General features: G+C 44.5%; 9 protein-coding genes and 2 long non-coding RNA genes across 18 annotated transcripts in view; 6 read left to right on the forward strand and 5 right to left on the reverse strand.

Moving 5' to 3' along the window:
* Window positions 1–358: 358 nt before the first annotated feature.
* On the reverse strand, window positions 359–14,727 carry LOC106573426 (uncharacterized). The gene is made up of 15 exons (XM_082962623.1): window positions 14,105–14,727; window positions 13,400–13,665; window positions 13,173–13,286; window positions 12,946–13,059; window positions 12,734–12,832; window positions 7,293–7,406; window positions 7,089–7,190; window positions 5,158–6,951; window positions 4,887–5,060; window positions 4,596–4,769; window positions 4,100–4,273; window positions 3,671–3,844; window positions 3,343–3,516; window positions 3,032–3,205; window positions 359–2,829 (listed from the first exon to the last, which is right to left on the reverse strand). Exons 2-15 carry the CDS (start codon window positions 13,576–13,578, stop codon window positions 2,649–2,651), a joined length of 3,741 nt encoding a protein of 1,246 aa, XP_082818749.1. The 5' UTR covers window positions 13,579–13,665; window positions 14,105–14,727; the 3' UTR covers window positions 359–2,648.
* A 6,069-nt stretch (window positions 14,728–20,796) lies between these two features.
* On the forward strand, window positions 20,797–37,135 carry LOC106573438 (zinc finger homeobox protein 3). Of its 2 annotated transcripts, none has more exons than XM_014148486.3 (6): window positions 20,797–23,473; window positions 23,618–24,183; window positions 24,365–24,593; window positions 27,463–27,713; window positions 28,611–31,958; window positions 32,061–37,135. In XM_014148486.3, exons 1-6 carry the CDS (start codon window positions 21,829–21,831, stop codon window positions 32,304–32,306), a joined length of 6,285 nt encoding a protein of 2,094 aa, XP_014003961.3. In that variant the 5' UTR covers window positions 20,797–21,828; the 3' UTR covers window positions 32,307–37,135. The 2 variants fall into 2 exon arrangements, with proteins under 2 accessions (XP_014003961.3, XP_014003962.2); XM_014148487.3 differs by having other exon boundaries at window positions 20,804–21,099.
* A 10,247-nt stretch (window positions 37,136–47,382) lies between these two features.
* Window positions 47,383–55,887, forward strand: si:ch1073-390k14.1 (deoxyribodipyrimidine photo-lyase). Its single transcript, XM_082963252.1, has 10 exons — window positions 47,383–47,615; window positions 47,967–48,739; window positions 48,834–49,145; window positions 49,240–49,412; window positions 49,495–49,579; window positions 49,674–49,906; window positions 50,004–50,198; window positions 54,436–54,661; window positions 54,911–55,101; window positions 55,270–55,887. Exons 1-10 carry the CDS (start codon window positions 47,383–47,385, stop codon window positions 55,621–55,623), a joined length of 2,775 nt encoding a protein of 924 aa, XP_082819378.1. The 3' UTR covers window positions 55,624–55,887.
* A 1,475-nt stretch (window positions 55,888–57,362) lies between these two features.
* LOC106573439 (ras GTPase-activating-like protein IQGAP2) lies at window positions 57,363–59,743 on the reverse strand. The gene has a single exon (XM_014148489.3). The coding sequence runs from the start codon at window positions 59,726–59,728 to the stop codon at window positions 57,815–57,817; it is 1,914 nt and encodes a 637-aa protein (XP_014003964.2). The 5' UTR covers window positions 59,729–59,743; the 3' UTR covers window positions 57,363–57,814.
* A 1,069-nt stretch (window positions 59,744–60,812) lies between these two features.
* Window positions 60,813–62,866, reverse strand: LOC106573440 (glycine cleavage system H protein, mitochondrial). The gene is made up of 5 exons (XM_014148490.3): window positions 62,666–62,866; window positions 62,432–62,511; window positions 62,214–62,277; window positions 61,953–62,084; window positions 60,813–61,613 (listed from the first exon to the last, which is right to left on the reverse strand). The coding sequence occupies exons 1-5, from the start codon at window positions 62,859–62,861 to the stop codon at window positions 61,516–61,518; spliced, it is 570 nt and encodes a 189-aa protein (XP_014003965.1). The 5' UTR covers window positions 62,862–62,866; the 3' UTR covers window positions 60,813–61,515.
* Window positions 62,867–65,352: 2,486 nt separating this feature from the next.
* On the forward strand, window positions 65,353–84,107 carry LOC106573524 (inosine-5'-monophosphate dehydrogenase 1b). Of its 4 annotated transcripts, none has more exons than XM_014148651.3 (14): window positions 65,353–66,578; window positions 68,473–68,521; window positions 73,689–73,790; window positions 74,017–74,091; window positions 74,284–74,490; window positions 74,657–74,744; window positions 74,866–75,065; window positions 75,148–75,238; window positions 75,357–75,452; window positions 75,600–75,743; window positions 76,030–76,174; window positions 76,283–76,426; window positions 76,521–76,604; window positions 78,894–84,107. In XM_014148651.3, the coding sequence occupies exons 1-14, from the start codon at window positions 66,337–66,339 to the stop codon at window positions 78,913–78,915; spliced, it is 1,689 nt and encodes a 562-aa protein (XP_014004126.1). In that variant the 5' UTR covers window positions 65,353–66,336; the 3' UTR covers window positions 78,916–84,107. The 4 variants fall into 4 exon arrangements, with proteins under 4 accessions (XP_014004126.1, XP_045553043.1, XP_082818756.1 ...); XM_045697087.2 differs by lacking the exon at window positions 65,353–66,578 and adding an exon at window positions 67,535–67,633; XM_082962630.1 differs by lacking the exon at window positions 65,353–66,578 and adding an exon at window positions 67,536–67,633 and having other exon boundaries at window positions 74,017–74,076.
* Window positions 84,108–86,238: 2,131 nt separating this feature from the next.
* Window positions 86,239–95,566, reverse strand: LOC106573441 (proline-rich transmembrane protein 4). The gene is made up of 3 exons (XM_014148491.3): window positions 94,059–95,566; window positions 92,478–93,170; window positions 86,239–89,262 (listed from the first exon to the last, which is right to left on the reverse strand). Exons 2-3 carry the CDS (start codon window positions 93,040–93,042, stop codon window positions 87,098–87,100), a joined length of 2,730 nt encoding a protein of 909 aa, XP_014003966.1. The 5' UTR covers window positions 93,043–93,170; window positions 94,059–95,566; the 3' UTR covers window positions 86,239–87,097.
* A 2,504-nt stretch (window positions 95,567–98,070) lies between these two features.
* On the forward strand, window positions 98,071–102,100 carry LOC106573442 (transmembrane protein 53-A). 2 transcript variants are annotated; one of them, XM_014148493.3, is made up of 5 exons: window positions 98,071–98,162; window positions 99,117–99,206; window positions 99,574–99,950; window positions 100,058–100,304; window positions 100,488–102,100. In XM_014148493.3, the coding sequence occupies exons 3-5, from the start codon at window positions 99,666–99,668 to the stop codon at window positions 100,847–100,849; spliced, it is 894 nt and encodes a 297-aa protein (XP_014003968.1). In that variant the 5' UTR covers window positions 98,071–98,162; window positions 99,117–99,206; window positions 99,574–99,665; the 3' UTR covers window positions 100,850–102,100. The 2 variants fall into 2 exon arrangements, with proteins under 2 accessions (XP_014003968.1, XP_014003970.1); XM_014148495.3 differs by lacking the exon at window positions 99,117–99,206.
* Window positions 102,101–102,552: 452 nt separating this feature from the next.
* On the forward strand, window positions 102,553–112,236 carry rbm28 (RNA binding motif protein 28). The gene is made up of 18 exons (XM_014148496.3): window positions 102,553–102,988; window positions 103,163–103,315; window positions 103,447–103,556; window positions 103,883–103,958; window positions 104,348–104,440; window positions 104,600–104,795; window positions 105,194–105,387; window positions 105,527–105,700; window positions 105,874–105,947; window positions 106,066–106,201; window positions 106,292–106,356; window positions 106,524–106,682; window positions 106,985–107,134; window positions 107,536–107,610; window positions 107,693–107,861; window positions 108,017–108,200; window positions 111,453–111,573; window positions 111,667–112,236. Exons 1-18 carry the CDS (start codon window positions 102,871–102,873, stop codon window positions 111,802–111,804), a joined length of 2,385 nt encoding a protein of 794 aa, XP_014003971.1. The 5' UTR covers window positions 102,553–102,870; the 3' UTR covers window positions 111,805–112,236.
* Window positions 112,237–135,156: 22,920 nt separating this feature from the next.
* Window positions 135,157–139,034, forward strand: LOC123727804 (uncharacterized). The gene is made up of 2 exons (XR_006759712.2): window positions 135,157–136,046; window positions 136,519–139,034. It is a non-coding gene; the product is annotated as an uncharacterized LOC123727804 (long non-coding RNA).
* A 93-nt stretch (window positions 139,035–139,127) lies between these two features.
* LOC106573445 (uncharacterized) overlaps window positions 139,128–141,724 on the reverse strand; it is a 3,282-nt gene continuing 685 nt past the window's right edge. The window contains exons 2-5 of one of the 3 annotated variants that reach the window (XR_006759713.2): window positions 141,175–141,244; window positions 140,905–141,072; window positions 140,689–140,806; window positions 139,128–140,525 (exon numbers count right to left, since the gene is read on the reverse strand). This is a non-coding gene — a long non-coding RNA (uncharacterized LOC106573445). Of the gene's footprint in view, window positions 140,807–140,904; window positions 141,073–141,174; window positions 141,245–141,371 lie in introns of all 3 variants that reach the window. The other 2 variants (XR_001321347.3, XR_014380866.1) reach the window with 2 other exon arrangements.

Genomic DNA, 141,724 nt, shown 5'->3' on the forward strand with positions numbered 1-141,724 from the left:
TGAATAGGCAAGACAAAAGACAAGTGCCTTTGAACGGGGTAGGGTAGTATGTGCCAGGTGCACCGGTTTGTGTCAAGAACTGAAACGCTGCTGTTTTTTTCACGCTCAACAGTTTCCCATGTGAATCAAGAATGGTTCACCACCCAACTTGACACAACTGTTGGAAGCATCGGAGTCAACATGGACCTGCATCCCTGTGGAAGACTTTCGACACCTTGTAGTCCATGTCCCGACAAATTAAGGCTGTTCTGGAGGGCAAAAGGCTGGGGTGCAACTCAATAGTAGGAAGGTATTATTAATGTTTTGTACACTCTCATATATATACAGTACCAGTCAAAAGTTTGTACACATCCACTCATTCAAGGGTTTTTCTTAATTTTTATTATTTTCTACATTGTAGAATCATAGTGAAGACATCAAAACTATGAAATAACACATGGAAACATGTAGTAACCCAAAAAGTGTTATGTTATATTTTATATTTGAGATTCTTCAAAGTAGATACCCTTTGCCTTAATGAGAGCTTTGCAGGTGTAACAGTGTAGGTTCCGTCCCTCTCTTCGCCCCAACCCGGGCTTGAACCAGGGACCCTTGCACACATCAACAACTGACACTCCACGAAGCATCGTTACCCATCGCGCCACAAAAGCCGCGGAAACCCTACTTCAAGTCTCTGAGCGAGTGACGTCACTGATTGAAATGCTATTAGCGCGCACCACCGCTAACTAACTAGCCATTTCACATCGGTTACACTCACCCCCCCCCTTTGACCTCCTCCTTTTCCGCAGCAACCAATGATCCGGGTCTACAGCATCAATGTAACAGTGTCCCTCTCTTCGCCCCAACCCGGGCTCGAACCAGGGACCCTTGCACACATCAACAACTGACACCCCACGAAGCATCGTTACCCATCGTGCCACAAAAGCCGCGGCTCTTGCAACGCAAGGGGAAACCCTACTTCAAGTCTCAGAGCGAGTGACGTCACTGATTGAAATGCTATTAGCGCGCACCACCGCTAACTAACTAGCCATTTCACATCGGTTACACAGGTAGTCACCTGGAATGCATTTAAATTAACAGGTGTGCCTTGTTAGAAGTTAATTTGTGGAATTTCTTTCCTTCTTAATGCGTTTGAGCCAATCAGTTGAGTTGTGACAAGGTAGAGGTGGTATACAGAAGATAGCCCTATTTGGTAAAACACCAACTCCTTATTATGGCAAGAACAGCTCAAATAAGCAAAGAGACATGACAGTCCATCATTACTTTAAGACATGAAGGTCAGTCAATCCTGAAAGTGTCAAGAACTTTGTGCAGACGGAAAAACAATCAAGCTCTATGATGAAATTGGTTCTCATGAGGACCGCCACAGGAAAGGAAGACCCAGAGTTGTTTCTGCTGCAGAGGATAAGTTCATTAGAGTTAACTGCACCTCCGATTGCAGCCCACATAAATGCTTCACAGAGTTCAAGTAACAGACACATCTCAACATCAACTGTTCAGAGGAGACTGCCTGAATCAGGCCATCATGGTTGAATTGCTGCAAAGAAACCACTACTAAAAGACACCAATAAGAAGAAGACACTTGCTTGGGCCAAGAAACACAAGAAATGGACATTAGACTAGTGGAAATCTGTCCTTTGGTCTGATGAATCCAAATGTGAGATTTTTGGTTCCAACCACTGTGTCTTTGTGAGACACAGAGTAGCTGAACGGATGATCCCAGCATGTGTGGTTCCCACCGTGAAGCATGGAGGAGGAGGTGTGAGGGTGTAGGGGGTGCTTTGCTGGTGACACTGTTGGTTGATTTATTAAGAATTCAAGGTAAACTTAACCAGCATGGCTACCACAGCATTCTCCAGCAATATGCCATCCCATCTGGTTTGAGCTTAGAGGGACTATCATTTGTTTTTAACAGGACAATGACCCCAAAACTCACCTCCAGGCTGTGTAAGGGCTATTTGACCAAGGAGAGTGATGGAGTGCTGCATCAGATGACCTGGCCTCCACAATCACCCGACCTCAACCCAATTGAGATGGTTTGGGATGAGTTGGACCGCAGAGTGAAGGAAAAGCAACCAACAAAGAAAAATCCATGTCTCAGACTGGCCAATAAAAAGAAAAGATTAAGATGGGCAAAAGAACACAGACACTGGACAGAGGAACTATGCCTAGAAGGCCAGCATCCCGGAGTCGCCTCTTCACTGTTGACATTGAGACTGTTGTTTTGCGGGTACTATTTAGTGAAGCTGCCAGTTGAGGACTTGTGAGGCGTCTGTTTCTCAAACTAGACACTAATGTACTTGTCCTCTTGCTCAGTTGTGCACCGGGGCCTCCCACTCCTCTTTCTTTTCTGGTTAGGACATTTATAAGTGACCCCAAACTTTTGAACGGTAGTGTATAGTTTTAAAAATATATCTTCCCGTTGTCTCTGAATTATTAGATAACAACCCAGCATTCACAAGGATGCAACAAACATTCTTGTTTCTTGTTATAACAATGTGTGACATTTCCCCATACATGCAGTGAAAATGTCTGCAGACAGAAAAGGTTTCTTCACAGCAAACTCTTCTTGAAATGTATGAAAATGCATTAAAAGGTGGAAATGTACCATAATAGTTTTATCAGACAAAAACGTTGTACAGAGTACATTATACAGTAAGTTTCTCCAGTTTACAGAGTGGATCCTCCAAGACATCAGAGAGCGTCTTCTCCCCTGAGTCTCCTAGTTTATTCATTTGTAGCTCTAGCTCTCTCAGGTGTGAGGGGTTTGACCTCAGAGCTGAAGCCAAAGAGGCACAGCCTTCCCATGTGACCGAACAATATGACAGCCTGCAGAGGGAGAAACACCTGTCATTCTGTCAGTTCTGGACACACTGAAAAACAAGTTCTGATTGCTTTCCTCAACAGCACATTATTTGCCTGATGGGTGGCAACAACTTAAAAAGGTTAAAACATGCTATATTTGATCACTACATTTAGTTTATAATTTGTTTTCATGCAACTTAATGGACTCCAAGAAAGATGGCCTTACCCCAGTTTTTCCAATTTACAGTGTGTATTCCCCAGTCCAGCAGAGAGCAGCTTCACTCCTGAATCCTGCAGGTTATTGTAACTCAGGTGCAGCTCTCTCAGACTAGAGGAGTTTGAGCTAAGAACTGAGGCCAGAGACCCACAGCATTTCTCAGTGAGGTTACAGCATTTCAGCCTGGGAATAAATATGAAGGTAATATTTATAGATTGTGACTGTGCAATGTTAATGTCCATCAGCAAGCTGCCTGCAAGCCTCCAGGTGGATCAGTTATAGCACCCCTATTCTGACTTGGAATATGCTGTAATACTTACGAAAGTCTTTCCAGTTTACAGAGTGGATCCTCCAGGACAGCAGAGAGCATCTTCACACCGGAGTCTCCTGGTTGGTTGTTGATCAGGTCCAGCTCTCTCAGATGTGAGGGGTTTGACCTCAGAGCTGAAGCCAGAGAAGCACAGCTCTCCTCTGTGACTCCACAGCCTAACATCCTGCAGACAGTGGTTCGTTTGTATGATATGCAGTTTCATAGCACATGATGACATTATTCATGTTCAAACATATAACTACCCAATTTAGTTTTCCTTTATCCTTTGTGAACATTGTTTATTTCATTGAAGAACATGTATTTTAATTACACATCACCTCAGTGTTTCCAGTTTACATTGTGGTTCCTTCAGTGCAGCAGAGAGATGGTTAATTCCTGAGTCTCTTAACTTATTTCCACCTAGGTCAAGCTCTCTCAGGTGTGAGGGGTTTGTTATCAGAGCTGAAGCCAGATAATAACATCCTTCCTCTGTGATTTTAGAGTTATACAGCCTGCAGAGGGAATCAGCATCATTTAATGTCCTACTGTCATCGGCATTGTAGTACACTTCATTACTCATTGAGAAGTAACTTCAAGTTTCTAAGAGCAACTGGAGAGCTGTACTTCCTCATTCTCCCTTAGGTTTCTGATCTCAGAATGAAATGCCCATGCCCAGATATCCTCAACAAAATCAGATCACAAATCACATAATCACTTGACCTAAATCCTGAAATTACAGACCATTCTTGAGATGTTCTAGTACTCACTTCAGTTTTTGCAATTTACACTGTGGATTCTCCAGGACAGCAGAGAGCAGCTTCACTCCTGAGTCTCCTGGTTGGTTGTTGGTCAGGTCGAGTTCTCTCAGGTGTGAGGGGTTTGACCTCAGAGCTGAAGCCAGAGAAGTACAACCCTCCTCTGTGACTCCACAACCAGAAAGGCTACAGATGGAGTGAGAATTACATTTACATTTTAGCCATTTAGCAGACAATCTTATCCAGGCTGACTTAGAGTTAGATAATAACTATCCTCATGTAAACAGCTATTAGAGGTCCATGTATTGCAATGCAGGAAATGTAAAACTTGTAATATAGGCTTCTGAAGTTTGTAATTTCAACTTTCCCATAAGAAAAATGTATCAACCCCTACAAAAATGTCCATGAATTATAATCCACATAATTCAAATTTCCTGTTGCCGCAGGATTCTTTTCCTGCTGTAGCAAACTGGCTCAAATTAAGATCCGACATCTGTATGAAACTAACCTCAGTATGTCCAGTTTACAGTGTGGATCCTCCAGTACAGTAGAGAGCAGCTTTAGCCCAGAGTCTCCAAGGATATTACTGCTCAGATCCAGCTCTCTCAGGTGTGAGGAGTTTGACGTTAGAGCTGAAGCCAGAGAAGCACAGCCAACCTTTGTGATGCCACAGCTCTTCAGCCTGCAGTGGGAAAAATACTCAGCTCTATACGCAACTGGACATTTAAAATAGTTGAATAATTTAACATTTCCAGAAACGAAAGTAAATATACATTTCCACTCTGAGAGATGCCCTTACCTCAGTGTCTTCAATTTACAACCTGGATTCTTCAATCCATCAGAGAGCAGCTTCACTCCTGAATCCTGCAGTTTATTGTCACTCAGGTCCAGCTCTCTCAGTGAAGAAGAGCTCGATCTGAGAGCTGAAGCCAAAGACTTACAGCAACTTTCAGTCAAGTTACAATCTTTCAGGCTGGAATAAATAATAAAACAACACATTTGGTCCATAAACAGGGTAAAGACTACAAAGACCATGAGGAAATTATGAAAATGTGTCCATAAATACTCACATTGCTGTTCTGGTGGCTTTGACCACTGGTAGCAGCCTAAGAAGACCCTCCTCTGATCTGAAATACTTTCTCAGTTCGAACACATCCTGCTTCTCCACTGAAGTCAGCAAAACAAAGACCAGAGCGGACCACTGTGCAGGTGACAGTTCAGCTTTTGAGAGACTTCCTGAGCTCAGATAGCTTTGGATCTCCTCCACTAGAGAAATGTCATTCAGTTCATTCAGACAGTGGAACAGGTTAATGCACCTCTCTGGATTGGGATTCTTCCTGATCTTCATCTTTATGTACTTGGATGTTTCCTCACTGCTTTGGGACTTGCTTTCTGTCTGTATCAGTAAGCCTTGTAAGAGAGTTTGATTGGACTCCAGTGATAGGCCCAGAAGGAAACGGAGGAACAGGTCCAGGTGTCCATTCATACTTTGTAAGGCCTTGTCCACTGCACTTTTGTGTAGAAACAATGCAGGTGTTTCTCCTGACATTGTCTTAATATTTACACCTCCAGAGAGAAGATTTACATTGTTGTTTTTGAATGTGAGAAACACATACAGAGCAGCTAAAAACTCCTGAATGCTTAGATGTACAAAGCAGTATACCTTCTCCTGGCACAGCCCTTTCTCCTCTCTGAAGATCTGTGTGCACACTCCTGAGTACACAGATGCTTCTGTAACATCAATGCCACATTCTCTTAGGTCTTCCTCGTAGAAGATCAGATTACCTTTTTCCAGCTGTTGATAAGCCAGTTTCCCCAGTGTCATTATCATTACTGTATTCCAGTGGTGATCAATGTAATCTTCTCCAAGATACTTTTTAGTACTCTGTTTGGTCTGAAAGATCAGGAAGTGTGTGCACATTTGAGTCAGAGTCTTGGGGATCTCTCCACTCTCTGCTTCACCCAACATTCTCTCTAGAACAGTGGCTGAAACCCAACAGAAAACTGGTATGTGGCACATGATGTAGAGACTCTTTGAGGATTTAATGTGTGAGATGATTCTGCTGGCCAGGTTCTCATCACTGAATCTCTTCTTGAAGTACTCCTCCTTCTGTGGGTCATTGAACCCTCGTACCTCTGTCACCTGGTCAACACACTCTGGAGGGATCTGATTGGCTGCTGCAGGTCGGGAGGTTGTCCAGAGAAGCGCAGAGGGTAACAGATTCCCTTTAAAAAGGTTTGTCAGCAGCACATCGACTGAGGTTGACTCTGAGACATCAAAACAGGTCTTATTTTTCTGGAAGTCAAGAGGGAGTCGACACTCATCCAGACCATCAAATACAAACAGGACTTTGCACTCATCATAGTTAATCATTTTGGATTCTTTAATTTCCATGAAAAAAGATTGTAAAAGTTCCATCAAACTGCATCTCTCCGTCCTCATCAAATTCAGCTCACGAAAAGGAAGTGGAAATATGAACTGAATATCCTTATTGGCTTTTCCTTCGGCCCAGTCCAGAATAAACTTCTGCACGGAAATGGTCTTTCCAATGCCAGCGACTCCCTTTGTCAACGCAGATTTTATATGCCTGTCTTGTCCTGGTAAGGGTTTAAAGATGTCATTACATTTGATTGGTGTATCTTGTGTTGTTGGTCTCCTGGATGCTGCCTCAATCTGTCTTATCTCATGGTCATTATTGACCTTTCCACTTCCACCTTCAGTGATGAAAATCTCTGTGTAGATGTCATTGAGAAGTGTGGGGTTTCCTTGCTGTGCTAGTCCCTCAAAAACACACTGAAATCTCTTCTTCAGAGTTGATTTGAGCTTCTCCTGGATTTCTGCCTCAGCACTGACATTTTGGTGCCTGGAAAAATGACATAAAATGTTTAAACCTTTTGTATCAAAGGAGGAACAAATGGAAACTGAATTTCTACAGTTATGAAGACCTGAGACAATGTGGTCCCCAAGTGATATGAAGCCATAGAAACAGCAGACACTCACATTTTCTGATCTACGGGTAAGACATTCGCTCCTTCATATGGCTCCATGGACACAGTGCAGGAAGGAGGACAGTCCTGTCTCTGCTGAGGGAGTGGAGGGACCCTGTCAAAACAAACTTAAATCTTTACAAAGAACAAGAAGTCATGGGTGCGTGTTTATGAGTTTTGTTTTAAAGAAACCATGAACTGTAAATATTGCAATAACCTTTTATTTGACGTAAGTGGTTCATTACTGAACCTCATTGGCAGGGCCATAGACTTGTCACTCTTCATAGACAAACAGCTGGGTACAGGAGACACTGGTCTCTCTTGTTGGATCCTGACAAAAAACAAGAAAATTATATTTAGTCGGGCTAAGGAAGAAATAGTCAAAATTGTTGTTGAGGAGTAATTATAATCTACAGTGCCAGTCAAAGGTTTTGACACACCTAGAGTACTCGTTCCAGGGTTTTCTTTATTTTTACTATTTTCTACATTGTAGAATAATACTGAAGACATCAAAACTACGAAATAACACATATGGAATCATGTAGTAACCAAAAAAGTGTTAAACAAATCTAAATATACACTACTCAAAAAAAATAAAGGGAACACTTAAACAACACAATGTAACTCCAAGTCAATCACACTTCTGTGAAATCAAACTGTCCACTTAGGAAGCAACACTGATTGACAATAAATTTCACATCCTGTTGTGCAAATGGAATAGACAACAGGTGGAAATTATAGGCAATTAGCAAGACACCCCCAATAAAGGAGTGGTTCTGCAGGTGGTGACCACAGACCACTTCTCAGTTCCTATGCTTCCTGTTTTGGTCACTTTTGAATGCTGGCGGTGCTTTCACTCTAGTGGTAGCATGAGACGGAGTCTACAACCCACACAAGTGGCTCAGGTAGTGCAGCTCATCCAGGATGGCACATCAATGCGAGCTGTTGCATGAAGGTTTGCTGTGTCTGTCAGCGTAGTGTCCCGAGCATGGAGGCGCTACCAGGAGACAGGCCAGTACATCAGGAGACGTGGAGGAGGCCGTAGGAGGGCAACAACCCAGCAGCAGGACCGCTACCTCCGCCTTTGTGCAAGGAGGAGCAGGAGGAGCACTGCCAGACCCCTGCAAAATGACCTCCAGCAGGCCACAAATGTGCATGTGTCTGCTCAAACAGTCAGAAACAGACTCCATGAGGGTGGTATGAGGGCCCGACGTCCACAGGTGGGGGTTGTGCTTACAGCCCAACACCGTGCAGGACGTTTGGCATTTGCCAGAGAACACCAAGATTGGCAAATTCGCCACTGGCGCCCTGTGCTCTTCACAGATGAAAGCAGGTTCACACTGTGCACGTGACAGACGTGACAGAGTCTGGAGATGCCGTGGAGAACGTTCTTCTGCCTGCAACATCCTCCAGCATGACCGGTTTGGCGGTGGGTCAGTCATGGTGTGGGGTGGCATTTCTTTGGGGGCCGCACAGCCCTCCATGTGCTCGCCAGAGGTAGCCTGACTGCCATTAGGTACTGAGATGAGATCCTCAGACCCCTTGTGAGACCATATGCTGGTGCGGTTGGCCCTGGGTTCCTCCTAATGCAAGACAATGCTAGACCTCATGTGGCTGGAGTGTGTCAGCAGTTCCTGCAAGAGGAAGGCATTGATGCTATGGACTGGCCCGCCCGTTCCCCAGACCTGAATCCAATTGAGCACATCTGGGACATCATGTCTCGCTCCATCCACCAACGCCACGTTGCACCACAGACTGTCCAGGAGTTGGCGGATGCTTTAGTCCAGGTCTGGGAGGAGATCCCTCAGGAGACCATCCGCCACCTCATCAGGAGCATGCCCAGGCGTTGTAGGGAGGTCATACAGGCACGTGGAGGCCACACACACTACTGACCCTCATTTTGACTTGTTTTAAGGACATTACATCAAAGTTGGATCAGCCTGTAGTGTGGTTTTCCACTTTAATTTTGAGTGACTCCAAATCCAGACCTCCATGGGTTGATAAATTGGATTTCCATTGATTATTTTTGTGTGATTTTGTTGTCAGCACATTCAACTATGTAAAGAAAAAAGTATTTAATAAGATTATTTCATTCATTCAGATCTAGGATGTGTTATTTTAGTGTTCCCTTTATTTTTTTGAGCACTGTATTTTATATTTGAGATTCTTCAAAGTAGCCACCCTTTGCCTTGATGACAGCTTTGCACACTCTTGGCATTCTCTCAAACAGGTTCATGAGGTAGACACCTGGAATGCATTTCAATTAACAGGAATGCCTTGTTAAAAGTTCATTTGTGGAATTTATTTCCTTCTTAATAAGGATCGGCCCATTTAAAAAAAATTTTTTTGCCTAAAATGACATACCCAAGTCTAACGGCCTGTAGCTCAGGCCCTGAAGCAAGGATATGCATTTTATTGGTACCATTTGAAAGGAAACACTTTGACATTTGTAGAAATGTGAAAGGAATGTAGGAGAATATCACACATTAGATTTGGTTAAAGATAATACAAAGAAAAAACCAACCGTTCTTTTGTGGTTTTTTTGAACCATCATCTTTGAAATGCAAGAGAAAGGCCATAATGTATTATTCCAGCCCAGGTGCAATTTAGATTTTTGCCACTAGATGGCAGCAGTGTATGTGGAAGTTTTAGACTGATCCAATGAACCATTGTATTTCTGTTCGAAATGTTGTATCAAGACTGCCCACATGTGCTTAATTAGTTTATTAATAACTTTTCATGTTCAAAATTGTGCACTCTCTTCAAACAATAGCATGGTATACTTTCACTGTCATAGCAACTGTTAATTGGACAGTGCAGTTAGATTAACAAGAATTTAAGCTTTCTGCCATTATCAGATATGTCTATGTCCTGGGAAATGTTCTTGTTACTTACAACCTCATGCTGATTGCATTAGCCTAGGTTAGCTCAAACCTCCCACAGGGGACCCACCAATCCTGAAGAAGTTTTAATCAGTTGTGTTGTGACAAGGTAGGGGTGACATATAGAAGATAGCTCTATTTAGTAAAATACCAAGTCCATATTATGGCAAGAACAGCTCAAATAAGCAAAGAGACATGACAGTCCATCATCACTTTAAGACATGAAGGTCAGTCAATCCTGAAAGTGCCAAGAACTTTGTGCAGTCGCAAAAACCATAAAGCGCTATGATGAAACTGGCTCTCATGAGGACCGCCACAGGAAAGGAAGACCCAGAGTTACTTCTGCTGCAGAGGACAAGTTCATTAGAGTTAACTGCACCTAAGATTGCAGCCCAAATAAATACGTCACAGAGTTCAAGTAACAGACACATCTCAAAATCAACTGTTCAAAGGAGACTGCATGAATCAGATGTTCATGGTGGAATTTCTGCAAAGAAACCCCTACTAAAGGACACCAATAACAAGAAGTGACTTGCTTGGGCCAGGAAACACAAGCAATGGACGTTTAGACCTGTGTAAATCTGTGCTTTGATCTGATGAGTCCAAATTTGAGATGTTTGGTTCCAACCACTTTGTCTTTGTGAGACGCAGAGTATCTGAATGGATGATCTCCGCATGTGTGGTTCCCACCGTGAAGCATGGAGGAGGTGTGATGATGTGGGGGTGCTTTGCTGGTGACACTGTGATTTATTTTGAATTTAAGGCACACTTAACCAGCATGGCTACCACAGCATTCTGCAGCAATATGCCATCCTATCTGGTTTGCGCTTAGAGGGACTAACATTTATTTTTCAACATGACAAAGACCCAAAACACACCTCCAGGCTGTGTAAGGGCTATTTGACCAAGGAGAGAGATGGAGTGCTGCATCAGATGACCTGGCCTCCACAATCACCCGACCTCAACCCAATTGAGATGGTTTGGGATGAGTTGGACTGCAGAGTTAAGGAAAAGCAACCAACAAGTGCTCAGCATATGTGGGAACTCCTTCAAGACTGTTGGAAGAACATTCCTCATTAAGCTGGTTGAGAAAATGCCGTGAGTGTGCAAAGCTGTCATCAAGGCAAAGGGTGGCTACTTTGAAGAATCTAAAATATATTTTGATTTGTTACTACATGATTACATATGTGTTATTTCATAGTTTTGATGTCTTCACTATTATTCTACAAAAGTAGTAAAAATAAAGAAAAACCCTTGAATGAGTAGGTGTGTTCAAACTTTTGACTGGTACTATATGTGTGTGGTTAAAACAATAAGTCTTATAACCCTTGTTCACAAGAAAAGTTTATTGGTAGTCCCATAGACTGGTCACTCTACATAGACACACAGCTGGTTACAGGAGACGCTGATCTCTCCTGATGGACCCTGACAAAAACCATGGAGATTATTTTTAGTCTGACTGGGGAAGGGTAAGGGTGCTCAGATATCTGTATGGCCATCAATCTTAAATGGAAGAACTTTGGAACCACTAAGACTCTTCCTAGAGGTGCCCACCCAGCCAAAGTGAGCAATCGGGGGAGAAGGACCTTGGTCAAGGAGGTGACCAAGAACCCGATGGTCACTGACAGAGCTCCAGAGTTATTCTGTGGCGATGGGAGAACCTTCCAGAAGGACAACCATCTCTGCAGCACTCCACCAATCAGAACATTATGGTAGAGTGGCCAGACGGAAGCCACTCCTCAGTTAAAGGCACATGACAGACCACATGGAGTTTGCCAAAAGGCACCTAAAGGACTCTCAGACCATGAGAAACAAGATTCTCTGGTCTGATAAAACCAAGACTGAACTCTTTGGCCTGAATGCCAGGCGTCACGTCTGGAGGAAACCTCACACCACGGTGAGGCATGGTGGTGGCAGGATTGAGGGAAAGATGAACAGAGCAAAGTACAGAGAGATCCTTGATGAAAACCTGTTCCAGAGCGCTCAGGACTTCAGACTGCGGCAAAGGTTCACATTCTAACAGGACAACGACCCTAAGCACAGAGCCAAGACAACGTAGGAGTGGCTTTGGGACAAGTGTCTGAATGTCCTTGAGTGGCCCAGCCAGAGCCCGGACTTGAACCTGATCAAACAGCTCTGGAGAGACCTGAACATAGCTGTGCAACGGCGCTCCCCATCCAACCTGGACTCCCGAGTGGCACACCAGTCTAAGGCACTGCATATCAGCGCTAGAGGCGTCACTACAGACCCTGGTTCGATTCCAGGCTGTATCACAGCTGGCCGTGATTGTGAGTTCCATAGGGCGGCGCACAATTGGCCCAGCGTCGTTAGGGTTTGGCCAGGTTAGGCAGTCATTGTAAATCAGAATTTGTTTTTAACTGACTTGCCTAGCTAAATAAAGGTTAAATAAAAGAAACAAAAAACCTCACAGAGCTTGAGAGGATCTGCAGAGAAGAATGGGAGAAACTCCCCAAATACAGGTGTGCCAACCTTGTAGCATCATTCCAAAGAAGACTTGTGGCTGTAATCGCTGCCAAAGGTGCTTCAACAAAGTACTGAGTAAAGGGTCTGAATACATTTGAATTTGTAAATGTGATATTTCAGTGTTTTTGCTTTGTCATTATGGGGTGTTGCGTGTAGATTGATGGGGGGGGGGGACAATTGAATCAATTTTAGAAATAAGGCTGTAACGTAACAAAATGTGGAAAAAGTCAAGGGGTCTGAATACTTTCCAAATGCACTGTATATTTGTGGTTAAAACAATAAGTCTTATTACCCCAGTTCACTGGAAAAGTTTATTGGTGGTCCCATAGACTGGTCACTCTTCACAGACACACAGCTGGTTACAGGAGATGCTGGTCTCTCCTGATGGACCCTGACAAAAACCATGGAGATTATTGTTAGTCTGACTGGGGAAGAAATAGTTTTTGACGGTGCTCAGATATCTGTATCAGAATTATGTAGGCATGTGGTAAAAAGTCTTGTTACCCCTGTTCACTGGACAATGGTTCTTTACTGAAGTTATATGGATGATCAATTGACATGTCACTCTTCATGGACACACAGCTGGGTACAGGAGATGCTGGTCTATCCTGATGGACCCTGACAAAGACCATGGAGATTATTGTTAGTCTGACTGGGGAAGAAATAGTTTTTGACGGTGCTCAGATATCTGTATCAGAATTATGTAGGCGTGTGGTAAAAAGTCTTGTTACCCCTGTTCACTGGACAATGGTTCTTTACTGAAGTTAAATGGATGATCAATTGACATGTCACTCTTCATGGACACACAGCTGGGTACAGGAGATGCTGGTCTATCCTGATGGACCCTGACAAAGACCATGGAGACTATTGTTAGTCTGACTGGGGAAGAAATAGTTTTTGACGGTGCTCAGATATCTGTATCAGAATTATGTAGGTGTGTGGTAAAAAGTCTTGTTACCCCTGTTCACTGGACAATGGTTCTTTACTGAAGTTAAATGGATGATCAATTGACATGTCACTCTTCATGGACACACAGCTGGGTACAGGAGATACTGGTCTCTCCTGCTCCTCTTTCTCGCCTGAGACAATCTTTTTCGAAAAACTGTCCCCCTCCTCTCTCTCTGCAGAGAGACTCATTTTAGAGGTCGTAATTCCCTTCTCATGAGCAGACAAATACTACTGTCCTCTGACCTAGATCAGCCCTGTGAACACACACACACCCACCTCCACCCATACAGAGAGAAAGGGAGAGAGAGAGTATCAATCATACACAATGCAGTCAAATAGCTACTACACACACTACCCAATTTAAGAGGCTGATTTCTGTAACATTTGTTGGTTATCCAGGAAGTGTATCACTTTCGACTGTTTACGCATTTGCCAGCTATTGTCAACTGGACTACTTTAGCTTGTTAGCAACTTCGCTAGCATGTACAAGCCATAGCAGTGACAAAAATTAGTAGAATTTAATCGAATGAGGTGGTCCTTTCTGAAAACAGTGTATTTTCTTAGCTGGCTAGTTCGCAAACAGTACCCATAGTTGAATAGACATTAAATACGCTACTCCTTAATCTCCCCTTTTCCCCATCTCTGCTCTACTCTTCTCTTTCAATAACTTTCTATTTTCTTGTAGCAAGAAACAAAAACAGTCTGTAATGCTTACCACTGAGATGGGTTCCTCGGTTTGAGAATGTTGCTGTAGGCTGTAGCTTCTTTGTTTGACTGCTCAAAGGAGAGAAGGGCAGAAAGAAGGGAGGGCAAGCCAGGGCAGGAACCGTATTTGACTTCCGCCTCATGGTAATTTGATAGCTAGATTAGCTACATTTGCTTGGTAGGTTGTTATGCCTCTTCCCTCTCTCTGTGATCTTTACGGATGATTTTACTCTGTGTGGGCGCATGGAAACAGAGTATTCTTCTGAGCCACAATCTTCAGACTGACATAGGATAAAGGGCAATGTGCATCACCAAAGTTGTCCGAAGTGATTTAATAAAAAAACAGGAAGAAATTTACACCAGCTGTCTGCATATGAAACCTTGTGAAACATCCTGTTTTAAAACCTGGAATAAAATGGATTAAAGGTGGATTAACAAGTGACTCAGTGTGGAGTACAAACAAACAAAGCCTCCACTGTTATCCAACAGTTGTACATTTGATAAGAAAGAAAATATCTTTGCTGATAAATGTAGATACTTTACGCCTACTTTACGCCCACTGTAACAGTGTCTCTCTCCACCAGAGAGCACTGTTGTTTAATGAATGGTGAGGTTTGTCACGTGCTCCTCCTCGTCTGCCAAATCCTACTGCCAAAATACCTTTTTACTTCCCCTACGTTTGTGTTTTTCAATATACCTTTTTACTTATCTCTATGGTTCTATTTTTATATTGATCTATTTCTCTCCTTCTCTCTCTCTTTCTATCTCTCTCTTTTTCCAACTCTCTCTGTCTCTATGCACCATCTCCAATATGCTGGACTTCAGTGGGGTTGCCATGTCGACTAGAAAGGATGTTACCATAGCAATCGCTCATTTAGGTGGGATACCATCGGATACCATACTGTAACCAAAGACATATAAATGTCAAATAGGGTCTGGGAAGGTGGGGGTTTGAGGTTGGGGTTTCTGGGAAGGGTTTAGGGGTGTTAGGGGTCTCGTTATCCGTGGTTAATTGCCACATTAGCAGGAACAGGGTAAATCTGTGGTGGATCAAACTGTATTACAGTGATAGCAACACCTCCTGGCACACGCCTGTTGGCAGTGGGAGTGGCGACTGGCATCAGGTGTGTGTGTGTGTGTAATTACATTTGGGTTGGTTGCATGATGGTTGTTTTATTGATCTAATCTGCATTCCCACACAGATGTCGATGTCTGTCTGTCTGTCTGTCTCTCTCTCTCCCTCTCTCTCTCTCTCCACAATCACATGTATGTGTTTAGTTGCTGTTTACTACATTCTCTGAATATACAGCCTATGCATGCCTCTGACACGCACATATTCCCCTGAGAGATTTCTCCACATGCTGCGCCTGTCACAAGATCATATATAAACACAATTGTACATTGTTTAAAAAATATATATCCTCTATGAACAATATAACATTTACAGTAGATTTTAATAAGACCAGAATGCCTTTCCAGTGATCTGTGCGATTTTACACATTTTGCCATTGGACGGAGAGAAAATGTAGTAATTTTATAACACATTTCATGCAAATCTACTCATTTTGCCATGGGGCAGAGAGTAATTTTTGCAGTTTTAAAGCAAGTTTTCTGCAGTTCTACACATTTTGCCATGGGGTGGAGATTTATCACCTGGGCTAGACAATCTGGACCCTCTCTTTTGAAAATTATCTGCCGAAATTGTTGCAACCCCTATTACCAGCCTGTTTCTCTTTCGTATCGTCTGAGATTCCCAAAGATTGGAAAGCTGCCACGATCATCCCCCTCTTCAAAGGGGGAGACACTCTAGACACAAACTGCTACAGACCTATATCTATCCTACCCTGCCTAAGGTCTTCGAAAGCCAAGTTAACAAACAGATTACCGACCATTTCGAATCCCACCGTACCTTCTCCGCTATGCAATCTGGTTTCAGAGCTGGTCATGGGTGCACCTCAGCCACGCTCAAGGTCCTAAATGATATCATAACCGCCATCGATAAAAGACATTACTGTGCAGTCGTATTCATCGACCTGGCCAAGGCTTTCGACTCTGTCAATCACCTCATTCTTATCGGCAGACTCAACAGCCTTGGTTTCTCAAATGCCTGGTTCACCAACTACTTCTCTGACAGAGTTCAGTGTGTCAAATCGGAGGGCCTGTTGTCCGGACCTCTGGCAGTCTCTATGGGGGTGCCACAGGTTTCAATTCTCGGGCCAACTCTCTTCTCTGTATACATCAATGATGTCGCTCTTGCTGCTGGTGATTCTCTGATCCACCTCTACGCAGACGACATCATTCTGTATACTTCTGGCCCTTCTTTGGACACTGTGTTAACTAACCTCCAGATGAGCTTCAATGCCATACAACTCTCCTTCCGTGGCCTCCAACTGCTCTTAAATGCAAGTAAAACTAAATGCATGTTCTTCAACTGATCGCTGCCCGCACCTGCCCGCCCATCCAACATCACTAATCTGGACGGTTCTGACTTAGAATATGTGGACAACTACAAATTCCTAGGTGTCTGGCTAGACTGTAAACTCTCCTTCCAGACTCACATTAAGCATCTCCAATCCAAAATTAAATCTAGAATGGGCTTCCTATTTCGCAACAAAGCATCCTTCACTCATGCTGCCAAACATACCCTCGTAAAACTGACCATCCTACCGATCCTTGACTTTGGCGATGTCATTTACAAAATAGCCTCCAACACTCTACTCAACAAATTGGATGCAGTCTATCACAGTACCATCAGTTTTGTCACCAAAGCCCCATATACTACCCACCACTGCGACCTGTACACTCTCGTTGGCTGGCCCTCGCTTCATACTCGTCGCCAAACCCACTGGCTCCAGGTCATCTACAAGTCTTTGCTAGGTAAAGCCCCGCCTTATCTCAGCTCACTGGTCACTATAGCAGCACCCACCCGTAGCACGTGGTCCAGCAGGTATATCTCACTGGTCACCCCCAAAGCCAATTCCTCCTTAGGCCGCCTTTCCTTCCAGTTCTCTGCTGCCAATGACTGGAACAAACTGCAAAAATCACTGAAGCTGGAGACTCATATCTCCTTCACTAGCTTTAAGCACCAGCTGTCAGAGCAGCTCACAGATCACTGCACCTATACATAGCCCATCTGTAAATAGCCCATCCAACTACCTCATCCCCATACTTTATTTATTCATCATGCTCCTTTGCACCCCAGTATCTCTATTTGCACATTCATCTTCTGCACATCTATCACTCCAGTGTTTAATTGGTATATTGTAATTACTTCAGCACCATGGCCTATTTATTGGCTTACCTCCCTTATCTTACCTCATTTGCACACACTGTGTATATATACTTTTTCTACTGTATTATTGACTGTATGTTTGTTTATTCCATGTGTAACTCTGCGTTGTTGTATGTGTCGAACTGCTTTGCTTTATCTTGGCCAGGTTGCAGTTGTAAATGAGAACGTGTTCTCAACTAGCCTACCTGGTTAAATAAAGGTGAAATAAAGAAATGTAAAAAATATTTTCAGTTTTAAAGCTAATTTCCTGCAATTCCACACATTTTGCCATGACATATGCCATGTTAAAGGGATATTTCACCAATGCTCTATTTCACTATATATGTCCATTAATATGTTATTAACATATATGTGTCATAAAAATTTTGAATTTCTCACTACATGCAAATACAAGCGGTTCTGCATCTCACAAGTAGAAATGGGGCAGCTACATTACCTGGTTGTAAGAAAACCACAATATCCAGAATTCATAGCGATTTCAGGACGTGGAGGAACACCCCGTGGAGGTGTGAGAAAAATCAAAATGTTTGTGTTTGTAGCCAGCACTTTCAGCCAGATGATTTCAAAATGGAACTGAAGTCTCAACTGATGGGGTTGCCATGTCGTCAAACTTTGAAAGGTGATGCCACTCTATCGATTTTCCCCTTCACTTCAAAGAGGGAAATATCCGATCAGCAAACATAATCAGCTCAGCAGAAAATAAGTGCATCTGCAGTGGATGGTGAAGAAAGTGTACGAAAGGCTTGTCAACATGGCTGTGGAGTGCAGAAATGACCAGATGGTTGTCTACAAGGAGCCAGAGTCATAGCCCCCTGAACCCAGCATCCCTGCCAACATCGATTACAGCCTTGAGTCTTCTTGGGTATGATGTTACAAGCTGGGCACACCTGTATTTGGGGAGTTTCTTTCATTCTTCTCTGCAGATCCTCAAGCTCTGTCAGGTTGGATGGGGAGTGTTGAACATCTCTGGAGAGATCTGAAAATAGCTGTGCAGCAACACTCCCCATCCAACCTGACAGAGCTTGAGAGGATCTGCATATATATATATACTGCTCAAAAAAATAAAGGGAACACTTAAACAACACAATGTAACTCCAAGTCAATCACACTTCTGTGAAATCAAACTGTCCACTTAGGAAGCAACACTGATTGACAATAAATGTCACATGCTGTTGTGCAAATGGAATAGACAACAGGTGGAAATTATAGGCAATTAGCAAGACACCCCCAATAAAGGAGTGGTTCTGCAGGTGGGGACCACAGACCACTTCTCAGTTCCTATGCTTCCTGGCTGATGTTTTGGTCACTTTTGAATGCTGGCGGTGCTTTCACTCTAGTGGTAGCCTGAGACGGAGTCTACAACCCACACAAGTGGCTCAGGTAGTGCAGCTCATCCAGGATGGCACATCAATGCGAGCTGTGGCAAGAAGGTTTGCTGTGTCTGTCAGCGTAGTGTCCAGAGCATGGAGGCGCTACCAGGAGACAGGCCAGTACATCAGGAGACGTGGAGGAGGCCGCAGGAGAGCAACAACCCAGCAGCAGGACCGCTACCTCCGCCTTTGTGCAAGGAGGAGCAGGAGAAGCACTGCCAGAGCCCTGCAAAATGACCTCCAGCAGGCCACAAATGTGCATGTGTCTGCTCAAACGGTCAGAAACAGACTCCATGAGGGTGGTATGAGGGCCTGACGTCCACAGGTGGGGGTTGTGCTTACAGCCCAACACCGTGCAGGACGTTTGGCATTTGCCAGAGAACACCAAGATTGGCAAATTCGCCACTGGCGCCCTGTGCTCTTCACAGATGAAGCAGGTTCACACTGAGCACGTGACAGACGTGACAGAGTCTGGAGACGCCGTGGAGAACGTTCTGTTGCCTGCAACGTCCTCCAGCATGACCGGGTTGGCGGTGGGTCAGTTATGGTGTGGGGTGGCATTTCTTTGGGGGGACGCACAGCCCTCCATGTGCTCGCCAGAGGTAGCCTGACTGCCATTAGGTACCGAGATGAGATCCTCAGACCCCTTGTGAGACCATATGCTGGTGCGGTTTTCCACTTTAATTTTGAGTGTGACTCCAAATCCAGACCTCCATGGGTTGATAAATTGGATTTCCATTGATTATTTTTGTGTGATTTTGTTGTCAGCACATTCAACTATGTAAAGAAAAAAGTATTTAATAAGATTATTTCTTTCATTCAGATCTAGGATGTGTTGTTTAAGTGTTCCCTTTATTTTTTTGAGCAGTGTATATATATATATATGTGTGTATATATATGTATATGTATGTATGTATGTATGTATGTATGTGTGTATGTGTGTGTGTATATATATATTATACAAGTCAAAACATGGATGTAGCAACTACAGATAGACTTAAAGAAGCAATCAAAAGTGTGCAGGTTTTTTTATCAGCATTAATTAGATTTCTTTTATTCCATATGCTGGGATCCGCACTATGCAGCTGTTGCAAGAGCGCATTTTTCACTGGCTGTCCACTGGTTTCAAAAACAATGATTGATAGGCTGATTCAATTCTTGAATTCAACCATTATTGGGTTCAAATAGACATTTAGATTTGTGAACAGCCATCCACAACAACCACAATCCGTAAGGCGTAAATAGCTAAATGAGAGAGCAGCAGTGTGATTCACATCAATGCGCTATGTAGATATCAATAATAAAGTGTTATCCGTATCGCTGTAGACTACCTCACTGCTGTCTTCCTTACTGTACCTCTAAGCGTTTATTCAAGTTGGATCATCTTTGGATGCCGACAGCAGTTGCACCATTGGAAGACAGTTTGGACTGTAGCCTACAAAAACCTATTCCTGCTCTTTTCCCGCGATCCATCAAACACATTTGGTGTGTCATCATAGTGGTCTCTGATTTGTGGTCAGACTCGCTCTGGTGGAACAAATTTAAATCTGCGCCTTTTTTTCAATGCTTATTTGAATGTCATTGAGAAAACAGAGAAGTGTCGTCCTTTCTGAATTTAAGTAATCCTCTATTTTTTTCAAAAGTATCTGTAATCTGATTACAATATTTTTTTTGCAGGTAACGTAACGGATTACAGTTACCGTTTTTTGTAATCCATTACATATATCCATGATTACTCCCAAACCCTGGTGTTCTATTTCAAGCATGCATCTGATGGTACAGATGATACAAGGTTTATGGGTTAGATATACTGTATATCCACAACTCAACTATATTTGGCCTATAAATCTACATTTCACTTAAGCATTGTTGTGTCAAAATTGATCAATTATTCCATCTCTTTCTTATTTTCTATAACATACAATATCAGCATTAGAATGATAATTCCATTACTTCACTATTTTCTCCCTTCATCCTTCATCCTCTCCTCCGTAGTCTACCTCTCCCACTCGTTCCCCTCCCTCTCCTCCGCCGCATCCCATTGATACTGTCTGCGCAATTACGCACATGCGCAGTGGGGTGTTTTAGCCATCTGATGGAAACCAACTAGCAGGAATAATAAATAGCTAAGTGTTTTTCTCTCCTATATGATCAGACCTAACTGTACCTCTCCCCCTCCGTCCCAATGTTTACAGTAGATATAGCTTTAAGAAGATTTTAGGAACACAGACTGTTATGCTGCTCTCTCTGGTCCAAAGGTAATATGTGGATGTTCAGTAGACCCTCTATGTGACTGGATTACTACTGCTCCAAGGAGTCCACAGACGACACCGCCGCACAGATGTGAGTCTGCGTTTTTTCTAACTGTCGGCGAAATCCCTGACAGCCCATGTAGCCCAGGTAATGATAGCTGCATGGGTTCGTTGTTGAAGGCTACTGGTGCCTGTTATATCGACATTCGTATTACTTTATTATAGGCTAACCTAGACATAATTATTCTACAGACCAGCGGATTGTTTATCTTATCGCAAATGTGTTCGTTTCGTCAGTGCGAGTTTTGAGTGTCACCTTTGTTTGGCTGTGGTTGTTGACTGGAAAGAAGAGCGTTGTGCCTTTGTAAACGGGTGCGGGCTGTTTGTACTTGTTCTCTCTTGAGTAGGCTAAACGAAGACAGAAGTAGGCTACAGGAATATTTTAACATCGCCATAGTCACCATTCCAGTTAAATAATATATGTCAGCCGGTGTATGTTGGTTACCAGCAGCAGTTGCAGGCTACTGTTAGAGAGATACAGTAGTTCCACGGTTTTTAGTGTTTTTTGGGGGGCATTTTTTGGACATAGCCCCCGGTTATTGATCTGTGTGTAAATGAAAACCTTTAGGGCCAGGGGAGCAGCTATAAATTAGTCGAGTTTTGCCAATGCCTACAAGTCTGTTGGTTATTGTGTTGCAGTAACAAAGTTATTGGTAGTGTATATGCATTTCTTAATTTATTCACAGTATTTTTGTGAATACAAAAAAAAACCGATCTGCCTCAGGTGGGGTAGTAATGCGTGGCTTTTGTAAGCACCATTATGAACAGCGGTGAGGGAGGGAGAGGAAGGGATGGAGGAAGAGAGGGAGGACAGGAGAGAGAACCTGAAAAGAGCCCCAAGCTGTTATCCCATCCTCTCCTGACCCTGGAAGTGATTTCCTGTGAGGGGTTGTCCTCTCGAACCTTAGCCCTGTCCCCTGCCAAAGAGCCCCCCACCCTGATCCAGACAGAGACAGAGCAGGGCGGTGCAGAGGGGACCGCAGGCAGAGAGGAGACCCCAGGAGGGGAGGGAGGGGAGAGGGTTGGACATTCACATGGAGGCAGACTGGAGGAAGAGGAAGAGAAGCTAAAGGAGAAGAAGGAGAAAGAAAGAGTGTTACTGGTGGATGACAGAGAGGAAACGGTGGGGAGAGAGAACCTTGCACCAGCCTTTAGTAGCAAAGACAGAGGAGGAAAGGAGGAGAAACAGAGGGAAGAGGAGAAGAGGGAAGAGGCCATCTCAAACCAAAGCCAAACCAAATCCAAATGTTGTCTATTACCTCGACGGAGCCAGCACAGCTCTGCCTCCTGCATTGTTATGGCCAGTGGTACACTGAACAATAACACCCTCATCACTCCTTCCTCTTCTCCAAAATGCTCTACCTTTTTTCCCTCGTCTCCTTCCTCTCAGAGCGAGACAGAGATGAGTGATACAGGAGGAGTGCAGGGCAGTAGTCCTAGTTTTCCTCTGAGCTTTATAAAACCCCAGAAGTCAGCCCTGCCTGAGTCCACCAGCACACCTGTTACGGATGATAGGAGGGCAGACACAACTCACACTTCCCTTATTGCCAATGGAGACACCGCCAAAGTTCCAAAACCAAACAACAACCCGAAAGAGACAGATGGAAAAAGAGAGGGAGATGGAGCGATAGATGGAAAAAGAGAGGGAGATGGAGCGATAGATGAGAACTTAAAGACCGTTTCTAAATACCTCTACCCCTCTCTGTCCTCTCCTGGCTCACTGGACAGTCACATGGCCTTGATGCACTCCTGGAACTCCTGCAAGATGCTCAAATGCCCCAAGTGTAACTGGCACTACAAGTCCCAGCAGACACTGCATGCCCACCTCAGAGAAAAACACCCTGCGTCTGGGGGCTTGTGTGTGTGTGGGGGCTCGGGGGAGAAGTGTGTGTGTGGAGGGTCAAGGGGTGTGTGTGTGTACTGTAGCACGGGGAAGGCCCACCCTCGTCTGTCCCGGGGAGAGAGTTATGTCTGTGAGTACAAGCCCTACCGCTGTGGTGTGTGTGGTTACACGACCTCCTCTAAAGGAAACCTCAGCATACACATGCAGTCAGACAAACACCTCAGCAACGTACAGGTAGCAGGACACACACACCCTGCGCACGGCACACACACACACTCCGCACACAATGGGGGCTACGGACGCACACACCCCACAGTCACACAGCCCCCTGCACACACAACACCCTACCCCAGCCATCCCTCCTCCCAGGGTAAGAGGTGGCGGTGTGAGGTGTGTGATTATGAGACCAGCATTGCTCGGAATCTGCGCATACACACCACCAGCGAGAAACACATGCATAACGTGCTGCGCTTGAAACAAACACACAACGTGTTACAGAGAAGCTACTACCTGGCCCACTGCACGAGTCTGCCTCCTCAACTCACACTGCTACACAGCATAGGTGAGAGACCACACACACATACTCAATAACTGTTCTGTTGGGCTCTGTTCGCTGGCACATCAAGTTAGGTTGATACTTGATTATATCCATGCTTATATGTACAGTATGTTTTCTCACGGCCTGTTTGTGTGCTGTGTGTTCTAGGTGGGGAACAGTCTTTGGATATGCATCAACTATCAGCAGAGGAGCCAGTCGCCCCGGATTCAACCCTGACCCCCTCCCCCTCTCCTCCTCCCTCCTCCTCACCATCCCCTTCTCCCTCCCCCTCTCCCCCTCCTCCACTGTCTCTCCCCCCCTCTTATCCTCTTTCCTGTGGTGTGTTCCAGTGCCTGGTGTGTTCCAGTTTCTCCTCTGACAGTCTGGAGTCTCTTAGGTCTCACCTGAGCGCCCCCTGCTCCCTGCCCCAGTCTGAGTGGCGCTCTCTGGTGGCTGGAGGCTGCTACTGCAGGCTGTGTGGCTACAGCACCCCCCTCAGGGCTAACTTCACCCTGCACTGCCAGACAGACAGACACAGGGCCCAGTACCAGCTGGCTTCCCACCTCTGGGAGAAGGGGGAGGCCGGGGACAGGGAGGAATTTGAGAAGTTGGTTGCTACAGGCAACCCAGTCCAGCTGAAGTGTAACTTGTGTGACTTCCAGACCACCAGCTTGGAGAAACTGAAAATACACAGCATCAACAGCCAACACCAGGCCAGCCTCAAAGTCTACAGGGTCAGTACACACACACATGATTTGGAGGCCTGTGTCATTGCTGTACTTGGACTATAAGATTCTTTCTAAATATCTGGCATATAGACAGCAAATAAAGCACAGGGACTAGATTTATTTAGTGCATCTTTCTCTCTATCACAGTCTAACCCCAACCTATCACCCTATGTTCCTCTCTCTCTAGTTCTTACAGCAGTATGACAGTACAGTAGATGGAGGGTCCTGGTTGTTCCACTGTGTCCTGTGTAACTACTCCTCCTGCTCTAAACTCCACTTATTGAGACATACCCACTCCCCTGGTCATCAGAAGAGGGAGCGTCACTACTTGCAGTTAGTGAGAGGGAGGAGCCTGGAGGAAGGGGAGGGGCTAGCGGCTACTTTCACCATTAGGAAGTGTCCCAGTCCTGAGACAGGTAAGAGACATAGCTGGTCTTTTCCAAATCCCTCCTATCTGAAGTGTGCACTTGTTCAGTCCCCCTGATGAATTTAAAAGTTTATGATTAGTGAAGGCATTGGCAATAGGGAGTTTCAACCATATTTGTACACCAGTCCAGAACAAGTTGACGAATAGAATGGAGAAAATTATCTGTAGGCCTATAATTCAGGGTGAAGAGAGAGAGAGAAGGAATGATTGATTATGGTCAGGGATCTATTGGGTTAATTGATTTGTCGAAACAAGCTTGTTACATCCCATATTGCCCCCGACAACACTAACTTGAGACGTCGCCACTGAGACACTGGTATTGAACTTTAATGTTCTAGAATAGAGATTTCAGGGTCAGTTACCCAGACTCAAAGCCTAATCCTGGACTAAAAAGCACTGTCAATAGAGATTCTCCTGAATGATTTTTAGTCTAGCAGCACTAGGCTTAATCAGGACCTGGGAAATCTTCCCTCAGTGTATCAATCAAATACATTTATAAAGCCCTTTTTACATCAGCAGATGTCACAAAGTGCTTATACAGAATCCCAGCCTAAAACCCCAGAGAGCAAGAAATGCAGATGTTGACGCACTGTGGCTAGGAAAAACTCCCTAGAGAGACAGGAACTTAGGAAGAAACCTAGAGAGGAACCAGGCTCTGAGGGGTGGCCAGTCGTCTTCTGGCTGTGCTGGTGGAGATTATAAGAGTACATGGCCATTAAGGCCAGATTGTTCTTCAAGATGTTCAAACGTTCATAGATGATCAGCGGGGTCAAATAATAATCACAGTGGTTATAGAGTGTGCAACGGGTCAGCACCTCAGGAGTAAATGTCAGTTTCTTTTCATAGCCAAGCATTCAGAGGTAGAGAGAGCAGGTGCAGTAGAGAGAGAGATAGACAGAGAGATAGATGGAGAGAGCAGGTGCAGAAGACAGAGATAGATGGAGAGAGCTACACAGAGAGATAGAGGGAGAGTACCTTTCCGATGACTCTAATGACTGCTTTCCTCTAGTCAAACTGTCAGGATTAAATCTGGACTAACTGTCAGGATTAAATCTGGTCTAACTGTCAGCATTAAATCTGGTCTAACTGTCAGGATTAAATCTGGTCTAACTGTCAGGATTAAATCTGGTCTAACTGTCAGGATTTAAATCTGGTCTAACTCAGTCTGCGACTCTGTATTAAACAGTCAACAGTCAATACCAATATTCGGTCTGAATGAACTGGTCTGAACCCCAGAGGGTTTCCTAATAGAAAATGTATACTAGATCAATTAGTATACAGTATGTGTGTGTGTGTTGCTGTGTATTAACATACAGTACCAGTTTGGACACACTTTATTTTTACTATTTTCTACATAGTGAAGACCTCAAAATGATGAAATAACACATATGGAATCATCTAGTAACAAAATAAGTATTAAATAAATCTAAATATATTTTATATTTGAGATTCTTCGAAGTAGCCATCCTTTGCCTTGATGACAGCTTTGCACACTCTTGGCATTCTCTCAACCAGCTTCATGAGGATGTCACCTGGAATGCATTTCATTTAACAGGTGTGCCTTGTTAAAAGTTAATTTGTGTAATTTATTTCCTTCTTAATGCGTTTGAGCCAATCAGTTGTGTTGTGACACGGTAGGGGTGGTATACAGAAGATAGCCCTATTTGGTAAAAGACCAAGTCCATATTATGGCAAGAACAGCTCAAATAAGCAAAGAGAAACTACAGTCCATCAATACTTTAAGACATGAATGTCAGTCAATCCGGAAAATTTGAAGAACTTTGAACTTTTCTTCAAGTAAAGTCACAAAAACCATCAAGCCCTATGATGAAACTGGCTCTCATGAGGACCGCCACAGGAAAGGAAGACCCAGAGTTACCTCTGCTGCAGAGGATAAGTTCATTAGAGTTAACTGCACCTTAGATTGCAGTTCAAGTAATAGACACATCTCAACATCAACTGTTCAGAGGAGACAGCATGAATCAGGCCATCATGGTCGAATTGCTGCAAAGAAACCACTACTAAAGGACACCAATAAGAAGAAGAGACTTTCTTTGATCCAAGAAACACAAGCAATAGACATTAGACAGGTGGAAATCTGTCCTTTGGTCTGATGAATCCAAATTTGCGATTTTGGGTTCCAACCGCCGTGTCTTTGTGAGACGCAGAGTAGGTGAATGGATGATCTCCGCATGTGTGGTTCCCACCGGGAAGCATGGAGGAGGAGTTGTGATGGGGTGGGGTGCTTTGCTATTGACACTATCTGTGATTTATTTAGAATTCAAGGAACACTTAACCAGCATGGCTACCCTAGAATTCTGCAGCAATACGCCAATCCATCTGGTTTGCGCTTAGTGGGACTATCATTTGTTTTTCAACAGGACAATGACCCAAAACACACTTCCAGGCTGTGTAAGGGCTATTTGACCAAGGAGTGAGATGAAGTGCCTCATCAGATGACCTGTCCTCCACAATCACCCGACCTCAACCCAATTGAGATGGAGTGCCTCATCAGATGACCGCAGAGTGAAGGAAAAGCAGCCAACAAGTGCTCAGCATATGTGGGAAGTTGTTCAAGACAGTTGGAAAAGCACTCTTCGTGAAGCTGGTTGAGAGAATTCCAAGAGTGTGCAAATCTGTCATTAAGGCAAAGGGTGGCTACTTTGAAGAATCTAAAATATATTTTGATTTGTTTAACACTTTTTTTGGTTACTACATGATTCCATATGTGTTATTTCATAGTTTTGATGTCTTCACTATTATTCTACAATGTAGAGAATAGTAAAAATAAAGAAAAACCCTTGAATGAGTAGGTGTGTCCAAACTTTTGACTGGTACTGTATGTGTTACCTTTCTAGGTGGAAGCATTGAGGAGGAGGGGGAGAGGAGAGATTCCCTTTCTCCAGGCAAGCGATCGTTCTCTGGGCTGGAGGAGACACAGAGCCCCCTCTCTCCCAAACGCCCCAGAACAGACCAGCGCACTACTCACCAACAGGCTACTGCCAAGTGCCCACTGTGCCAGGACACACTAGTATACACACACTTGAGACGCCACCTCATACTCACACACAGTGTGGTCCAGGACTGTGTGGACAAGCTCATGAGTGTGGTAAGTGTGTGTGTTTCTGTGTGTGTGTTCTAGCTACCTTTTATTAGCAGAAGGGCAGTCAAGCTGAAGGAGCTCGCTTTTAGTGTCTCCAGCAAACAGAGTGCTCATTTTTCTCCACATCACCAACCTCCATTACTTTGCCCAGCATGATCAGTGCTCTTTGTCTCCCTCTTTGACTCCCTCTTCCTATTTCCCCCTTCATCCCTCTCTCACCCTTTCTCTACTCCCTTTTTCTTTACTCCCTTTTCTTATCTCTCCATCTTCTCTCACTTTCTCTATCCATCACTTTCCACTCTCTACCTCTCCATCTTTCTTTCTGCGCCCCCTTGTTCTTTCTCTATTCCCATCTCTCCACCCCCTGTTCTGTCTCTGTCTCCCCTCCCCCTCCCCAGCCCGCCGTTTTCTCTCTGCGCCCCACCCCCCATTCCCCTCCCCCTCTTTCTCTATGATAATAGCATAGGTTCATTAATTCAGACTTGGGTTATGATGGTCATTATGTTCCGTGCTTTCTAATGTCTCTGTTTAGATTAAGCCTGACCTTCACTCTCTCACTGGGGCATATACATATTATGTGTATGCTTCTCTTCTGTCTCTGCCATGCAAGTGTGTGTGTGTGTGTGTGTGTGCGCGTGTGTGTGTGTGTGTGTGTGTGTGTGTGTGTGTGTGTGTGTGTGTGTGTGTGTGTGTGTGTGTGTGTGTGTGGTTGATTTAAAAACACTATTATTAGTGTGTAATGGGAGAATGAGGTGATGTAGACAATAAAGGAGCATCACTATTATTATTCCATCTGCACTATCAAACAGGAAAGACACTGTTTTGACTGACTATAAAGGCAATCAGTCATCTGGATAGATTCAGACTGACGTTTTAAACCTTTGTTGTTGGTTTCTTTTCCAGGTGGCAGTGGAGCTGCCAGAGATTCTGCAGAAAGAGACACTGCAGATGGAATCCCACTCAAATATAAAGGAATCTCAAACAAACGATTGCAACACAAACAGCTCTTACACGAAGGAATCCCTCACAAACGAGTCTCAAACAAACGAATACCATACAAAAAAAGAAAAAGTAATCACAGCCAAAGATGTCCCTGCTCTTCTGACTCCTCCCTGTGAGGACCAGCACCCAGCAGAGGACAACACCTCTCACCTCCTTGAGTCCCCCAGCTCTCCCCCTTCCCCACCCACTCTTTCCTCTCTCTCCCCCAGCAACCTCCCTTCATCCAACTTACCCCCGTCTCCTCCCATTGATGCCCCTCCCCCCTCTGATTGTCATGGTTACAGGTTTCGCAGCGGCAGGTGCAGTCTAGCGGTCCGAAGGCAGAAGAAGCTGCAGCTGCACTGGCAGTACCACGCCATGAGGGCGGCGACAGAGTGCCACCTCTGCCCCAGACGCTGCCGCAGCCAAGAGGCCCTCCAGAGACACCTGCTCAACACACACCTACAGGACCTACACCTACAGGGTACACATCCTGACCAGAGTGGAGCACACATCCAACAACCAATCAGCCTGGAGGGGGAGGAAGAGGAGGGGGAGAGTGTGAGTGAAGAAGAGACAGATAAGAAGAAGAAGGAAGATGATGAGGAGGGGGAAGGAGAGCAGGGAAAGGGAGATGAAGGAGAGGAGGATGAAAAGGATGACCCAGATGAGGAGGAGGAGAGGCCCAGTTCAAGGGTTGGTGACAGTGACCAGGGTTCAAGGCAGCAGGAGGAGAAGGAGGCAGGGTCAGAACCCAACCCCAACCCCATTCTGGAGCAGTTCCTGGACCTGGCTCGGCCCTACAAGTGTTCCGTCTGCTGTGAGTCCTTCACTCAGAGAACCATCCTGCCGGTCCACTATAACTCTCTGTCCCACCGAGCCAGAGCCAGACGGGTCCTGCAGGACTCCAGCCCCAGTCCCCCTGACACCCGCTGCAGCCCGGCCCCGGACCCAAGTTCCTACCGCTGCAGAACGTGTCGGGTGGCTTTCAGCCAGAGTTCCACCCTGGACATCCACCTCCGCTCTGTACTGCACCAAACACGAGCCCGTGGAGCTCGGACCCAGCTATCACTGAACCCCCACACCCGCCAAACCCTAGTTCCAGCCTTGGTGCAGACCACTGCCTCCAGCCGTTCACCAGGGGGAGGAGAGGTATCTACCAGGGGAACCCCCCCAACAGCCACCAGATCAGCCCCTTCCTCCCCAAGTCCCTGTTCCTCCCTCAGTGAAGCCCAGCTGAGTGTGGGTGTCTCTGGGAAGGCTGAGGGCCACCAGGCTAAGAGGCGGAGAGTAGAGGACCTGACAGCATCTGGAGGACAGCAGTTACTCCAACAGCAGTTAGCCCAGGCCCAGATGCTACAACAGCAACATAAGTTAGCCCAGGCCCATATACAGGAACACACAGCCCTCCTCCAGCCCCAGCTCTTTAGTCCAACACTGCTCCCGCACCTCCCCTTACTGCAGCAGAACCTCTTAAAGCAGTTCCTCCCTTCAGCAGCAGAGAGTCTCCAACAGAGGAACCTCCTCTCTCCCCTCCAGTTCTCCCCAGACAGCCTGTTCTCTCTACAGCAGCAGATGCTCCAGTCCTTCTACCTCTCTGGAGGTCTGCAGCTCAACCCTAACATGAACATTAGTCAGATCACCTCAGCCCTCTCTCTCCAGACCATCTCTGCCTTCTCCTCTCAGACAAATGGGCTTAAACATCCCTCTCCAAAGCTGGTGACAACTAGCATCCAGTCTCTAGCCCAGCCCCCGAAATGTGAGACCCAGGCTGAGACAGCTGACAGTGACTCCTCCCTTCACCAGGCGGAGAACGAGTCAAACCCATCCTCCTCTCCTGAGGGAGATGGAGAGATGCAGGAGAGCGAGAAGAGGGATGGAGCAGAGAAGGCCCTCAGAGTTCTGCTGGAGAGATATGGCTGGGAGCTGGCCCTGCAATCCAATCAGAGCAGACAGAGACAACAGAACAGAGAGACGGGTGGATGCCTGGAGGAGGAGAAGCAGTGTGGAGAATGTGGGAAGCGGTTCTCTGACTCTCTGATCCTGAAGAGCCATCAGGAGTTTGTTCACCAGCAAATGATCACTCCGGTAGTGTTGGAGACGTTCTCCAGACAGTACAGGCTGCAGTATGACTGCCTCTACCCCCTCACACCCTTCCCAGTGGGGGACAATGATAATACTGTTGTTGCACGTCTAACCCCAGCCACAGCACCTGTACTTGCACCCTTACCCCCAGCACCAGTCTCAGATTCAATCCTTGACCAAGCCCAATCCCTCTCCCAAACCTCAGCCATAGGTCCAGATCAAGCTGTACCCACCACACCAGCATCTGTACCTGTAACCCTGTACACAGACCAAGCCCCAGTTAATTCCTCCTGCCCAGCCCAAGCCTCACCAACACCCTCTCCTCCTCCACCCTCTTCCCAAACACAACCACTTCCAGAGCAGCAGCAGGACACTATGACATCGACAACCACCCCTGCACCCTCTCCAACTATCATACCCCAGTCTAATCTCTCCATGCATTTCCCCTTATCCCAACTCCCCCTGCCCCCTCTTCCTTTACCAAGCCTCCCCACTCTTCCCTTCCACATAGACCTCTCTCTCCTCCCCCTTGGTCTAATGCAGCCCATAGCACTCCAGACTATGCTTCAGTACCAGTCCCTGTTATCATCTGGCCACCAACCACCCCTATCCCTATTCACCAACGCTCACTCCACCCACAAACCATCTCTACCCTCATACACTAACACACACTGTGCTCCTAGCCCATCTCTAACCTCATACACTAACACACACTGTGCTCCTAGCCCATCTCTAACCTCATACACTAACACACACTGTGCTCCTAGCCCATCTCTAACCTCATACACTAACACACACTGTGCTCCTAGCCCATCTCTAACCTCATACACTAACACACACTGTGCTCCTAGCCCATCTCTACCCTCATACACTAACACACACTGTGCTCCTAGCCCATCTCTACCCCCATACACTAACACACACTGTGCTCCTAGCCCAGCCCTGCCCTTTCTGAAGCGTAGGCTGGAGGAAGGGACACCTATGAGGGATGTGATGGACGGTGAGAGAGAGGAAGAGGGAGAGAGAGAGGGTGATGAGCAGAGGAGGGATAGGCGCCAGAGGACCACCATCAGTGCGGAGCAGCTAGAGGTTCTGTACCAGCGCTACAGTCTGAACTCCAACCCAACCCGCTCTGTACTGGAGGGCATCACCAGGGACACAGGCCTGAAGAAACGTGTAGTGCAGGTACTCTATCATTCTCATAGTAACATTTCTATAATTATGTAATGGTGATCATGTTTTGTGTAATAACATGTAATACTGCTGTGTTTGTCTGTCCTTCCTCAGGTTTGGTTCCAGAACACCAGAGCTCGTCAGAGGAAGGGCCAGCTCCAGACCCTGGGGAGAGGAGGAGGTCTGTGTCTGGGTGAGAACCACAGGCGCTGTCCGTTCTGCAGGGCTCTCTTCAAGGCTCAGAACACCCTGGACGCCCATGTCAGGGCCCACCACTGTTCACAGACTGACAGAGCTGCCTATGGCTCATTTAATCAGATGGGTCCTGCAGATGACTCCAGCTTCTCTCACAACCATTGATCCTACAGAGACAGGGAGGGTCCCTCTCTCTCCATCCAGCCTTTTCCCTCTCTCTCCCACCATCCTCTCTCTCCCTCCCTCCATCCCTCCCCAAACCCATTTCATCCCTCCCCAAGCCCAGGGGGCGCCCCCACTGAGAGAAAATACATTTCTGGGAAAACCGATTTGTCCTTTGACCTGAACAAACCCAAAATTGAAGAGGAGGAGAAAGAAGGGGAAGAGCATCTGTCAGTAAAAATATTCCCTTCGTCTGACCAGGCTCATGAGGGTAACCGTAGCAATCTGTTGTCTCAGGGATACAATTATGGAATGGCGAGCTTCAACGTTCAAGACTGACCAGAACACCAGTCCAAGTCTGTCTGAGTGTGGATAGGCATGTACCAAGACAGCAGCAGAGGCAGCGTACCCAGATGACCCACCAGCAGGTTGCCCAACTCCGTCTGCTACAGGGAGCAACCCAGCCCCCTGCGGTGTGAGGGCCTGGGGCGGCAGCTGGGCCTGGCATGCAGGGTAGTGCAGGTGTGGTTTCAGAATAACCGGGCCAACGAGAAGAGGGCCAGGAGCCTTAGAGTCGACCTAACCACAGGATAGAGAGAAAGACTGCAGAGGACAGGGGAGAGAACACAGCCATAAACCAAGTGCATGTCAGTCACAACAATAAACCAACCACACACACAGCCATGAACCAACCACACACACAGCCATGAACCAACCACACACACAGCCATGAACCAACCACACACACAGCCATGAACCAACCACATGCCCAAGAAGCCAAAGAGCATTCTACCAGTGTACCTCACCCCCTCCTCAGCCCAAAAACATCACAAGGCAGACTTCCTAGAGCTTTAAGACACCACTCCTCTGTTCCTCCCTCTCTCCTCTCCTGTCCGATACCTCAGGAGTTAACCCCTCCATGCCAACAGATGTCCCTGTCGAGGCCATATCATCTGGAGAACCAGGAAATGGTATGTAACCTTCCCACTTCTGTTTAAAGACTTTACTAGTGTTGTAGTTCTGTTGCAAGTACGAACAGATTCTTTCAAGATAGTCTAAGATGTTTGGTGTATAGAACGTTCATTCAAAGTAAAAGAACTGAAAGAAACAAAAGCCTCTACGGAAAACAAAAATAAAGAATATTCTTCACATAGAGCTTCTGCAAAGACTGGCTTGGATTCCAAAGCTTGTAACCAAAACCTTACATGTCCTTGGATTGTGTTGTCAACATGGTGGTTTTCATTTCCTGAACTGCAGTACAGACCATACAGTGAAGAGTAGATCTGAGACCGGTGTAGTACTAGGTGTGTACCAAAGGACTGACTGGTCTATGTGGTGCCGAAGCAGACCTCAACCTTCTCAAGCCTATGATGACTCTAATGCACATGTAAATGTTCCTTATGTGGATAATAGGCCAAATAGCACTGAGCTAAGTCCACTTTGTCCTTTAAGAGAGACGTCATATAAGAAGCTATTTTGATCATGTCCAACCAATATATGTCACAACAACTCCAACCAAACACTACACAACATTGTTTAGTAAATGTTAATGAATATGAATATTATGGATTGACGGTTGTTGTTATGCTTTGATAAGACAAGTGTTATTTAGTGGTTTATGAGAACATAATGTAGGCGTTATGATGTGGAGTTTAGGTAAGATGTTACCACGCACTCTAACCATCTCTCTCTGTGTATGACGTCTTCTTATTCTCTCTGTATTAATATTACTGTGGTAGTTATGATAATAATAACAGTAATAACTATGATAATATATAATGCTTTAAAACACAACCCAAAGACATAATAACACTGTAACCAGTGGTGCATAAAGCCCACAAAAACAACTTGAAAAGTTAGCTTGATAATGTATCATTGAATGATGGGAAGAAGAGTGACTGTATGAGAACTGCTGTATGAGAACTGCTGTATGAGGTATAAGAACTGCTGTATAAGAACTGCTGTATGAGAACTGCTGTATGAGAACTGCTGTATGAGAACTGCTGTATGAGAACTGCTGTATGAGGTATAAGAACTGCTGTATGAGAACTGCTGTATGAGAACTGCTGTATGAGAACTGCTGTATGAGGTATAAGAACTGCTGTATGAGAACTGCTGTATGAGAACTGCTGTATGAGGTATAAGAACTGCTGTATGAGAACTGCTGTATGAGAACTGCTGTATAATAACTGCTGTATGAGAACTGCTGTATGAGAACTGCTGTATGAGGTATAAGAACTGCTGTATGAGAACTGCTGTATGAGGTATAAGAACTGCTGTATGAGAACTGCTGTATGAGAACTGCTGTATGAGAACTGCTGTATCTGCCTCTTCACCAGGCCACTGGTGACTGTATACTGAAATCTCCATGAAACCTACTACTGTACTAGGATGGAGTAGCATTTCTCAAAGCCAAACTCCCCAGGCCCTAGTGCACTGGGTAGATGAGTACTCAGTAGGGAACCAAACCCCAGTCCCTAGTGTACTTGGTAGAAGAGTCATCAGTAGGGAACCAAACCCCAGCCCCTAGTGTACTTGGTAGAAGAGTACTCAGTAGGGAACCAAACCCCAGTCCCTAGTGTACTTGGTAGAAGAGTCATCAGTAGGGAACCAAACCCCAGCCCCTAGTGTACTTGGTAGAAGAGTACTCAGTAGGGAACCAAACCCCAGTCCCTAGTGTACTTGGTAGAAGAGTCATCAGTAGGGAACCAAACCCCAGTCCCTAGTGTACTTGGTAGAAGAGTTCTCAGTAGGGAACCAAACCCCAGCCCCTAGTGTACTTGGTAGAAGAGTTCTCAGTAGGGAACCAAACCCCAGCCCCTAGTGTACTTAGTAAAGTACTCTACTGAGTAGGGAACCAAACCCCAGTCCCTAGTGTACTCGGTAGAAGAGTTCTCAGTAGGGAACCAAACCCCAGTCCCTAGTGTACTTGGTAGAAGAGTTCTCAGTAGGGAACCAAACCCCAGCCCCTAGTGTACTTGGTAGAAGAGTATTCAGTAGGGAACCAAACCCCAGTCCCTAGTGTACTTGGTAGAAGAGTTCTCAGTAGGGAACCAAACCCCAGTCCCTAGTGTACTTGGTAGAAGAGTTCTCAGTAGGGAACCAAACCCCAGTCCCTAGTGTACTTGGTAGAAGAGTTCTCAGTAGGGAACCAAACCCCAGTCCCTAGTGTACTTGGTAGAAGAGTTCTCAGTAGGGAACCAAACCCCAGCCCCTAGTGTACTTGGTAGAAGAGTTCTCAGTAGGGAACCAAACCCCAGCCCCTAGTGTACTTAGTAAAGTACTCTACTGAGTAGGGAACCAAACCCCAGTCCCTAGTGTACTCGGTAGAAGAGTTCTCAGTAGGGAACCAAACCCCAGCCCCTAGTGTACTCAGTAGAAGAGTTCTCAGTAGGGAACCAAACCCCAGCCCCTAGTGTACTTGGTAGAAGAGTTCTCAGTAGGGAACCAAACCCCAGCCCCTAGTGTACTTAGTAAAGTACTCTACTGAGTAGGGAACCAAACCCCAGCCCCTAGTGTACTCAGTAGAAGAGTTCTCAGTAGGGAACCAAACCCCAGCCCCTAGTGTACTCAGTAGAAGAGTTCTCAGTAGGGAACCAAACCCCAGCCCCTAGTGTACTTGGTAGAAGAGTTCTCAGTAGGGAACCAAACCCCAGTCCCTAGTGTACTTGGTAGAAGAGTTCTCAGTAGGGAACCAAACCCCAGCCCCTAGTGTACTTGGTAGAAGAGTTCTCAGTAGGGAACCAAACCCCAGCCCCTAGTGTACTTGGTAGAAGTACTCTACTGAGTAGGGAACCAGACGCCAGCTCCTAGTGTACTCAGTAAAGTACTCTACTGAGTAGGGAACCAGACGCCAGCTCCTAGTGTACTCAGTAAAGTACTCTACTGAGTAGGGAACCAGACGCCAGCTCCTAGTGTACTCAGTAGGGAACTACTTCAGAGCCATTGCAGTAGAGCGGTTGAAATTCTTTCCTCCTCAATGTAACCAACCAGATAGATTGTTTCAGCTCAGTCTTTGAGGACGTCCAGTTTGCTGCTAACGTATTTTGTAATATTGTAATAACTGTTATAACATCCAAGATGCAGTTTATAACCTGACCTTTAATTCTGATGTTATCAAAGAGATACTTGGGGATCCAGTATTTACTCATTCATGAATTACTATGTGACAGTGGTTTCTAAACAAAGCTACCAAGAAGATAATATGATTCTACAAAGATAAGATACTTCTTTACTAAAGATCTTGCATAGCTATGCTATGGCAGGTTAGATTGTATCTAGCCCTAAACCTTCCACAGATCTGTGTACCAGTCTGTTTCTTTTCTTGTGTCACTGGCTTGTTTAGCCATGTAGCTTTCCATGTTTGTCTCTGCTTTAGGCCAGGCAACAATGTAGCCATGTAGTGACATAGACACGTATCCATGCAGCCATGTAGCTGAGTAGCCACATAGTCATGTAGCCACACAGATTGTAACAATGCAGGGAAACTGGACACAGAAACCAGGCTAACCTTCCAAAGGATGCTAACTATCTCAGTTTTAGCTCTAAAACTAACCACAATACCAATGATCTTTTTCTGTACTACATGGCAGTTATGTACATATTGTTGTTTTGTTCGTTTTTCTCATTTAACTGTAAGATGTAAATATTGTGTTTTTTATTGTTCCTGGAGGCTGTTGCCGTAGTGATAACCAAAATATACGTGTTGTGCACCTGTCCCAGTCTTTTGCTCCAGTGGTTGTTTGTTCGTTCTCCCCAGTTCTCCTACAGATGTTTTCTCCCCCTCCCCACTCTATAGCCACTGAGGTAAATAAAGTCTGGTTTGGTGTACATATTTGCCTCATGTCTTATTTGTGTGTGTGTGTGTGTGTGTGTGTGTGTGTGTGTGTGTGTGTGTGTGTGTGTGTGTGTGTGTGTGTGTGTGTGTGTGTGTGTGTGTGTGTGTGTGTGTGTGTGTGTGTGTGTGTGTGTGTGTGTGTGTGTGTGCGTGCTTGTGTTTTATTTGCCGATCCCCACAAGGAAAAAGTATATTTTAGAATTAGGGTTATAATTAGGGGTTAGGAAAAATAGGATTTTGAATGGGAATCAATTTTGTTTGGTCCCCACAAGGATAGCAAAACAAACTGTGTGTAAGTACGTCAGTGACATCCAGCCAGATGACTTTCCTTTGTGAAAAAATTATTTGATGAATATTAATGACCTCACATGAATTATACTGCTGCTAATGCTGGGATGGGTATGGTGGGGGGGGGGGGGTGTATGTGTGTGTAGGGGATATAATGTTTATTACCTACTTGTGTATACATATTTGATGCTGTGGGGGTACAGGGAGAAGGGTACAGGGAGGAGGTTTAAGGAGGGGGGATAGTAGGGTATAATGTCATGCACTGGAGTATCAGTGATCCTGGGGGAGGGGTCAGCGAGAGAGAGTGGGGGGAGACCAGAAGGGTTATAATGTCATTGGTATTGTTGTGTATATAGGCTCATTTAGATTTAAATTGGTTCAGTGTGAGCAGAGGAGAAAAGCCAGTTCATGTTTATTCATGAGTCCCTTGGCTCAGCCACCAGTTAAAGACACAGGGCTCTGTTTTCACTGATAACACCCCCACTCCAGCCTCAACCCCACACTAGGAGATTCTTTTTCATGATTTATCTGTGTGTGTGTGTGTGTGTGTGTGTGTGTGTGTGTGTGTGTGTGTGTGTGTGTGTGTGTGTGTGTGTGTGTGTGTGTGTGTGTGTGTGTTTCACATTATCAAGGTATCAGGTTTTTGTTCATCTCTAGGGATCCCAGTACAGTCACTGTCCTGATGGTGAGCTGATTGATGGAATACTATACTGCAATAGCCATTTCCCTAATGGTGTACAGTAGTAATAGTATACACACACACACACACACACAGTGAATGTCATTGAGGGAGAGTTTGCTCAGCACTTCAACAGGTATAGAGTGGTGTTTATTAGAAGATGTGCTTTCTATCCATCTTCTTAAGGATTCTATAATGGTCACTAGGCGAGAGAGATAGCCTGGTAACAGTCTATTAACAATGTGAATGTTCTGAAACAAAACCACATTCACTCCACAACATCGGGAAGGCTATATATTGTATATAGAGTGCCAGAAATGTCTGCTTTACAGGAGCATCTTAAAGGCGTAGTTCACACACATATGTGTAATTCTATCTACCTACCTACAGTTGAAGTCAGAAGTTTACATACACTTAAGTCGAAGTCATTAAAACTCGTTTTTCAACCACTCCAAAATTTCTTGTTAACAAACTATAGTTTTGGAAAGTCTGGTTAGGACATCTACTTTGTGCATGACACAAGTCATTTTTCCAACAATTGTTTATAGACAGATTATTTCACTTATAATTCATTGTATCACAATTCCAGTGAGTCAGAAGTTTACATACACTAAGTTAACTGTGCCTTTAATCAGCTTGGAAAATTCCAGAAAATTATGTCATGGCTTTAGAAGCTTCTGTTAGGCTAACTGACATCATTTGAGTCAATTGGAGGTGTACCTGTGGATGTATTTCAACCTACCTTCAAACTCAGTACCTCTTTGCTTGACATCATGGGAAAATCAAAAGAAATCAGCCAAGACCTCTGAATTTTTTTTTAGACCTCCACAAGTCTGGTTCATCCTTGGGAGCAATTTCCAAACGCCTGAAGGTACCACGTTCATCTGTACAAACAATAGTACGTAAGTATAAACACCATAGGACCACACAGCCATCATACCGCTCAGGAAGGAGACGCTTTCTGTGTCCTAGAGATGAACATACTTTGGTGCGAGAAGTGCAAATCAATCCCAGAACAACAGCAAAGGACCTTGTGAAGATGCTGGAGGAAACAGGTACAAAAGTATCTATATCCACAGTAAAGCAAGTCCTATATCGACATAACCTGAAAGGCCACTTAGCAAAGAAGAAGTCACTGCTCCAAAACCGCCATAAAAAAGCCAGACTACGGTTTGCAACTGCACATGGGGACAAAGATCATACTTTTTGGAGAAATGTCCTGTGGTCTGTTGAAACAAAAATAGAACTGTTTGGCCATAATGACCATCGTTATGTTTGGAGGAAAAAGGAGGAAGCTTGCAAGCCGAAGAAAACCATCCCAACCGTGAAGCACGGGGGTGGAAGCATCATGTTGTGGGGGTGCTTTGCTGCAGGAGGGACTGGTGCACTTCACAAAATAGATGGCATCATGAGGGAGGAAAATTATGTGGATATATTGAAGCAGTCAGGAAGTTAAAGCTTGGTCGCAAATGGGTCTTCCAAATGGACAATGACCCCGAGCATACTTCCAAAGTTTTGGCAAAACGGCTTAAGGACAACAAAGTCAAGGTATTGGAGTGGCCATTACAAAGCCCTGACCTCAATCCTATAGAACATTTGTGGGCAGAACTGAAAAAGAGGCCCACACACCTGACTCAGTTACACCAGCTCTGTCAGGAGGAATGGGCCAAAATTCACCCAACTTATTGTGGGAAGCTTGTGGAAGGCTACCCGAAACGTTTGACCCAAGTTAAACAATTGAAAGGCAATGCTACCAAATACTAATTGAGAGTATGTAAACGTCTGACCCATTGGGAATGTGATGAAAGAAATAAAAGCTGAAATAAATAATTCTCTCTAATATTATGCTGACATTTCACTTACTTAAAATAAGGTGGTGATTCTAACTGACCTAAGAAAGGGATTTTTTACTAGGATTAAATGTCAGGAATTGGGAAAACTGAGTTTAAATGTATCTGGCTAAGGTGTATGTAAACTTCCGACTTCAACTGTATGTACATTTGCACAAAAATATCTATCTATCTATCTATCTATCTATCTATCTATCTATCTATCTATCTATCTATCTATCTATCTATCTATCTATCTATCTATCTATCTATCTATCTATCTATCTATCTATCTATCTATCTATCTATCTATCTATCTATCTATCTATCTATCTATCTATCTATCTATCTATCTATCTATCTATCATTTTCTTCATTGTTATGCTCCACACACCCCTCTCCTGGGCAGCTACTTTACATCCATAATGAGATGCTCAATAGCAGGACAGTGAGTTTGGCATGCGTCACTGTGACTGTTCCACACACTCACCCCGCATTATGCCAATTCCTTATACACCACACACTCAGACAACACCACACACTCACCATGATAGGGGGTGGGTCATGGGTGGTGTGTGTGTGTGTGTGTGTGTGTGTGTGTGTCAGGTTTGAGTGATTGTCACATTGTCAAACTGATCTGCATGCGAAAAGACCAGCAGTCTAATTACATCGCTGATGATTAAGTGTTTTACACACACACGCTGACGCTCACACACACGCTCCACACACACACACACACACACACACACACACACACCACACACACACACACACACACACACACACACACACACACACACGTTTAACTAACCTTGTGGGGACACAATTCCTCTAAACCTAACCCCAACCCTAGAAATTGCACACTCACAGGACTCACGCACACTGACACTCTAACGCACACACACACACACAATGCTAAAGTCGTTGTGGCATCGTTGTAGCACAGTGAAATATGACATATGATCCATCTGACTGTTTATGTGTGGTTCACTTCTTTCCACAGTAACACAGAGTTCAGAAAAGAAAAACTGCGAAGGAAATGATAATGTAAAACATACTGGATGTGTTATGGGGGAATGTAATGTTAAGCTCCATACACAGTCAGGTTCCTTTTCAGTTTCAAGTGTTCTTCCAGATTGAGATGCTGGTACTATCCCTGGTAGACTGATTGATTGTCTCTGGCATTTCAATTATGGCCAAATTAAATTGATTGGTCGGCGGACTATAAAACATTGCTGTTTAATAACGAAATGCCTTTTTCATTTTTCTTCATTCAATCCCATTCCGTCTGGACGGATCAAAGGAGCTCTCACCGTTTAATGATATGCAAATGGGATTTGCATGAACATGTTCAATGGTATTGATGTAATCATACAATATCCCATCCTCATTGTATAACATTTTGGGGCGGCAGGAAGCCTAGTGGTTAGAGCGTTGGACCAGTAACCAAAAGGTTGCTGGATCGAATCCCTGAGCTGAAATCTGTTGTTCTGCCCCTGAACAAGGCAGTGAACACACTGTTCCCCAGTAGGCCGTCATTGTAAATAAGAATTTGTTCTTAACTGACTTGCCTAGTTAAATAAAGGTAAAATAAAAATAAATTACTGTTGGTAAAACCAGATTTACAACCACTCTCCCTTCCCCACCTCTCCCTCCATTGCAGACTGTATCCAGCTCCTCTTGTCATTTCGATCCCGTCTGAAGAGTTGCATTGACTTAGCGGGCTAATACGTTTCGATCCCCAGGTTTGAACCCCATCGGTCTCATAAGCATGTGTAAACTCTTTCTTTAGTATTTAATCAGCTTGTTTCGCACCCGTTATGTTATATTGTGTTTGGTGCAGTGCCAACTCTCCCCTGGTATACTGCCAACTTTTTGTTTGTCTCTCTCATCTGAAAGATACCATCGCTGGAAAGCGGAGTCGTTGGCAACCGTTACCCTTGTCCAAACAATCCAACATCAAAAAAACATTGATTAGCGATGAATCCTCTCTAAACAATCTCCTAACGATGCGTTTCTCTGCTGCTAGCTCTGTTGTTTTGTGAGCGTGCCACGGCAGCTGGCTGGCATGTTGTCCACTTGCTGGCTAAGGGAGAAGAGAGAGATGGGAGCAGATGGAGGGAGTGGACACTTCATTGTTGGTATGGTGCCTGTCTTCTGAAAGCCAGCTGCCATTGATGTGCCTCTCAAACCGCCCATGCTCTTCATTGTCCTCCTTTTCATCCCTCCATCCTCACCCTCATTTTTGTCCTTCCTCTCATCATCCTCCTAGATCTAGTCTTCCTGTTTCGGCTCCCCTCCAGGGGTCTCAAGGGCTCTCCCTTCTCTCTTCATCTCCTCTTCATTTATTTTTTACCCAGATAAGTCAATTGCAAAAAAATCTTATTTGCAATGACAACCTGGCATCTGAGTATCTTGTCTGTCTGTGGGCACTGGTGTATCAGTGTGGAAGACTCTGTTCCTTTTCCTTTCCCCCTCTCTCTCTCCACCACCCTCCCCATCTCAGTGTGTGGGAACTAGCTCTGAGTGGATGGCACCGTGCCAACCTCATTCACAGCTCCTCTCTTCACTGCCCTCTTTTCTCCGTCTCTCTCTCCCTCCCTCTATATCTTTCTGTCTGTGTCTTTTACTCTGTCTCTCTGTCAGTCTGTCTGTCATTCTGTCTCTTACTCTGTCTCTCTGTCTCCGTCTCTCTATCTCTCACTCTCTCACTCTCTGTCTCTCTCTCCAAAGCGCCCTGTGTGTTGAGTTCAGCTGAAACCCTGAAGTTAGTTTCATTACTCCCCTTTCTCTGGGGTACACATAACTCATATCACACAATTAACGCACACACCAGGAATCCAGGAAAGGAATCCCAGATTACACACACACACACATACACAGACACACACCCCTACCACTCCAGTATCCCTGCACATTGTAAATATGGTATTGGCACTGACCCTGGAACTGACCCTGTATATAGCTTACTTACTTTCTCGTGTTTTTCTTATTTTTATTTCTTGCGTGTTTTTGTTCTACTTTACTTTTTACTTTTTTTATTGAGGAGGGCTGCGGGGAGGAATTGTCCTGTCTTCTGTTCTATCTTCCACTATTACACACCTCTTCTCTCTCCTTTTATCTATCCTCCATTTTATCACACACCTCCTTTTCCTTTTCTCAAGCCTCAATACTATCTTCCTTCATTCCCTTTTCCTCTTTCTCTTCCTGTCCCCTCCACACCTTCCTTCTCTCAAAGCATCCAGAAGGGGATGGTCTCTCATCTCCAACCTTTCTGTTCTGTTCTGTTCCCCTCACCTCTATTCTCATTTCTTCTCTGCCCTCTCTCTATTTCTGCTCTCTAAACATCCCTGCAGTGATCCACAAAACCAACAACTGAGTGTTTGATCAGGCACTGGAATATAAACACTGAATTATCTACCCAACCTCCACTGTGTGTTTCTGTGTATGTATGTTAATGTTCTGCTATTCATGTAGATGGCAGTGTGTTGCTATGCGGTTGCTATAGGGCTAGGTGATCCCATCAAGCACACATCACAGCTAGATTTCTTCTGTGATACCTGCCATTGAAGTGACGTGGTCTCCCTGTTTCGCCTAACCTCTATTAACCCCTCAGCCTCTCACTGTCCTCCTTCTCTCCACTAGCTGATTCACTCAATGCTTCAAATGAGCGATTGACCACCGTGGTAAAACAGAGGAGAGAGACGAGAGATCGAGAGAGGGAGAAGGAAGGAGAGAGGAGAGGGGGGAGAGCGAGCAAGAGAGAGGATAGGTGAATGGGAAAGTCTTTGCTATCATGGAACCAGTGCCGAATTGGGACATTATAGTTAAGATGATGTATTTATTGTGGTTATGGTGAAGAAAAATAAATATCCCTCTTGCTGTGGGGTAGGAGCATGCATGTGTGTGTATGTGTTTGTGCTCTCCTCCCTTTCTGTTAGTAATCCATATGGAAGACCTACCTAATGAAATAACTGTGTTGGATGTCTTATTTACACCAACAGAGAGTACATAGCCTGTGGTTAATGTGTGTGTGTGTGTGTGTGTGTGTGTGTGTGTGTGTGTGTGTGTGTGTGTGTGTGTGTGTGTGTGTGTGTGTGTGTGTGTGAGTGTGTGTGTGAGAGAGAGAGAATGATTTATGAGTTGCATATATCTGCATATATCTATTCCAGTGACCTGTTTCTCCTCAATTGAGTTTTGAATCTCTTTCCATTAATTCTCCTGGAGATGCTATGGTTATATAGGAGTCTGCATGTGTGTGTTAAGGAGACAGAGCTGTGGCCACATGCCTTGTATGCAGGACAAAGACTACAGAGTAACACTATTGTCTGCTCCTTTACTCTTTCTCTCTCTCCCTTCCCTGTCTGTTGCTCAAATCAAATCAAAGTTTATTGGTCATGTACACAGATTTGCAGATGGTTCAGCAAAATGCTTGCGTTTCTAGTTCCAACCGAGCAGTAATAATACCTAGCAATACAAAACAATGCACACATATTCAAAGAAGTAAAATGAAAGAAATGAAGAAATATCAGAAAGAGCAATGTCAGAGTAGGTGTGTCCAAATGTTTGGACACACCTAGTCATGCAAGGGTTTTTCTTTATTTTGACTATGTTCTACATTGTAGAATAATAATGATGACATCAAAACTGTGAAATAACACATATGGAATCATGTAGTAACCAAATGAGTGTTAAATAAATCAAAATACATTTTATATTTGAGATTCTTTGAAGTAGCCATCCTTTGCCTTGATGACAGCTTTGCACACTTGGCATTCTCTCAACCAGCTTCATGAGGTAGTCACCTGGAATGAATTTCAATTAACAGGTGTGCCTTGTTAAAAGTTAATTTGTGGAATTTATTTCCTTCTTATGTGTTTGAGCCAATCAGTTGTGTCAGGTCAGTCTATGCGGAAAAGTGCAGTTGCAAAAACCATTGAGTGCTATGATGAAACTGGCTCTTATGAGGATCGCCACAGGAAAGAAAGACCCTGAGTTACCGCTGCTGCAGAGGATAAGTTCATTAGAGTTACCAGCCTCAGAAATGGCAGCCCAAATAAATGCTTCAAAGAGTTCAAGTAACAGACACATATCAACATCAACTGTTCAGAGGAGACTGTGTGAATCAGGCCTTCATGGTCGAATTGCTGAAAAGAAACCATTACTTAAGGACACCAATAAGAAGAAGAGACTTGCTTGGGCCAAGAAACATGAGCAATGGACATTAGACCTGTGGAAATCTGTTCTTGGTCTGATGAGTGCAAATTTGATATTTTTGGTTCCATCCACTGTGTCTTTGTGAGACGCAGAGTAGGTGAACGGATGATCTCCGTGTGTGGTTCCCACCGGGAAACATGGAGGTGGTGTGATGGAGCTTTGCTGGTGATTTATTTAAAATTCAAGGCACAGTTAACCAGCATGGCTACCACAGCATTCTGCAGTGATACGCCACCATCCCACCTGGTTTGCGCTTAGTGGGACTATCATTTGTTTTTCAACAGGACAATGACCCAACACACCTCCAGGCTGTGTAAGGGCTATTTGACCAAGAAGGAGAGTAATGGAGTGCAACATCAGATGACCTGGCCTCCACAATCATCCGACCTCAACCCATTTGAGATGGTTTGGGATGAGTTGGACTGCAGAGTGAAGGAAAAGCAGACAACAAGTGCTCAGCATATGTGGGAACTCCTTCAAGACTGTTGGAAAAGCATTCCAGGTGAAGCTGGTTGAGAGAATGCCAAGAGTGTGCAAAGCTGTCATCAAGGCAAATATAAAATATATTTTGATTTATTTAACACTTTTTTGGTTACTACATGATTCCTTATGCGTTATTTCATAGTTTTGATATCTTCACTATTATTCTACAATGTAGAAAATAGTAGAAATAAAGAAAAACCATTGAATGAGTAGGTACTGTATATGTATACTTTTGACTGGTACTGTATATGAACACCTGCTCTTTCCATGACATAGACTGACCAGGTGAAAGCTATGATCCCTTATTGATGTCACTTGTTGATGTCAGTATAGATGAAGGGGATGAGACAGGTTAAAGAAGGATTTTCAAGCCTTGAGACAATCGACACATGGATTGTGTATGTGTGCCATTCAGAGACAAAAGATTTTGTGCCTTCGAACCGGGGTATGTAGTGGGTTCCAGGTTCACCGGTTTGTGTCATGAACTGCAACGCTGCTGGGTTTTTCACGCTGAACAGTTTCCTGTGTGTATCAAGAATGGTCCATCACCCAAAGGACACCCAGCCAACTTGACACAACTGTGGTAAGCATTGGAGTCAACATGGGCCAGCATCCCTGTGGAATGCTTTCAAAATGCTTTTTTTTGTGTGTATAGGCAGTATGGACAGTATATGAATAGAATAGGTGTGTACATCAGTAGTTATATAGGATGAGCCATGACTAGAATACAGTATATCCATATAAAGTGGATAAAACAGTATGTAAACATGAATAAAGTGACCAGTGTTCAATGTCTCTATGTACATAGGGCAGCAGTCGCTAAGGTTCAGGCTAGAGTACCGGAAGGTGGCCGGCTAGTAACACTGACTAAGGTTCAGGGCAGGTTACTGGGAGGAGGCCGGCTAGTGGTGACGGTTTAACAGTCTGATGGCCTGGAGATAAAAGCTGTTTATCAGTCATGGCTCAGGTGGCTGATGCGTTGGTGATGCGTTGGGCTGACCACACCACCCTCTGGAGAGCCCTCATCTCTTCTCCTGTCACCTCTTTTTCTCTCCTTGATCTCTTAGGTATACATTCAAAACAGATCTTTATTGATAGCATGTGACGGCAGACAGATTTGTTTAGGCTTATGGCAGATTGGTCCATTCCCTGATCTGTCTGTTAGTGAGAGACAGAGCCAGCTAGTCTCCCTGTTCTCTATTGATCACACACTTAGAGCCTACATACTTTGTTTAAACACTATTGATCTCTCTCCCTCTTGTATAGCATGAGGATCAAGAGAATAAATGAAGGGTATAAAAGACACTTGGCGGGAGAGGGATGATGATTTTATTTGTCTTTAGTGTGGAGAGGGAAGCAGTGAGGGTTTCTCAGGAGCACCATGAGCGTAGTAAGTGAGACTAATGACTGTAATATTGTAGACTTGTGTGCCCTCTACTGGTCACAATGTTACATTGCATCACACCCGAAGTAATTACAAAACAGCATGGGATTGAGTTTGTGTAACTGGCTATCAGCTGTTGAGTAACTCATTCACTTTGCAGCATACTCGATTCTCTCAGTCCCACTATCTCCACTAATCGAAAACTTCAGAAAAATGCAAACGAAATCCACTTTAACAGTGTCTTTTCATGGATGATTACGACCTAATCTGGATTTTTGGGCATTTTGAATTTTAAGAGAGACTGACAGTTTCAGTAGGGAACTCCTCTCCATTTTATTGCTTTTCATCACCAGCAATAGACCATGCCTGTATCGGGTGGTGAGGACCCCATGTCCCAGGTTCGTCAGATGCTGAGAGAGTTGCTTGTGGGGAGAGAGAACGCCGAGGGCTTCTTCTGTCTGTGTGTGTCTGTACTGGGACACAACGATACACGGACACATTTCTTGCCGCTCATCCAGCTCCTAGCCACCGATCACAGCAGCCTTCACACCACCCTCACCTCCATCTATTTGGAATACTTCTCCAAGGTACGACTGTGTGTGTGTGTGTGTGTGTGTGTGTGTGTGTGTGTGTGTGTGTGTGTGTGTGTGTGTGTGTGTGTGTGTGTGATGTGTATAGTCCAGTCATATTCTAAAAGTATTATAGATACTCTGTCTCAACACAATTACATTTGTTAGTTTGATAGTTGTGTGTGTTTTGTTAGTGTTGTAGGCCTAACGTACCCTGCCGGAAAATCCAGTTTAGACCAGATCGGATCTTGAGCTGTTCACTGGCTTGAGCTGGTACAGCTGGATTTTCCAGCAGAGTTGTATTTGTCAAGAAGGTAAAGCAGAGACAGAGACTATTTTGAACCTCTAACATTGTAAAGCTGTGTATATGACTAAAGCTGTATATATGACCGTAATTGTCTGTTACAGGATGAGGATGATGAGTTGGCAGTGGCTCTGGCTCTGTCCCTATTAGAGGTCAAAAGGCAACAGCAGACCGATACCAAGCCCCTCTTCCCAGACCCTAAACTCCAGGGTCAAACAGACACCCAGGCTACGGCAACATACAGGCCCCAGAATAGCTCCATTCAGAGTCAGTCAGTTTCTCCTAATGGTAGCTCCAGCCAGCCTCCGCCAGCCCCTCTGCCCAAGGGTGCGAGCTACGCCCAGCTAGCAGCAGCAGGAGGAAGGAGACAGACTCAGGCTCAACACCAAGACTCCACATCACCCAGAAGATCCTCTGGACATGGCAGCTCTCCTCAGACAGAGAGACAGAGAGGCCCAACCAAGACCCAGAAACAGACAGACATAAAATGGTCTAACGTCACTCAGGATGTGTGTGCATCTATTGCTACTTCTTTGACATCCAATCTCAACCAAACCAAAGATGACGTCACAGTGGTGGAGTGCGAAGTGGACCAATCTGAGAAGCCAAAGCGCTCAAAGAACCGACGTCAGCGGCGGAAGGGTTATGGCCAGCAGGTGGTAGGTGTGCCTCGATGCCCCTCGGCTCCACCCCCTGTGCTGCTGTGGTTCCGCAGGGACCTTCGTCTCCATGACAACCCAGCTGTGATTGGCTCGTTGGAGGCTGGAGGGCCGGTCATCCCCGTCTTTATCTGGTGCCCAGAGGAGGAGGAGGGTCCCGGGGTAACCGTGGCTATGGGAGGGGCCTGTAAGTATAAACGTATACATATTATGTCATTATTTCTTTACCTCAGCTTCTGTGTCTCCTGATCTGTGTCTAATCCTTCTCTGTCTCATCCCAGGTAAATTCTGGCTGCACCAGGCCCTGTCCTGTCTCAGCTCTGCTCTGGAACACATCGGCAGCCATCTTGTTTTCCTTCGGCCGGATGAGGAGAGAGAGGGGATTGGTTCTTCGCTGCGTGCCCTGAGGAGTCTGGTGAGAGAGACAGGGGCGCAGACGGTGCTGGCTAGCGCCCTCTACGAGCCGTGGCTGAGAGAGCGGGACCAGGTAGTGGTGTCAGCGCTGCAGAAAGACAGAGTGGAGGTTAACATGGTCCACTCCTACTGTCTCAGAGACCCTTATACTGTTACTACTGAGGGGGTGGGACTCAGAGGTATGGTAATACTACAGTTACAACCACTACTACTGTTATTAACATTTAATATGACACAGCAGTAACTCTTTCACACACACATTCCCTCCCTCAGGTATTGGTTCTGTATCCCACTTCATGAGTTGCTGTCAGATGAACCCTGGCCCAGGGTTAGGGGTTCCCCTGGACCCCCCCATATCGCTCCCCTCACCCTCTGTCTGGCCTAGAGGCTGCCCTCTGGAGGGGCTAGGACTGGCACGCATGCCCTGCAGGAAGGATGGAACCACGGTCAGTAACCCCTTGGACTGAAGCACATGGGGGTCTGGGTTATTGTTGGTTGTATGTTAATGTGAGTGTGTGTCTGTTCCAGATTGACTGGGCGGCTAACATCAGGAGTTCCTGGGACTTCAGTGAGGAGGGGGCCCAGTCACGTCTAGAGGCCTTTCTAAATGATGGTGAGACACACACATTTCCCTTTCTCTACCTGTACTCGGAATTAAACCACCCTACAGAATAGATATGTTATATGTGTGTGTGTACGTATTCCAGGTGTGTACAGATATGAGAAGGAATCAGGGCGAGCGGATGCCCCCAACACCAGCTGTCTGTCTCCTTACCTGCACTTTGGCCAGCTGAGTGCTCGCTGGCTGCTGTGGGACACTAAAGGGGCGCGCTGCCGACCCCCCAAGTTCATACGAAAACTGGCCTGGAGGGACCTGGCCTACTGGCAGCTAACATTGTTCCCAGACCTGCCCTGGGAATCACTCAGACCACCATACAAGGCAAGGACAGGGTTAACACTAGCTCTAGCACTCTCTTCCTAGTTTGTATCCAATGAAAGCAGGACACTCACTCTCTTCTTGGTTTTTGTCCAATCAGGCCCTTCGGTGGAGCAATGAGAGGGGTCATCTGAAGGCGTGGCAGAAGGGCAGGACAGGTTATCCTCTAGTAGACGCTGCAATGAGACAGCTGTGGCTGACTGGATGGATGAACAACTATATGAGACACGTAGTGGCTTCTTTCCTCATAGCTTACCTCCATCTACCATGGCAAGAAGGATATCGCTGGTTCCAGGTGAGACTTACGCACACACGGTCGCACACACACAGACATACACACCAGACTATAGAGCTTTGTCTGTTTAATGAAAATGTCTAATACGACGAGTCGGCAGCTCTGGATGTTCAGCTTACTCCGGACCAGGCCCCTAGTCCCTGGGAATCGAAAGAGGAAGCGGCACCAAAAGGCAGGCGAGGCAGCATCCTGGTGAAAATCCGTCGGCCACCAAATAGACCTACATTGCCCTCTGTTCTATTGGCGAACGTGCAGTCACTAGAGAACAAACTGGATGAGCTTCATTCGAGACCATCCTATCAACAAGACCTGAAAAACTGTAATATCCGATGTTTTTCAAAATCATGGTTGAACGAGGACATGGATTATATACACTGAGTGTACAAAACATTAAGAACACCGGCTCTTTCCATGACATAGACTGACCAGGTGAACCCAGGTGAAGGCTATGATCCCTTATTGATGTCACTTGTTAAATCCACTTCAATCAGTGTAGATGAAGGGGAGGAGACAGGTTAAAGAATGATTTTTAAGCCTCAAGACAATTGAGAAGTGGATTGCGTATGTGTGCCTTTAGAGGGTGAATGGGCAAGACAAAGTATTTAAGTGCCTTTGAACGGGGTATGGTAGTAGGTGCCAGGTGAGCTGGTTTGTGTCAAGAACTGCAACGCTGTTGGGTTTTTCACACTCAATAGTTTCCCGTGTGTATCAAAAATGGTCCACCACCAAAAGGACATCCAGCCAACTTGACACAACTGTGGGAAGCATTGGAGTCAACATGGGCCAGCATCCCTGTGGAATGCTTTCGACACCTTTTGAGTCCATGCCCCGACTCAATGAGGCTGTTCTGAGGGCAAAAGGGGGTGTAACTCAATATTAGTTCCTAATGTTTGGTATACTCAGTGTCAGTGCTTCATTTGTAAATCGGGAGCTGCCGGAACAAAATTGAGCGCGAAAGGGGGGTGATTTGGAGAGCTCTGAGGTACCGGAATGCATGGAGAAAAAATATCACCTTTATAATGCAGCATTGCATGAATAGCATCACATTTGCGTAGTGGCATAGAGCAGTAGAGTCACTTACAGAAGTTGCACACATGGGAATTTCTTTTTGTGGCCTAGGGTCCGGGAAATGTTTGGCCTTTTATAAACGCATTTCATGCAATTCTACGTCATTTTACATGACTGGAGACTTTAGCATAATCTTTTTTAATGCCGCGTTCAAAACAACTGGGAACTCGGAGCTGGAAAATCTCTGACTCCCGACTTCAGTGCCTTCAAGGCAACTGGGAAATCGGGTAAAAACTAGCTCCAACTGGGAAAATTAGTTTTGACCGGCTTTCTAGAGCTCCGACTTTCTGACCTGAAGATCACTGACATCATGATTCGATCTAGTTTTTTTTTTGAGTTCCCAGTTGTCTTGAAAGCACCATAATACTGCACAAATGATCGAAATGACCGGTTACTTTGACACTGACAAACTTAGAATCTGAGATGAATCAATGAAAACGACCTTGTCTTGAATCCATCAATAGCCTAGGCCTAGTTGTGTGGAGACACATATTGTAGGCTACAATATCAGGAAATTATAGGAGAATTAACCAAGAGGCAACTCGAATGAACTTTGATCGCGTTCACTATAATTTTAACATTGCAAAAAGTGAAAATTATTTTTCATGCCACGAGAGGTATCGTGGATCCGGCTCAAATTAAGCACTGCTCAGTGTACATCTCGCTGGTTGTTCTATGCATTGTCAAGACCGGATGGCAGACTTGGGTAAGACGAAAGGAGGAGGGGTGTGTCTCTTTGTTAACAGCTTAAGTCTCAAGTTGTTGCTCGCCTGAGTTAGAATACCTAATGATAAGCTGCAGACCATAGTATTGACCATGATATTTATTTTTCATAGCTGTATATTTACCACGATAAACTGATGCTGGTAATAACACCGCACTCAACAAGCTGTATAGGGTCATAAGCAAACATCCGCACTGAGCTAAAGGCTAGAGCTGCCGCTTTCAAGGAGCGGTACTCCAATCCGGATGCTTATAAGAAATCCTGCTATGACCTCCAACAAGCCATCAAACAGGCAAATCATCAATACAGGACTAAGACCGATGCGTACCATGACGCTTGACGGATGTGGCAGGGCTTGCAAATGATCATGGATTACAATGGGAAACCCAACAGCGAGCTGCCCAGCGACGCTAGCCTACCAGACGATCTAAGTGCCTTCTATGCTTACTTCGAGGCAAGCAACACTGAACCATGTATGAGAGCACTAGCTGTTCCGGACGACTGTGATCTCGCTCTCTGTAGCTGATTTAAGTGGGACCTTTAAACAGGTTAACATTCGCAAAACCGTGAGGCCTGACAGAATACCCGGATGCGTACTCATTGCATGTGCTGACCAGCTGGCAAGTGTCTTCACTGACATTTTCAACCTATCCCTGATCCGGTCTGTAATAGCAACTTGTTTCAAGCAGACCAGCATAGTCCCCGTGCCAAAGAACGCCAAGGTAACCTGCCTAAATTACTATTGCCCCATAGCACTCACATCTATAGCCATGAAATAGCTCATATCAACAAGATAATTTCAGACACCCTGGACCCACTCCAATTCTCATACCGCCCCAACAGATTCACAGATGATGCAATCTCTATTGCATTCCACACTGCCCTCACCCACCTGGAGAAAAGGAATACCTATGTAAGAATTCTGTTCATTGACTAAAGCTCAGCATTCAACAAAATAGTCCCCTTCAAGCTTATCACCAAGCTCAGGACCCTGGGACTTAACACCTCCCTCTGCAACTGGATTCTGGACTTCCTGACGGGCCACCCCCAGGCAGTGCAAGTGGGCAACATCACATCCACCATGCTGACCATCAACATGTGGGCACCCTCAAGGGTGTTTATTTTACTTAATTTATTTAACCTTTATGTAACTAGGCAAGTCAGTTAAGACGCTGGGTCAATTGTGCACCGCCCTATGGGACTCCCAATCACAGCTGGATGTGATACAGCCTGGATTCGAACCAGGGACTGTAGTGACGCCTCTTGCACTCAGATGCAGTGCCTTAGACCGCTGCGCCACTCAGGAGCCTGGGGGGTGTGTGCTTAGATCCTCCTGTACTCCCTGTTCACCCATGACTGCGTGGCCAACACCATCAAGTTTACTGATGACCCGACGATGATGAGGCAGTCTATATTGTGTGCAGTGTGGTGCCAGGACAACAACCTCAACCTCAGTAAAACAAAAGAGCTGATTGTGGACTACAGGAAACGGATGCGTGAGCACACCCCATCCACATCATGGAGCTGTAGTGGAGCGGGTCGAGAGCCACTCAGTTGTGAGGAGGGCACGACAGCGCCTCTTCCCCCTTTTAGGAGGCTTAAAAAATTTGGCACGGGCCCTCAGATCCTCAAAAAGTTCTACAGTTACACAATTGAGAGCATCTTGACTGGCTGCATCACCTCTTGGTACGGCAACTGCAAGGCACCTGACCGCAAGGCACTACAGATGGTGGTGAGTACAGCCCAGTACATCACTCGGGCCAAGCTCCCTGCCATCCAGGACCTCCATACCAGGCAGTGTCAGAGGAAGGTCCAAAAAATGGTCAAAGACTCCAGCCACCCAAGTCATAGACTGTTTTCTCTGCAAGCGGTACCAGTGCACCAAGTCTGGAACCAATAGGACCCTGAACAGTTTATACCCCCAAGCCATAAGACTGCTAAAAAAAAGCCTGCAAAATAGCTAATCAAATGGCTACCCGGACTAGCTGCATTGACCCTTTTTTGCACTAACTCTATGCACACACAGTGGACTCACTCACCCATACTTACACTGACACCCCAACACACACACACTACAAATGCCCACACATGGATACTGATGCCACACACTCACCACACACTGCTGCTGCTGCCTATTATCTATGCTGTTGCTTTGTCACTTTACCCCTACCTATATGTACATAGTGTCTACCGCAATAACCTCATACCCGTGGACATCGATTCGGTTCTGGTGCTAACTGTATATAGCCATGTTATTTTTACTCGTTATTGTTATTCACAGGGTCACTATTTCTATTATTTATTTTTTACTTTGTCTTTAACTCTGCATTGTTGGAAAAGGACCCTTAAGAAAGCATTTCACAGTTAAGTCTACACCTGTTGTTTACAAAAGCATGTGACAAAAAACATTTGATTTGATACTAACATTGGACTGTGTGTGTGTAGGACACCCTTGTGGATGCTGACGTGGCCATAGATGCCATGATGTGGCAGAATGGAGGCATGTGTGGTCTGGACCACTGGAACTTTGTCATGCACCCTGTTGACGCAGCCATGACCTGTGACCCTTACGGAAACTATGTCAGGAAGTGGTGCACTGAGCTGGCGGTGCTGCCTGATGACCTCATACACAAACCCTGGAAGTGCCCAGCCTCCATGCTGCGCCGTGCCGGTGAGAGACAACAGCACCAGCCTTATCCTCCTAATCTTAACGTAAACTTCCAAAGTTAGTCTAACCTTATTGTAATAACTTTACCATAGCCTTACCCTTATCTTACTGTAGAGTTACCATAACCTTACCATAGCCATACTATAGCTTTACCACTAACCCAACTCTCATGTGTTTCTCTGTATAGACTTGTGGGTGTTTAACTCCCCTTATCCATCTACACTTTAGCTAAACCTCAGCCTCTCCCTCTAGGTGTAGTCCTAGGCCAGTCCTACCCAGAGCGTGTGGTGACAGATCTGGAGGAGAGGAGGAGCCAGTCTTTGCAGGACGTGGCATTGGTGAGGAGGCGTTTTGGGGAGTACGTGGACCCCTGCTCGGGGTGCGACCTGGTCCCCCTGCCCCCCCGCCTGGTCTCGGAGGCCATGGGTGTATGTCAACTCACTGCTTCTATCGTATTATGTCTCATGAGTGGTCCTCAGTACTGTATTTCCTGTTTGATTTCTTTCTTTGGCCACATGGTTTTTGTATGCCTTCAGACAATTTTTCACATACAAATGTCACACTGTGAACTAAATTGAGTGAGTGACAGCTTCTCTCCCTTTCTCTGTCAGGGAGGTATGGTCAGCACAGGTGGGCAGTTCCTCCTGCCTGTCATCACCCGTATGGAGTTCAAGCACCAATCAGACGATCCAGACGCGGACGCTGCCTCTAACCCCTACAACGCCGTTCTGAAGGGCTACGTGAGCCGCAGGCGGAATGAGACCATCGCCTTCCTGAACCAGACAGACTTCACAGCCAGCGTGATAAATGAGGGAACAGAGAGGAGGGAAAGACAGGAGCGAGACCAGAGGAGGATGGAGGGACTACCACGCCCCCTTGCAGCTCAAGGAAGGGGAAAGAGGACCCCCGCTGCCAAGGACAGGTTCTCCACAGTGCCTGGGGGAGTGGCTACTTCTCACAGATGACCATAAGGGCAGGGGCTAAAGGTTCGATAGAGCCACTGTGGTGCCCAGTGGCCTTTTCTCAATTGGTTTGCTTAACTTCTGCGTCCTTCCTCACATACTGTTGAAAATGGTCAGATGTAAATCGAGGAGACGCGGGGAGGAGAGGGAATGTGGACAAAACTGTGCTTGTGTCAAATGTCTCTCCTTCACTCGCGTGTCATCAGGCAAATTCTGTTTACAGTGGATCACAAAAAATAAATGTGTAAAGTGATCAAAATGAATTAAGTTAGTTGTGCAAGACATTTTCTTGATAAACGCTACTTACCATTTTTAAACGTATGCATGCTTTTCTGCTCCGACAAAACAAAAGCTGATTCAACTGGGGTGTGGCAGATTTAAAAACTCCAGTAGGATACATGACTATCCTCGATGATTTTATTTTATTTCACCTTTATTTAACCAGGTAGGCCAGTTGAGAACAAGTTCTCATTTACAACTGTGACCTGGCCACGATAAAGCAAAGCAGGGCAACAAACAACACAGTTACACATGGGACAAACAAACATATAGTCAATAACACAATAGAAAAGTCTATATACAGTGTGTGTGAATGTAGTAAAATTAGGGAGGTAAGGCAATAAATAGGCCATAGTGGCAAAATAATTGCAATTTAGCAATTAAACACGAGTGATAGATGTGCAGAAGATGAATGTGCAAGTAGAGATACTGGGGTGCAAAGGAGAAAAAAAATAACTATGGGAATGAGGTAGTTGTGTGGGCTATTTACAGATGGGCTGTGTACAGGTGCAATGATCGGTAAGCTGCTCTGGCAGCTGATGCTTAAAGTTAGTGAGGGAGATGTAAGACTCCAGCTTCAGTGATTTTCTGGAGTGAACCAAGGGCTATATCTATTCTTAGTTCTACATTTTTTGAATGGGGCATGTTTATTTAAGATGGTGAGGAAGGCACTTATAAAGAATCACCAGGCATCCTCTACTGACGGGATGAGGTCAATATCCTTCCAGGATACCCGGGCCAGGTCGATTAGAAAGGCCTGCTCGCTGAAGTATTTTAGGGAGCATTTGACAGTGATGAGGGGTGGTTGTTTAAACACGGACCCATTACGGACACAGGCAGTGATCGCTGAGATCCTGGTTGAAGACAGCAGAGGTGTATTTAGAGGGCAGGTTGGTCAGGATAATACCTATGAGGGTGCCCGTGTTTACGGATTTAGGGATGTACCTGGTAGGTTCCTTGATAATTTGTGTGAGATTGAGGGCATCTAGCTTAGATTGTAGGACGGCCAGGTTATTAAGCATATCCTAGTTTAGGTCACCTAACAGTACGAACTCTGAAGATAGATGGGGGGCAATCAATTCACATATTTACATTTACATTACATTTTAGTCATTTAGCAGACGCTCTTATCCAGAGCGACTTACAGTAGTGAATGCATACATTTCATACATTTTTTTTCTCCGTACTGGTCCACCGTGGGAAACGAACCCACACCCTGGCGTTGCAAACACCATGCTCTACCAACTGAGCCACACGGGACCAGAGAAGAATGGCAGAAACTCCCCAAATACATGTGCGCCAAGCTTGTAGCGTTATACCCAAGAAGACTCGAGGCTGTAATCGCTGCAAAAGGTGCTTCAACAAAGTACTGAGTAAAGGGTCTGAATACTTTAGTAAATGTATTATTTCATTTTTTATTTTGAATAAATTGGCAAAAAATTCTAAAAACCTGTTTTTGCTTTGTCATTGTGGTATTTAGGTCTGAATACTTTCCGAATGCACTGTATATAACTTCTACATATAAAATGTAAATGCCATTATAATATACTTATGAAAAATATATTCCATGTACAATTAATTACCCAGTGGAAAACTGAACATGAAAAAAAATTCTATAATTAAGCAACAGATATAACATGACAATACAAGCAACAAACCCATTTCAATGTGAGCTTAATTTTGGTATAAAGTGATTAATCAAATGTGTGTGTGGGTCACCAGCCTGAGGGTGTGTGCGTGCATGTGCGTGGGTGTGTTTAGCTCACCAGCCTGAGGATGGCCAGTCAGACATACATAACACGTTAACCACCATTCAAACATCCTATACCAAATGTTGCTTTGTCAAAAGGCACACAATTCTTTCACACCTATGCCCACTTAATCTTTTCCCCTCCACCTTTGGTTTAATGATCCCTCATTTTCCATAGAACTTCTTGTTGAGGAGGAAGATGAGCAGGTTGATGTTGACTTTGGCTTTGTCAAACATCTTCATCACCGCCACTCCCTCGTACTGCAGCTGGAGCAGATCCTGGAAATGGAGTTGGACCTTTTCCATCTCAACTCCCATGAACTTGGCCTTCACCTCAAAGTCCCCAACTTCCTCACTGGGAGAGATGTCAAACATTACATATTTGAACTGGTTGGTCTGCAGCCCCTCTATCTCCAGGATCACTCCCTTCTCATGCAGTCGGGCAGCTGTGTACTTCAGAGACTGATGCTTCCACTTCTTACTGCCCTTCTCCTCCACCTTCCTTTCTAGCTTGATGGACCGCCGCGTGTTCTTCCTGTTGAGGTTGTCGAGGCAGGTCTTGATGTAAGTGTCGTAGTAGTTGGTCTGGTCCTGATAGAAGGCTGTCTTGGAGTTAAGCGCGCTCAGTGCCTGCTGGAGCTTCACCAGCTCCGCCTTCCTCCTCTGTCTGTAGCGTCTCTGGTAACGAATGTCCTTGGCGATGTCGTTGATGAGGTCTTGGTACTTGTTGCTAGCGGTGACCAGGCCAGCCTGCTCCAGGGTTCGGAGGTTGCGCAGGATCTTCCTCTTCTTCTGCTCTAGAGGCAGCTGTCTGTCCTCCAGCACCGCCTGGCTGCTCTTCAGCCCCTCTGGGGTCTGGGCGTCCTGCACCGCACGCAGCGCCACCACCTTAGAATGCTCACACTCCTGGAGGGCAGAGGCCGGGGTCTCAAGGGTCTCTGGGAGAGTGTCTCCTGGCTGGATCCTGATCACATCTACTATCAGCTTCTTAGTCTTCATCATCAGGCCTTTCGTGTCCTTGTCATCTCCCTCCAGAAGCTCAAACTTGCTGGTGAGTGTGAGGGAGATCTCCGTCTTAGCCAGCTGACTCAGGGTGCTCTCCTTGTTGGGATGGTTAGGATCCACGGCTCCTTCACCCAGCAGTGCCTCCACATCAGGCGCGTCCCCCAGGTCCTCCAGCAGCTCATGCAGCAGGTCGTTGTGGTCGGGGGAGATGGCCTCCAGGTGCTCCAACACCAGCGAGTGTGTGTTGATGATCTCATCTATAGAGATGTAGATGACAGGCTTGCTCAGAGTCACCATGTCAGAGTACTCATCCACGTTAAACTTCTCCTCTGGCTCGGGGACGTCACACGCAGCCTGGAAAAAACCCCTGAACTTCTGGTATGTCTGGGAGATGTAGTTATTCATGGAGGTCATGTGGGCATTCTCTCCCTCGAACAGCTTGTTGGCGGCGGCATGCTGCAGCATCTTGGCCACGGAGCCCAGGTTACGACGCTGGTCAGAGTGGAGCTGACCTCCGGCTGACATGTCGATGATGTCGAAGCCGTCCGGAGCCACTATGGCTGGGTTCATGTAGCGGTAGTACAGCAGGTTCCCTACAATCTTCAACAACTCATCCTCTGTAGCGTCAGGGAACTTTTCATGAAGGGAATGCTTTAGGACCTTTGCAATGTATCTCATGCCATAGGGGATGTTATCCAGTGACGACACAATGGAGTTGAGCACTTTGTCTGTGGCCGTCCGCAGCGCCTGACTGGAGGACTCCAGCTTGGCGCGCACCTCCTTGTGTGACATGGCCTGGTCCGGGGTCACCTCGTAGGGCAGTTTACTGTCCTCTCCAGTGTTGGTCTCCAGCTGGTTGACCCAGGCCTTGTACACATCCACAGGGTTGGTGTTGATGCCCAGGCCCTTGTCCTCGATGATCTCCTTGACAACAGGCGCCAGCAGCTGCCTCAGCGTGTTGTGACCACGGGCTCCACGGTTGAAGCTCACCACCATCTTGATGACCGTGGGGTTCCCGGTCACGATGTCCTGGATCTGGTCCACCTTGGACTTGATCTCCTCCTCCAGATACATATGGTGTCCAGGGCACAGCTGGGGGCTGAGGGGGGTCTATAAACAAGCGGCAACAGTGACTCATTTCTGGAAATGTGGATTTTTAAAAGTAGAAGCTCAAACTGCTTGGGCACAGACCTGGATAGCATGACAGAACTCTGCAGTCTCTCTCTGCAGTAGATAGAACTTCCAAAGGGAGTGGAGTTGCAATCTTGGCAGAAAATGTAGTTGGGGGTGGACATTTCTGCATTTTTGGTGGCCTTCCTAAGCCAGGATTCAGACAACTAGGACATCAGAGTTGGTGGAGTTTGCTAAAGCTGTTTTATTCACTAACTTAGGGAGAATGAAAGGTGACTATCGAGGAGGGGAGGACACTTCCATTCGCCTACTAACTAATTGACATCTTATCAGTTTTAGTGGCCTTTTCACGTTTGGGAAAAAGTCCGTTGGAAGACTGTCCTTCCCGCCTTGATAGCCGCCTGTTGGCGAGGAAGCACAAGTGTATCCTACCTTGGAAGGGTTTTGATATCTGCCAGTCCCCCTTTGAATCGGATATTGTATTGTCAGAGGAAAGCATGCACACATTTAAAAACTATATGCTACTTATCCTTTTATCTATAACTGTCTTGCACAACTTTTATCACTTTACACATTTTGGGATCCACTTCTGTAAACAATTTGCCTGATGGCGCGCGAGTGGAGAAGCTTCTCATTTCATACAAGCACATTTGTCCACCGACACCTCTCCTCGATTACCTCAGACTTTTTTTTAAAAGGAGGCGAGCGAGGACGGAGGCGAGGATGCAGGAGTTAAGCCAATCTAATTGAGAAAAGACCCAGGTTACAGAAGGTGGAGGATGGATTTTTACCAAATGAGAAAAGTCCAAAAACTACCTTGGTAGTTTCAAAATGGGTGCATGTTCCAGGTCATGCAATCATGCTGCAACATGTCAGTAACCACATTATGGGTTATGCTGTAACAGGAACAAACTGCTGTTTACATGAATTTATTTAAATGAGTCAATTACCAAAGCCATTTATAATAACAACATTCTGTAATGGAGGCTGGAGGGGGGTAAAGTTGAAAAGATACAGTACTAACACATTCAAAGTAAATACACAAGTGTAAGTTTTATTTTTAAGTCTCCTCTCGATAGTGCCAGTACATGCAGAGGCCCAACATACAGTAAAAACCAGCCTGCACTAGATCCAAAGTGCTTTATTGTTAGTCCCTTCCCTCTACTACCCTATCAGACGGACTGATCCAGACAGCTGTATTTGATAGTGAAATTCTGAGGACTATTTTTCCTAGTAGTATTCACAATCTTAAGTTCCTCATATCCTGTGCTTGGGGCAGGCCTTGAGCGCCCGAGGAGAGATTGAGGATGAATCTTAAAAAGCCTTTTCCTCAATTCCTCAAAACAGAGCGAAACCCTCAGATTTGTTTTATTAAGGAGGCAGAGAGCAGACACAAGGAATCAAGGAAAAGACTTGAGATTCTTCCATAGGCTGCATCAGGACTCATCAGGAGTCGTACAGTATCACTCATCCACATACTGTACATGTCACAGGTGTAAGACACTTGTCCTCAGCATCTCCATTAAGTCAGTCATTACCAGTACAATAAAGACTCCTAACATTCAGAGCACAATAACACTGGCAGGTCAATACAGATGAGCTCTGCAGCCTCTCTGGCATCCCTGTTGGTTCCCCGGTGTAGTGTCATGGCACAACTGGTGCACTTCCTCTACTAATGATTGACAGGCAGGTGAGGGGGTGGGGGTGATAAGGGTTGGGGCTAGGCAGTGCTAGTCCTCTATGGATCTGATGTATCTCTCATAAGCCTTCTCATCCATCAAAGCATCCAGCTCCTTAGGGTTGGCAATGGTCATCTTCATCAGCCAACCTGTCCCAGCAGGGGTTACAGGTCAGAGGTTAGCCTAGACATAGGCCCTGTTTGAATATTCTTTCTTTCCTTAAAATAAATCACTGATGTTACATTTACATTTTAGTCATTTAGCAGACGCTCTTATCCAGAGCGACTTACAGTAGTGAATGCATACATTTCATACATTTTTTTTCTCCCATACTGGTCCCCCATGGGAATCGAATCCACAACCCTGGCGTTGCAAACACCATGCTCTACCAACTGAGCCACACGGGACTACTGTGTGATGTGTGTGCGCGCGTAGACTAGATTATGCATGCATGTCGGCGGGTGTAGAGTGTGTGTATGTATGCTCACCGTCATTGTAGCAGGACTTGTTGACAAGGCCGGGGTTGTCTGCAAGGAGTGTGTTGACCTCTGTAACTTCCCCGGTTAGAGGAGAGTACAACTCACTAGCTGCCTTCACACTCTCCAATGCGCCAAACTCATCTAAAAAAGGAGAGTGATAGGTCAGGTCATGAACAGGTCTTGAGGAAGGCAAGGGTGACTAGTATAACCCAAGAGGACCAGCGGTCGCATTACCCTCCTCACAAGTCTATGGTAGTAATTGCTCCTTACCAGTCTGTGCCAGCTGTGTGCCAACCTCTGGTAGTCCACAGTACACCACATCTCCTAGAGCCTCCTGCATGACAGATTTAGATCATGAGAAATTAACTAAATGTGTCACTTCATGATCCGTGTGCCACAACACACGCTAACACTGGGTAGTTAAGACCACAGGTCCCAATGTGGCTCATACAAACTAGCGGGAACATACGCTCGTGATAACAACCCACCTGAGCAAATTTGCTGATGCCAACCGTTCCTACCTCTCCCTCTACTCGTATCCATTCGTGTTTGTCTGTGAATTTAAGAGCTGTGGAATTCAGGAAAATAGTAAAATTAGTTCGAGTAGACACAAACCGAAAAACAGTTATATCTACACGCTAAACTAGCTACGTTACGGTCGTGCAATGCGTCCTTGCTATGAACCACCTGTGTTACGATGTCCACAAGCCAAGTAACGTTACCTGATGAGAGTCGGGTGGTAGTGGATAAAGTCCGTAGTAAGTATGCCCTGGATACCAGCCGAGAGGGAGGTAGCTGTGCCAAACGATAGAGCAAGGCAGAAGAAAAGTTGGAAGACAAGCAACGTAGCATCACACATGTAGCCATTGTCGTCGCGTTTTGACGACTGCAATGACTGTCGCCTTTTTTAGACGTCATCACCTCAGACGCCACTAGTTCAGCAGGCACAACGTTATGGAACGTTAGAGTTACAAATAGCCTTGTGGCATGTGTAAAACAAACATGCATTTTTGACATGTGGAATACAGATAGGAATACATCCAGAGAATAACATATTCATATTTTTTTTCAATATGGACAATGGGAATAGAAAATACAAAGTTGTTGATTCGAATAGAGAGGCTTCAGGCTACCAAATAAATTTTATTAGTCACATACAAATATTGTAGCGTAATGCATTAGGTGATAGTGGGGTAAGCCAAGCCATTTTTTACATTCAGCATCACTTCGTCAAGGGAAATATAGTATTCTTACTAACAAAGATATCTACATATATTTCACAATGTTGTGTATCCCTGAAAATAATCAAAATCCATGTAAACAACAGATTTGAAAACATAGCTTGTCCCAAAAAAAGTGGTCTCTTGGCACAACTTGCTCCGGGTATGGGGCAAGTTGAGACACTGGACAGGGTAAGTTTAGCCCTTATCGTGACTCTCAGTTCCATAACAAAGACTACCACAGTACGAGTCATAATACCCATAAAACCTAGTGGTCAAACAGTAAAATGGTTCCAATTGTTCTTCCCATAGGGGATTTTGGATGTAGGCTTACCCTGGTGTGACATTTTGTTAACTGTGTAAATCTCTCTAGGACAAGGTGACTTTTATCAATATATTCGCCAGTATTTAACACCCCCCCCCCCCCCCCCCCCTCAAAATGAAAGGCTAATTAGCTGCTAATGTGGCTATCACAAAGAGCTACAAATGTCGTGATGATCTGGACGAGACTGCCGAATCGAGGCAAAGGTAAGAATCTCTGTATTAACTAACTAAGTAAAGGTAGTAATGAATAAATTGGCTACCTTCCTTTAAATGGACAATTGTGTAAACTTTCTTGTGCAAGTTAATATGGACACAATACCTGTTAGCAAAGGTGTCAGCTAGAAATGACTTGCAGGGATTTGTAGTTTTGCATGTCTACTTTGATGCTAATTAGCATTTTCAAATCTAAGAGTTATAAACTTATAGACTTATATGGTTATAAAAACGTCACGCCAGGTAAAGCCTACATGAAACACAGCCCTTATTTTTAGTGTTTCTAAAATCCCCTATGGAAAAATGAATGGTGGAAAAACAATTGGAACCTGTTTGACTGCTAGGTTTTATGGGTATTATCATACCTCCACTGTGGGGCTCTAATACACATACAATGTTAGTCATTGGATGAAGACATCTTCTATAGGGGGGAGTTTTGTTGAGATCCCTGACACTCTGTATGAATATTTACATGTATCGCTTACAGTGCGGTTTTGGAAGCACCTTATCTTACATATCAGCATGAAAGAAAAGAAGGTTAAATAGATACACACCTTGATAGGGTTAGTGTTTCAAAACGACCATATTTCCATGTTACAGTGCTTGTTTATGGAAAACAGACGACCACCTGTGCTAATTACCTAACTAGCATGCTCTGAACACCTGTGTGTAAGCGTAACTTGGGAAGTGTAACTTGGGAAGTGTAGTTTCCTCAGATGGAAGCACCCATAGCTGTATGGATCTGTGCAAAAACTGCTACAGTAAGTGTATCTTTTTTATTGCATCGCAAGAGATGATTATTTATGTTTCTAAACGTTAAAACACAGCATCGGGATTGTAGTTTACATGAGGCAGTCGTGGGCGAAGCTAACAGCTGAGACCTGTAGCGAGAAAGCAGAATGCCGCATAGGGTTTTCAAGAACTGTAGGGTAAGTTAAGCTGCCAACACATTTCTGTACTGAATGAAATATAATAACACTACCTTTTAAAAACAATGTCTGTCTTTATTTCCCAAACACTATTGCTTTTTTGTCTTTTAATAATTTTAAGCATCTTTTAACACCGGTGTGACAGGCTTAACACCTAACAAACACCTTTAAAAAATATATATATAATTTAAAAACTGTTTTAACATAAGCCAGGTCCTGATGTTACCTCATATCCCAGCCATAAGGCCTTGCGTTACCCCTGGGAAGAAAACACTTCAATTTGCCATTGGCGCAACTTACCCAAAGGCAAATATTTGGACTATATTAGCGCACACAGCTATAAGGATGCACTTTCATGCTAGGTTTAGGGCCTCATATTGAAGCTAATAGATCCCAACTGATGAAATGATGACCTCTTCCTAAATATTTGGTCAAATTATTAATTTTGTTTATGGTTTCCTTGAAACAAGGGTGGCTAAATTTACCCTTTTGGCTCAATTTACCCCACTCTCCCCTACAGGGAATATATATATATATATATATATATATATTATATATACAGAGAGAGAGAGACTAAGTGAGTATTGAAGAGGCTTTTTTTGGTCCAATCCCTCAGTAATTGTCACAAGCAGTCATCTGCAGATGATGTTCCTGAGAGCGTCCCTAGCAACCCAGTCACCCTCTGCTCAGTCAATGGGTTCAGAGCAGCACAGAGTTTAGTTTAGCTAACCTGCCTACACAAAGCTGTCAGAGACTGGTAACACACACTCCCCTCACCATGGCGATACTGGGAAGGGAAAGTGTGTCATCTCGCCACCCCCAACCGTTCCCTCCGCCCCCTCTATCACTCTACTCTCACTCCCTCTCTCCTCCCTCCACTCCACCTAGATGCCCTCTCCTGCTTTAATTCCTCCAATCCTCTTTGTAGGACTGACGTCTGCTACAGTCACAAACAGAGCTAAGACAGGAGAGGAGAGTGGAGGAAAAAGAGTCTGGTAGTCTCAGAAACAAACTGCTCTCTATCTCTCACACTTCCACTAGCTCAGCTCCCAGGGCTCTCCAGGACTCAGGGGGTTGCTCTACCCTCACAGCATCCTCTCCTCGCTCCTTGTTGGGGCTCACCTCACTGCCTGAGACCGGGGAACATCCAGGGGACATCTAGGTGACACTCACTCAGCCTCATCCAGGACCTGGGACTTCAGCCGGCTCCTACTCAAAGTCCTTCTGAGCCTGCAACGTGACCCACCTTTCCCTCGTCTGTCTGACTGAGAGAGAGAGAGAGAGAGAGAGAGAGGGAACTGTCATTCTATCTCAGGAACATCAGGGTTTCCAATCTCGGGCCTCAACTCCCATGCACTGTATCTGCAGAGAGGCTGGAAGACAAGGGAATACCCTTAAGACACAGACCGGATGATTTCAATTTGTCCTACTGATATCGTCATAAGAGATAAGACACAGCTGTGAGATAGTGTGTCTGTGTGTATTTCTTATAACGAGTGTGACACAGACCACTCTGCGTCAGCAGTGTGTTAGAGAAAGAACACACACTCTGGGGAAGCCTTTTCTTGTGGTATTTGATGTGCAGGTGTGTGTGTGACATGTCAGGTGTGTGACTCATTGTAGTTGTTAGGCATTGAATGTGCATTTGAGACGTGAGTGAGACCTTAAGTGTGCGAGAGGCTTCGGTTTCCTCTGGATTTCTCTGAGATGGAGGGTCAAGGCTACGACCGGTTTGGTGAAGGTGAGCGTGACACCTACCAGATCGACTACCGCCGTATCGTTGGTGATACCGAGCCCGCTAGGCCGCGCCTCTTGCCCCACGAAGGGGAACACACACACCCCAATGCCAACCCCCATGGAGCCTACACACACACCAACCCTCACGGCCACGAGACGGCCGCGCAGAGATACAGCGCCACGCGCATCCAAGCCGGATATGAACCTGAGAGGTGAGTCAGACACACACACACACACAGGTGAGAAACAAAACAGCTATACCGTACCAGTCATAATCAGCTAACCTCCAATTGCCCTAACAATCAGTCAGGAACGAGGCCCTGACAGGGTCCCAGAAGCCACTAGCCTAGGGAATTACTGGCTTTCATCTACATGAACTACAGTAACTTCCAAAATATTAATCTGCCAGTCAAGGTTTTTTTCATTGAGGTGGTCAGTGAGCTTTATAAATCCCAGTTAGCTGCTACCCAGGAGACAGTGATGTAACTAAAGCCTCTTACCTGCTGCATGACCATCACACAGACTGAGTTTCCATTGACAGGGTTATAGAGTCTGTAGGTTGACCAACATATCCAGACCACAGAGCCAATGTATTTATGTAATCAAGAGGTAAACAACCACACTGAAGGTAAGCTTGTGATGTTGTCCTACAGCCATCCATAATCATAAGGTGCTGAAGAAAGACAACTACATACAGTGTATTCCCTTGTATCACGCAAAAACAAGAAACGGTAGGTTACAGCCAGCTCTCGATGACATGGTTTTACGAGCATCAGTGATGTGGTTAAAGGAAAAATAGGTGGGTAAACTCTGACCGCTGGTCGCAGTGAAACAAGTAACGCTCCCTATACTTTCAATGCATTTTTACGCAAAGGTGGATAAACTGTTGAGCAACAACAAAAAATGTAGTTTACTTACGATCATGTATTCTACCCAGGCGCTCTTTGAATTTTCACAAACATTCATGAAGATGAAACATGGAGATACGGTATTATGGGGGATTACATCATTAAATCTGTCTATATGTTTAATCTGCAGGGTGAAAACTACAAATCCTGCATTAGAGTCCAGATTCTAGAAGCTCTTCGCCTCCGTTATGGTCAACAGGGTTATGCCTATGTACAGTATATGGGAGAGAGGAAGGAATGTAAGTGTGTGTGTGTTTCAGCATGGCTGACTATCTGATCAGTGGAGGGACAGGGTACGTGCCTGAAGATGGACTCGCGGCTCAGCAGCTCTTCTCTATCGGGGACGGACTCACATACAAGTAATATTTTGTATACATTCTACCAGAGTTAGAGAGCAGCATTTCCAATGATATTGATTGAAATTGCTATAATTGTGCAATTTAAAGTTATGAAAGAGGGAGTCAATGAAGAGGCCTTCAGCCTGTAGCCACACCCTCAACAGGTGCGTGGCGCTATCTATGACAGCGGTGCTGAAACTGCGTTGTTGGTGAGCGCTGCTCGCGGTGCTGTCCATGTTGCTGATTGCTGAATTGTTTACTTATGTGGCAACTACGGAAGTATAACAGATGTGTTCACAGTTCCCGATAACTCAGAGAGCTCTGAAATGCATGAATAAGACCCTGCCGCCAGGTTGACTGTTGTGGTAAGATACTAGTATTATTACCATAAATATAATTTGGCAAACTTCAGAGCCAGACGCCATGTTGCTGCCCCGAGAGTAGAAACAAACAAACACTCACTGACTGCTGAGACGATATGGTGAGACCAGACCAGTAGAATAAGGATCATTATGCATCCTTACTTTAAAATTAGAATGAGCACATTAGACTTGTGTTATCAGCCCTAATGGAGGTTTACACAGAGAGACAATCAAATTGTCACATCCAGTACAGTGGGAGTGTTATAAAGAGGCTTTATCTCCAATACACACTGTGTGAGGTTGTATGAGTGATATGCAGAGTGGTTAAGAGTGTAGGGATGTGATGCTGTGCTGGCCAGGGGTTAGGGTTCATGGGACTGGTGATGGGAGGCAAGGGGTGAGGAGAGTTCACCAATCCGTTTTCTCACTCTTTGGCAAAAGGACTTGTCTGACCTTACATCGTTTTCTCTATCTCTCCCCCTCTCTCTCTTTCTACAGTGATTTCCTGATTCTTCCTGGTTTCATAGACTTTAACTCTGATGAAGTGGTGAGTTTGTTTGACCTTTTCATTGCTAATAACAACAGAAGCTACATATACAATATCAAAGCCACGCTACAGCTTTAGTCAACTCCATTGCTGTTGTCTGGAACATACAAATACATATGATATCATAACCAGACGTACATAGAAGTCGTGTGTGTGCAGCAACTTCTCTCATGTGGTCCTCTGTCTCTCTCAGGACTGGAGGTTGCTGAGTGTTTCTCTCAGTTGAATAACGTGTGACACACACACACACACACACACACACACACACACACACACACACACACACACACACACACACACACACACACACACACACACACAAAACCTCAAAGGGATTCTCAGCTTCTGTGCCTGTGCAAACATGCCCAGGACAAAACACACACGCACACCGTGGATAGATAGCAGCATTCGCGCAAAACTGAAAGCGTGAACCACCACATTTTACCACGTTAAGGTAACTGGGAACATGGATGAGTACAAACACTCCAGCTATTCCCTCTGTAAGGAAATCAAACAGACAAAATGTCGGTACAGAGGTAAAGTGGAGTTGCAATTCTATTTTGTAGAGACTCCAGGCAATCACGGATTATAAAGGGAAAACCAGCCACGTCGCGGACACTGACGCCTTGCTCCCGGACAGGTTAAACACAATCAAGGATAACACAGTGCCGTCGCTCACGAGGACTGTAAGCTCTCGTTCTCCGTGGCCGACGTGATTTAGACATTTAAGTGTGTTAACCCTCACAAGGCTGCCTGCCCAGACAGCATCACTAGCCGCAACCTTAGAGCATGTGCAGACCAGCTGGCTGGAGTGTTTACGGATATGTTCAATCTCTCCCTATCCCAGTCTGTTGTCCCCACTTGCTTCAAGATGTCCAAATTGTTTCTGCATACTGCCTCAACAGATTGACTGATGACGCAATCACCATCGCACTTCACACTGCCCTACCCAATCAGGACAAGAGGAATACCTATGTAAGAATGCTGTTCATTGACTACAGCTCAGCCTTCAACACTACAGTGCCCTCTTAGCTCATCATTAAGCTTGGGGCCCTGGGTCAGAAACCCCGCCCTGTGCAACTGGGTCCTGGACTTCCTGACAGGCCGACCCCAAGTGGTGATGGTAGGCAACAACACGTCCGCTACACTGATCCTCAACACAGAGCAAATAAAATGTATGCATTCACTACTGTAAGTCGCTCTGGATAAGAGCGTCTGCTAAATGACTAAAATGTAAAATGTAACACGAGGGCCCCACAAGAGTGGGTGCTCAGCCCCCTCCTGTACTCCCTGTTCACCCATGACTGCGTGGCCACGGCCGTCTCCAACTCAGTCATCAAGTTTGCAGACGACACAACCGTAGTAGCCTGATTACAGCCTACAGGGAGGAGGTGAGGGCCCTGGCGGAGTGGTGCCAGGAAAATAACCTCTCCCTCAACTTCAACAAAATGAAGGAGCTGATCTTGGATTTCAGGAGACCACAGAGGGAGCACGCCACCATCCACATCAACGGGGTCGCAGTGGAAAGGGTGAAAAGATTACAGTTCCTTGGCGTGCACATAATTGACAACCTGAAATGATCCATCCACACTAACAGTGGTGAAAAAGGTGCAACAGTGCCTTTTCAACCTCAGGAAGCTGAAGAAATTAGTCTTGGCCTCTAAGACCCTCACAAACTTCTAGATGCACCACTGAGAGCATCCTGTCAGACTGTATCACCGCGTGGTACGGCAACTGCACCGTCCGCAACCGCATGGCTCTCCAGACAGTGATGCGGTCAGCCCAATGGCACACCGGGGGTACACAGCCTGCCCTCTAGGACAGGTATTCCCCAGGGGTACGCACAATGCCAACTAAAAATGTGATTCAATTTTTTTTTTAAGTTAGGTATTTTTCTCGCCTGGGTAGCCTCGTTTCACTGCCAAAAATAAAATGAAACCATCTAGTGTTCAGCGAAATAACAACACAATGTCAAATACAGGTAGCCTTGTCAAATAATTAACATCCAATCACATTAACCGTTACTCTCTCGCGGGAATTGCACTAATGGTCCATATGTAGCCAAACGTAGCTGCTACTCATTCCGTTTACTCGAAAAATTATAAATGGTTAAAAAAAGTAAGGCCCGCGTCCATAGAGACACATACCAGCTCTACTGGTAGTACTGCTACTACCAGCAGTACTGAACCTGGACCTGTCGACGACACAAGTTGTTCTGCTTCCACGAGCACATCCAATGCTAGCATCAGTAATTCTACATTTGTTGTTAGCCCAGCTAGCATGGACACTGACATTTGTGACTCTGATGCAGCCAAAGAGCTACTGCCCCCTTACCCGGGAAAGTACCAAACAACAGACAGCGACGTTGGACCATCGAAGAGGCGCAAATATGATGAGAACTACATTGATTTGGGGTTCACTTATATTGGGAGTAGTGCCTTTCCTCAGCCACAGTGTGTTATATGTGCAAAAGTATCTCACAACTTGATGAAACCTTCACTCTTGCACAGACATTTAGAAACAAAACATGCCAATTTGAAAAACAAGCCGCGGGAGCTTTTGGAGCGAGAATTAAGAATTTGAGTAGTAAGACATGTATAAAAGCCACAGATCCCATGAATAAGAAGGGGCTAGAAGTGTCTTATATGGTGAGCTACCGAGTGGCTAGGACAGGCAAGCCCCATACTACTGTGGAGGACTTAATTATTCCTGCTGTCGCGGATATGGCTGGGACAATGCTGGGGGAAAAGGCCAAAAAAAGCTCCTGGTATATGTTCGTTACATTTATGGGGGGTCAATTAAGGAAGACATTTATGGGGGGGTCAATTAAGAGGATATGTTTTTTAAGTACTGGACAGCTTTGTGACATCAATTGAACTTTGTGTTGGTATCAAGATGTGTTGGTATCTGTACTGATGGCGCAAAAGCCATGACAGGGAGACATAGTGGAGTGGTAACAAGCGTGCAAGCAGTTGCTCTCGACACCACTTGGGTACACTGCAGCATCCACCGAGAGGCTCTTGCTGCCAAGGGAATGCCTGACAGCTTGGAAGACGTTTTGGACACTACAGTGAAAATGGTTAACGTTGTTAAAGCAAGGCCCCTGAACTCTCATGTGTTTTCTGCACTATGCAATGATATGGGCAGCGACCATGTAAAGCTTTTACAACATACAGAAGTGCGCTGGTTATCAAGGGGCAAAGTATTAAAAAATAGATATATTAATTGAGAGACGAGCTTAAAGTTCTTTACTGACCATAATTTGCACTTGTCTGGCCCCTTGCATGATGATGAGTTTCTCACAGGACTGGCCTGTCTGGGTGATGTTTTTTTCTCGCCTAAATGATCTGAATCTAGGATTACAGGGACTCTCCGCAACTATATTCAATATGCTATTCAATGTGCAATGATTAAGAAGTTGGAGCTCTTCTCTGTCTGTATTAACAAGGACAACACACAGGTCTTTCCATCATTGTATGATTTTTTTGTGTGAAAATGAACTCAAGCTTACGGACAATGTCATGTGATATAGCGAAGCACCTGAGTGAGTTTGGTGCGCAATTACGCAGGTACTTTCCCGAAACGGATGACACAAACAACTGGATTTGTTATACCTTTCATGCCCTGCCTCCAGTCCACTTACCGATATCTGAATGCGAGCCTCATCGACATTGCAACAAGCGGTTCTGTGAAAATTGAATTTAATCAGAAGCCACTGCCAGATTTCTGGATTGGGCTGCACTCAGTATCCTGCCTTGGCAAATCACGCTGTTAAGACACTGATGCCCTTTGCAACCACGCACCTATGTGAGAGTGGATTCTCGGCCCTCACAAGCATGATAACTAAATACAGGCACAGACTGTGTGTGGAAAATGATTTAAGACAGACTTTCCAATACAACCCAATGTTGCAGAGTTATGTGCATCCTTTCAAGCACACCCTTCTCATTAACCTGTGATGAGTTATTCACCATTTTCGATGAACAAATAGTTTTATATGTAAGATGGCTAAATAAAGAGCTAAATTATAGATTATTATTGTATTATTATTTGTGCCCTGGTCCTATAAGAGCTCTTTGTCACTTCCCACGAGCCGGTTTGTGACAAACTCATTCTCATATTTAATAAATGTATAGTGTGCGTGTGGCAGGCTTACAATGATGGTTAAAAACAACATTTGAGAGTGCACTGGCCCTGGTGCTAGAGGGGGTACGCAGCTGGAGGTTGAATGTTTGAAGGAGTACCAGACTATAAAATGTTTGGGAACCACTGCTTTAGGACATCTACAGCACCCGGTGTCACAGGAAGGCCAAGAAGATCATCAAGGACCTCAGCCACCAGAGCCACGGCATGTTCACCCTGCTACCATCTAGAAGGCAGAGACGGTACAGGTGCATCAAAGCTGGGACAGAGAGACTGAAAAACAGTTTCTATATCCGGGCCACTGTTAAATAGTCACCACTAGCTGGCCTCTGCCCAGTCCCTTTTTAATAAGATTTACATACTGTTTTGCCCACTTCATATGTATATACTGTATTCTAATGAAGGATCAATCTATATAACTACTGCTGTACACACCTTTTCTATTCATATACTGTCCATACTGTTTATACACACCATCATATGCATGTATACTTACATTCCGGACTCTGACATTGCTCGTTCTAATATTTCTATATTTCTTAAATCCTTAATTTATTTTGTGGGGGGATTTGCGTGTATTGTTTTGTACTGCTCTATTGGAGCTAGGAACATAAGAATTTCCGCTACACTTGCAATAACATCTGCAAAATATGTGTTCTCGACCAATAGAATTTGATTTGAACAACCCTGATGAGAACAGCAACACCAGTCCCTCATGGCTGCGAGTCAGAGTCATGTCCTGTGTAATTGCTTTAGTAGGCTACAGGTGCTGGTGTTTTTAGCTTGTTTGTTCTTTACTGGCAGAAGCGTACATCCCCTGTGGTATATGACTGTATAATCAGGACTTAACAGGGACAGCTCATGTCCATGGTGCCACCTAATGGCAATGAGGTATTGCATGTTCTGAGTGGTCTTGCCTGAGTCACAGATGTTTGGTTGACAGGGTGCTATTATTTTTGTAGTTACTTTTTTTTCATCCCTGTAATGTGATGTTAGTGTGACGTTGTCTACTTCCTGTTCCCAGGACCTGACTTCAGCTCTGACCAGGAAGATCACCCTGAAGACTCCTCTAATCTCATCTCCCATGGATACAGTCACTGAGTCCTCCATGGCCATCGCTATGGCTGTGAGTATAGAGCCACTCCTCATCTTCTCATCCAGCCAACACCAATAAGACAAGGCCACAAATATTTCACAAAACGTCATATACTAGTGGTATTTTTGGTTGTGGCTTTTTATGTATTGCCCCCCAAAACATGTGTGATAATACCTGGACTCTGGTATATTGAAGTCTCATTGGGCAAACATCTTGTTTGGCTAACCCTGATTGGTCAGTGCACTGTGTGTCGTAGCTCATGGGCGGGATTGGGATCATGCACCATAACTGTACTCCAGAGTTCCAGGCCAACGAGGTCCGCTTGGTCAAGGTAAGATGGAGGCTAGCGGTTGGACAACCTACAGATATATATTGATTTACAAATGTATTGATATACCACTACATCAACAGTATAATGTCTCATGTCAAATGACATTGTGACAATGTAACAATGCGTGAATACACTCAAACCTCCTGGTACATTTGCTGAATTATGTTTCTTAAATGATTTATTTGTGGTCAGAAATTTGAGCAGGGTTTCATCACAGACCCGGTGGTAATGAGTCCTCACCACACGGTGGGAGACGTGTTCGAAGCCAAGGTCCGCCACGGCTTCTCTGGCATCCCCGTCACAGAGACGGGAAAGATGGGAAGCAAGCTCGTGGGTATCGTCACCTCCCGAGACATCGACTTCCTTTCCGAGAAAGACCATGACAGACCCCTGGAAGAGGTGTGTGTTTGTGGGGTTGGTATGTTTGTGCTTGACATGTTTGTATGACATCTTTGTTTGGACATACAGTCATTACAATTGTCAACACATATATTGTTAACTGGGTGAGTCTTGTCGTATTGAATACTATTCCTGTGAGGTTTACATGTATGGTTGATTCTTGCAGGCCATGACAAAGAGGGAAGATTTAGTGGTTGCACCAGCTGGTGTAACACTGAAAGAAGCCAACGATATCCTGCAGCGCAGCAAGAAAGGTAACACAATGTTCTGTAGAGACACTTTACTCAGACAGGACATGATCAAATATCTATCTTTGTTTGGTAAATTACAATTTTTTTAGAGAACTTCTCCTTTTGTGTCCTCTGTCTCTCTTAGGTAAGCTGCCCATAGTGAATGACAGTGATGAGCTGGTGGCCATCATAGCGAGGACAGACCTGAAGAAGAACAGAGACTACCCTCTGGCCTCTAAAGACTCCAGGAAGCAGCTGCTGTGTGGAGCTGCCATCGGAACCAGAGAGGAGGACAAGTACAGACTGGACCTGCTGATGCAGGCTGGTGTCGACATGGTGGTGCTGGTGGGTCTGGGGAAGGGGTTGGGTTATTATATTGTATTTTTGTGTTCCACTCCTCTCTAACCCCTGTCTGTTTACCATGTAGGACTCCTCCCAGGGGAATTCTGTCTATCAGATCAACATGATCAACTACATCAAACAGAAATACCCTGAACTACAGGTGGTGGGAGGAAACGGTGAGTCTGCTCTCCTCTACCTTCTCTAGCAATGCCTCTTTCACGTTAATCTCTCTTGCATTTTCACTCTCTGTCTCTCTCTCTCTTTCTCCCCATCCTCTATTTTCATTCTCTGTAGTGGTGACTGCAGCACAGGCTAAGAATCTGATAGATGCGGGTGTGGATGCTCTGAGGGTGGGGATGGGCTGTGGCTCCATCTGCATCACCCAGGAAGGTACGGAGAGACAGGGAGAGGAACAGCAAATGGGGAGGGAGAAGGAGAGGGAGTGAGGAGAGTGAAGTTTGACTGTTTAGTTAAAAAGACAAACTATTTGCGAATTGCTGACATGTTGCTGACACGTTGCTTTGTGCTGTGTGCCAGTGATGGCATGTGGGCGTCCCCAGGGTACATCAGTGTACAAGGTGGCAGAGTATGCCAGGCGTTTCGGTGTGCCTGTCATCGCAGACGGAGGCATCCAGACCGTTGGACACGTGGTCAAAGCTCTCGCTCTCGGGGCATCCACAGGTGTGTGTGTGTGTGTGTGTGTGTGTGTGTGTGTGTGTGTGTGTGTGTGTGTGTGTGTGTGTGTGTGTGTGTGTGTGTGTGTGTGTGTGTGTGTGTGTGTGTGTGTGTGTGTGTGTGTGTGTGTGTGTGTGTGTGTGTGTGTGTGTGTGTGTGTGTGTGTGTGTGTTGAACCCACCCAGCATATTTAACCTTTTTCCATAAACCGGAAAATCCACATCATAGACTACTATTGATGGTCAGACTTTTACCTCCTTTCACTTCTGATCCCTGACCTCTGTGCCCTCAGTGATGATGGGGTCATTGCTCGCGGCTACCACGGAGGCCCCGGGGGAGTATTTCTTCTCGGACGGCGTGCGACTAAAGAAGTACCGCGGGATGGGCTCCCTGGACGCCATGGAGAAGAACAGCAGCAGCCAGAAACGCTACTTCAGGTAGAGAGAGGGAGACAGATTGTTTTGTTTATTTTCAGTAATAGGGCCAAGGAGAGAGATGTGTGTAACTCCACAGTGAGGGGGATGTGTGTGTGTGTGTCTCGACAGTGAGGGGGACAAGGTGAAGGTGGCTCAGGGTGTGTCAGGGTCGGTCCAGGATAAAGGCTCCATCCATAAATTTGCCCCCTATCTCATTGCTGGCATACAACATGGCTGCCAAGATATCGGAGCCAAGAGCCTCTGCATACTGCGGTAAGTTAGACTGTGTTGTTGTATTCCACTTCTTTGATATGATCTGTGTCTCTCTGTTCCATTTTTGATGATGCATTGTTGTATGTTATTCCAGGTCCATGATGTACTCTGGGGAGTTGAAGTTTGAGAAGAGGACCATGTCAGCTCAGGTTGAGGGGGGAGTACACGGGCTACACTCGTAAGTCTGTCCCTGCCTGCCTCTGGTATCGCTTACACATCCTTTCCTCTGGAATTCCTTATAGATCTTGTGCTCCTCTCCTCTGTGATCGACTAACCTGCCCTTTTGTCTCATGTTCTGTGCCTGTGTCCGATGTGTCCTTTAACTCTGCTCTGGGTGGTAGTATGTGTGTGTGTTTGTTCTCACCAGTGGCGTCCGTATCTCCTTGACTACATGTTGTTTAGGAGTTGCTACTTACACCGGGGATTGGCAGTCTTACCATACGAGGTCCATTGTGGGTGCAGGCTTTCGCTCCAGCCAAAGCAGTAACAGCAGATGCAAGTAATTACGTTTTGACTATGATTGGTTGATTTATTGTGCTAGAATTGTAACTGCTTTAGCTGGGGCAGAATCCTGCACCCACACTGGCCATTTGCGGATATACAGTGCATTTGGAAAGTATTTGAACCCCTTCCCTGTTTCCAAATTGTATCACATTACAGCCTTATACTAAAATGTATTACATACAAAATGTTCCTCATCAATCTACACAAAATACCCCATAATGACAAAGTGAAAACAGGTTTTAGACATTTTTGCAAATGTATTAAAAATGTTAAACAGAAATACCTTATGTAAATAAGTATTCAGACCCTTTGCTATGAGACTTGAAATTGAGCTCAAGTGCATCCTGTTTCCATTGATCATTGAGATGTTTCTACAACTTGATTGGAGTCCACCTGTGGTAAATTCAATTGATTGGACATGATTTGGAAATGCAAACACCTGTCTATATAAGGTCCCACAGTTGACAGTGCATGTCAGAGCAAAAACCAAGCCATGAGGTCGAAGCAATTGTCCGTAGAGCTCCGAGACAGGATTGTGCCGAGGCACAGATCTGGGGAAGGGTACCAAAAAATGTCTGCAGAATTGAAGGTCCACAAGAACACAGTCGCCTCCATCATTCTTAAATGGAAGAATTTTGGAACCACCAAGACTTCCTAGAGCTGGCTGCCCGGCCAAACTGAACAATCGGGGGAGAAGGGCCTTGGTCAGGGAGGTGACCAAAAACCTGATGGTCACTCTGACAAGAGCTCCAGAGTTCCTCTGTGGAGATGGTTGTCCTTCTGGAAATTTCTCCCATCTCTGCAACAGTCCACCAAACAGGTCTTTATGGTAGAGTGGCCAGACAGAAGCCACACCTCAGTAAACGGCACATGACAGCCCGCTTGGAGTTTGCCAAAAAGCACCTAAAGGATTCTCAGACCATGAGAAACAAGATTTCTCTGGTCTGATGAAACCAAGATTAAACTCTTTGGCCTGAATGCCAAGCATCACGTCTTGAGGAAACCTGGCACCATCCCTACGGTGAAGCGTGGTGTCAGCATTATGCTGTGTTTTCTTTTTTCAGCGGCAGGGAATGGGAGACTAGTCAGGAATGAGGGAAAGATGAACGGAGCAAAGTAGAGAGATGCTTGCTGAAAACCTGCTCCAGAGCGCTCAGGACCTAAGACTAGAGTGAAGGTGCACCTTCCAATAGGACAACGACCCTAAGCATACAGCCAAGACAAAGCACGATTGTCCTTGAGTGGCCTAGCCAGAGCCATCTCTGGAGAAACCTGGTAATAGCTGTGCAGCGACGCTCCCCATCCAACCTGATGGAGGTTGAGAGGATCTGCAGAGAAGAATGGGAGAAACTCCCCAAATACAGGTGTGCCAAGCTTGTAGCATCATACCCAAAAAGACTCAAGGCTGTAATCGCTGCAAAAGGTGTTTCAACAAAGTACTGAGTAAAGCATCTGAATACTTATGTAAATATTATATTTCAGTTTTTGTATTTTTTTATACATTTGAAAAATTTCAAAAAACCTGTTTTTGCTTTGTCATTATGGGGTATTGTGTGTAGATTGTAGAATTTAATCCATTTTAGAGTAAGGCTTTAGTGTGGAAAAAGTCAGGATCTGAATACTTTCCCAATGCACTGTAATTGCCTACCCCTGAGTATAACAGTAGTACTGAAGGAAGTTAAGTCAAAATGTCTTCTCTCTCTTTCTCTTACTCATGCTCTCATCATAGATATTCTTTTGTGCCATGTAAGTACATTCTCCCTGTGCTCACAACTTTTCCTACTGCAATTTTCTCTTTATCTTTTTGTTTTCAGGAAGACTCAGGGTTAGAAGTACAGACAAGGACTTTTTAAAGCCCTAACAACTTGACAAAACCCTCAATCTAGTATATCTAGTCTAATATGAGTTTCAATGAGACTTGACTTGCATTCCTGATTGTTGTCTGTGTGTTGTCCTCCTGTAGTTATGAGAAGCGGCTATACTGAGGGAGGAGCGAGAAGAAGCACACGAGCAGCGTACCCCCACCAGCAGCCACCAGGCACAACAGATACATGTGACCTACCTATGTGACCTACCTACAACCACTACTCAATTCAACCATCACATAACCTTTTGGCTATACATAAGACCGCTGACTCCTCTCTTCTCCTCCCACCCACTATCTCTCTCTTTATTTGTGTTGTGTAAGATGCTTTTGAGGGACCATAAACTCACCTCTGACTTGGTTGATGTTATGACATAATCTACAGGGACTAGGGACTAATGTTCAATGGTCACATGTACCTGGGTCATGGCACAGAGCCATCAGGCTGTATAAGGTATGTAGCGCATGTAGAACTGTGGATACTGTGTACTACTTTATGTACCCTGGAACTCTTTATACCATTTTTGGTTGATCATGGTCCTATGTCTCAGATGTATTTGAATGTACAGTAGTGTTGATGACTGTATGGAATAGCCTAGACGTCTGTTACTGTGGCTCTACTTTAGAGAGGACCAAAGCTACGGTAAGCGTTAGCCTTCAATCAGGGATAACCACAACGCCTTAAGACTGCACATGGAGTCTATACTGTGGATAGTGCTAGAATCTGGTTTTCACTGGATTCTCATCAGTTTGAAAAAAAAAGAAAAAGAACCACAATTTTGTTTTTGTGTGAAGTTCACCACTAAGATTTGGGATGTTTTCTTTCATGTTATGTATGTGTTTTCTGATGACAGGATGATTGTACAGTGACTTTGGCCTAGTCTGTGGTGTTAATAATATGATGGATTTGAGTGCATTCGGAAAGTATTCAGACCCCTTCACTTTCTCCACATTTTGTTACGTTACAGCCTTATTCTAAAATTGCTTAAATAGTTTTTTCCCCCTCATCAATCTACACGCAATACCCCATAATAACGAAGCAAAAACATTTATTTTTTTGTGCAAATGTACATAGTTGAAGTCGGAAGTTTACATACACCTTAGCCAAATACATTTAAACTCAGTTTTCCCAATTCCTGACATTTAATCCTAGTAAAAAAATCCCTGTCTTAGGTCAGTTAGGATCACCCCTTAATTTTAAGAATGTGAAATGTCAGAATAATAGTAGAGAGAATGATTTATTTCAGCTTTTATTTCTTTCATCACATTCCCAATGGGTCAGAAGTTTACATACACTCAATTAGTATTTGGTTGCATTGCCTTTACATTGTTTAACTTGGGTCAAACGTTTAGGGTAGCCTTCCACAAGCTTCCCACAATAAGTTGGGTGAATTTTGGCCCATTCCTTCTGACAGAGCTGGTGTAACTGAGTCAGGTTTGTAGGCCTAATTGCTCGCACACGCTTTTTCAGTTCTGCCCACAAATACTCTATAGGATTGAGGTCAGGGCTTTGTGATGGCCACTCCAATACCTTGACTTTGTGGTCCTTAAGCCATTTTGCCACAATTTGTATGTATTCTTGGGGTCATTGTCCATTTGTAAGACCCATTTGCAACCAAGCTTTAACTTCCTGACTGATGTTTTGAGATGTTGCTTCAATATATCCACATAATTTTCCTCCCTTATGATGCCATCTATTTTTGTGAAGTGCACCAATCCCTCCTGCATCAAAGCACCCCCACAACATGATACTGCCACCCCCATTCTTCACGGTTGGGATGGTGTTCTTCGGCTTGCAAGCCTCCCCCTTTTTCCTCCAAACATAACGATGGTCATTATGACCAAACAGTTCTATTTTTGTTTCATCAGACCAGAGGACATTTCTCCAAAAAGTACGATCTTTGTCCCCATGTGCAGTTGCAAACCGTAGTCTGGCTTTATTATGGCGGTTTTGGAGCAGTGACTTCTTCCTTGCTGAGCGGCCTTTCAGGTTATGTCAATATAGGACTTGTTTTACTGTGGATATAAATACTTTTGTACCTGTTTCCTCCAGCATATTCACAAGGTCCGTTGCTGTTGTTCTGGAATTGATTTGCACTTTTCGCACCAAAGTACGTTCATCTCTAGGGGACAGAACGCGTCTCCATCCTGAGTGGTATGACAGCTGTGTGGTCCTATGGTGTTTATACTTGCGTACTATTGTTTGTACAGATGAAAGTGGTACCTTCAGGCGTTTGGGAATTGCTCCCAAGGATGAACCAGACTTGTGGAGGTCTGCAATTTTCTTGGCTGATTTCTTTTGATTTTCCCATGATGTCAAGCAAAGAGGCACTGAGTTTGAAGGTAGGCCTTGAAATACATCTACAGGTACACCTCCAATTGACTCAAACAATGTGAATTAGCCTATCAGAAGCTTCTAAAGCCATGACATAATTTTCTGGAATTTTCCAAGCTGTTTAAAGGCACAATCAACTTAGTGTATGTAAACTTCTGACCCACTGGAATTGTGATACAGTGAATTCTAAGTGAAATAGTCTGTCTGTAAACAATTGTTGGAAAAATGACTTGTGTCATGCACAAAGTAGATGTCCTAACCGACTTGCCAAAACTATAGTTTGTTAACAAGAAATTTGTGGAGTGGTTGAAAAACTAGTTTTAATGACTCCAACCTAAGTGTATGTGAACTTCCGACTTCAACTGTATATAAAAAAAAATAACACCTTTACATAAGTATTCAGACCCTTTACTCAGTACTTTGTTGAAGCACCTTTGGCAGCGATCACAGCCTTGTCTTCTTGAGCATGACGCTACATGCTTGGCACACCTGTGTTTGGGAAGTTTTTCCCATTCTTCTTTCACTCTCAAGCTCTGTCAGGTTGGATGGGGAGCGTCGCTGCACAGCAATTTTCAGATCTATCCAGAGATGTTCGATTGGGTTCAAGTCCGGGCTCTGGCTGGGCCACTCCTGCGTTGTCTTGGCTGTGTGCTTAGGGTCATTGTCCTGTTGGAACGTGAACCTTTGCCCCAGTCTGAGGTCCTGAGCGGTCTGGAGCAGGTTTTCATAAAGCATCTCTCTGTACTTTGCTTGGTTCATCTTTCTCTTGATTCTGACTAGTCTCCCAGTCCCTGCTGCTGTAAAACATCCTCACAGCATGGTGCTACCACCGTAGGGATGGTGCCAGGTTTCCTCCAGACACGCTTGGCATTCAGGCCAAAGAGTTCCATCTTGGTTTCATCAGACCAGAGAATCTTGTTTCTCATGGTCTGAGAGTCCTTTAGGTACCTTTTGGCAAACTCAAAGCGGGCTGTTATGTGCCTTTTACTAAGGAGTTGCTTCCGTCTGGAAGCCACTCTACCATAAAGGCCTGATAAATAAAGGTAAAATAAATAAAAAAATTGATGGAGTGCTGCTGAGATGGTTGTCCTTCTGGAAGGTTCTCCCATCTCCACAGATTAACTCTGGAGCGACCATCGGGTTCTTGGTCACCTCCCTGACCAAGGCCCTTCTCCCCCAATTGCTTGGAAGAGTCTTGGTGGTTCCATTTTTTTCCATTTAAGAATTATGGAGTCCACTGTGTTCTTGGGGACCTTCAATGCTGCAGAAATGTTTTGGTAGCCTTCCCCAGATCTGTGCCTCGACACAATCGTGTCTCAAAGCTCCACGAACAATTATTTCGACCTCATGGCTTTGACATGCACTGTCAACTGTGGGACCTTTATATTGATATGTGTGTGCCTTTCCAAATCATGTCCAATTAATCAGTGGTGGAAAAAGTACCCAATGTTCAGACTTGAGTAAAAGTAAAGATACCTTTTTAAAAGAAAATGACTCTAGTAAAAGTGAAAGTCACCCAGTAAAATACTACATGAGTAAAAGTCTAAATTTATTTGATTCGAAATGTACTTAAGTATAAATCATTAAACATTTGTTATATTCTGCAAACCAGACGACCCAATTTTTATATATTTTTTATTTTATTTTTTTATTTACGGATTGCCAGGAGCACAGTTCAACAGTCAGACATGATTACAAATGAAGCATTTGTGTTTAGTGAGTCTGCCAGAGCAGAGGGAGTAGGAATGACCAGGGATGTTCTTTTGATAAGTGTGTGAATTAGACAATTTTCCTGTCCTGCTAAACATTCAAAATGTATGGGGTTCTTTTGGGTGTCAGGGAAAATGTATGGAGTAAAAGTAAATTTTCTTTAGGAATATAGTGGAGTAAAAGTTGTAAAAAATATAAATAGTAAAGTACAGATATCCCCAAAAAATACTTAAGTAGTACTTTAAAGTATTTTTACTTAAGTACTTTACACCACTGCAATCAATTGAATTTACCACAGGTGGACTCCAAGTTGTAGAAACATCTCAAGGATGATCAATAGAAATAGGATGCACCTGCACACAATTTGGAGTCTCATAGCAATGGGTCTGAATACTTATATAAATAAGGCATTTCTCTCTATTTAAAAAAAATACATTTGCAAACATTTCTAAAGACCGGTTTTCACTGTCATTATGGGGTGTTTTGTGTAGATTTGAGGAAAAAAATGAATGTAATACATTTTAGATTAAGGTTGTAACAACAATATTTGGAAAAAGTCAAATGGTCTGAATACTTTCCGAATACACTGTATATGTTGGCCACAATATAATACTGTATACCTAGTCATATATGATTCTGAGGTCTGGTTTCCCGGATATAGGTTAAGCCTAGTCCTGGACTAAAAATCATGCTCAATGGAGAATCTGTGTTCGGGAAACCGACCTTGAATTATCTTGTTTACCAGGGTGAATGTACTGCTAATACCCGGTGGCAGTGAGTGAAGAAATTTGGTTTTTAATGATGAATAGTTTTACTGATTTCCTCAATTTCCGTCCTGTAGAAGACGTACAGCTAGTTTATAACAGTAGGGCACTGTCAGTTAAATTAGTGACCCACCCACAACGACAGAACTTCTCCCAGTTTGTTGTGTTAATCTTTGTGTGAAGTGAACATTAGGTGCTGAAAGTTGCACAAAAGTTGTTTTTGTTTTCTCCAGAGGATATACTACAAATCAGGATCAAAGCCAGAAATAATGGCTGAATTTCTGGTTCATTAAGAACTAAACTTTTTATATATGTTTTTTTGTTGTTGAGTCAATTATACCATGCCAATTTTTAAAACATGTAAGTTATTTCAGAACATTTAGTTAAGTTAGCTGGCTAACTCTTTGATCGTGCTTTGTATTTTACACCTCTGGTGATTTCAACCTCACACTTTTAAATTCCTTAATGCTGTACCATGCTATTGCATGAACCAGAATAAAGAGGTTAACGTCAATATAATATCTACTATTCTCCTTATTTGGTGTCTGTGCTATGTTGTGGTTACACTCCCAAAATGTTATGTTGAGTAGGATACAGGATATCATTACATCAGTTGCTGCCCATAATGTCATTCCTAACATAGTGATATTATCCTTTTTCCACACCAGCAGAGTGCAATGTGGGTTTTGTTTTGCTCACACACTCCCTTCCTACCCGTTTCTCATTCTTTCACTCATTTCCTTCTCTCTCCATTTGTATCATCCAAAGTTGTCAAAAGCTGTTTAATAGCAACATAAACCACACTCAAGGCTTACACTACAGAGTTGTGGCTAGACAAACTGAGATTTCATTCATGTGTAAACTATTGCTGCTGACTACAGGAAAAACAAGTAGTTCAACTGAAACAACTCTCTCTGTGATAGGGCCTATAGATCATGACAATGTATATAGTCAGTCCATAAAGGTCTGCTCTATATCTGACATGGTACAGGTGTCTTTAAAAAAAAAAACATAACCATGTGTGTGAGGTGTATACTTTTGTTTCAAAGTAGATTTGTTTAAGACTACCAAGAACCACCATGTGTGACCCTGATTTAGCCCACTGCAGTAAAATGTTAAATAATTCCTATTTCTTTTCAAATAAGTTGAAATTGAAAAAAACTTATTTGATTTTCCTCATTTACAGAACTTGTTTTATTTTTGTAAACTTAGGTTCACAATTTTAATTGAGAAAATAAAGACAAATGGCATGAACAAAATGATTGCCATCCTGCTAGTACTTGGTTGCACAGCCTTTTGCCAAGATAACTGCAGATAAGCACTTGTAGTCATCAATGAGCTTGCTGCACCTTTCTACTGGCAATGTGGCTCACTTTTCAGCAGCAAATTATTGCTCAAATTGTTCTAAGGGGTGCCCTCCACCAACTGCTGTTTTCAGCTCTTGCCATAGGTTATGGATGGGATTCAGATCTGGACTTTGCTGCCCACTCCAGAACAGCATCTCTTCTTGAACCTGGATGGGTTTTTTTATGTGTGTTTGGGGTCGTTGTCCTGCTGGGAGACCCACAACCTTCAACGGAGACACTGGATTGAACATTGGATCCAAAACACCTGATAATCTGCTGATTTCATGATGGGCCGCAGGTAGCCTAGTGGTTAGAGCATTGGGCCAGTAACCGAAAGGTTGCTAGATTGAATCCCCGAGCTAACAAGGTAAAAATCTGTTTTGTCCCTGAACAAGGCAGTTAACCCACTGTTCCTAGGCCGTCATTGTAAATAAGACTTTGTTCTTAACTGACTTGCCTGGTTAAATAAAAATACAAATGAAAAAAATGCCTTGCAAATGAAATCCAAAACCAAAAACCTATGGCATTTGTAATTATTATCTCCATTCAAATTGAAAACTTAAGTATACTAAAATAAATGTGGTTCTGCAATGTTGAAAATCCAATAACAAGGTGTGGAGACAAGTTATTTTTTCAATTTCATCTTATTTTAGAAGAAATAGGGAAATATTTAAGAAAAGTGAAAGGGTGCCAATATATTTGTCTGCAACTGTGTTCGTATTACTATAAATAATTACTTATTTTTTCAAACATCATAAACTTCATTTGTTTGTCATACCTCATCTACGATGCATGACATACCAGTTGAACTGTTTTCCATGTACATTGTATTTACAATAAAATATACACTGAGTATACCAAACATTAGGAACACCTTCCTAATATTGAGTTACACCCTCCACTTTTTCCCTCAGAACAGTCTTAATTTGTCAGGGCATGGACTCTAAGGTGTTGAAAGCATTCCACGGGGATGCTGGCCCATGTTGACTCCAATGCTTCACACAGTTGTGTCAAATTGGCTGGATGTCCTTCAGGTGATGGAACATTCTTGATACACACAGGAAACTGTTGAGCAGTTAGAGTCTAACAGGGTTAGAGTTCCTGACACAAACTGGTGCGCCTGGCACCTACTAACATACCCTGTTCAAAGGTACTTAAATATTTTGTCATTCACCCTCTGAATGACACACATCCATGTCTCAATTGTCTCAAGGCTCAAAAATCCTTCTTTAACCTGTCTCTTCCCCTTCATCTACACGGACTGAAATGGATTTAACAAATGACATCAATAAGGGATCATAACTTTAATCTGGATTCACCTGGTCAGTCTGTCATGGAAAGAACAGGTGTCCTTACGTTTAGTATACTCTGTATATTTTACACAGTCTTCAATGATATATGTACCGTATGACACAGCGTTACTCATTGTAGAGAAAGGGTTTGAAATATCAGAGGTTGAGCTGTTTTTCAATTAAATTAAAAACGTTGGGTGAAATCTTTGCTTTGGTATCGGGTTCCATTGCTGCATTTGGCACTTGAACACTCTAGTATAACTCCTGGTTTATATTGCTGTTGTGACTTAAACAGGTACGCTTATATTGCTTGGTGGTAGGACACCAGTTATAAATTCTTTATAAGAACAAACAGTTTATTAAAAAACAGCTATAATGAAGAGTTACACTTTGTTCACTCTCCCCCAGTAGATGGCACTAAAGCATGAAGTGATCTTGCATATTGGTATGGTTATCATCAACACTACACTGACATTTCGTATTCAAAGTTCTTCAAATCAGTTCTAATTTGGTTGTTTCAGTAAGTTCATTGTTCATTTAGCACTTTTTGGAACTAACTGTACAGTTATATACAGCTTATAACTAATCAAACAGAACTATAAGTCTATTTTCTATATGTAGAATCCCCATAAAACTGCAACTGATAGTCAGTTCTACCTCTGTATACTTCTGTTGTAGCAGTGAAAAATCTGCTTGATCTGAATGCTAACATCACTCAAGCACTAAGTGTAGCGTATCAGTTAAGTCCTTAGCTCTCACTAGAGGTCAATATATAATCTCTGTGCATTATACATGTCATATCCTTACGTCCTTGTGACACATAGATAACGCATGGTTCAAACCCTGTAGCATCTGCCTACAGGTCAATAGTGTCACTGCACACGCTAAGAGCATCGATCTGTCGGCACACGTTGACGAATTCCGCTTGTACGGCCGTATCCCGTTCCAGCAACCTGCTTTCACTCAGGTCCTCTCTGCCCTCCAGCCGCCCCTCCCACTGACTGTCCTGCGAGGCCGAGCTGAGGGTGTGGTAACGTCTGTGATAGGTAAGGTGGGGGAGTGTCCTGGGCAGACTGCTCTGGCAGGGCTGCCCTCTGGTGGTGTGGGGGTGTGACCATGCCCCTCCTGTCGCTGAGCTGGGGAACAGACCCTGGGAAGACCCACTCAGGGACTCGTGGCACAGATAGCTGGAGTTACTACCTCTCCACCAGCACTCAGGCGGACAGCAGGGATCGCTGCGGCCTGGGAGAATGCATCCCGGCTGGGGAGGCCGTGTAGGAGACATATCCACATCTCCACAGGAAGAGGTCCGGTAGAGGGGACTGTCGGCTGAGTTGTTTCCAGGCCATGAGGCACTCTGGCTGTGGTGGGAGCCAGGGGAGTTCAAGGAGAGGCTGGAAGAAGCGTGGAGCAGCCTGGAGGAGCTGAAAAGGCTGTGGGGGAACAGGGTCTCGCTGTACAGGGCCTGGTCTATGCTACGGGACAGGTCAATGGGAGAGGGGGGGCGCAGGTCCACTGTGGAGTCAGTGTCCAGACATAGACTACCCTGGGAGGAGCCCTGGGACTCAACCCCAGCTTGAAGTCTCCCTGGTGGGCTTGGAGGATTAGGGAGGTTGGGGTGTCTGGAGGTTTTGGTCTGGCCAGGGTGGGGGTTAGGGTTAGGATGCTGGTTCAGTCCATTTGAAGGGGGTTCCATTAGTGTGTAGAGGGGGAGGGCTTCGGAATGGCGCTTCCTGATGACATCACACACCACCTGCTTCTCTTTCTGCCCAAGGGACCAGGGGTAGTGAGGGGGGAGGATGGGAGAGAGGGGAAGTGGGTGGCTAGGCCCTCCTGCGGGTGAGGCACAGGGCAGCCGCGCCCAGGACCCCTGACAGGTGTTGGTGTTGAGTTTAGTCCGGGAGGAGGAGTTAGAGTTGGAGCAACAGAAGAGGAGGGGCTGAGTGCCGATAATTGACAGGGACAGACACACCCCCACCTCACAGAGCCTGCAGCCCAGCTGGTATGCCCACCAAGGCCAGGGCTGGAACCCTGCCCCAGCACTCACCCCTCCGAGCCCTAATGCATGTAACATCCCATACAGCTGAAGCCCCCCACACCCTAACAGGCACAGAGCCCCTCCCACCCCAGCCCTTGCTGCCCTTCTCCACTCCTCAGCCTCAGCGAATGGGCACCGGGACAGCCGCCCCACCAGAACTGGGGAACCTGTTACCTCTCCCTCGCCGTCACTCAGCCGTTGGATGTGTTTGGCGTCTTGTCGTACATGGCAGTAAAAGAGGAGGAAGGAGCAGGGGAGGAGGAGGCAGAGGAGGATGAACACTCCCTGGGGGAGCAGGAGGAGGACAGGGAGGCTGGGGAAGACATGGAATAGAGCTATGGAGCCCAGGAAGGCTCCGAAGTGCATCAAGGAGAGGAAGAACAAGAGACAAGGCCTGGGCAGGGTGGAGAGAGGGAGGGAGAGAGAGAGGGAAAAATGAAGGGAGAGATGCATGCGAGAGCGGAGGGAGAGGAGGAGGAAGCAGATGGAGAAGGCAGAGGTGAGGCAGGGGAAGGGTAGTTCAGAGAGGAGGAGAGAGCCCAGAGCAGGCAGGTGGTCCTGGTGACTATAAGCGTCATACAGCAGAGAGAATGCTCTAGTGCCTCCGGTGGCCAGGAGGAACAGGTGCAGCAGGGTGAAGTAGGGGCTTCCTGGGGGGCAGCGCAGGGGCAGACCTAACAGACAGAGTACAGATATCAGAGCTAATGCAGTGAACACAGATCCCAGACCGTAGATGTGGGCCTCCCAGGCAAAGCCCCAGGTGGCCAGAGCTGAGTTCCAATCAGAATACAGAGGCACAAAGAGAGGAGGGGTTAGAGACAGAAAGGGGCGCTGGGATTGATTGGAGATGATGTCATCGGGGTAAAAGGGGCTCCAGGATTGATCAGTTGTGTTGCAGGGTGTGGCTCTGGTGTCAAGGCTGCAGTTGACGAGAGCCGACTCATTGGTGGCCGATTTTGGCCACCCCTCCTCTGGAAACACACCTGCAAAAACAGAAACAAAGATTATTGAAACTGATGCCCAAATCAACCACTTGCCCCTGGAATTTCATTGGGTGAAATATCAGGGAGAGAGAGGGAGAGCGAGAGAGCTAATCCATTATAAAAGTACATTCTTGTAACTGGGAATCTCTAACTGGGTCAGAGAGAGAGAGAGCCAGGGGAGAGAGAGAGAAAGGGTGGGAGGGAGGGACAGAGAGCAAGAGAGGGAGAGAGGGAGAGAGAGACTGTGTTCAGATGAGGTAGTATTGACCCCATTGCTGTTCTCATTTGTGTAACTATTTATAATCCCAAGCACACTCTTAAAACTAACATTACATCAATAATAACATAATATTGTAAGTGCATGTACCTACAGTGGCAAGAAAATGTATGTCAACCCTTTGGAATTACCTGGATTTCTGCATAAATTGGTCATCAAATGTTATCTGATCTTCATCTAAGTCACAACAATAGACAAATATAGTGTGCTTAAACTAATAACAAATATTATTGTATTTTTATTATCTATATTGAATACATCATTTAAACATTCACAGTGTAGGTTGGAAAAAGTATGTGAACCCCTAGGCTAATTGAAGTCAAGCATTGCCTGATGTGAACCATGCCTCGAACAAAAGAGATCTCAGAAGACCTAAGATTAAGAATGGTTGACTTGCATAAAGCTCGAAAGGGTTACAAAAGTATCTCTAAAAGCCTTGATGTTCATCAGTCCACGGTAAATGAAGAAAGTTCAGCACTGTTGCTACTCTCCCTAGGAGTGGCCGTCCTGCAAAGATGACTGCAAGAGCACAGCGCAGAAAGCTTAATGAGGTTAAGAAGAATCTTAGAGTGTAAGCTAAAGACTTACAGAAATCTCTGGAACATGCTAACATCTCTGTTGATGAGTCTAAGATATGTAAAACACTAAACAAGACTGGTGTTCATGGGAGGACACCATGGAAGAAGCCACTGCTGTCCAAAAAAAACTGTGCTGCACATCTGAAGTTTGCAAAAGTGCACCTGGATGTTCCACAGCGCTACTGGCAAAATATTCTGTGGACAGATGAAACTACAGTTGAGTTGTTTGTAAGGAACATACAACACTGTGTGTGGAGGAAAAAAGGCACAGAGCACCAACATCAAAACCTTATCCCAACTGTAAAGTATGGTGGCGGGAGCATCATGGGTTGGGGCAGCTTTGCTGACTCAGGGCCTTGACAGCTTGCTATCATCGATGGAAAAAATGATTTCCCAAGTTTATCAAGACATTTTGCAGGAGAATGTTAAGCTATCTGTCCGCCAATAGAAGCTCAACAGAAGTTGGGTGATGCACCAGGACAACGACCCAAAACACTGATGAAACAGCAGAAAATACACAGTCAGAGTCCTGACTTCAACCCGATTGAGATGCTGTAGCATGACCTCAAGAGAGCAGTTCACACCAGACATCCCAAGAATATTGCTGAACTGAAACAGTTTTGTAAAGTGGAATGGTCCAAAATTCCTCCTGACCATTGTGCAGGGCTGATCCGCAACTACAGAAAACGTTTGGTTGAGGTTATTGCTGCCAAAGGAGGGTCAACCAGTTATTAAAACCAAGGGTTCACATTCGTTTTCCACCCTGCACTGTGAATGTTTACACGGTGTGTTCAATAAAGACATGAAAACGTATAATTGTTTGTGTGTTGTTAGTTTAAGCAGACTGTGTTTGTCTATTTTTGTGACCTAGATGAAGATCAGATCAAATTTTATGGCCAATTTATTCAGAAATCCAGGTATTTCCAAAGGGTTCACATACTTTTTCTTGCTACTGTATTCTATACTGTATGTCTGTCCCCTATGATAACATAACATCTGAATAATGTGGACACGTCCACTACCTATGTGCCTGCCTACTGCCTACTGCCTACTGAGCTCTACAACAAGACCTTCGCTGTAAAAGGTGCGTGACTGGCTATAGGGAAGTCAGGCGCAGGAGAGCAGAACTGGGTAAAAACTGGAGCAGTTTAATATGCAAAACAAATGGCACCCAGAACAACAAAATATGGGTACAAAATAACCCGTCGCGAACCAGTCAAAGTGCACAAACACTTTACAACAAACAATTTCACACACAGACATGGGGGGAACAGAGGGTTATGTACACGACAAGTAATGAGGGAATGTAAACATTCTCTGGTCTCTTCTCTTCTTTTCACGTGTGTGTGTGTGTGTGTGTGTGTGTGTGTGTGTGTGTGTGTGTGTGTGTGTGTGTGTGTGTGTGTGTGTGTGTGTGTGTGTGTGTGTGTGTGTGTGTGAGAGAGAGAGATGTGAGACACAGAGCTAACCCAGTTCTGTCTCCCTCCCTCTTAGACCTTTTACTACCCTCTGCCTATGCTCTCTACCCCTCCCTGGCTGGAGAGGCAAGAGGCTTCTACAATGTCCTATATAAAACCACCAGTCCACTGTGTTTCTCATTCACATCTCATTTACTGTCCTCACACGAAGGAATTCATTAACAGTCTCCCTCAGCGTAGCTGTTTAAGAAGATAGGACAGCAAGGGAGAGAAATAAAGTGTGTCTGTGACAGAGTGGAAAAGAAGAGGAGAATGAGAGGTGGTAGAGATGGATGGAAGATGGAGGGGAGAGATGAAGGGGGAGATTGAGGGAGGAGAGAAGGAGGATCGATGGAGTGGGAGAGAAGGAGATGAGAGGAGAGAATGAGAAAGAGAGAGAGGAGAGAGAGGGAGAGGCGTGACGTAAACCGCCCTGTGAATATAAAACAACTGTGTTTGCCAGCAGAATACATATCACACATACACAGAGCAGGCACAGAGCAGACATAGAGCAGGCATAGAGCAGGCACAGAGCAGACATAGAGCAGACAGAGAAGACAAGTCACCTTCCAACACACACTTCAATAGCAAACACACACTACTAATACTACTACAACTACAATTGCTACAGGGGCATGTAAACACCAAACACACATTGTACTTCATGATATCAGAGGTAGGATGTCATGAATAGAAAATATATTAAGGGTTACTCTCATCACACTGCCACAGTAAATCAGTACATTCACCGCCAGTATTTTACAAAATCGGAAATAGGTCAATTCTGCCCAATATCCTATAAATACGAAGGAAGACTATTCTTACCAACACCCTGAGGGTGTTGTAAAAGTGGACATATCACTGTGACATGGGGGTGAAGGGATGGGGGTTGGATACTCTTACTTGTGTCTGTTCCTGTTTCCTCTGTGAGGTTCTCTGTGAAGTCCTGTAACTCATCTCCAATCTCTTCCACCACGATATCTCCCTCCAGTATGTCTCTCTGTTGAGTGGCTGGGAAGTCCAGAGCTAACAACTCTCTGTTTGTGGCCTGGGCTCTGGGTTGGTGTTGGTCCGAGTCAGTAGTAGACCCTAGCTGTGCATTCACTGGGGCTGGTGATGTAGGTCTAGTGAGTGGATTAAAGCCTTGGGTCTCTGTGTAGTCACTGATAGTTCCCCGAAACTCGCCTTTGTTGTCCTTTTTCTCAGTTTCCTCAGGTGCCAGTGTGGAGTCTTTCAGTCCTGGAAACCAGTCCAAAGAGTCGGCCATTCTGGCTCCAGCGGTGGGGACTACAGGAGCCCAGGAGGGCCATACAGTGCTGTGTGAGGCCAGTACTGGGTCATCGATCTGTGTGTCTGTATGTGGGTGTGGTGGTGCCTTTGTGGCGACCTCTGGGGCCAAGGTAAAGGCTTGAAGATGGAGGAGAGGAGCAAGGGAGAGGAGGAGAGAGGTCCACATCACAGCAGCCATGATGGAGACCCTATAGTGTAATATTCTCTTTGAAGTCACATGATGCAGGTAAACATTGCTGTCCAATTACATGATTCCCAACGAACACTTCTTTCACCTCAACGCCACATACTTAAGAATAGGCTCACCTGCAGAACACAGACAACACACACCTCAAAGTCAAATCAAACCACATTATATTTGTCACATGCTTCGTAAACAACAGGTGTAGACTAACAGTGAAACGCTTACTTACGGGCCCTTCCCAACAGTGCAGACAGAAAGAAAATAGAGAAATAATAGAAAAGTAATAACATGTAATAATAAAAGTAATAATAAATACACAATTAGTAACGATAACTTGGCTATATACATGGGGTACCAGCACCGAGGCGATGTGTAGAGGTACAAAGTAATTGAAGAAGATATGTACATATAACTAGGAATAAAGTGACTACGTAACATGATAGATAATAAACAGTAGCAGCTGTGTATGTGATGAGTCAAAAGAGTTAGAGTAAAAAGGCTCGATGCAGATAGTTAAATAGTTAACCAATAGCTACCCGGACTAACTATTTATCAGTCTTATGGCTTCGGGGAAGAAGCTGTTCAGGGTCCTGTTGGTTCCAGACTTGGTGCATCGGTACCACTTGCCGTGCGGTAGCAGAGAGAACAGTCTATGACTTGGGTGCCTGGAGTCTTAAAAAATGTTTAGGGCCTTCCTCGCAGTCAGCATACAAAGAAACTGTAGCAGTGTCCTCTCCTCCTCCACTAGAAAAAACAAACCCTCCCATGTACGCATGCATACCTACTTTAGATTTTTTTTCCTGCCTCTCTCTGCCAATGTACTCAGAAAGTAGCACAGCACTCCCCATAGACATGCCCAGCAACACCAACCGCTTTAATCTATCCCTCTCCATCATTCTCTCTTCTTTGTCTCTTCACAACTCCCCCACCCCCGCCTCAGTCTTCTAGACCCTCTTATTTTTCAGACAGCAGACAAATACCACACATACACACACATTTGTATTACTTACTATGCTGCATCCTTCTGCTCTCCATCAGACAGGACAGGTCCCAGCTCAGCCAAGCAATAACAATCCCCTCTGTCCCACACCACACTGCTGCAGCCTCCGCTGCTGCTACATAGATCCCTCCGTCTGTCTGTGTGTGTGTGAGTTACAGGCTCACTCCTCTTCTCAGTATCACTCACATACTCTCCCTCTCTCTCCCTCCCTCCCTCGTTCAGTTTCTCTCTTTTTCTGATGTGTGCCGGGAATGCATGGTTCCCGTGGATACACCTCACTGTGTAAATGATTTATCAGTGCGGTCTGATCGTACACACACACACGTCAGTGAGAATAAATCACTAATTGGAGGATGGCACTAACTATCAGATCAATACAGTGTATTGGATGTCATTTGCGGCTGGAGTTTAAACCAACCCTCTCCGTGATACTTTACATAAAAGCAATAGTCAGTGTAAAAGTGACTACAAATTAAAAGCACGTCACAAATGATGGTACACACATCACAAGGAATGTGTAAGTTCTTTGTGAGCCTAGCACGCACAACTGGTGTTTTATATTGTTATGGGGTGTGTGTCCTCTGCCCTCTGTCCTCACACCACCTATCTATCTCTCTTTCTCGCTCATACGTATACATACCCACTTCTCTCTGTCTTTATTTCTTGCTATCTGTCTCCTTCTACTCAACATGTTGATATCATCAGACTCTGATAGCTATAGTACTGCATCTCCCTGTGGGGTAAAGTCCAGGCTCATGTCCTCATTTAATTCCTCTGTGGATACTTGAAAATAAACACTGATCCACATACTGTACCTTGTTAATCTGTGTACATCTTCAATCTGTACTCTGACTGACCAGAGTTGAATAGGATGATATGGGCCATTGTACTGTATCTACAGTATATTATAGATCTGCTCTGCTAGTATACGACTGACTGGGGGTTGGATTATGGGTGACCGTCATTGATTACAGCAGTGCATTTACAGAGCATGAACCAATGCATCTAGCCACTGTCTATGCAATATCATAGAGCAATAACAAAGCTGCATTGAGATATAGTATTCCAGTATGTTATTTTTTTTTGAGACTGACCAGAAATCAATTGGATTTAGAGCAATGATGAATGGATCATCTTCAGCATCAATATCTCCTCCATCTCTCCTGTCTGTTTGTGAGACTATCAGGCAGGTTTGCGCTGATGGAGCAGAAAGCGCTTATTTATTCCTGTAGACACTGTAGAGTAGCTCATCCCTGACCTATTTATATACCTGGGGAAGATCAAACAGACACACAGGCCGGCAGGAAGACAGCCATCGGTGTAGAATGAGATCGTTTGGTCTCAGGGTTGAGGCATTATCTATCCCTGGGAAACAGCAGAGTTAATGATCCATAACCAGAGAGAGGCCCAATAATTGATCAACGATGGATCAATAACAGTAAACAGGACCTGCTCACAGTGGGGTAAGCCTAGGGGTGGAGGGTCACAGAGTACAGGGTAGTCACCTGGGGTAAAAAACTTACCAGGCATTACACCAGGGGTGTTCTGTACCACTCAAAACTGTGTTAGCCAGCTGAGCTGAAGCTCTGGGACCAAACACCAGTCTTCAGGTTTCACACAACAGTTGACCAGCCCTGCTGTAGGGGGTTAGGAGAGCCACACCAGAGCCGACTGACACTCGGAGTGATGACCGCACAGGAGGCACCAACCAGCCGGAACTAAAGGTTTCAGGAGAGGAACAATGACTGACCAAACACATGACCTCAGCGTGGGGCATGGCCAACCCCCCCAAAAATGACCTACACACACTTATACACAGGAGAACACACACACACACAAGCTTGCACAGGAACACACACTCGGGAACACTCGCACACGCATATACAACTACATGCACATACACACCACGCACGCACACACATACACACACTACGCATACACGCACATGCACGCACGCACACACAGACATCAAGCGCACACAGACATCAAGCACACACAGTACGCCTGAGCGCGCATACACCGTCTGCCTGCATGGCTGCTGAGTCAGGCCTGACAGGGGATGAGTTGTCCAAACTGGGGGCCCAATGTGTTCTATGTGTGTGAGAGTCAGAAGGGGAGCTTGATTTGCATGTCAGAGAGATACAGGCCAGCTCATATCTGGCAATGAGAATTGCAGCAATGAATTACATACTCTTAAAACACATGGTTGCTTCAACTATGCTTCAACTATGAGAAAATAACACACACACGTTAAAATGATCGAGGATAAAAACATAATAAATAATTACAAACGTTATGTATTTCCATTTTGGTCCTCAACTTTCAAGTTCTTCAATTCTGAATTCACAAAAGAAAAGTCACAATGATGCATTAATCTACAGATGTTTCTCCTTGACAAAAGCACAGCCTTCCAATTTTCTTAAGGACTGAAAAGGTACAAGCGTTTTCGCTCACTCCGAAAAATAATTGGGTCTTCAAAATAACACACATTTACAGTAAAGAGCTCGTTAAAAATACAAGGGACTATTACTAAAGTGTTGACGACACTCTAAAATTAAACCGTTATAAAATCTTCAGAATTAAGTCATGAAACCTTATTCAATGAAAATAAAATGGTCTTTGTTTGGATAAAAATTTGAGTGCTCAAAACGGTTTATTTAGCTCGTTGTTTAAATGACCTAACGATCATCGCCCGCATATGTAGGAACGATTTCACCGGCTTGTAACATGAGTACGGTCTCTAATGAGCACTTCGTGGACGTTGGGGCGGAGCGACTTGGAACACGTAGAAGAGTTACCGTTCTCCTAGCATCAGTATATCATGCTAGCATCACGAGCGTGGATTATTTTCTTCAAACTAAGAGTCCCCCTGCAAAGACATGCTAAACTTTCGGAATATTGATTTTTTCTCTCTCACTCTAGTGCTTGATGATTAGTTGACAAGTTGAGTCAGGTGTGCTTGTCCAGGGTTACAATAAAAACGTGAACTGTTGGGAGTACCGAAGGAACAGGGTTGGGAAAGTGTTTTTCCCAACATTGCAACCACCTTTGAAAAAATAAATACATCATTTGATGTATTATTTATACCAGCATTTATTTTCTAACTTTACACAGATACTGGTATGTTGAAAGGTATTGTGTAGGCTATATTTAAAGAAAAACGTTTAATAAAATAAAAATATATGTTGTTGGAATTACTCAATAGAGTCTGCTAAACTTAAATTGGTCTCTGCATTGCAATACACAGTATATATAGGATACTTATAGTGTTGGGTGGTAGAGAAATAAACTTTACTAGCTGTCTCATATAGACTGGGGTGGGAAATACTCAGTTGGGTCTCTACTAACCAAATATGGTTAGTTTTGGAGGGGGACTGTGTCGCCCAGCCTGCTGCTGGCTTTTCATTGTTGGAGCTAGAAACACAAGCATTTCGCTACACCTGCAATAACATCTGCTAAACACATGTATGTGACAAATTACAATTTGATTTGCTGGCTTTTCATTCCGCCCCCTCCATAGCCCCCAATGCAATGTACTGTAATAGACTGTACATGGTATACATACTGGCTTGTAGAGATAACTTTTCTACCTGTCTCAGCTGAGACTGAGCATTTCCCACCCCACTTTAGCTGAGACAGGTAGAAAAGTTATCTCTACAAGCCCAAATGTATCCTATGTACAGTCTATTACAGTGTAATGCATTGGGGGCTATGGTGGGGTCAGAGTGAAAAGACAGCAGCAGGCCATGTGACAGTCCCCCCCAAAAAGTAACCATATTTGGTTATTAGAGACCCTACTGACTACTTCCCACCCCACTTTAGCTGAGACAGGAGAAAAAGTTATCTCTACAGCCCAATATTCTCAACATAGTATTTTTTCATTATTGGTCTTAAAAAAAAAATTCAAATCATATTTTTTATTTATTTTCATAAATTACACATTGCTTTTCTTGTTGGCACAATAAAAGTGGCCATTGATTAAAATTCCATATTTTTTGAATGAGTTATCCACATTGCAAGGTTTCGTAATTACCATACTAACGTGACGTAATTTATGCTGCTGGCAGAATACTAGTCGCTGAAGGGTCTTGTGAGTGAAGAAGCATTTTCACAGGTAAGGAATGTTCTTATATGATAGCTAGCTAGTCAGCAGCCTTCCAATGTTTTGATGTGTCAATACAGGATTTGATATTAAACCATTAGCAACATCAGAACACAGCTAGGTCCTGTCGACCCTCAGTTTGTAAAACCACAAAAAAAAATGAGTAGCTAGCTAGCTAAGTGATTGGAATTGTTTACTTGCGGTAAAATAGCTAGTTAACGTTAACTATGCCAGTTTTGACATATCATCATGTTATGAGTTATTGAATTAATCTTGCCCACTAATTGCCCGTTAATATGCCCTTTCAAAAGGTGTAATGATGACCAATTAACCTAGCAACTTTTTTTATTGATATTATCAGTGTCCAACATCCTATGTTGCCCGAAAATCTGAAAATGGTAGTGGAAAATTGTGTTTTATTGAGACGGCACACATTTTCCCCGTTTTTTTTCCCAACGGACTGCCATTAAAGCTAGTTAAGGAGGAAAAGTATGCTTTTGCAGCCTGATTGGAGGATGCTTTAAGTACGGACCGGTCCACGGGGGACACAAGTATGTTACCGACTGGGCATATCAAACCTAGACGATAGTGCAGATCTAGCGGCCACCATCGGCTTCCTAGGCTAGTTACACCGTCTGAAACGAAGCACTACAAAAACGTGGAAAGTTAATTTACAAGCCAGAATATTGAGTAAAAATAAATTTTACTCTACCGCATGTCTGTGCATTTGGTCCTTTTGCTGGTGGAAATTGGAGACAAAAAATCTGCAGGAAAGTAGCTATTATTTACGATTACTTTTTAGAGTGCTGGTACTGCTGTTGACATTTTTATCATCTGGCACATGAGTAAAAAATGAACACCAGCACGATCACGGTTAGTATGTATGCATTGCGTGCATGTACTGTACTTCTGTCTTGTGCACATGTCTTGGGTGATGAGTTAACAAATCGTGATGGCCACACACAGGGACCCACGGTTTGAAGTCTGTTTAATAAATGTTCCTGTGGATATACATTTCCACCTGCAGAAGGACCAACTGTCCAGACTACCTGTAGAGTAAGTTGACATTTTCGTTATTTAACTACTGGCTTCCAGCAGACTGTTCAGTTTTTTTGCAACCCAATTTCCAGCAACACTAGTGTGGCAATACAGCGTTGCTAAAAGCAGCTATGTTTGCACATGCAGTGTGCCCTTGAGAAAGTCAGGGGTTCGACTGCTACAGCTAGAACAACCTCATAGTTATCAATAGGCTAGCTTGCAATTAATGAATTAATACATAAATAACTGAATGAATAAATAATTGACTATGGTCAAATTAAAATACAATAGAAGTAGTAGCTATCTATAATGTTACATCATGTTTATACAGCAAATCTGTCTACAAAATATAATTTTTCAATTTCTCATTATTTTCCCCTTCCAGACCAACGCCTTTACCACAGCTGCCTTATTGCACTGCCAGCACCCCCTACAGGCTTCCTAACTCAGCGCTCACTGTCCCACCTTGCTGTCACCATGCTATTCCGTGGGGTCACAGCTCAACGCATCAGCAAGACCATCACCTTGTACCTGAACGAGACGGCACCACCTAATCCTTCACCTGGGCCTCCCATTGGGCCTCCCCTTGGCCCTCTGTCTGCCCTGAACGATGCAGCATGTACCCCACCAGCCCTTACCCCAGGCCCAACCAAGCCCCTGTTGCTAATGCTTCCCTGGTTGGGGTCGCGACCCCAGGCTGTGGCCAAGTACTGTGAGATCTACTTCCGTACAGGCTTCGACGTGCTCATAGTGGAGAGCGAGGTGAGGAATGGATTAAAGTTTAAAGAGGAAACGTCATGGGGGGAAACGTCATACTCTCTCTGCTCTCCTTTCTGTCTAAAACACCTCCGATCCCCCCTCTGCTCTAGGTGAGTCAGTTCCTGTGGCCGCGTTGGGGTCTAGACTATGGAGCAAGGGTACTGGATGTCCTACAGAGTGACCGCTTTGTGTCACGCCCCTTACTCGTGCACGCCTTTTCCATAGGAGGATACACCTTCACCCAGTTGCTGGTGCACATGTCCCACGACACACAGAAGTACCACAGCTTCATTAAGAGGATCAAAGGCCACATCTATGACAGCCTAGTGCTGGGCTCACTGGAGAGGATGGCTACCGGTGAGTCTGGGGGTCAGGGATTAGAGGTTAAAGGTTATATACCGTCAGGTGTAACACATCTATCACAGCCTAGTACTGTCTAGTACAGCCTGGTTAGGGGTTATAAAGCTAACCAGTGAGCTGACATTGTCCTCTCTCCTAAGGCCATTTAAACTTTGCGTGTGTATTTGATTATCTCCTCAGGTCTGAGTAAGAACTTGTTCCCCCGGCTGGAGAGCCTGGTTAAACGGGCCAGCATACTCTACTTCAGAGCCTTCAAATGCCACACGGTCGACTACTTCAACACTGGCATCGACGTCTTCAGGAACAACCCTGTCACCGCTCCCGCCCTCGTCTTCTTCTGCCAGAACGACGCGCTGTGCGACCCTGAGAGCATGGAGGAGATCATCGCCTACTGGAGGAAACGAGGGATGGAGGTGACGGACAGGAAGTGGGAGGAGTCAACACATGCAGGCCACCTGAGACGACACCCGCAGGAGTACCTGTCCACCTTAGAGACCTACCTCCAGAGTCTCAGTATGGTCCCTCTCAAGGCCAAGATGTGACCCCAGGCAGGACTCACCCGACTGTGGTCCGGTCCAGAAACAATCCCTATTCCCATCCACTACCCCTTAGGCCCTCAGCATGGCCCACATCAAGGCCAAGTTACCACAGGACACAGCTATGGTCCAGTCCAGAAATAGCCTCTAGCCCAGTGGTATTCGATGCTTTTCAGCCGGGACTTCTGGGGACCCCATTTTTGTAGTGAAAATTTCTCCCTACCCCACTTTAAATCTAATGACAACCTTAAAATCAAATTACCTATATTTTCAAAATGAAAAGAAACCAGTAAATAAATGTACTCAATATTTTATTTTTTAAATGATCTTGCTCAACAACAACAAATAATATATACACTACCGTTCAAAAGTTTGTCACTTAGAAATGTCCTTGTTTTTGAAAGAAAAGCTAATTTGTTGTCCATTAAAATAACATCAAATTGATCAGAAATACAGTAGACATTGTTAATTTGATGTTATTTTAATAGACAACAAATTAGCTTTTCTTTCAAAAACATTAAAATAACATCAAATTGATCAGAAATACAGTAGACATTGTTAATTTGATGTTATTTTAATATACCAAAAAATGTGCTTTCTTTCAAAAACAAGGACATTTCTAAGTGACCCCAAACTTTTGAACGGTCGTGTATATTTTATTAAAATGTTGGTGACCCCACTGCACTTCCCCCACGACCCCGCTTAGGTTCATGACCCGACTTTGAATACCATTTCCCTAGCCCTTACCCCCTAGTTACTCAGGCTCCCCTGACACAAAGATGTGACATTTTGCACTTCACTTATCTACAAATGACATGTTTGAGCACTGTAGGTATAGTGGGGATTTGTCTACACTTTTACATATTCTCGAAGAACGTCCTACTACAGTAACTGTTAAGCTGACCTACTACCCATTTCTATTATAATAAATGAGATACTTGTTTAGTAGACTTTTGGCAAAATAAGTAATTGTTTACAGATGTTTCGGAATTGCACCAGAAATGTAATGTAATATGTGATATAGCTTCTGAACTGTGAATGCATTACATAGGTTACGTAGAACTCTGAATACCTCAACAGCACCATTCCATGGTGACAATCTCTATTATGTTAAATTAACAGTATAGTGCAAAGTGTATTGTGAAATGAGTTTATTATGACAGACAACCACTGCTATGATATGTGTGATTGTATATGTTGAAAATAATCTATGCAATCTTAATGAATTTTTATTAAAAAAATAATGTTTTGTCAAGACATACTGCAACTCTTCAATGCAATGTTTTCCAACAGAAGTGCCATTTTTTCCATAACTGGATTAAAACATTTCCATAACTTGATTTTCAAATACTTAGACTGGAAAGGATGCTAATTCTAAAATGTTCTATGTACAAGATATTTACATGATTTGGTTCCAAGATTTAGTGAAACATTTTTTTGCCAACCTTTGCATGTCATTATCTTCCAGTACCACCCTGACCACGTGTGTTATTTATTATCATGCGTTCTATTTTTGGAGATCATTGTTAAAATAACAATTGGACTTTGTTTGACTCTGGTTGGTGGAAACATGCATGTTTGTTTAGATGGATGGCGCAAAAGCCTGCCCATACAGCTAGGAGCTTTGCATGATATATGCACGGTGGCAGGAATGCACTGACTAGTTGGTTCGCTCACTGTCATAACGAAGAAGAAGAGTTGCCGGAAATTACGGATTACAACTTCCTTTCAATTCCAAGATGGCTGCCCCACTGGGAAAACGTGTGTTTACCATTTGAACGAATTTGCGTTTACCATGCTTTCATACAGTTTTCCTATTCTTTTGATAAAATTATCAATATATTGGAAGTAAAGATTATTTGTTTGGATAGTTTAGAATTATCTGTGGCGAGTATATATTTGGAAGTGTTGGAAAGAAAGTAGTTAGCTAGTTTGTTAGCTTGCCAGTGTGTTTCATTGGTTGACTGGCTAACAAAAAGCAACAGTGATCAGAACAAGAAACGTAAGGTCTTAGCCCAGAATAAGCCATGTCAGCCCTTACAATATTCGTCCGGAGTTTGCCAGCAGATGCATCTAACGACCGCCTGGAGGAGATATTCTCTGAGATTGGACCTGTGAAGCACTGCTTTGTTGTCAAGGAAAAAGGTGAGACGGCTACTAGCTAACATTGTTAATTTGTCATATTTGTAAAATTGTGCTGATTATTTCAACTTCATCATGTCATGAAACTACAAGATGCCAGACCCTGTCATGCTTTGTAATAATATTAATCAATATGTGTGAAAAGTTAAACAACAGTCTGGCATGTGGTCCTTTCAGGTACAGAGAAATGTCGGGGGTTTGGGTATGTCACCTACTCCATGGAGGAGGATGCACAGCGCGCTGTGAGAGAGGTGAAAGACTATGATGGACAGAAGATCAACGTGTCGGTGGCCAAGAAGAAACTAAACGACAAGAAAAGGGGAACAACAGGTTTGTAAAACTTATGTGGATGCTTAGTTTGTTATTTAGGTACCTACGTAATTCATAACTATCTTACATTTGGTGAAATTAGAGTTTAATTAGAGTTTCAAACATGTATTGTGGTCTTGTCTTCTACACAGCCACGGCACCAAAAGAACCAGTACTACAAAAAGAACAGAAATCATCTGAAGGAGGCTTAAAGAAAAACAGAAGGAAAGCCAGACTGATCATCAGGAATCTCAGTTTCAAGGTATGAAACATATAAACACTCACACAGATAAACAATATTTCTCTTTGTCATCCACTTTGTGTGAGGATGCTTTATTGTCTGCAGTTAAGACAATATGTAAGATGTTTTATTGTCACGTACACCAGATGTGTTGTTTTACAGGGTCAGCCATAGTAGTACGGCACGCCTGGAGCAAATTAGGGTTAAGTGCCTTGCTCAAGGGCACATCATCATTGTCGGTTCAGGTATTCGAACCAGCAATATTCCGGTTACTGACCCAACACTCTAACCGCTAGGCTACCTGCCACCTAGTTAGTTGTGAATGTTTATGTCTTATGTTTCCACAGTGCTCGAATGAGGATCTGAAGCAGACCTTTGCCAAGTTTGGGACAGTTCTGGAGGCCAACATCCCGCTCAAACCAGGTACAGACTTCACTTTGAGGCCCTCAGTAGCTCAGTCGGTAGTGCATGGCTCTTGTAACGCCAGGATAGTGGGTTCTATTCCCAGGGCTACCTATACATAAAAAATTTATGCACGCATAACTGTAAGTCGCTTTGGAAAAAGTGTCTGCTAAATGGCACACATTCCATTACTTTGAGCGAATCACCACCCAACCACACTAAGCACGGTTGAGCCTTGGTTCAATCACCACCCAACCACACTAAGCACGGTTGAGCCTTGGTTCAATCACCACCCAACCACACTAAGCACTGTTGAGCCTTGGTGCATTTTGTTGCGCTAAGACAACTTTAATGTCAATAACATGTTTTCTATCTGGTGGCTGACCATTCCTCACTCTGTTCATCTTCAGATGGGAAGATGAGGGGCTTTGCATTTGTCCAGTTTAAGAATGTCTTGGAGGCAGGAAAGGCCTTGAACGCCATAAACATGAAGGAGATCAAAGGTGAGACACTTTAACCTGCTGTGTGTGTTTGTATGTGTGAGAGAGACAGACACCTTTTTCTGCCCTGTGAATATCTCGCATAAAGATGAGGAGCATCTCAACAGTCTACTGTAGCTTCCTCTACTCTGATCAAGTCATTCTATCCTCTATCCTTTACAGGAAGGCAGGTAGCTGTGGATTGGGCTGTGGCTAAAGACAAGTTTGTTGCTACTCAGCCAGGAGCTAAGAAAGAGGAAAAGGTCGCAGCAGAGAAAGCGGCACCTGAAAGTGACTCTGAAAAGGAGGAGAAGGTGGAGGAAGATGATGAAGAAGAGGAGGAGGAGAAGAAGAAACCAGTAGCACATTCAAAGAACAAGTATGAGCTTTTGCAGTCTTAATTTGTATTTCTGCATGTCCTCAGTTTATTGAACTAAAGTGAATGATGGGCTGTAAATATTTAGACCAGGGGTGTCAAACGTATTCCATGGAGGGCCTAGTGTCTACAGGTTTTTTTTCTCCCTTCAATTAAGCCCTACACAACCAGGTGTGGGGAGTAACTTACTAATTAGTTACCTTAATTCACCAATCAAGTACAAGTGAGGAGCGAAAACCCACAGCCACTCGGCCCTTTTTGGAATGAGTTTGACACCTGTGATTTAGACCTACGCTACATTTATCATGTCTGAATTGGTCTTCTTTGGCCTGACTTTGTCCTTTGGTTCTGAGGACTGGAGTACTACAGCCAAGTTCTTGTTGAACTTTTGTGTTTAACAGTCCTCTCTACAGAGTCAGCTCTAAGCCAGCTCAGCAGCCAGACAGCCCATCAGAGCACGAGAGTGAAGAGGAGGATGGAGAGGAACATGAGGAGGATGAAGATGCAGAGTCTCAGGAGTCAGATTGCGATGAAACAAGTGACCTTGGGTCTGATAAAGATGATGACGAAGATGATGAAGACGATGAGGATTCTGGTATGAATCGGTTGTCTTGTGGTTAAAGTGTGTATGCTCCACCGTGCCCTCCGTTTGAACCCCTCTGACTATTCTCCCTCTCTCTCTGGTCCTCTCTTGCTCTCTCTGTCTCTCTCTTTGACGCTCTGTTCCTCTCTAGATAGTGCAGCCAACAGGAAGCCCCTCCCATCAGATATCAATCAGGGCAAAACCATCTTCATCAGGAACCTGTCGTTTGATACGGAGGAGGAGGGCTTAGAGGAGGTGTTACTGCAGTATGGAGAACTGAAGTACATCAAGATCTGCCTACACCCAGACACTGAACACTCTAAAGGTATAGTCCTGGCTCCAACACATCATTCTCTCTCTATCTCTGACTCACTCCCCTCTTAAAGTTAACCAATGCGATGAAGTGATTCCAGTCAGAAGATAGAGGTCTATATTTTAACATTGAATCATGATTGTGTTGGTTGGTAATGGTTGTTGACTGTGTTGTTGTTTGGTCAGGTATTGCATTTGCTCAGTTCAAGTCTAAAGAATCAGCAGAGAAATGCATTGCTGCTGCAGAGGACGAGTCAGAGGTGAGATGGAATAGGATGTTAAAGTACTAATATATTCTCTACGTACATCTCTTCTGATGAGTTTTGAATTGATGTTATCTATGTTTGGGGGTAACATGTTTGTGTGTGTCTGTCTCAGAGCGGGGGTATCCATGTGGATGGTAGGAAGCTGAACATTGCAGCGGCGGTGAGCAGAGAGGATGCCGTCAAACTAAAGGACAAGAAGGTTAAAACTCATACAGGGACCAGGAACCTCTACCTGGCTAGAGAGGGATGTAAGTTACTTCTCCTCTCCTCCCTTTTCCTCTCCTCTCCCCACCCCTCCATCTCATCCCTCTCTCTCTCTCTCTCTCTCTCTCTCTCAGTGATACGGTCAGGAACGAAGGCAGCTGAGGGTGTTCCAGCAGCAGACATGGCCAAGAGGACCCGAGTGAGTACTTCCTGTTTTTCAACCAATCAAAGCATCAGAGTGTTGTCTTACAACCAATCACAACACATTGTGTTGTTAACTGAGGGCTTGTGTCCTCAGTGTATGTTTGTTTGAGGAAGGCCAGAGTGTGTGTACATTTCTTAACTCTCTCCTCTCTCCTGTGTTAGTTTGAGGACCTGAAGCGGACCAAGCTACGGGACATGAATGTGTTTGTGTCTAAGACCCGCTTGTGTGTCCACAACCTGCCCAAATTTGTAGATGTCAAACAACTACGACAACTCTGCCTGAAAGCTGCAGGGGGTGGCAAGATGGTCCGCATTACTGAAGTAAGAAACTACTACCACATTTCCTTAGCTGTTTCCATCTGATTAAAATCTGTCATTAGGTCCTCTCATCTCTCCGGGTGATCGGTTAGTGTCCACCAGGTAGCACTATTGTCCTATAAAGTTGTCTTGTCCATGTTGAATGGCCTTTCATTTCTCTTTACAATCTCTCCCCAATTTTCTCTCCCTTTCTCTTCTTTCTTTGTCTACCATTTGTCTCTATTCTCCCTTTTCTTTTCCTCTCTATCTCCATCTGTATGCTCCACCCCCCACCTCTCTGTCTCTCGCTCTCTCTCGCCACCCAGTGCAGGGTGATGTATGATAAGAAGCCGGAGCGTGGTCAGGTGTTAGGCCGGTCACTAGGTTACGGCTTTGTTCAGTTCCAAGAACATGAACACGCTCTGAAGACACTACGATACCTCAACAACAACCCTGACATCTACGGAAACACCAAGGTGTGTGTGTGTGTGTGTGGCGCTGTGTCATTGTTGATCTGTGTGTTATGCACACACACGAGTCCAGAGCACATCTTTACCCTTGTCCTGGACAGAATGCAGCTGTGTTTGAGAGTGTAAATCCCAGGTTATGTTTCCGAATGTTGTCTTTGCCTCTCAGTAGCTGATGTCAGTAACTGCAGTAATTTATATCGGAACAACATTGGATATGGACTCAAACATTGTAGTCATCAATATTGAGGAGAATGTTGAATTACACATACTCATGTTTGGTTTGGCAACCTACAGCATGTGATCAATATTGACAGTTTTCTTGCTAAATGATGAGAATGTGTTATTGAAAAGACTGTTATTAAAGTTTTTTTTTCTTGTGTGATTTACTGTGTGGTGTCGGTCTACAGAGGCCCATCGCTGAGTTCTCTCTTGAAGATGGAAAGAAGCTGAAGATGAAAGAAATGCGACAACAACAAGTCAAGGTCTGTCTCTCTTCTGTGTGTGTGTGTGTTGGTTTGTGATGATTAAAATGAAGAGTAACAATTTTCTCTCCATGGTTACCAGGAGCGTTTCAAGGGGCGGGGCCCTCAGGGAGGAGGGAAGCCGCAGTCTGGAGGCAAGACTGGACCTCAGAGGTGTGCGTCTAAACCCCAGAGTGCCATGGTAATGAAAGAGGGGCCAGCGAAGACGCAGACACAGTCGTTACCATCCGGCCAGGGCAGAAAGGATGGAGGTATGACGCTGTACATTTCTGCCCTAACCCTGAATATAATACAAACAGCTCGTTAATTCTGGTGGAAGTGTTATTTTCCCTCCTTTTTCTGTTTTTGTTTTTGCTTTTTTGTTGTTTCTGACATTTTCTCTCGCTTTTCTTTCTCTCTCGTCTAGTACCTCCCCCCCAGCCACAGGCCCAGACCCTGTTCCATGCACAGACTCAGCCACAGGATCAGAAGCAGGGCCGGCAGTATGCAGGCTTCCAGACCACCCCGGTTCTAGAACATGTAGAACTGGAGGATGGAAAGAAAAGACGGAAGGTTCTAAGCCTACCTTCTCACCGTGGCCCAAAGATCAGGTAACACACACATACAGTTGAAGTCGGAAGTTTACATACAGTGGGGGAAATAAGTATTTGATCCCCTGCTGATTTTGTACGTTTGCCCACTGACAAAGAAATGATCAGTCTATAATTTTAATGGTAGGTTTATTTGAACAGTGAGAGACAGAATAACAACAAAAAATCCAGAAAAACACATGTCAGAAATGTTATGAATTGATTTGCATTTTAATGAGGGAAATAACTATTTGACCCCCTCTCAATCAAAAAGATTTCTGGCTCCCAGGTGTCTTTTATAGAGGTAACGAGCTGAGATTAGGAGCACACTCTTAAAGGGAGTGCTCCTAATCTCAGCTTGTTACCTGTATAAAAGACACCTGTCCACAGAAGCAATCAACCAATCAGATTCCAAACTCTCCACCATGGCCAAGACCAAAGAGCTCTCCAAGGATGTCAGGGACAAGATTGTAGACCTACACAAGGCTGGAATGGGCTACAAGACCATCGCCAAGCAGCTTGGTGAGAAGGTGACAACATTTGGTGCGATTATTCGCAAATGGAAGAAACACAAAAGAACTGTTAATATTCCTCGGCCTGCAGCTCCATGCAAGATCTCACCTTGTGGAGTTGCAATGATCATGAGAACGGTGAGGAATCGGCCCAGAACTACACGGGAGGATCTTGTCAATGATCTCAAGGCAGCTGGGACCATAGTCACCAAGAAAACAATTGGTAACACACTACGCCGTGAAGGACTGAAATCCTGCAGCGCCCACAAGGTCCCCCTGCTCAAGAATACATATTCATGCCCGTCTGAAGTTTGCCAATGAACATCTGAATGATTCAGAGGACAACTGGTGAAAGTGTTGTGGTCAGATGAGACCAAAATGGAGCTCTTTGACATCAACTCAACTCGCCGTGTTCGGAGGAGGAGGAATGCTGCCTATCACCCCAAGAACACCATCTCCACCGTCAAACATAGACGTGGAAACATGTTTTGGGGGTGTTTTTCTGCTAAGGGGACAGGACAACTTCACCGCATCAAAGGGACGATGGATGGGGCCATGCACCGTCAAATCTTGGGTGAGAACCTCCTTCCCTCAGCCAGGGCATTGAAAATGGGTTATGGATGGATATTCCAGCATGACAATGACCCAAAACACACGGCCAAGGCAACAAAGGAGTGGCTCAAGAAGAAGCACATTAAGGTCCTGGAGTGGCCTAGCCAGTCTCCAGACCATAATCCTATAGAACATCTGTGGAGGGAGCTGAAGGTTCGAGTTGCCAAACGTCAGCCTCGTAACCTTAATGACTTGAAGAAGATCTGCAAAGAGGAGTGGGACAAAATCCCTCCTGAGATGTGTGCAAACCTGGTGGCCAACTACAAGAAATGTCTGACCTCTGTGATTGCCAACAAGGGTTTTGCCACCAAGTACTAAGTCATGTTTTGCAGAGGGCTCAAATACTTATTTCCCTCGTTAAAATGCAAATCATTTTATAAAATTTTTGACATGGCGTTTTTCTGGATTTTTTTGTTATTCTGTCTCTCACTGTTCAAATAAACCTATTAAAATTATAGACTGATCATTTCTTTGGAAGTGGGCAAACGTACAAAATCAGCAGGGGATCAAATACTTTTTTCCCCCCACTTGTACACTTAGGTTGGATTCATTAATACTCATTTTTCAACCACTCCACACATTTCTTGTTAACAAACTATAGTTTTGTCGAGTTGGTTAGGACATCTACTTTGTGCATGACACAAGTACTTTTTCCAACAATTGTTTACAGATTATTTCACTTAGAATTCACTGCATCACAATTCCAGTGGGTCAGAAGTTTACATACACTAAGTTGACTGTGCCTTTAAACAGCTTGGAAAATTTCAGAAAATGATGTCATGGCTTTAGAAGCTTCTAATGGGATAATTGACATAATTTGAGTCAATTGGAGGTGTACCTGTGGATGTTTTTCAAGGCATACCTTCAAACTCAGTGCCTCTTTGCTTGACATCATGAGACCTCCACAAGTCTGGTTCATCCTTGGGAGCAATTTCCAAAAGCCTGAATGTACCATACCACATTCATCTGTACATACAATAGTACGCAAGTATAAACACCATGGGACCACGCAGCTGTCATACCGCTCAGGAAGGAGACGCGTTCTGTCTGCTAGAGATGAACGTACTTTGGTGCGAAAAGTGCAAATCAATCCCAGAACAACAGCAAAGGACCTTGTGAAGATGCTGGAGGAAACAGGTACAAAAGTATCTATATCCACAGTAAAACAAATCCTATATCGGCAAGAACAGAGGCCGCTCAGCAAGAAAGAAGCCACTGCTCCAAAACCGCCATAATAAAGTCAGACTACGGTTTGCAACTGCACATGGGAACAAAGATCGTACTTTTTGGAGAAATGTCCTCTGGTCTGAAACAAAAATAGAACTGTTTGGCCATAATAACCACCATTATGTTTGGAGGAAAAAGGGGAAGGCTTGCAAGCCGAAGAACACCATCCCAACCGTGAAGAATGGGGGTGGCAGCATCATGTTGTGGGGGTGCTTTGCTGCAAGAGGGACTGGTGTACTTCACAAAATAGATGGCATCATGGGGTAGGAAAATGATGTGGCTATATTGAAGCAACATCTCAAGACATCAGTCAGGAAGTTAAAGCTTGGTCGCAAATGGGTCTTCCAAATGGACAATGACCCCAGGCATACTTCCAAAGTTGTGGCAAAATGGCTTAAGGACCACAAAGTCAAGGTATTGGAGTGGCCATCACAAAGCCCTGACCTCAATCCTATAGAATATTTGTGGGCAGAACTGAAAAAGTGTGTGCAAGCAAGGAGGCCTTCAAACCTGACTCAGTTACACCAGCTCTGTCAGGAGGAATGGGCCAAAATTCCCCCAACTTATTGTGGGAAGCTTGTGGAAGGCTACCCTAAATGTTTGACCCAAGTTAAACAATGTTAAGGAAATAAACTCAATTAGTATTTGGTTGCATGTAATCTTCTGACCCACTGGGAATGTGATGAAAGAAATAAAAGCTGAAATAAATCATTCTCTCTACTATTATTCTGACGTTTCACATTCTTAAAATTAAGGGGTGATCCTAACTGACCTAAGACAGACTTTTTACTAGGATTAAATGTCAGGAATTGTGGAAAACTGAGTTTAAATGTATGTGGCTAAGGTGTATGTAAACTTCCGACTTCAACTGTACCTTATCACAATGTAACTCAAACTAAACGGGAAAATTTTCGTTGCGCAGGGCGCGTGATAAGGGGAAGCAGCAGCAGCCTGCCCAGCTTAAGAAGCCCAAGAACCGGCCCAGCAGGAGAGAGCAACAGGGAGGATCGTCACTGGAGAAACCTACTCAGCCCAGAACAAAGGTTACACTCGCGCACACACACGCATTACCCATGTCTGCATGTCGTGGCCCCAAGAACAGGTAATACATTGAACTGTCTTCCATTGTTTTCCAGAGCGCTAAGGGGGGCAAGAAGCAGTTTAGGAGCCAAGAGGATGACCGCTTTGACAACCTGGTTGAACAGTACAAGAGGAAACTGATGGGCGGCAACAAGACCACAACCATCAAGAAGAACAAGTGGTTCAACAGTTAGTTGTATGTGTGAGCGAGAGAGCGAGGCCATTTTTTGGTATAACACAATAACTTTTTCCTTATGTTGGTTTCTACATCATTGACATGTTGAAACAAGGATATGATGGTTGGAATAACATTGACCCATGAACTGTGTATAATGAAGTAGAGTCCGGCGTAGTACACTGTCTTATGTCTGTGTCATGTTATACACAACGTGTGGTGTGCCATCAGTGGTAAAGGAAAGCTAAGAGATGGAATATAATTCACTTCCTGAATTGACCCCGACTCTGACAGACTGCATCAGCTGGAAGCACATGTTAAACAATGTGTGTGTTCTTCACAACAGATGCTGATGCTTTACTCTGTACTGTGTTTTATGTTCATGTTAACTATTGGTCAATAATAATGTAAAGAATATCAGAACATTTTTATTAAAGAACTTACAAAGACAGTTTATTTAGTCTGTCTGTATGTTAAATGGTCATCTGTGATTCAAGAACATTTTTAAAAGAATCCATACATTTTGGTTACATCCACATTTAAAAAAAAATGTATTTCACCTTTATTTAACCAGGTAGGCTAGTTGAGAACAAGTTCTCATTTACCACTGCGACCTGGCCAAGATAAAGCAAAGCAGTTCGACACATACAACAACAGAGTTACACATGGAATAAACAAACATACAATCAAGAATACAGTAGAAAGATCTATATACAGCATGTGCAAATGAGGTAGGATAAGAGCGGTAAGGCAATAAATAGGCCATGGTGGTGAAGTAATTACAATATAGCAATTAAACACTGGAATGGTAGAATGTGCAGAAGATGAATGTGCAAGTAGAGATACTGGGGTGCAAAGGAGCAAGATAGATAAATAAATACAGTATGGGGATGAGGTAGATTGGATGGGCTATATACAGATGAGCTATGTACAGTGATCTGTGAGCTGTTCTGACAGCTGGTGCTTAAAGCTAGTGAGGGAGGTAAGAGTCTCCAGCTTTAGTGATTTTTTTTTGCAGTTCGTTCCAGTCACTGGCAGCAGAGAACTGGAAGGAGAGGCAGCCAAAGGAAGAATTGGCTTTGGGGGTGACCAGTGAGATATACCTGCTGGAGCACGTGCTACGTGTGGATGCTGCTATGGTGACCAGTGAGCTGAGATAAGGCAGGGCTTTTCCTAGCAGAGACTTGTAGATGACCTGGAGCCAGTGAGTTTGGCGACGAGTATGAAGCGAGGGCCAGCCAACGAGAGCGTACAGGTTGCAGTGGTGGGTAGTATATGGGGCTTTGGTGACAAAACGGATGGCACTGTGATAGACTGCATCCATAAACCCACACAATGTTGATATGTGTACTAAAACCCCTTACCTTTAAACATGAACCCCTCACTGAACCCTCTCTCTGGCTGGGACATAGAGACATCAACTTTGACCTTTACTGCTGAGGTAGGCTACCATCCCGTCTCAGCCTGGCTCGAGTGGCAGAGGCCACTTCACACCTCTGTGTTAGGGACCAGATTGCCAGTGAACTCAGTCATCTGACTGGGACCCACCGATCACAGGCCATAGCTGGTGGGGTTACAGTCCCTCACTTCTATCTGAACCCTTTAGTTGCATTCTGGAGTCGAGCTTGAGAATCAAATCAAATGTATTTATATAGCCCTTCGTACATCAGCTGATATCTCAAAGTGCTGTACAGAAACCCAGCCTAAAACCCCAAACAGCAAGCAAAGCATGTGAAAGAAGCACGGTGGCTAGGAAAAACTCCCTAGGAAAAACTCCCTAGAAAGGCCAAAAACCTAGGAAGAAACCTAGAGAGGAACCAGGCTATGAGGGGTGGCCAGTCCTCTTCTGGCTGTGCAGGGTGGATATTATAACAGAACATGGTCAAGATGTTAAAATGTTCATAAATGACCAGCATGGTCAAATAATAATAATCATAGTAGTTGTCGAGGGTGCAACAAGCACGTCCGGTGAACAGGTCAGGGTTCCATAGCCGCAGGCAGAACAGTTGAAACTGGAGCAGCAGCACGGCCAGGTGGACTGGGGACAGCAAGGAGTCATCATACCAGGTAGTCCTGAGGCATGGTCCTAGGGCTCAGGTCCTCCGAGAGAAAGACAGAAAGAGAGAAAGAGAGAATTAGAGCGAGCATATTTAAATTCACACAGGACACCGGATAAGACAAGAGAAATACTCCAGATGTAACAGACTGACCCGAGAACACCTGTGTAAACTCCTGGGCTCCATACCAGCTAGACCTCCATGTGGACAATCCTCCACGCTGGACATACTGTGTCTGGACAGGGCTTGACATTAACTTTTTTTACTTGTCTGAAAGCTGAAGTCACCATGGGCAAAAATGGAAGGCTGCTCCTCTCTGATCCCATGTATCATACAGTATCTCCTGCCACTTAATCCCCCACAAAGTAAAATACTGCACTGATAAGCTACTGTATGAAACATGTGGTCTGTCAACCCTCCGTCAGCAGTGCTACTGGGTATGCAGGCTTTTCATCCAACCCTGCTCAAACATTTATCAAAGTCCTCTTGTGCAACTGATTTTTTTTACAATGTGGTGCGTTCAAGCAGGGCTGGCACAAAAGACTGCACACCCAGTAGCTTCTGGAATCTCCAGGAGGATGGTTGGCCACCCTGCAACATTATTTAATTACAACCAAATACTTTCTATGTCTTAATAAAATAATTCCCTTGTTCAATGAAGCAGGGATCAAATGGCTAAGGTAGGCGAGGTAGCCAACTAAGATATTTATCTATATGTAAAGGTTAAAATATTCAGTGTTCAGGGGAGATCTTGACAGCATATGAGTTACAGTAGGGAGAAAGAGAGACACAGCTGCATCTGAGCTCTCACATTTTTCAACATGTTTTTTTACAAAAGATACATTTGGATTTAGATAAACTTTTTTTTTGGCAGGGACATACAGTGGCAAGAAAAAGTATGTGAACCCTTTGGAATTACCTGGATTTCTGCATAAATTGTTCATCAAATTTGATCTGATCTTCATCTAAGTCACAACAATAGACAAACAATGTGCTTAAACTAATAACACACAAATTATTGTACTTTTCTTGTCTATATTGAATACATCATTTAAACATTCACAGTGTAGGTTGGAAAAAGTATGCGAACCCCTAGGCTAATGAGATGAGATGAGATTGGAGATGTTGGTTAGAGCTGCCTTGCCCTATAAAAAACACTCACAAAATGTGAGTTTGCTATTCACAAGAAGCATTGCCTGATGTGGACCATGCCTCAATAATTCTAAGATTAAGAATTATTGACTTGCATAAAGCTCGAAAGGATTACAAAAGTATCTCTAAAAGCCTTGCTGTTCATCAGTCCACGGTAAGACGAATTGTCTATAAATGAAGAAAGTTCATCACTGTTGCTACTCTCCCTAGGAGTGGAGTTTGCAAAAGTGCACCTGGATGTTCCACAGCGCTATTGGCAAAATATTCTGTGGACAGATGAAACTACAGTTGAGTTGTTTGGAAGGAACACACAACACTATGTGTGGAGGGAAAAAAAGGCACAGCTGACTGGCTGCCTGGTATGGCAACCGCTCGGCCTCAGACCATAAGGAACTACAGAGGGAAGTGTGTACGGCCCAGTACATCACTATGGCCAAGCTTCCTGCCATCCAGGACCTCTATACCAGGCGGTGTCAGAGGAAGGCCCTAAAAATTCTCAAAGACTCCAGCCAACCTAGTCATAGACTGTTCTCTCTGCTACCGCACGGCAAGCGGTACGAAAGTCTAGGCTTCTAAACAGCTTCTACCGCAAGACATAAGACTCCTGAAGATCTAATCAAATGGCTACCCAGACTATTTGCATTTCCCCCTCCCCCTACCCCCTCTTTTACGCCCGCCCGCTGCTGCCCCTACCTCGTGCCCCCTTACCTCGCTACCGGTGCCCCGCCTGACCGTCCGCCCCGGTTTGCTCACTGTTAACGCGCCTAACGCCTCTCTCTGCATTGTTGGTTAGGGGCTTGTAAGTAAGCATTTCAATGTAAGGTCTATACCTATTGTATTCGGGGCATGTGGCTAATAAAATGTGATTTGTTTTGAAATCTTTCTCAGATTATTACCAATTCGACAAGGTATGACTCCAAACACCCAGAGAAGGCTACTCTCCTCAATGTTATCTTCACATATAATCCTGATCTGTATCAGTCTGGTGTTTTCTGTAATGACCTTAGTGACTGACCAGTGGCTCAATACTATGGATAATGGCAGGTTTGTGGGTGTTCTATTTTTAGATTTTAGAGCAGCATTTGATTTAGTGGATCATGAAATAATTTGGACAAAATTAATGCATTATGGTTTTAAAGAGGTAGCATTGAATTGGGTACAGTCATATCTAACTGACAGGAAACACTCCACCTATATCAATGGTTCATTTTCTTCCCCTCATGCTTTAAACTGTGGAATACTGCAGGGCAGTTGTCTTGGACCACTTCTTTATTTAATATATACCAATGACCTTCCTTATGCCTTATCTGTAACTCAAGCTACTATTTTTGCAGACGATACTACAATTTATACAGCAAGACAATCGGTTCAACAGGTACAGCAAGCTTTACAAGAAGATTTGGAGAATATCACGGAGTGGGTTGCCGGAACAAACTTGTTTTAAACACCAAGAAAACCAAAGTTATGTTGGTCTGTTCTGCTAAGAAAAGGTCAACACAGAATGGGATACAATTAAGTATGGGGGAAGTACAATTTATTTTATTTTATTTCAACTTTATTTAATAAGGTAGGCCAGTTGAGAACAAGTTCTCATTTACAACTGCAACCTGGCCAAGATAAAGCAAAGCAGTGCGACAAAAAACAACACAGAGTTGCACATAGGATAAACAAAAGTACAGTCAATAACACAATAGAAAAATCTATATACAGTGTGTGAAAATGGAGTAAGGAGGTAAGGCACTAAATAGGCCATAGTAGCAAAGTAATTACAATTTAGCAAATTAACACTGAAGTGATAGATGTGCAGATGATCATGTGCAAGTAGAAAAACTGGGGTGTAAAAAAGTAAATAAAAACAATATGGGGATGAGATAGGTAGTTGGGTGAGCTATTTACAGATGGGCTATGTACAGCTGCAGTGATCGGTAAGCTGCTCAGATAGCTGATGCTTAAAGTTAGTGAGGGAGATATAAGTCTCCAACTTCAGCAATTTTTGCAATTCGTTCTAGTCATTGGCAGCAGAGAACGGGAACGAAAGGCGGCCAAAATGGGTATTTGCTTTGGGGATGACCAGTGAGATATACCTGCTGGAGCGCGTACTATGGGTGGGTGTTGTTATGGTGACCAGTGAGCTGAGATAAGGCGGAGCTTTTCCTAGCAAAGACTTATAGATGACCTGGAGCCAGTGGGTCTGGTGACGAATATGTAGCGAGGGCCAGCCGACGAGAGCATAGAGGTTGCAGTGGTGGGTGGTATATGCATATGGGGCTTTGGTGACAAAATGGATGGCACTGTGATAGACTGCATCCAGTTTGCTGAGTAGAGTGTTGGAGGCTATTTTGTAAATGACATCGCCGAAGTCGAGGATCGGTAGGATAGTCTATTTAACGAGGGTATGTTTGGCAACGTGAGTGAAGGAGGCTTTGTTGCGAAATAGGAAGCCGATTCTAGATTTAATTTTGGATTGGAGATGCTTAATGTGAGTCTGGAAGGAGAGTTTACAGTCTAGCCAGACACATAGGTATTTGTCCACATATTCTAAGTCCGAACTGTCCAGAGTAGTGATGCTAGTCGGGTGGGCGGATGCGGGCAGCGATCGGTTCAAGAGCATGCATTTAGTTTTACTAGCATTTAAGAGCAGTTGGAGGCCACCGAAGGAGTGTTGTATAGCATTGAAGCTCGTTTCGAGGTTTGTTAACACAGTGTCCAAAGAAGGGCCAGATGTATACAGAATGGTGTCATCTGCGTGGAGGTGAATCAAGGAATCACCCGCAGCAAGAGCGACATCATTGATATATACAGAGAAAAGAGTCGGCCCGAAAATTGAACCCTGTGTTACCCTCATAGAGACTGCCAGAGGTCCGGACAACAGGCCCTTCGATTTGACACACTGAACTCTATCTGAGAAGTAGTTGGTGAACCCGGCGAGGCAGTCATTTGAGAAACCAAGGCTGTTGAGTCTGCCAATAAGAATACGGTGATTGACAGAGTCAAAAGCCTTGGCCAGGTCGATGAAGACGGCTGCACAGTACTGTCTTTTAATGATGGCGGTTATGATATCGTTTAGGAATTTGAGCGTGGCTGAGGTGCACCAGTGACCAGCTTGGAAACCGTATTGCACATCGGAGAAGGTATGGTGGGATTCGAAATGGTCAGTGATCTGTTTGTTAACTTGGCTTTCGAAGACTTTAGAAAGGCAGGGCAGGATGGATATAGGTCTGTAACAGTTTGGGTCTAGAGTGTCTCCCCCTTTGAAGAGGGGGATGACCCCGGCAGCTTTCCAATCTTTAGGAATCTCGGACAATATGAAAGAGAGGTTGAACAGACTAGTAATAAGGGTTGTAACAATTGTGGCAGATTATTTTAGAAAGAGAGGGTCCAGATTGTTTAGTCCAGCTGATTTGTACGGGTCCAGGTTTTGCTCTTTTAGAACATCTGCTATCTGGATTTGGGTGAAGGAGAAGCTGGGGAGGCTTGGGCAAGTAGCTGTTGCCAAGAGGAAAGCATGGCCAGCCGTAGAGAAATGCTTATTGAAATTCTCGATTATCGTGGATTTATCGGTGGTGACAGTGTTTCCAAGTCAGTGCAGTGGGCAGCTGGGAGGAGGTGCTCTTATTCTCCATGGACTTTACAGTGTCCCAGAACTTTTTGGAGTTAGAGCTACAGGATGCAAATTTCTGTTTGAAAAAGCTAGCCTTTGCTTTCCTAACTGACTGTGTGTATTGGTTCCTGACTTCCCTGAAAAGTTGCATATCGCAGGGACTATTTGATGCTAGTGCAGTATGCCACAGGATGTTTTTGTGCTGGTTGAGGGCAGTCAGGTCTGGAGTGAACCAAGGGCTATATCTGTTCTTAGTTCTACATTTTTATAATGAGGCATGCTTATTAAAGATGGTGAGGAAATTACTTTTAAAGAACAACCAGGCATCCTCAACTGTTGGGATGAGGTCAATATCCTTCAAGGATACCCAGGCCTGGTCGATTAGAAAGGACTGCACGCTGAAGTGTTTTAGGGAGCGTTTGACAGTGATGAGGGGTGGTCGTTTGACCGCGTACCCATAACGGATGCAGGCAATGAGGCAGTGATCGCTGAGATCCTTATTGAAAACAGCAGAGGTGTATTTGGAGGGCAAGTTGGTCAGGATAATATCTATGAGGGTGCCTATGTTTACGGATTTAGGGTACCTGGTGGGTTCCTTGATAATTTGTGTGAGATTGAGGAGGGCATCTAGCTTAGATTGTAGGATGGCCAGGATGTTAAGCATATCCCAGTTTAGGTCACCTAACAGTACAAACTCTGAAGATAGATGGGGGGCAATCAATTCACTTATGGTGTCCAGGGCACAGCTGAGAGCTGAGGGGGGAAATCTCAGAATTTTTGGTGGCCTTCCTAAACTAGGATTCAGACATGGCTAGGACATCATGGTTGATGGAATGTGTTAAAGCAGTGAGTAAAACAAACTTAGGGAGGAGGCTTCTGATGTTAACCTGTCTGGGCTAGGGGGCAGTATTTTCACGGCTGGATGAAAATCGTACCCAATTTAAACAGGTTACTACTCTGGCCCAGAAACTAGAATATGCATATTATTAGTAGATTTGGATAGAAAACACTCTGAAGTTTCTAAAACTGTTTGAATGGTGTCTGTGAGTATAACAGTTTCCAGAAAGAAAAGAGAAATAGGCAAAAGAACATTTCGATTTAGAGCAATAAAGAAACTGAATAATTTAACTGAGCAAACCAGAAACCTCTCAATATATACATATAAACAATACTTTAAAACTATTTAAATATAATATATAGAAATGTTGTGTTGGACTATAGTAGATGAAGAAACAATATCTTTTTAGTTTTTATCGTATCAATATGTTAGTGTATTATGTATTATGTTTGTAACAGTGTGTTTATATGTGAAAATGTGTTTGTATTATAAATTGTATTTTAATGTTTAAGGACTCTTGGAAGATTAGTCCAAATGAGGACTAAAAGAGATCCAAATAAAAATCTAAAATGAAAATGTAATGGCTGCTCAGTGAAATGACCTGTCCTGATTTGTCATAGATGCTTGCTAAAAAACTTTAATGAGCAAACCTTCCTTCATGACCTGACCACTGTAAATTTATATAGAATCAGCTTGATCCCCTCTGTCGAAGACACTTGGACCTTCTTTTTTGATATTTTCAGTGATATTTTTAACAAACACTCCCCTATAAAGAAAAGGAGAATTAAAAACAGTTACTCCACCTCAAGAATTGCATTTGGCGAAAGGCTCGGCACACACATACTCAGGCTGACTGGCTCTCGTTCAGGCAAATGAGAAATAAGTGCACTCAGGCTATCCCGAAGTCCAAAGTTAGTTACTTTAAGCAGCAGTTCTCTCTCAGTGGGTCTAACCCCAAGAAGTTCTGGAAAATGATTAAAGACCTGGAGAATAAACTCTCATCCTCACAGCTGCCCATGTCCCTGAAAGTTGATGATGTGGTTGTTACTGACAAGAAGCACATTGCTGAGCTTTTTAACCACCACTTCATTAAGTCAGGATTCCTATTGGACTCAGCCATGCCTCCTTGCCCGTCCAAAGTTTCCTCATCTCCCACCCCTTCTAATGCGACTTGCTCCGATGCTCATCCTTCTTTTTCCCCTGCCCCATTACAAAGTTTCTCCCTGCAGGTGGTCACTGAGTCTGAGGTGGTAAAGGAGCTCCTTAAACTTGACCCCAAAAAAACATCTGGGTCAGATGGTTTAGACCAGTTCTTCTTTAAGGTTGCTGCTAACAGGTCTATTTCTATTTTGCCCTGTTTATCAAAAGTGTTGGAAAAACTTGTCATTAATCAACTGAATGGCATTGTTGATGTTCTGTCTGGTATGAAATCTAGTTTCCGCTCAGGTTATGGATGTGTCACTGCTACCTTAAAGGTCCTCAATAATGTCACCATTGCTCTAAGCAATGTTGTGCTGCTATTTTTATTGACTTGGCCAAAGCTTTTGATACGGTAGACCATTCCATTCTTGTGGAGCGACTAAGGAGTATTGGTGTCTCTGAAGGGTCTTGGGCCTGGTTTGTTAACTACCTCTCTCAAAGAGTGCAGTGTATAAAGTCAGAATATCTGCTGTCTCAGCCACTGCCTGTCACCAAGGGTGTACCCCAAGGCTTGATCCTAGGCCCTGCGCTCTTCTCAATTTACATCAACAACATAGCTCAGGCAGTAGAAAGCTCTCTCATCCATTTATATGCAGATGATCCAGTCTTATACTCAGCTGGCCCCTCCCTGGATTTTGTGTAAAACGCACTACAACAAAGCTTTCTTGTTCTGAACGCATCCAATACAAAGGTAATGTGGTTTGGTAACAAGAATGCCCCTCTCCCCACAGGTGTGATTACTAACTCTGAGGGTTTAGAGCTTGAGGTAGTCACCTCATACAAGTACTTGGGAGCATGGCTAGATGGTACACTGTCCTTCTCTCAGCACATATCAAAGCTTCAGGCTGAAGTTACATTTAGACTCGGTTTCCTTTATCGAAATCACTCCTCTTTCACCCCAGATGCCAAACTAACCCTGATTCAGATGACCATCCTACCCATGCTAGATTACTAAAATGTAATTTATCGTGTGGTGGCTAATCTCTGCATTACCAAATGAGGAGAGTTACAAACTTCACACACAAGTCAGTTATACTTAAACTACATCTTTAATTATAAGAGCTTTGCATTAGCACTTGACTTTCAACGATTCACCATTTCTAATGAACCGTTGAGAGTGTCAACACAATGGCTACTGAGATCTTTATAGCAAGATCCACCCCCTTTTGACATGACAAACCACAGATAGTTAGGAACGGTTCACAAAGAAAGACTGTTACTTGAGAGAGGAGTATCCACAGCCAGATAGCATTCGCTATAAATTATCGTTCAGTTTGGTCCCCTTGACGAGGTTTCTAATCTCGTCCCTGGTACTTCCTAGTACAAAAACACCAACTCATATATCAATTGTCAACTATAAATACTCCCATCTCAAGCAAACCCCCTCTTGACCCCACTCCTGGACAAGCTCACTGGGGGGAGTGAGCCTCTAGGTCATATACTATCCCAGGATAAGTGCAAGATCTAAGAGAGGACATACAATGGTCCCAGACACTGCCATAAACCTCCCCACAACATAGAAAAGGAGGGAGTGACTTGCTCACAGACATTGTGGAGACAAGTAATTGGTTCCCCATTAATCACGCCATCCCTTCACATGGTTTAAGAATAGGTAAAGACACATTCACATATGACGACAATGTTTCATTCTGACTTCTCCCCTCTCTGGGCCCCAAGTGACTGAGCCCTAGCTAAGGGAAAAGTACAACTGTCAACACCAGAGTCCAAAGGGCACGCCATCCTAATGACAAGTATCTCACATAAGCATATTATGCTAATAAAACATCTTAATTATCTCTTACCCAACTAATTCTGATTCATCCGCCACAATCGGCAAGTAAAGGTGCTCTCGAGCGGCTAGATGTTCTTTACCATTCGGCCATCAGATTTGCCACCAGTGCTCCTTACATCACTGCACTCTATAATCTTCTGTAAACTGGTCATCTCTGTATACCCGTACCCGTTGTATACCCCACAGGTTGATGCTTATTTATAAAACCTTCTTAGGCCTCACTCCCCCCTATCTGAGATATCTACTGCAGCCCTCATCCTCGACATACAACACCCAGTCACATTCTGTTAAAGGTCCACAAAGCACACACATCCCTAGGTTGCTCGTCTTTTCAGTTCGCTGCAGCTAGCAACTGGAACGAGCTGCAACAAACACTCAAACTGGACAGTTTTATCTCAATCTCTTCATTCAAAGACTCAATCACGAACACTCTTACTGACAGTTGTGCCTGCTTTGCGTGATGTATTGTTGTCTCTACCTTCTTGCCCTTTGTGCTGTTGTCTGTGCCCAATAATGTTTGTACCATGTTTTGTGCTGCTACCACGATGTGTTGTTGCCATGTTGTGTTGCTACCATGTTGTTGTCATGTTGTGTGGCAATCATGCTGTCTTGTCATGTGTTGCTGCCATGCTATGTTGTTGTCTTAGGTCTCTCTTTATGTAGTGTTGTCTCTCTTGCGTGATATGTGTTTTGTCCTATTTTTTTATTGCATTCATTTTTTATTTTTAATCCCAGTCCCCGTCCCCACAGGAGGCCTTTAGCCTTTTGGTAGGCCATCATTGTAAATAAGAATTTGTTCTTAACTGACTTGCCTAGTTAAATAAAGGTAAAAAAATTAATAGAGGAGAATCCCTGGCAATTTTGAACGCTTGAGAGACTGTTTGCAACTGGAGTATGCAGAACTGGTTTTATCAACTGTGCACCCGTATCCGTGTGTTGGCCATTTGCGGATATAAACAAGTTATTTTAGGACATCAGACATGCAGCCAGGTCACCCATGATACAAGTCATTATTCAACGTCCATCTACAGTACCAGTCAAAAGTTTGGACACACCTGCTCATTCAAGGGGTTTTCTTTATTTTTACTATTTTCTATGTTGTAGAATAATAGTGAGGACATGAAAACTATGAAATAACATCTAATGTAATAATGTAGTAGCCAAAAAAGTGTTAAACAAATCAAAATATATCAAAGTAGCCCCCCTTTGCCTTGATGACAGCTTTGCACACTCTTGGAATTCTCTCAACCAGCTTCACCTGGAATGCTTTTCCAACAGTCTTGAAGGAGTTCCCACATATGCTGAGCACTTGTTGGCTGCTTTTCCTTCACTCTGCGGTCCAACTCATCCCAAACCATCTCAATTGGGTTGAGGTGATTGTTGAGGCCAGGTCATCTGATGCATGTCTGTGCCTCATATTTCTTGGCCCAAGAAGTCTCTCGTTCTTATTGGTGTCCTTTTAGTAGTGTTTTTTTGCAGTAATTCGACCATGAAAGTCTGATTCATACAGTCTCATCTGAACAGTTGATGTTGAGATGTGTCTGTTACTTAAACTCTGTGAAGCATTTATTTGGGCTGCAATTTCTGAGGCTGGTAACTGTAATGAAGTTATCCTCTGCAGCAGAGGTAACTCTGGTTCTTCCTTTCCTGTGGCGGTCCTCATGAGAGCCAGTTTCATCATAGCGCTTCATGGTTTTTGTGACTGCACTTGAAGAAACTTTCAAAGTTCTTGAAATGTTCCGCATTGACTGACCTTTATGTCTTAAAGTAATGATGGACTGTCGCTTCTCTTTGCTTTTTTGAGCTGTTCTTGCCATAGTATGGACTTTTAACAAATAGGGCTATCTTCTGTATACCACCCCTACATTGTCACAACACAACTGATAGCTCAAATGCATCAAGAAGGAAAGAATTTCCACAAATTAACTTTTAACAAGGCACACCTGTTAATTGAAATGCATTCCAGTTGACATCCTCGTGAAGCTGGTTGAGGGAATGCCAAGAGTTTGCAAAGCTGTCATCAAGGCAAAGGGTCGCTACTTTGAATAATTTTGATTAGTACAAATAATTAAAATCCCTGGAATGAGAAGGTGTGTGCAAACTTGTGACTGGTTCTGTATGTCTGTGGACGTCAGGAGATGAAGTTGAAACCGGCCACTAGGGGAAACATTGAGTGTGTGGGTTTTGGTTTTGCTCGGGACTTTGTGGACAGGGATGATGGATGGGCATTTGCCTTTGACTCCAAATTTGCAAGTTTCTAATCCAGCAATTGAAAGTTGTTTTAGATTTGTTTTTTTAATCATTTTTTATTTTATTGTTGTATTTTATCTCCTTTTTCTCCTCAATTTTCGATCTTGTCTCATCGTTGCAACTCCCCAGGCGAAGGTGGAGTCATGCGTCCTCCGAAACATGACCCACCTAACCTTGCTCCTTAACACTGCGATGCAGTGCCTTTAGACCGCCTTGCCACTCGGGAGGCCGAGATATTTGTTTTAAGCCTATCCCAAACCTTACCTTAACCATTCAGAGTTAATGCCTAACCTTAAGATTTCAGAGTTAATGCCTAAACTTAACTATGACCTTAAAAATGTGGAGTTAATGCCTAAACTTAACCCTTCTAAATTCTATGTTTGCAGCAACTTCAAAATGTGATGTTTGAGGAACATGGAGGGAACTTCTAATTCTGATCTGAGACTGAGTGGGCTAGTTGCAGCCAGACATGACAATGACATTAATACATGCTAATAGCTGAATAGTTAACTAGGGACATAACCAGCCAAACTAGACAATATTTTTTGAATTGGCAATCTAGTTAGTCCGGAACTGTCATGCGGTGGGTGTAGCTGGTGCATGGAAGTCAGGCGCAGAAGAGCAGAGATGAGTGAACAAAGAAGCACTTTACTGAGGCAATTGTAAGAACAGAACACAACCGCATCACAAAAACAAATGCCCAAAGAACAAGTGAGGCAGCACAAAGTACAACAACCAAGTACAAAGTACCGGCTGCCACAAATCACGGGTACAAATAAAACCCGGCACAACCCAGCTGGAAGCGTGCCAACCTAGACAATAAACAATACCCCACACAGACATGGAGGGAACAGAGGGTGTGCTGAAAACAAGACAAAACAAATGGAAAATGAAAGGTGGAGCAGAGATGGCTAGATGACCGGTGACGTCGACCGCCGAACGCCGCCTGAACAAGGAGAGGGACCAACTTCGGCAGAAGTCGTGACAGTACCCCCCTTGACGCAAGGCTCCAGCAGCGCGCCGACACCAGCCTCGGGGACGACCCGGAGGGCGAGGTGCAGGGCGATCCAGATGGAGACGGTGGAACTCCTGCAGCATTGAAGGGTCCAATACGTCCTCCACCGGGACCCAGCATCTCTCCTCTGGACCGTACCCCTCCCAGTCCACGAGGTACTGAAGGCCCCTTGCCTGACGCCTCGAATCCAGTATGGAGCGAACAGAGTACGCCGGGGCCCCCTCAATGTCCAGGAACCTCCCGCACCACAGGCTCCTGGAGCGGGCCAGCCACCACCAGCCTGAGGAGAGACACATGGAACGAGGGGTTAATACGGTAATCGGGGGGAAGCTGTAACCTGTAACTCACCTCGTTCAGTCTCCTCAGGACTTTAAATGGCCCCGCAAACCGCAGCCCCAGCTTCTGGCAGGGCAGGCGGAGGGGCAGGTTTCGGGTCGAGAGCCAGACCCGGTCCCCCGGTGCGAACACCGGGGCCTCACTGCGGTGACGGTCTGCGCTGGCTTTCTGGCGCAGCACGGCCCGCTGGAGGTGAAAATGGGCGGCGTCCCATGTCTCCTCCGTGTGCCTGAACCAGGTGATCACCGCAGGAGCCTCAGTCTGACTCTGATGCCAAGGCGCCAGAACCGGCTGATACCCCAGTACGCACTGGAAGGGGGAGAGGTTAGTGGAGGAGTGGCGAAGCGAGTTATGAGCCATCTCTGCCCAGGGCACGAATGCCGCCCACTCCCCCGGCCGGTCCTGGCAATAAGACCGCAGAAACCTACCCACATCCTGGTTCACTCTCTCCACCTGCCCATTACTCTCGGGGTGAAAACCCGAGGTAAGGCTGATCGAGACCCCCAGACCTTCATTGAACTCCCTCCAGACCCTCGAAGTGAACTGGGAACCCCAATCAGACACTATATCCTCAGGCACCCCGTAGTGCCGGAAGACGTGCGTAAACAAGGCCTCCGCAGTCTGTAGGGCCGTAGGGAGACCAGGCAGAGGGAGGAGACAGCAGGAGTTAGAGAAACGATCCACAATAACCAGGATTGTGGTGTTACCCTGTGATGGGGGGAGATCAGTAAGGACATTGATTGACAGGTGCGACCATGGCCGTTGTGGAACAGGTAAGGGGTGTGTGTAGCTTACCTCAGGGCAGGTGCCTAGGAGCCTTACACTGGGTGCACACCGAGCAGGAGGAAACATAAACCCTCCCGTCCTTGGCCAAGGTGGGCCACCAGTACTTCCCACTCAGACGGCGCATCGTCGGACCAATTTCGGGATGAACAGAGGAGGGTGATGTGTGGACCCAATAGATCAACCGGTCACGGACAGCAGGTGGAATGTATAGACGCCCAGAGGGACACTGGAGGGGAGCGGGCTCTGCACGTAACGCCCGCTCAATGTCCGCGTCCAGCTCCCACACTACCGGCGCCACCAGGCAGGAGGCCGGTAGTATGGGGGCGGGATCCATGGGCCGCTCCTCTGTGTCATACAGCCGGGACAGTGCATCTGCCTTCACGTTCTGGGAACCTGGTCTGAAAGAAATGTGAAAACAAAACAGGTAAAAAACATGGCCCACCTTGCCTGGCGAGGATTCAGTCTCCTCACTGTACTCCAGGTCAGTCCAGATGAGAATAGAGTGTTTAGCCCCCTCAAGCCAATGTCTCCACGCCTTCAACGCTTTGACGACAGCCAGCAGCTCCCGGTCCCCCACATCATAGTTTCGCTCCGCCGGGCTGAGCTTCTTCGAGAAGAAGGCACAGGGGCGGAGCTTCGGTGGCGTGCCCGAGCGCTGAGATAGTACGGCTCCTATCCCAGCCTCGGACGTGTCCACCTCCACCGTGAACGCCAAAGAGGGATCCGGATGCGCCAGCACCGGAGCCGAGGTAAACAGAGCCCTTAGGTGACCAAAAGCCTTGTCTGCCTCAGCCGACCACTGCAAACGCACCGGGCCTCCCTTCAGCAGTGAGGTAATGGGAGCCGCTACCTGACCAAAACCCCGGATAAACCTCCGGTAGTAATTGGTAAACCCTAGAAAACGCTGCACCTCCTTTACCGTGGTGGGAGTCGGCCAATTACGCACGGCTGAAATGCGGTCACTCTCCATCTCCACCCCTGAGGTGGAAATGCGGTATCCTAGGAAGGAGACGGACTGCTGAAAGAACAGGCATTTCTCAGCCTTGACATACAGGTCATGCTCCAACAGTCGACCAAGCACCCTGCGCACCAAGGATACATGCTCGGCGTGTGCAGCGGAGTATATCAGAATGTCATCAATGTACACCACTACACCCTGCCCGTGCAGGTCCCTGAAAATCTCGTCCGCAAAGGCTTGGAAGACTGATGGGGCATTCATCAACCCGTACGGCATGACGAGGTACTCATAATGCCATGAGGTAGTACTGAACTCCGTCTTCCACTCGTCTCCCTCCCGGATACACACCAGGTTGTAAGCGCTCCTGAGATCTAGTTTAGTGAAGAAGCGCACCCCGTGCATTGACTCAATCGCTGTGGCTATGAGAGGTAGCGGGTAACTGTACTTCACAGTGATCTGGTTTAGGGCTTGATAGTCAATACACAGGCGCAGACCTCCCTCCTTCTTCTTCACAAAAAAGAAACTCGAGGAGGCAGGTGAAATGGAGGGCCGAATGTACCCCTGACGCAGGGATTCGGAGACATATGTCTTCATAGCCGCCGTCTCCGCCTGTGACAGGGGATACACGTGACTCCTGGGAAGTGCGGCGTCTACCAGGAGGTTTATCGCACAATCCCCCCTATGATGGGGTGGTAATTGAGAGCGAAATCGGAATATTCAGGGAGATGCGGACAGTGGAGACCTGGTCTGGACTTTCCACCGTAGTAGCACCAACGGAAACCCCTAAACACCTCCCCGAGCACTCTCGCGACCACCCCGTGAGTGCCCTCCGCTGCCATGAGACAGTGGGGTCATGACAGGCTAACCAGGGAAGGCCTAGCACCATGGGAAACGCAGGAGAGTCAATGAGGAAGAGACTGATTCTCTCCTTGTGACCCCCCTGTGTCACCATGCTCAGGGGAGCGGTGGCCTCCCGAATAAACCCGGACCCTAAGGGTCGGCTATCTAGAGCGTGAACTGGGAAGGGCACAGCCACTGGAACAATGGTGATCCCTAAACTATGAGCGAATGCTCTGTCTATAAAATTCCCAGCCGCGCCTGAATCAATGAGCGCCTTATGCTGGGAATGCGGGGAAAACTCAGGAAAAATGACATGCGAAAACAGGTGTATATTAGAGGGCTCTAGGTGAGAATGGTGCCGGCTCACCTGGGGTGACGCTAGAGTGCCCTGTCTGCTACCTCGACCCCCAGAGGAACCAACTCAACACCGACCGGCAGTGTGACCTCTGCGGCCACAGATGGTGCACGCGAAGGCCCCTCCTCTGGCCTCCCTAAGCGCAGCACCTCCCAGCTCCAAAGGTATTGGAGCGTTGGTGCTGGAGGATGGAACCAACAGAGCCCGATCTGGAACTCCGCGGGTGGCCAGCAGGTTATCCAGCCGGATGGAGAGGTCCACCAGCTGGTCAAATGTGAGGGTGGTGTCCCTGCAGGCCAACTACCGATGGACATCCTCGAGCAAGCTGCAGCGATAGTGGTCGATCAGGGCCCTGTCGTTCCATCCCGCTCCGGCGGCCAGGGTCCGAAAGTCCATAGCGAACTCCTGGGCGCTCCTCGTCCCCTGCCGCAGGTGGAAGAGATGTTCACCCGACACTCTACCCTCAGGCGGGTGGTCAAAGACTGCCCGGAAACGACGGGTGAACTCCTCGAAGTGGTCCAGCACCGCATCTCCCTCCACCCACATGGCGTTGACCCACTCCAGGGCTTTCCCCGAGAGGCACGAGACGAGTGCGGACACCCTCTCACGGCCCGAGGGAGCCGGGTGGACGGTCGCCAGGTATAACTCACACTGCAACAGGAGACCTTGGCAGCGGGCAGCCGTCCCATCGTACTCCCTGGGGAGGGCGAGACGAATCCCACTGGAACCGGGTGCAGGGGGAGCGAGTAGTGGAGGCCCCTGTTGTGCTCGTGGGGGTGCTGGAGGGACTCCCTGTCTCTCCCAGCGGTCCATTGTTTGGACGACGCGGTTCATGGCGGCACCGAGATGGTGGAGCATCGCTGCGTGCTCCTGGACGCGCTCCTCTACCCCTATAACAGGGGCTCCTGCTGACTCCATCAAGGGTGGGGTATTCTGTCATGCGGTGGGTGTAGCTGGTGCATGGAAGTCAGGCGCAGGGGAGCAGAGATGAGTGAACCAATAAGCATTTTACTGAGGCAATTGTAAGAACAGAACACAACCTTGTCACAAAAACAAATGTCCAAAGAACAAGTGCGGGAGCACAAAGTACAACAACCAAGTACAAAGTACCGGCTGCCACAAATCACGGGTACAAATAAAACCCGGCGCAACCCAGCTGGAAGCGTGCCAACCTAGACAATAAACAATACCCCACACAGACATGGAGGGAACAGAGGGCTAATACACATAGTAATCATGAGGAGATGTAAACCAGGTGTGCGGAAAACAAGACAAAACAAATGGAAAATGAAAGATGGAGTGGCGATGGCTAGAAGACCGGTGACGTCGACCGCCGAATGCTGCCCGAACAAGGAGAGGGACCAAATTCAGCGGAAGTCGTGACAGGAACTTTCAATAAATTCCCTGGTTTTCCCGAAAAACTGTTTGGAGGATCCCGGATGAGGAGGGAATGAGCAGGAAAGCCTCCAACCAGGATTTCTGGAAACACAGGGAATTTATTGATAGTTCCCTAGAATTATGCTACCTTAACCCGGTGTATAGGTGTTGGTGTGTTGTTCAATCAAATGGTCATCTGTGATCAAGGTAATATTGCGTAGCTCTGACGTGTTTTTACAGTTTCTGGAAATTTGGGATTGTAGAAACACCATCACACACCCACATATTGTTGATAGACTATTTGTAATGTTTGCTGTAGGTTTTGACCTGTTCCTCTCACCCACTCAATGGCCTAGTCAATACGTGTATCAAATTATTCATTTGATTACAAAAGACTGATGAAGACAGAAAAATAGAAAAGGAAACCATTTTATATCATCCAACATTAAATAGGTACATAAAATGGTACTCCAATGTACAAAAATATAGTACAGTATATATAACATAAATGCTAATACTGTCAAGAAGAGAAGCAGTAAGTAAGCATTTCACTGTAAGGTCTAAACCTGTTATGACAAATAAGATTTCATTTAATTTGAGTTGGGATGTGTTCAGTGAGGTGTCATCTTCAGAACATTGCCGATAGAATTGTAATGAAATAGAGCTGAAATTACTCCTCTAAGAGCTAGACAATCATATCTGTCCTATACAATGTATTTCTATCTGAATGCGCTGTTACAGTATACCCTCCTGAACAGGCCTCTTCTGTAGTGGAATGTACATCTTGCCCCCCTCTCTCCCCCACCTTCACTCTCTGTCGCTGCTCTAACATCAAAACATCTGGTTTCATGGGGCTGTCTTGGATTTCAGGAAACCCTCTCTGTGAGCATGACATCACTACACAACAGTCCTCTGGAGCAAGCAGAATTACTAAGCGTGCGTGTGTGTATGCACGTGTGTGTACATTTTGCATTACTCAGCTGATTCAGTGCTTAGTAAACACTTCCCCCTGTATCACTGACTGACAGAGGTACAAATAATGCTAAAAAAATAGAGCTGTTGCTTTTCCTCTTTCTCGTAGAAATAAATACCTCAAGCTAGAATCCTTGTCTGAATAAAATACAATATAAAATGTCTTAATAACTTAGTGACTGATAGTGACTGTGATCTGAAGTACACCCAGAATAATCTTTAGACTTATGACTGTCCAGTCTTGCTTCAACTCATTCTAGTTTTCAGCAGATCACGAGTTGATCAAAGTTCAGTTACTCAGTGACAGTCATAGTCAGTAACAGTTGTTCAGAATGGCACAAACTGATCTGAGTTCAGTCACTCAGTGATGATCTATGTCAGTAACAGTTGATCAGCAGTACCTGAGCTGATCCAGGTTCAGCAGTAGCCGATCGAGGTAGCCCTTGAGTCTGTTTAGTGCCACTGGACTCACACTCAGACCAAACTTCCTGACACTGTCCTTCAGAGCCTCCTCCAACCCACCCTCTCCTATCTGTTTCTGCTGGCGACCTGGGCAGCGCGACATCATCCAGTTCTCCAGCTGACCCCGCATAGTGGAGGCGTCTTCCACCAGCTGTTTGAGGTCCGCCATGTCTAGGAAGATCAGTAGGTCCTGGTAGAACCCCATGGTCTCTACTATGGAAGGCAGGCCTTCTATAGGCTGGTCTCCTGCAGCTGCTGGGAAAAACAATTCCAGGCCGTCGATTACCAGGTTAGAAGAGGAAGGGAGCTGGAGGGAGGGAGGGAGAGAGAGAGAAAGGTGATTAAAATAAGATTCATGTAGTGTTTTACAAATCACATTTATCAACAAGCCAAAGACTGCATTAGTCAGTACACTAATGATTGATTGACTGACTAATTGATAGATGGATTGATTACCTTTTTGATTTCCATCTGTGTCCTGTACACCATGGTCTGAGCAAGGAATTTGACCTTGGTTCTCACTATGTCTAATGACAGTGAAGCTCCTGCCCCCATGCTGAAAAGTGCCAGTAGAGAGGACACCAGGAGGGCCATGGAACAATCCATATCTGTAGTCTGTATGAACAGGTGTACGTGTGTCAATGTGTGTGTCTTGAACCTGGTGCTTAATCTGTGTATGTATAAAGAATAGCACAGGTATTCCTGTAGGAGGGCAGAGATACATCCTATAAGTTCATGTTGTTCTTTTACTGTCTGTTACAGAACACATACACTTATGCACTTCCATAATGTTCATATACATTTGCTTATTTTTAAAGTCTAAACTTCAATGGCATGTTTTGGTTGAGAATAAATATTTGTTTTAGACCAATCAATATTTGGCAGAGGGTTGGGGGTGAAATCCCTACCAAGAGAGAACAGCCTGCCCTCTGATAAATATGCTACAGATAAGATTCACCGTACTACACCCATACTACTGAAAACAGACAGAACCCAGTCTACCAAGTCTACCTGATCTACTTGGTTGGCTGTATATTCCACATGCTTCCTTTCAAACGTTCTTTCTAAAGTTCAAAGTTAAGTGTAAAATGTTTATTTAAAAAAAATGCCACCTCACTTCATGAAAGACAATTAAACCAAACCATGCATTACGGACAAGATACAGTTTCACTACATCACCTGTTCAAATCTGTACATATTATTTCAGAAGCACATACTAACACAGAGAGAGAGAGAGAGTAATAGTGATAAAGCAAATGATAGCGGTAGAGAGAGTGATAGAGAAAGTGCAGTGGAGAGAGTATCTTACCTCTGAGGGTCTGTGTATGTCACTCCCAGGCTCCATCAGGTCTTCTCTTATAGCTGAGGGCAGTTGACTCATCTCTTACTCACTCTCACCTCTCCCCCATCCTCCCCTTTACTCACCTCTCCTCCCCCTCTACACAAGAGTCCCCTGGTAGTCTGGGTAGCAGGACAAGAGACAGGAGGTTCAAAACATACACACACACAAATATATTTTGTGTATTTGCTGATTGTGTGAATATCTGTCAGAGGTTGTCACTACCTCCTGGCTCTCTTTCTCATCTCTCCATGGATGGTACATTTACATGTTTGAAAAGTAGGGTGTTCCCTGATCCACTAGCTCATATAGGTGCTTATCTGTGTGTGTGTGTGTGTGTGTGTGTGTGTGTGTGTGTGTGTGTGTGTGTGCGTGACTACAATACATACCCGAGTGTATGTCACCATTAGGCTGAGCCCTATCTCATTGATGTATGTGTCTTATTGACTGGTATGGGAGAGACTGTTAATGTCATTACAGTGTAAATACCTACTGCAACACCCAAAACATGGGGACAGGCAGTGGTGGAAAAAGAACTCAATTTTCATACTTGAGTAAAAGTAAAGATACCTTAATAGAAAATGTCACAGGTAAAAGTGAAAGTCACCCAGTAAAATATTACTTCAGTAAAAGTCTAAAAGTATTTGGTTTTAAATATACTTAAGTATAAAAAGTAAATGTAGTCGCTAAAATAAATGTAACTATCAGAAGTGAAAGTACGTATAATTTTAAATTCCTTATATTAAGCAAACCAGATGGCACAATTGTATTTGTTTTTTATTTACGGATAGCCAGGGTCACAATCCAACACTCAGACATCATTTAAAAACAAAGTATTTGTGTTTAGTGAGTCTGCCAGATCAGAGGCAGTTGGGATGACCAGGGATGTTCTCTTGATAAGTGTGTGAATTGGACCATTTTCTTTCCTGCTAACCATTCAAAATGTAATGGGTACTTTTGGGTGTCAGTGAAAATGTATTGAGTAAAGAGTACATACTTTTCTTTAGGAATGTAGTGAAGTAAAAGTTGTCAAAAAATATAAATAGTTAAGCAAAGTACAGATCATCCAAAAAGTGACTTAAGTAAAAATACTTTAAAGTACTACTTAAGTAATTTACACCATTGGAGACAGGAGGGAGCAGATTAGTGTCTGATGACTGGAGGGAGTAGGCATCACAGTGGTCAGCAGTGTCTGATTACAGCACTGCCAGAGGGACACTGTCATGGTGCCCAGAACTCTGGTCACACAGCTCTGGTGGTCCCAGTGACAATAATACAGCAGCCCTGGTCACAGTCTCCAGCACCCCCCGGATTGACTGACCTTCATGTCTTATCGTAATGATGGACTGTCGTTTCTCTTTGCTTATTTGAAGTGTTCTTGAGATAATATTCACTGTTACCAAATAGGGCTATCTTCTGTATACCAACCCTACCTTGTCATAACACAACTGATTGGCTCAAACGCATTATGAAGGAAAGAAATTCCACAAATGTACTTTTAACAAGGCACACCTGTTAATTGAAATGCATTCCAGGTGACTACCTCATGAAGCTTGTTGAGAGAATGCCAAGAGTGTGCAAATATGTCATCAAGGCAAAGGGTGGCTACTTTGAAGAATCTCAAATCTAAAACACTTTTTTGGTTACTATATGATTCCATATGTGTTATGTCATAGTTTTGACGTCTTCACTATTATTCTACAATGTAGAAAATAGTAAAAATAAAGAAAAACCCTGGAATGAGTAGGTGTGTGATGCCATTGGTTGATTGAGTGTACTTTCTGATCTAAAAATGAATGGATTCATGTTTTGTAGCAATGATTGTGGCCTTTGTCTTTCGCCAATTGCACGATCACGCTAGCAGTGAGTAGATATGGTTGTGTCCTAAATTGGACTTGTCTCAACGAAGTTCCTAGCTGCCACGACGTTACATGATATTTAGGTTGACTCATATTCTCTGGCTTTATAAAGACTACAGCCCGACGGGTGACCTACTTCCTTGTTCAATTGTGTTCCCACCCTCGAATGATGGGCTTTACAAAACAGGGGCGGTACTAGTTTCTTTCTACATGTTCACGGAAGCTATGTTACCGTGCACTGTCTGAGATTGCAAAATAATTACAATTGCTGCTTCTGATGATTCTTCTTTCCAACTAGAGCTGGGCGTCAAAACATGTTTTTATGTTATTTTACATAGGGACATACAGCCCTATTCATTTGAGCCAGAATACACTGAAGAGGAGTTGATACAGCGAGCACAATAATTGTAAGACCAGCAAGCAGTGACCGCTGCAGCCACCACCGCTGCTCCTGATCCTGAGGAGCCATGGTCAGACTCCAACTGGTGGTGCCTATGCGGGTGTTGTCCAGCCATGCCGACAGACGAGAAATGCCTGGGCTGCAACGAATTCGATCGTGGACAGTTCTTACTGGAGAGGGCCATTGCAGACACCATGGATTGTGTATGTATGGCAGACCATCGAGGGGTGCTGGAGACGTTCTTCAGCACCCCTGCGTTCATCCACCTCTGGTCTGCTGGCCCCCTACCTCTGCGGAAGCACAGTTCCCGCTCAGCCCAGTCAAAACTGTTCGCTGCTCTGGCACCCCAATGGTGGAACAAGCTCCCTCACGACGCCAGGACAGCGGAGTCAATCACCACCTTCCGTAGACACCTGAAACCCCACCTCTTTAAGGAATACCTGGGATAGGATATAGTAATCCTTCTAACCCCCCCCCCCCCAAAAAAGATAGAGATGTACAATTGTAAAGTGGTTGTTCCACTGGTTATCATAAGGTGAATGCACCAATTTGTAAGTCGCTCTGGATAAGAGCGTCTGCTAAATGACGTAAATGTAAAAATGTATATGTTCAGAACCTTCAAGATCAACTGGAGGCGGCAGCCTAGACCAGCTGGACCAGGAGGGCAAATGTGTAAGTTGTTTTGCTGTCAGTAGCTAGCTAGCAATATAAGCTCTCTTTTTACATGAGGTTGTGTTGTTCTGTACAGTATAATTTTGTGATCAATTAGGCCATAACTGGGTTTGCTAGTATCACTAGAAGCCAAGCTAGCAAAGTTGAGTTAGCTAGCTTTGCTTGCTATACCCAAAATCTACTGTAGCCTAATGTTATAGTTAGTTAGCTAACGTTAGCAAGCTAGCCACAGTGAAACTCAATAGGAGAACAACTGGAGAAATGTTTTTATGATGATGGAGAGTAAAGTAATGACTTTGGCTTTGTGACTGAAATTAGTCTTTGAGTAACTTCACCTGTGTGTTGTAGCTAGCTAGTTAACGTGTGTCTGTGAGAGGTCATATTTTGCATCGTGCTGCTACAGTAGGAATACAGACAGTACACGACGATTTCCCATGAAAGTCTAATAGCTTTTTTTGTTATTCTCTTACAGACAACCCTGCTTGGTGGCCTACATATTATTTTTGGAGTTTTCTCTATGTGGGAAGCACACCTAATCCCCTTGCCTGTGTATGTTGTTGGGGCCATTTGAGCAATTTATCCCTCACATGATGGACAGTATGTTGGACACAAATAAATTAATGACTCTCATGACGAGATTGAAAAGGTTCCATAACAACAATCTCCCCTTGTATCAAAGTGACTCGGAAAACCTCACTGCACACCCCTAAACACACCATATGCACGTATTCCTTTTGTGAACTGTAGTATTTATTCTAGGCGTTAGTAGAATATTTTTGTTTAACTGTATATACCGTGAGCTCCAAAAGTATTGGGACAGTGAACATTTTTTGTTGTCAGTTTGGCTCTGAACTGCAGCGCTTTGAATTTAAAATTATACAATGACAATGAGGTTAAAGTGCAGACTGTCAGCTTTAAACCATATCGGCTGAACCGTTTACAAATTACACTACTTTTGTACATAGTCCCCCCCCCCATTTTATCAGACAAAAAGTATTGGGAGAAATGCACTTATGTGTATTAAAGTAGTAAAACCTTAAATATTCGGTCCCATATTCATAGCACACAATGACTATATCAAGCAAATTTGTTGGATGCATTTGCTGTTTGTTTTGGTTGTGTTTCAGAATATTTTGTGCCCAATAGAAATGAATGGTAAATAATGTATTGTGTCATTTTGGAGTCATTTTTATTCAAAAGGCACTCGCACATCTGAGCTATCTTTTTTGCAGGTGCATGGTAACTGTTGAATAAGATGAGAAAAAATAAGAAAGCCACACACTGCTCCTGATAGTATCACTGCTCTTTAATAAGCTTTACGTATCGGCCTCACGGTCTTCGTCAGAGCTTTTGTGAGTTTTTAAAATTAGCATCATTATGTAGACCTAGCCCCACCCACATCCGTTCCATGCATCGAATGGGGTTGGAGTCAAGGAAAAACAAATACGTGGTACCAAATATGCAATAATATGCATTTCATAAATATTAGAATAAAGTGGGTACAGAAACGTACTAAACACATCTATAAAACCACAATGAGGACATCGACTTACCAAACAAGTTTTCATAAATCATTGGGTACAGCGCAAGAAAAACATCAGAGTAAACATAACATTTACAACATAACATTTAGGCATTTCATCATTAAGACCTTTAGGAAATAATGTCTGGAGGGTGAAAATCCCCAAACATTCTCTTTTGCTCAGAGTATTATTAATATCAACTCCCCTGTCTGATATCTTAACTTTCTCTATGCCACAAAATCTAAAGGTAGAAATGTCATGTTTTAGGTCATTAAAATGTACTGCGACTGGATAATCCCTGTCGTTTCTCCTAACTGAACTGTTATGTTCACTGATTCTCTGTTTGAGAGAACGGTTTTACCTACATAGCACAGCCCACATGGGCATTTAATAATGTAGATAACATGGGTGGTGGAGCACGTAATAATGTAATTTATTTGGAACCGTTTTCCTGTATGTGGGTGGCAGAAATATTCACACTTCATCATATTGTTGCACTGTGCACAACCTCTGCATTTATAGCTACCATTTGGAAGAGGCTGATTTTCTACATTTAGATTTTGTGGCATAGAGAAAATTAAGATATCAGACAGGGGAGGTGATATTAATAATACTCTAAGCAAAAGAGAATGTTTTGGGATTTTCACCCTCCAGACATTATTTCCTAAAGGACTTAATGATGAAATGCCTAAATGTTATGTTGTAAATTTTAACATGAATTATGCCCCTATTTCAGATTACTCTGATGTTTTTCTTGCGCTGTACCCAATGATTTATGAAAACTTGTTTGGTAAGTCGATGTCCTCATTGTGGTTTTACAGATGTGTTTAGCACATTTTATGTACATACTTTATTTGAATATTTATGAAATGCATATTGTTTGGTATCACGTATTTGTTTTCCTTGACTCCAACCCCATTCGGTGCATGGAATGGATGTGGGTGGGGCCATGTCTACATAAGGGTGCTAATTTTAAAAACTCACAAAAGCTCTGACGAAGGCGGTGAGGCCGATACATAAAGCTTATTAAAGAGCAGTGATACTATCAGGAGCAGTGTGCGGCTTCCTTATTTTTATTCATCGAAGTCACTTATTGTAAATAAGAAAATAATATCTTTCTAGACACTTCTACATGAAAGTGAATGCTACCATGATTACGGATAATCCTGAATGATCGTGAATAATAATGATGAGTGAGAAAGTCAGACGCACAAATATCATACCCCTAAGACATGCTAACCTCTCACCATTACAATAACAAAGGAGGTTTGTACAGAGCCAAAACAACAAAAAATGTGTCACTGTCCCAATACTTTTGGAGCTCACTATATGTCATACATTGCCAAAACTGTTCCTGCATTCTTTGTCTTGAATACAAGCCATGTCTACTTATTTGTTATATTGATTACTGTTTTATTGACACATGTTTACTTGCCAACAAATTAACGTAGAAATGATACACCAACTTCCTGCATCATTTGTTTTAGCAATAAGATTGGAGCTCGTTACTTCCAAATACATTACATTTCATGAATATCACAATGAATTGATCCAGAAGTTGAAGTCAACACTTTATTGGTTTTTGATGCAGCTGGAATCATTTAGTCACTTGTCAGTAAACTTGTAAAAAAGATGATATACTTTAAAAAAATCCATTATATACATACACTGAGTATACAAAACATTAAGAACACCTGCTCTTTCCATGACATAGATTGACCAGGTGAATCCAGGTGAATGCTATGATCCTTTATTGATGTTACTTTTTAAATCCACTTCAATCAGTGTAAATGAAGGGGAGGAGACAAGTTAAAAAACCCTAGAGTCGATTGATGCACCGATGCGTCAATCTATGTAACATAATATAAAATCCCGTTATATTTCTATTTATGGAAGTATGAAGGTAGTTTTGTGCCTACCCAAAAAAGGGGTTAAGTATGTGTAAAAAAAATACCTATTATATTTCCTGAGCTGTCTTATACAGCATCTCCTAGATATAGGACGAACACTTCAAAACTTTTCTTATGATTTATCTTTTGACTGCATTTCTCTGGGATATAGTAGTAAAGGCCAAATTCAATATTTTATCAAATTATTTGTTTATATATATATATATTTTTTTTATAACTAAAGGGGTCTTAAAATTCTAAATCAAATAGCTGAATGATCCATTGGATGACCATCTTAAAACAATTCCATATGTCTGCTTAGAACCATGTTAACTGAATGTCCCAGGCAGGGTCCTGAATGTTCTTAAGCTGGTGAAACTCTTCTTGTGTTGGGCAATGGCAGCTGGTTAGCAGGCATTAGTGCTGTAGCGATGTTTGAAAGGATGTTGGGTTTGGGGAGCAAGCCTCTCCCACCCACTGCTTTGACCTCTTGCAGAAGATGTGTTTGTACTGCAGGTGTCCTGGAAAGACATGAAGACTGATCATAAGGATGTGTAAGACATGGAGACAAATCATGAGGATGTGTAACTATACAAGAAACCATGTTCATCTGTTAACAAAAAATTGTAAATTAGACTGGTATGTGTTTTGTTATACTCAGTCAAAGATGGAACATTGAGATGGATTGTTATAAAAAGGGGTGAAAAGTTTGAAGGGGGCATGACTTGTAAAAAGACTAGTCATGTACTGTTGTGTATGAGCACCTATAGTTGTGCTGTTGAGTAGACAAGCACGGCCAACAATAGAGTGAATAGGCTAGAAGAGTATACTAAAGGCCCCTCTCTTCCATGCCAAAGAACAGACTCTAAGGGTGGGAAAAGTTTGAGGAGCACTAAGCTTGTGTATTGGTGATTTTGTTTTCTAAAGAGGTAATAGTGCTTCATATATATCTTTGGCTATCCTGGCTTGTTTGCGTCCCACATTCTCATTATAATCCAGGATAGCAAGATGTCTGCTCCTTCATGCCCAGGAGCCCAAAATCCTGCCGCTTTGGGGTGGCCTGTGTGCTTACAAAGACAAAACAGAGTAGACTAATTATTTTGGGTTTTCTGATTGAAAGTATTGAAACAATATGCTGTTATTGATGACTATTAACCTGTATGTTTTGAATCTGGCTATTTGTGAGTGATCCGTTGTCAAACGTTTGTCCAACACAAAAGGTATTCATACATAACTGAGTCCATGGAAAGCCACTTCTTCTTGCAATGGTCATCATCAGACAGGTCAGGGTGTTGACAGTGGACTTCCCCCTCCCCTCTGTCCAGCTGTGTACGTCACAGATGTGCTCCTTCAAAGACAGACAACATATATTTGATTTGAGATATCTTCAGAACAGGACATGCACCAGTACAATTACTAGGTGTCTCCTGGTTCTGCAGTGCTAACCTTTCACTGTATGCCACACATCGAGCTCATGTTGGATGTCAGAGAAGTGCTCCCTCATCGTTCAGTTGTGACCACATCCACTTGGAGACCCATGTTGTCCAACAGCTCTGTCAGGGCCCACTTGAAGCCAATTGCCTCCATCGCAACAGAGCTGGGTGCCTCTGTGACCTGTAACGGCAAAAGTAAAATAGAATTACAGCCGGCCACCAGGTGTGATAACACAACATACCATTGACCATGATACTGTAAACTGTATTAATAGTACTGTACCTGTATCAGTTCAGTATGCACAATTTCATTGGTGTCATCGGTCATCAGGGAATAGGTGGTGTATTTAGTGCTATAGAAACAGAGTAGAGAACTTTATTGATCCCAACTTGGGATTTTTTTTAATCACTTATCATCACCATAACAAGCATAAAGACAATACCTGTATCAATGAAAACATGATAAAAACACATACTAACTCGTTCGGGTTAGGGGAGGGTTTGGCCGGCAGAGATGTCCTTGTCCCAACGCGCACTAGCGATGTTGTACGGTGTACGGTGTTTCCTCCAACACATTGGTGCGGCTGGCTTCCGGGATAAGTGGGCATTGTGTCAAGAAGCAGTGTGGCTTCGTTGAGTTGTGTTTTGGGGGGACGCACGGCTCTCAACCTTCACCTCTCCTGAGTCCGTACAGAGTTGCAGCGATGAGACAAGACTGTAACTACCAATTGGAAAACACGAAATTGGGGAGAAAAAGGGGTAAAAAAAACCACATAAAAAATAGACATACTAACCTACTTAAGTAGGCACTATCTGTTAAATAGCAATAAAAA

Source organism: Salmo salar, chromosome 16 (genome assembly GCF_965601325.2).
Source record: "Salmo salar chromosome 16, fSalSal1, whole genome shotgun sequence".
NCBI classification, from domain to species: domain Eukaryota; kingdom Metazoa; phylum Chordata; class Actinopteri; order Salmoniformes; family Salmonidae; genus Salmo; species Salmo salar.

Coding starts and splice junctions, on each gene's coding strand:
- LOC106573426 (XM_082962623.1), bottom strand. CDS start 13,578: ATGAGTCTCTCTGCAGAGAGAGAGGAGGGGGACAGTTTTTCGAAAAAG. Junction 12,833..12,945: donor CCATTGTCCAGTGAACAGGG/GTAACAAGACTT, acceptor GGTTTTTGTCAG/GGTCCATCAGGAGAGACCAG. Junction 7,407..12,733: donor AACTTTTCCAGTGAACTGGG/GTAATAAGACTT, acceptor GTTTTTTGTCAG/GATCCAACAAGAGAGACCAG.
- si:ch1073-390k14.1 (XM_082963252.1), top strand. CDS start 47,383: ATGCCTGTATCGGGTGGTGAGGACCCCATGTCCCAGGTTCGTCAGATG. Junction 49,146..49,239: donor TGAGGGGGTGGGACTCAGAG/GTATGGTAATAC, acceptor TCCCTCCCTCAG/GTATTGGTTCTGTATCCCAC. Junction 55,102..55,269: donor TGGGTGTATGTCAACTCACT/GCTTCTATCGTA, acceptor TTTCTCTGTCAG/GGAGGTATGGTCAGCACAGG.
- LOC106573439 (XM_014148489.3), bottom strand. CDS start 59,728: ATGTATCTGGAGGAGGAGATCAAGTCCAAGGTGGACCAGATCCAGGAC.
- LOC106573441 (XM_014148491.3), bottom strand. CDS start 93,042: ATGGCTGCTGTGATGTGGACCTCTCTCCTCCTCTCCCTTGCTCCTCTC. Junction 89,263..92,477: donor GGAAACAGGAACAGACACAA/GTAAGAGTATCC, acceptor CTGTTTTTGCAG/GTGTGTTTCCAGAGGAGGGG.
- rbm28 (XM_014148496.3), top strand. CDS start 102,871: ATGTCAGCCCTTACAATATTCGTCCGGAGTTTGCCAGCAGATGCATCT. Junction 105,701..105,873: donor AGACACTGAACACTCTAAAG/GTATAGTCCTGG, acceptor TTGTTTGGTCAG/GTATTGCATTTGCTCAGTTC. Junction 107,135..107,535: donor ACATCTACGGAAACACCAAG/GTGTGTGTGTGT, acceptor GTCGGTCTACAG/AGGCCCATCGCTGAGTTCTC.
- LOC106573440 (XM_014148490.3), bottom strand. CDS start 62,861: ATGACGTCTAAAAAAGGCGACAGTCATTGCAGTCGTCAAAACGCGACG. Junction 62,512..62,665: donor TACCACCCGACTCTCATCAG/GTAACGTTACTT, acceptor TGAATTCCACAG/CTCTTAAATTCACAGACAAA. Junction 61,614..61,952: donor CAAGTCCTGCTACAATGACG/GTGAGCATACAT, acceptor CTGCTGGGACAG/GTTGGCTGATGAAGATGACC.
- LOC106573442 (XM_014148493.3), top strand. CDS start 99,666: ATGCTATTCCGTGGGGTCACAGCTCAACGCATCAGCAAGACCATCACC. Junction 99,951..100,057: donor TGCTCATAGTGGAGAGCGAG/GTGAGGAATGGA, acceptor CCTCTGCTCTAG/GTGAGTCAGTTCCTGTGGCC. Junction 100,305..100,487: donor ACTGGAGAGGATGGCTACCG/GTGAGTCTGGGG, acceptor TTATCTCCTCAG/GTCTGAGTAAGAACTTGTTC.
- LOC106573524 (XM_014148651.3), top strand. CDS start 66,337: ATGGAGGGTCAAGGCTACGACCGGTTTGGTGAAGGTGAGCGTGACACC. Junction 73,791..74,016: donor CCATGGCCATCGCTATGGCT/GTGAGTATAGAG, acceptor TGTGTGTCGTAG/CTCATGGGCGGGATTGGGAT. Junction 76,175..76,282: donor AGCCAGAAACGCTACTTCAG/GTAGAGAGAGGG, acceptor GTGTCTCGACAG/TGAGGGGGACAAGGTGAAGG.
- LOC106573438 (XM_014148486.3), top strand. CDS start 21,829: ATGAACAGCGGTGAGGGAGGGAGAGGAAGGGATGGAGGAAGAGAGGGA. Junction 23,474..23,617: donor CACACTGCTACACAGCATAG/GTGAGAGACCAC, acceptor TGTGTGTTCTAG/GTGGGGAACAGTCTTTGGAT. Junction 27,714..28,610: donor TGGACAAGCTCATGAGTGTG/GTAAGTGTGTGT, acceptor TTTCTTTTCCAG/GTGGCAGTGGAGCTGCCAGA.